General features: G+C 41.9%; 1 protein-coding gene across 5 annotated transcripts; it reads left to right on the forward strand.

The window, feature by feature from the left end:
- Positions 1-37,420: 37,420 nt before the first annotated feature.
- Positions 37,421-72,000, forward strand: LOC129783033 (arrestin domain-containing protein 3-like). Of its 5 annotated transcripts, none has more exons than XM_055792700.1 (9): positions 37,421-37,974; positions 41,888-41,969; positions 45,327-45,474; positions 46,708-46,810; positions 47,321-47,577; positions 47,981-48,143; positions 48,941-49,092; positions 49,394-49,478; positions 50,787-52,578. In XM_055792700.1, exons 1-9 carry the CDS (start codon positions 37,695-37,697, stop codon positions 50,789-50,791), a joined length of 1,275 nt encoding a protein of 424 aa, XP_055648675.1. In that variant the 5' UTR covers positions 37,421-37,694; the 3' UTR covers positions 50,792-52,578. The 5 variants fall into 5 exon arrangements, 4 of the variants coding, with proteins under 4 accessions (XP_055648675.1, XP_055648673.1, XP_055648677.1 ...); XM_055792698.1 differs by having other exon boundaries at positions 49,417-49,478; XR_008745054.1 differs by lacking the exons at positions 49,394-49,478; positions 50,787-52,578 and adding exons at positions 70,445-70,542; positions 71,757-72,000 and having other exon boundaries at positions 37,423-37,974.
- Positions 72,001-144,179: the final 72,179 nt, after the last annotated feature.

A 144,179-nucleotide genomic window follows, 5' to 3' on the forward strand; every position in this document is an offset into this window, starting at 1 on the left:
TGTCGTTGCTCATAGTATTCTGCCACGCAAGCATGCTCGTGCCTGCTGTGTCGCAAAGGCTCCTGTGCCCATCAATTGGTCAAACGTTGCTCCTCTGGCATTTCTGCTGGCATTCATGCCCACCGGTCATTTGACAAGATATTGCACATCATTAATTTAAATTCTTAAGCTACCAGCCAGAAAATGAACGCGTGGGGGGTGGTGGGGGCACATGTGCATGGAGTGCAAAACCTGAAGGAGACCGTAAATGGCCAGGAGGCAACACCAGCAATATAGAACTTGAACACAGGGCAAGTCCCGCAAGGATGTGAACTTTTTTTTTTTTTTTTTTCCTTTCGGACAAGATGGCCTTTATTGTTTATACAAACTATTTATATATCTTAGACAGTACAGGTGTCAGACCCTGATAGGTTTTTGTGTCCTTCTTCTTGCTTGCTATTTGCTGTTGCTGTAGGTGCCCATATGCTGCGGTTCTAAGTTCTGATTCTTCACATCCTGTTTACATACCTGACAATTTGTGGCTGTCTTAAAGGTACACGACTAAGTCTTTGAAGTCAACTAGCTTATCTGAAGACCCGCTGCAGACCCCAACAATTCCCCCTTTTTGTTTTTTGAACAGCTAGTACCAGGTTTGTCATGTTCTGTGGGCCCTTGCAAACACGACGGCAACCAAGGCAATAGCAAACAAACAATACTGCCAATTGAGTGAATGGATGCCAAAATGGCTGACATTTTGATATGGAGAAATAGTGTGAAATGGGGACAATGGACATCGATTGTGATTGTATATGTCTGCTCAAGGAATGTGGGTATGGTGACTAGTCATGGGTGCGGTGTCTGGTCACATAGGCACACAGCCTTGAGGAGACGCCTACAGTTTTGAGGAGACCCCTGCCCTTCTTCCTCTAACAAAAGGGGCTATTTTAAAAAAGAATGAGAAAAGGATGAGAGATATTCCAATGCTATCTAGAGGGAGGGAGTGCTAAGTCTCCTTCCTGAAGAAGATCGGATGGTCACAAGAACATGAATCACCTACAAACCTGCAAGACCACCACATTCCAGGCAACAGACTGATAAGCTAATTAAATACGAAGCGAGAGTAAGCGGGTTTAGGTAACGAATATGTATAGGCGTTAATTGAATATTCATTTGTTTTATTGTATAAATGTGAGATGGTTCGTCACTTTGGGCATGCACGCTTGTGGAGGAGCGATCCCCCGTGCATCTGCGCGCAATAAACATACCTACTTTATAACTTTCGAGTTATAGAGTCTAATTCCGCACATCAGTTTGGCGAGCCAGGCAGGAGGATTTCTGCTCGGCTGAGGGACCAGCTGCGGAGTGGACGCTTCTAGGCGCGCCCCGGGAGATTTCCTCGGAGGAGCCTCCTCTTCTCAGCTGTTCACCCGGGAGCAGAAGAGAAACCCCTGGATCCACGGATAAAACGGTATGTTTAGAAACAGGGCGGCTGGTGAGACGCACGGAGATGTCCGGCGCGCAGCGTAGTCCCCAGGAGGAAAGGTACCTTGGGAGGGGGTTTGCTGACCAAGGGGTGGCCGCTAGCGATCTTGAGGGCAGATCGAGCAAACCCGAGGTTACTGCCATTCCTAAAAGCCCGGAGGCCTCGTGACGGAAAGCGGGGGGCGGGACGGAATAAGGCGGAATCTCACGGGAACAAGAGGGACCTCACAGCAAAAGTAAAAGGGAAACTTTTGCATAGGAAAAAAAAAAGAAAAAAAAAGAAAAGAAAAAGGGGGAAGCTAAAAACTTCCTTTAGGTTGTCTTAAGAATTGGGGAATTCCTAGAATGTAACAATTGAAATAGCTCTCTGTGTCTTGTTTGTTCTATGTGTTGTCTTGTTACATGTTCAAAACTTGGAGTTATGAAATGTATGTTGAAAAATAATAATATTCTGGTAATTCTAGACAAATAGCGGAAAACTTAACACTCTGCTTAAGACCAGGAAAAAATTGGGGTTTTTTGTTTGTTGTTTGTTTTTTTGGCAATTGTTCATTGAAATGCATACTTTGTGAACTGTTAGTGTTCCTAAAAGTTGTACATAAGTGCACGGTACCGTATGACATACTGCTTGTGTGACTGAGGGCTGCCCGGAGAGTGTGAATGGTGTGATTGAGATGCACATTTTGATTTTCCGTGTATAGCTTAATTATTTTGACTGAGTGTGAGTGCAAGAGTGCTTGAGACACGCGTTTGAGTGCAAAACGAGTAAGGAGCTCTATCCACGTTTCCGACCTTGGGTGGCTAAGGCGGCCGGAGAAAACCAAAGTAATTCAAATTGCGAAATAGGAAATGGAAGGAGTAAGCCCTGTGAAAAATCGCCCTTGGGTTGTATATTGGAGGGATATTGTAGGACAGGGTGGCACCGAAAATAGAAGGAAATTGATTAAATTTTGTAATCAGTGGTGGCCTTTGTATAAATTGGGGAGTGATGCGAAATGGCCTCAGGAGGGAGGAACGTTATGTTATAACACTCTCTTGCAATTAATGTTGTTTCTGAGAAGAGAAGGAAAATGGGACGAAGTATCGTATGCAGACATGTTCTTCGTCCTCCGGGACAAACCTGAGGGGCAAAAGGACTGTGGATTAGTACCCCCTCGGGATCCTATGGTACTAGCACTAGAAAGAGTGCGGGATTAACATCACCTGATCTTTGATTATGGCTCTAGAAAAGGATAGGAAAAAACCTGAGACCTAAACTAGAAAGATGTTCTTGTTGAAATTTTTGTGTTAAAAAGCTCAGGTTGTGGTTCCTTCTGTGGAGCAACCAGAATGAAACACGTTGTAAGATAAAAACTTGTATGTAAAACCTGAGGCGGGGGTGGGGTGTGGGGTGTGTGGAGAATCAAAGACCTTGTGAAAGTGTTAAAGTATTGGGGTGAGTTTGTACAAACCCCCGTACCCCCTCGAAGGTGCGACTGAATCATGCTGGGATGCATGGCAGGGTGTTTGCTATTTGCCTGCGAAGGCATGATATGTAAGAACACAGACTTAAAGCAACAAGTAGCAGAATTGCATTCAGGGTAAGAAAGAGTTAAAACAGAAGTGCTGTTGCATAGGCAGGCTTGTATAACCTGCAGAGCAGGAAGAGCATCTCCTGCCCGGGATCCTTCTGATGGTGAGGAGGAGGGGGTTGCTATTGCTGACAATTGAGCAGAAGGACCTGACAATGTCACCTCAATTGCTGCAGCATTTGCAGTACAACAGGACCGGTAACGGCCCCTCTAGGGCAGTAAATGGGTATGAGGAGAATAAAGGTGAATCTTTGATGGGAAATTTAGATGTTTGAAAGTTGGTTATGAAAGATTTGTCAGGATGATCTAATAGGACTAGATAAAGGTTCGAGTTACTAGGTAAGCGTGATATAAAGCGAGATCGCCCTAAGCTAAAGAACCATCAAGGGGTTCTGGTGAACTAGGGACTAGGAAAAATGAGGTGGAATTTTAGTGAATACAAAAACAACTTATTTGTTAAACTTCAGTAAAAAAAAAAATAAAATCATTTGTTACAGTTGTGGGAGCTACTGGCCACCAGGAAAACATCCTGAAACCTTTAAAGTACAAACTAAGAAAACAAATAAGAATGCCAAATTCACCAAAATCTTTGTTGGGATGAGATTTATTAGAACATCTAGACGTTTAAAGAAGGAGAAATGAAACTAAAAGTTAAAAATGATCAAGTAATTGAAATATTGAGCTTATCTTTAATTCAACAGAAAAGAGGAAAAGAGGACCTCCCTGGAGTAAAAGAAATTTTTAACCAGGTGTATCTGAAAATAAATTCCAGGAAAGGTAAAAAATGCTTTACCTGTTACAGTAAAAATGATAAGGGGGAGACTTGCCCAGTTCAGATAAAAACAATATCCCTTGGTCAGCAAGGCTGTGGGGATATTGGCAGAAAAACTGAAACAAAATACACTCTGTAGTAGTTCTACTAATGTAAATCTGTGTGTTTTGCCATGACAGTGACTTGTTATGGGATGTGCAGATGAAACTCTGCACTGACAACGAAGTACAAGGAATAAGGTTGGTCAGGTGCCTCCTACCATAGTCAAGGGCAAGACTGGGTTGGCCTCTGTGTTTGCCACCAAGGAGAATCTTGAGCTCCGCTGTTGGCTGCAACCCAGTAGGCGTTGAGCAGTGGGAACATATGCCATGCCAGACCTTGATGTGAGGAATGGCCCACTCTGAGGAACTGATTTGGAAATTGGAAACTGCCTGGCCGACTATGAGGCCAGACGAGTAACAGAGGAGGTAGGAAAGGAGGTATTATCCTTAATACCAGACGATAAAATCCAAACTGTAAGTACAGATCAGGAGCCAAACTATTCTAAAGAAAACTTAAAGGTAATTCAGGACATGAATGATAAAATAAAAATAAATAAGTGGACTTATTAAGGGATGGTCGTATAGTGGTACCATCCAATTTAATATGGACCACAGCCCTATTATTAATAAGACGCATTGGGGAGCTGATACTTTATATAAAAGTCTAAATCAGAAATTGATAGGGGGAAACTTGTATACTGTAATAAAACAGGTGACTCAGCAATGTGAAATGTGTTTATGCAATAATCCCAATACAGCAAATAAAATAAAACTAGGGAACATTAGTAGAGGAAATTATCCAGGACAACAGTGGCAAGCTGATTTTCCGAACTCCCAAGAAAAGGGGGGTACCAATTTTTATTAGTTATGTCTGATACGTTTTCAGGCTGGCCAAAAACCTTTCCTTGTCGAACAAATAAAGCAAGAGAGGTAACGAAGGGATTGTTAAATGAAATTATCCCCCGCTTTGGGGTTCCGGCAACAATCTCTTCCAATAGAGACTCACACTTTTGTGCCAAAATAGTACAAGTGAGTACAGTATTGGGAATAGATTGGCAATTACATACTCCTTATTACTTCAGTGTTCTTTTTGGTGCTGTCGAAGAATGATCAGAGAGCATAATGATCAGAGAGCATAATGATAGTTTTTAGAACGGGGGGATTGAATAATGAGCTACGTACGATGAGTGATGAATGGTATACTACTTTTTTAGAAAATGATGTGCTTATATATAATTACCCAAAGTTGGGAGGTGTTCAAGGACCCTTATTGTCAACATGATGAATACACCAAGACCCTTAAGTGTCAGCACCACGGATGTACTAGACACATGGTCCTTGGATTCGTTATCTTTTAAGGGCCATCTGGTCCTAAGTTTCTGTTGTGTATATAACGCTACCTAAACAAGGAATTTGAATCATGCTCATTAGTCTATCGAGGAACAGAGTCTGCGCAGAAACAAGAAGGTAAAAAAGGTTCACTGGAGGAAGACTCCTGATCTTCATCCTGAAGACCCCCAGACGACCACTCCTCAAGGACATTGCGCAGGAGCAAAATATGTAAATGAATTCCCGGACTTGTAATGAATATGTAAATGATTTCCTGATGGAAAACATAATTGGTGGGATACTCTCTTTGGCTGGTCACCTTCTGCAACAGGAATTCTTAATGCTATGGTACACCCCATTGTGATCTTATTGATCAGTTTAGGAATTTCCTTAATACTAACCATTATGTTATATTTGTGGGTTTGGAGAATGTTTAAAAGGGTAACGCTTATGTATGATGCTTTATATAATTCGGGAAGACTGCTTAAGTAAAAGAATTTACTTAGTTTGATAGAAAAGGGGGGTTTGATATGGAGAAATAGTGTGAAATGGGGACAATGGACATCGATTGTGATTGTATATGTCTGCTCAAGTGATATGGAGAAATAATGTGAAATGGGGATAATGGACATGGATTGTGATTGTATGTGTCTGCTTAAGGAATGTGGGTATGGTGACTAGTCATGGGTGCGGTGACAACTACAGTTTTGAGGAGACGCCTGCCCCTCCTCCTCTAACAAAGGGGAGACGGGGAGACGGGAGACGCCTGCCCTTCTTCCTCTAACAAAGGGGCTATTTAAAAGAGAATAAGAAAAGATGAGAGACATTCAAATGCTATCTAGAGGGAGGGAGTGCTAAGTCTCCTTGCTGGAAAAGATTGGGTGGTCACAATCACCTGAAGAAGATCGGGTGGTCACAAGGACATGAATCACCTAAAGAAGATCGGATGGTCACAAGAACATGAATCACCTACAAACCTGCAAGACCACCACATTCCAGGAAAGGGACTGATAAGCTAATTAACATACGAAGCGGGGTTTAGGTAACGAATATGTATAGGCGTTAATTGAATATTCATTTGTTCATTGTATAAATGTGAGATGGTTCCTCACTTTGGGTATGCACGCTTGTGGAGGGGTATGCACGCTTGTGGAGGAGCGATCCCCCGTGCATCTGCGCGCAATAAACATACCTACTTTATAACTTTCGAGTTATAGAGTCTAATTCCGCACGTCAGTTTTGGCGAGCCAGGCAGGAGGATTTCTGCTCGGCTGAGGGACCAGCTGCGGAGCGGACGCTCCTAGGCGCGCCCCGGGAGATTTCCTCGGAGGAGCCTCCTCTTCTCAGCTGTTCACCCGGGAGCAGAAGAGAAACCCCTGGATCCACGGATAAAACGGTATGTTTAGTAACGGGGCGGCTGGTGAGACGCACGGAGACGTCCGGCGCGCAGCGTAGTCCCCAGGAGGAAAGGTACCTTGGGAGGGGGTTTGCTGACCAAGGGGTGGCCGCTAGCGATCTTGAGGGCAGATCGAGCAAACCCGAGGTTACTGCCATTCCTAAAAGCCCGGAGGCCTCGTGACGGAAAGCGGGGGGCGGGACGGAATAAGGCGGAATCTCACGGGAACAAGAGGGACCTCACAGCAAAAGTAAAAGGGAAACTTTTGCGTAGGAAAAAGAGGAAGCTAAAAACTTCCTTTAGGTTGTCTTAAGAATTGGGAAATTCCTGGAATGTAACAACTGAAATAGCGCTCTGTGTCTTGTTTGTTCTATGTGTTGTCTTGTTATATGTTCAAAACTCGGAGTTATGAAATGTATGTTGAAAAATATTAACATTCTGGTAATTCGTGGCAAATAGCGGAAAACTTAACACTCTGCTTAAGACCAGGAAAAATTGGTTTTTGTTTATTGTTTGGTTTTTGGCAATTGTTCATTGAAATGCATACTTTATATAAAAGTCTAAATCAGAAATTGAAAGGGCGGAACTTGTATACTGTAATAAAACAGGTGACTCAGCAATGTGAAATGTGTTTACGCAATAATCCCAATACAGCAAATAAAATAAATCTAGGGAACATTAGCAGAGGGAATGTTCTAGGGCAACATTGGCAGATCGATTTCTCAGAACTTCCTAGAAAAGGGGGGTATCGATATTGGTACTAACAGATACCTTTTCAGGTTGGCCAGAAGCCTTCCCATGCAGAACTGCTAAAGCCCGGGAAGTGACCAAAATACTACTCCAAGAGATAATACCTAGGTTTGGAGTCCCAGCGGTAATGTCCTCGGATAGAGGACCACATTTTGTGTCCAGAATAGTGCAACAGATCAGCCACCATCTAGGAATAGATTGGCAATTACATACCCCATACCGACCACAATCGAGTGGCCAGGTGGAAAAGATGAATCATCTAATCAAACAACAGATTGTCAAGTTAGGTCAAGAAACAAATCTAACTTGGCCCCAATCTTTGCCATTAGCTCTTACATGAATTCGAACTAGACCAAGAGCAAAAGAGGGGCTTAGCCCATTTGAAATTTTATATGGACGACCCTATGGGGTACAGGAGGGGATGTCTTCACAAATTGGTGAAGAAACAATGACTTCCTATATGGTGGCACTAAACAAACAACTAATAAGAATTGAGAAGCATGTGATGGGAACACGCAGTAGGGGTCTGGATGGACCTGTTCACGATATACGACCAGGGGACTATGTATACATTAAGCGTTTTGCAGATAAAACCCTGGAACCACAGTGGACCGGACCTTTTCAAGTCCTACTCACCACCTACACTGCAATCAAGGTTGAGGGACAGAATTCTTGGATTCACCATACCCGGATTAAGAAAGCCCCTGCAACTTCTTGGAAAGTAACCCCAGATAAAAAAGAACTGAAACTCAAATTTACTCGGACAAATGGGAACAATGTGGGTGGCAAGTAAGTGAACCTGAGCGGTTGCGGATCCACCATATGGGAAGGGCACCACAACAAACAATATAGAACAAGAGTCGGGGACTGAGCCAGTGGCCAGTCTTGCCCAACTTGTTATTAGTAAGCCCCAACTCAAACAAAGATATATTTGATCAAAACAGATTTTAACGTTTAGATTCTTAAAATGATCAATAGTGGGTTTAAACCATTTGTGTTTTTTTGTACCCTCTCTCTTGCCTACAACCAAGAGCCTGATAATTGGCCTTGGAATCATGCCCAGAAGATCAAAATAACAATCATGCTAACCACTGTTCCTACCACCACCACAGTTACAACAACCCCATTAACGCTTGATCTTAAATTAACTAAACCAGATCCAAAGATTTATACAATTGGACCATATGTAATCAGAAATACAGGTCAGCAACAAATGTTGTTTAACCCAGAATGGTCTCTTAAAAGAATAGAGTTAAAAATACAAGTCAATGTTTCTGATGTTAAGCCATCCTGTTCCCCCTTCTTACGAACCTCTTATGAGGGATGGACAACTTGGTTAAGAAAAAGGGGAAATATTTATCGAAACAGAATAGTGAGAGATGTAACTGGAATGTTGGGAACAGGACTCGGAGTATTAAATTCCATAGACTCAGAGGTGATAATGAATAAACTAGCCACCACCACGGCCGATCTATCAAAACTACAACAACCACTAAAATCTTCATTATTGGCATTAGGGGCACATCAATGGTTGATATCGAAGGTACTCCCCAGGTGGGAACAAATAAACATGGAAGATCATCAACTCATCACTAAGGCATTAAGTGGTTTACAGGATGACGTCGCCCTGGCTCTAAGTTGCATCCAAGCCCAAATGTGGATGCAATCAATAGCTGCATCCATAATAAGAGAAGGAGAGGAAGGCATATTTCCTACAGAAATTCGAAAGATGGTTTGGGGCAGTGCTACGGAGGTAGAAAGAAAACTCCAGTCATGGTGGAATATGGTGAACTTTACCTACGACCCCAACACACACACCATCACAGCTTTTGTGTTAACCATACATAATGCAGTAATAATTACCATACACCCCATTGTAGCCCTTGGAATTAACCATAATGGGGTGCTCCTATATCCTTTTGAACATAGAACATGGGCCAGAAAGATAGGCGACAAGTGGCAAACAGTAGATTTAGAATCTTGTATTATGCGAGAACAGCAGGGCTTCCTCTGTGAAAGCAATACTATCATGGCTCAGGATACTTGTTTAGATACAGATCAGAAAATATGTCATTTCGAGGCCCGACCAAATGCAAACTTGAAAACAGTAATTATATATGCAGGGAAGGGATGTGCGTGTTTGAGAACTAAGTGTAACACAATAACCATAGATGGGGAGGTAAAAGAGACTGCACAGTATTCAAATTATTGTATTTGTAATTTTACTACTATCACAGGATGCGATTTTAGTTACTCAGCCCCAGTAGTGTCTCATCAATTCTTAAAATCCAATTTTACCCTATCACAGATAATAATTCCTACCCCCATAGGACTAAATATAAGCAGTATAAAAGAACTATTAAAACATGCAGATTTACAACGTATACTGGAAGAAACCAAAGAAAAGGGACATGAAACTCTTCTTATGATCCATCATGATGTAGAGGGGATCAAGAAAGTTTTAAAAAAGGTAGAACAGGATAGAAACCATAATTGGTGGGATACTCTCTTTGGCTAGTCACCTTCTGCAACAGGAATTCTTAACACTATGGTACACCCCATTGTGATCTTATTGATCAGTTTAGGAATTTCCTTAATACTAACCATTATGTTATATTTGTGGGTTTGGAAAATGTATGATGCTTTATATCATTCAGGAAGGCTGCTTAAGTAAAAGAATTTACTTAATTTAATAGAAAAGGGGGGATTGATATGGAGAAATAATGTGAAATGGGGATAATGGACATGGATTGTGATTGTATGTGTCTGCTTAAGGAATGTGGGTATGGTGACTAGTCATGGGTGCGGTGACAACTACAGTTTTGAGGAGAGCCTGCCCCTCTTCCGGGGAGACGCCTGCCCTTCTTCCTCTAACAAAGGGGCTATTTAAAAGAGAATAAGAAAAGATGAGAGACATTCAAATGCTATCTAGAAGGAGGGAGTGCTAAGTCTCCTTGCTGGAAAAGATTGGGTGGTCACAATCACCTGAAGAAGATCGGGTGGTCACAAGGACATGAATCACCTAAAGAAGATCGGATGGTCACAAGAACATGAATCACCTACAAACCTGCAAGACCACCACATTCCAGGAAAGGGACTGATAAGCTAATTAACATACGAAGCGGGGTTTAGGTAACGAATATGTATAGGCGTTAATTGAATATTCATTTGTTCATTGTATAAATGTGAGATGGTTCCTCACTTTGGGTATGCACGCTTGTGGAGGGGTATGCACGCTTGTGGAGGAGCGATCCCCCGTGCATCTGCGCGCAATAAACATACCTACTTTATAACTTTCGAGTTATAGAGTCTAATTCCGCACGTCACAAGGAATGTGGGTATGGTGACTAGTCATGGGTGCGGTGTCTGGTCACATAGGCACACAGCCTTGAGGAGACGCCTACAGTTTTGAGGAGACCCCTGCCCTTCTTCCTCTAACAAAGGGGGCTATTTTAAAAAAGAATGAGAAAAGGTTGAGAGATATTCCAATGCTATCTAGAGGGAGGGAGTGCTAAGTCTCCTTGCTGGAGAAGATTGGATGGTCACAAGAACATGAATCACCTACAAACCTGCAAGACCACCACATTCCAGGCAACAGACTGATAAGCTAATTAAATACGAAGCGAGAGTAAGCGGGTTTAGGTAACGAATATGTATAGGCGTTAATTGAATATTCATTTGTTTCATTGTATAAATGTGAGATGGTTCGTCACTTTGGGCATGCACGCTTGTGGAGGAGCGATCCCCCGTGCATCTGCGCGCAATAAACATACCTACTTTATAACTTTCGAGTTATAGAGTCTAATTCCGTACGTCAATTTTCTCAGATTTTGGTAACATGTTGCTGCAATGGGGCACCTAAAATCCATGCAGCACATACCATCAAAATCCTCACAGCCATGTTCTTGAGCCAACAACAAAAAGCCAATAGTTGCTGGTGCATCACATTCTTAACTGCCTAACAAACAAGGTGATTTAACTCTTTAATGCTTTCCCTGCCGTTACTCCAGATAAGAGAAGAACCGCTGCAATACGTTCCCATCAGTTCCATAAATCAACTACATCATTACATGCTTCATCCAAAGCTATATTGTGTTTAAGCACATTATGCTTATCAACATGTTCATAACCTCTCCCCCAAGGTAACAATTCATGGGGTCTCGACCAATGCCCGGTACGAGTGTCTTTCATGCGTACTAAGACACCTTCATGCTTTCTCTAATCGTGCCTCTGGGGTCATTCCATTCATTCCCCCTGTTTTTTTGTTTTGTTTTGTTTTTTTTTTTTTGCAAGCAAATGTCGATTTATTGTACACAATCACGAGTTTTTATGTTTTCAGAAGCTGCGCGCTTAAAACAGATTGGTTCTTTAAGCTAAGCATTACATACTAGGCAATCCCTGATTGGTGGTTAACTACAAACAAAGGACACTTTAAGTAAGTGTTTACAGTCATCAATTAACAGCAAGGTGTTACTTCTCCTTGGCCGAATCTGTTCCTCATTCCCTTATCTTTTCTCGGCATGACTCATCCTGTTGATTGTTATCTATTCACATTCCTTGTGCTCCCAGGGTTTGTGGCCTACAGGCTCGAGCACATTCCTTTCAGCTAACATGGTCCTGATTTCCAGGCCCCCTCCAGCATCTCCCCCTTGTTTTTGAGCAATCCAACATGTGTTCTCATTGTAAGCATTGAATCAAACAAGGAACACATAATACTAAAACCAACAATGCTGTCAATACCATCGATGTCCCTTTGATTATATTTTGTAAACAGCCCCCTAACCCAAGGATTGAAAGCCAGTCCGTTAACCCATTCTCAATCTTTATGGCCTGTACATTTTTTCTTAACTCAGCAAGCTGCTTATGAATAGTTTGAGTGATCAGTCAAATTCATGCAACACTTTCCTTAGCGCTGTTCACTATAGGCTACTCTCTACTGTTCATGCTGTTTCCTTATCTTCTAGAGGTGAGATCACATGCCTCCTTTTTTTCTGTCTCATCCTGGTTTCTTCTCATACTCCCTCAAAATTATTTACCTCTTTGCTGCAGGATCACAGCTGCACTTCATCAAAGCAAGGCCAAAACTGCACATCCTCAATGTCAAAACAACCCACTGTCTCTGTTCCGTACAATTCTACAATTTCTTTTTTTTTTTCTCTCTCTCTAACAGACAGATTTTATTCAATTACATGCAGAACTAAGCAAAACAGAGATGTCCAGGCTCCAAAACCAAGATTTCACCAATCACTTGGCCAGATGTCCTGGGAGTCTTGGTAACCTGGAGATAGCTGCTGCAAAGGTCCATGTGGATTCACCTCTTTTAAGTCAAAGGTGATCACAGGGTCTTTCATTCTGCTCATCTTTTATCCTCTTTCCAAATCTGCTTTCCAAGTCTTTGAGGCTGGTAACACCTCTACTGTCTTCAGTGGGTACTTTTCCAAGCTCAGGCACTATGTCCCATCCCCTTTCCTTCCAAAGACACTGTCCTTGGCTTTCCTTATACCTTTCTCCTCTGCTTAAGGAAGTCTTAAATCACACAGGAGCAGCACCTGCCCTGCCGAGGGCTGCCCTTCTCTCATCGCTCGGGACCGGCACTTTCTGCAGCGCTTGGGCACCACACAGTCACAGGAAACGTTCCGGGAACGGGCGGCGGGGCCTCCCCGCTGCACAGGTACCAGGGGCGGCAGGCCCGGGGGCCGGGCCCGCCGCAGGCCGTCCCTACCCAGCGGGCACGGACAGCGCGGCGGGGGGCAGGCCCCACGGGAGGCGGGCGGGGAGGGCCCGCACAGCGGCCCCGAGGTTGCGAGAACAGGCCGGGAAAAGCCCCGCAACCTCCCGGGCTCGGCTCGCCCCGCCGGGCCGCGCCCCCCCGCGGCCGCTCCCGGCGCCTGCTCGGCTCCCCCCCTTGGGCTGATGTATCTAGGCAACCAGTTTGCGTCAGGTGTGATAAACTGTGAACTGTTTGTTCATCAAAGTTTGTAAAAACAATGGAAATTTACATGGAATATGCGAAGGTCAGCCACAAGTATTCGGTAGGGTTACGAAAAGAAACTTGAGAAGGAAGGAGGGGGTGAGGCTCATGAATACGAGGAGTCCGTGATGTGAGGAAGACAAAGAGCCTTCATCCCCACGACCACCAGGAAGCCGAGGAAGGCAGAAAACGACCCCCTAGCAACAAGCAGCGCAGACGCAGAGTGCACCACTAACACCGGAGGACGAAGGGTATAAAACCAGTGACTTTTGGGAAGAGAACACGTGCCGTTGGTGGAGCAGGAGACTCCCCGGCTGCCCAGCGCTGTTTTGCTTACTTGTTGCTTGCTTTAATAAATCAAATTTTCTAATCGGCCAGTCTCTGTCATTTAATTGGACAGGTAAACTATAACAATTTTGGTGCCGTGACTCGGATAAAGGCAATCTGGCCTGAGGCCCTTGGCAGGGGAGGCACCCTGCTGGATAAGTGGCTCTTGTCAGGGTGCTTCTACGCCAAATCCTTTACCGATGAACCTCAAATTTGACAGTAAGCAAATAAAACTGGTTACCCCATAATCTTTGTGCACGAAGCCCGAATGAAGACGCAGGACGTGTGAGTATAGGCCGGTTAACTGTTCGGTTGGGGTTGGGTATCCTGAAGCGTGCTTGTGTGAGATGCCCAGGGAGGGCGAAGTGAGTGCGGACCCTCAGTAGTGCGGTTTCCAAACCCCGCGAGGGGCTGGGCTACGAACCAGGGGAAGCGAGTGCGTGAGTGAAAGAAGGCGCTTCGGAAGATGGGACAGAGGAAAAGCAAGCCCTCTGATCCCATGGGTGGTTCTGAAGTTCAGATTAGGCTCCCACAGATACCACCGGATAGTCCGTTAGGCTTAATGATTAAACATTGGGATGATTACCCTTCTAGGTTGAGTAAAGATAAAGTAAAAATGATTCACTATTGTATGGAAATTTGGGGTGGAAAACAAATTAGAGGGGACCATCTATATTGGCCTGTATTTGGGTCCTTTGAAGACTGGATTTGCCAGGCCCTAAACATCTATGTACACTCAAAGGAACCTTTTAGTTTAGAAGAAAGTGAATATGCCCATTTATGGATTGGGTCAGAGACCAGAGTGAATCTATATCCTTTAAAGGAGAAGAAGGAAGGAGCTAGGAGAAAGAAACCAAGAGATGAGGAAGAGGTTCTTACCTCGCCTCCCCCTTATATTCCACCACTCCCTCCTCTGCCACCTTTGGTGCCCCCCCCCCCCACCAGTGGCACCAGGGCATGAGAATGACTCGGCTCCAAGTTCCCCTGAGGAAAATAGGGTAGTGACTCATAGCCAAACCAGACAGAGGGAGGAGAAGGCAGAGTTATATCCCCTTAGAGAAGTTGCGATAGGGGGACCCCAACCCGGCATGGGGTATGTTTCTGTCCCACTTAACTCAGGGGACGTGAGAGAATTTAAGAAAGAGATGGGGAGTCTGTTGGAAGACCCCCTAGGGGGCTCAGAAAGATTAGACCAGTTCCTAGGCCCTAATATATATACCTGGGATGAGATACAAACTATTTTGAATATTTTATTTACGCCTGAAGAGAGAGATATGATCAGATGAGCTGGAATGAGGATATGGGACCATCAACATCAAGGAGGTCCGGCAGCAGATATAAAGTGGCCAGCCCAGAGACATAATTGGAATAATCAGAATGAAGTTGATAAAGGCCACATGTCCGATTTACAGATAATAATTATACAGGGAATTAAAGAAGCTGTCCCTCGAGGAAAAAACATTCACAAAGCATTTAATGAACAACAAAAGAAAGATGAAACCCTTACAGAATGGTTAGAAAGAGTAAGGAAGAGTTTACAATTGTATTCCAGGTTAGACCCAACTACTGATGTAGGGCAAGTATTATTGAAAACTCAGTTTGTGGCTAAATCATGGATCGATATCCGGAAGAAATTAGAACACATTGATAAAATATTCTAATCAATGTTGTCCGCTTTATAAAGTGGAATGTGGAGAAAAGTGGCCTTTTAATTAATAATTATAAGGTTATTAATAATTCTTATACTCATTTATGCTGGAAATGTGAGAACATTTTTGTATTAAGTATATTGTAAATGTTGGTATGTGGTTATTGTCTTGAACATCCAAGGGGTGAATGTGAACCTCTATATGTTTTAAAGTGTATATGGGATAAAGAATTATTATATGTATGGTGGGGACAAGAAATTGAATGCCCTAACTGTAAGGTTTGGACGCCTTGGAATAAGAGAGAGAGCTTTAAGTGAAATTAGAGTCGTCTGTGGCTGGGATAGCAATTATAGTAAGAAAGTCCGTTGGGATGTGTTTTAAGTCACTGGAAGGAAATGGGGGGGCAGCCTGGGGGAAGCGTGAATAAGAGAACTTTGGTTAAGTACTGTAATCAGTGGTGGCCCCTGTATAAGTTGGGGGACAGAGAGACATGACTCTTAAATGGGACACTGAATTATAATGTTTATTACAGTTAATGTTATTCTTGAGGCGAGAGAAAAATGGGATGAAGTAATGTGTGCTGATATATTTGTGTGACAGAAGGAGTGTGGGATTAACACCACCTGATCTTTGATTATGGATCTAGAAAAGGATAGGGAAAACCAAACAAAACAAACAAACAAAACCAAAACCTGAGACTTAAACTAGAAAGATGTTCTTGTTGAAATATTTGTGTAAAAAAAAAAAAAAAAAAAGCTCGGGTTGTTGCTCCTTCTGTGGAGCAACCAGAATGAAACATGTTGTAAGATAAAAACTTGTACTAATGTATGTCAGATCTGAAGCAGGGTGTGTGTGTGTGTGTGTGTAGAATCAAAGACCCTGTGAAAGTGTTAAAGTATTGGGGTGAGTTTGTACAAACCCCCGTACCCCCTCGAAAGTGCGGCTGAGTCATGCTGAATGCATGGCAGGGTGTTTTCTGTTTGCCTGCAAAGGCTGATATGTAAGAACACAGACTTAAAGCAACAAGTAACAGTTTTGCATTCAGGGTAAGAAAGAGTTAAAACAGAGGTACTGTTGCAGAGGCAAGCATTTGTAACCTATAACTCCTGCTCCAATCCTTCTGATGATGAGGAGGAGGAGGTTGCTGTTGCTGAAAATTGAGCAGAAGGACCTGACAATGTCACCCCAATTGCTGCAACATTTGCAGTACTACAGGACCTGTAACGGCCCCTTTTGGGCAGGCAATGGGTCTGAGGAGAATAAAGGTGAAGCTTTGGGGAAATTTAGATGTTTGATAGCTGGTTACAAGTTAACACGGATGGGGGCAAAGGAGATTAAATCAGAAAAATGGGAACTTTCTGATGGGCGAGAAGTCATTTCAAAAACCATGGCTATAAGAATTATGCGTAAATACCATGAAAACACCCATTCGGGGGGTTCAAGCATTAGTAGATCAATTTGCTATAAAATATGCATGTATTGGGATATATAATATAACAAAAAGAATAATTGGGAACTGCATAACTTGTCAAAGGGTGAACAAACACCAACTAAGAGAAAAGCAATTAGGAGGATGAGAGCTAACCCACCGACCTTTTGCCAAAATTCAGTTAGACTTTACTGAATTACCGAAGGTAGGAAGGTATAGATATTTATTGGTAATAATAGATCATTTAACACACTTTGTAAAAGCATTTCCAACTGCTAGGGCCACTGCCCAAATGGTAACCAAACTATTACTCGAAAATGTGATACCTAGGTATGGTTCTATTGAAACTATTGACTCTGATAGGGGACCACATTTTGTTTCAAAAATCATAAAGGAAGTTTTTACTGCTTTAGGGACCAAATGGGAATATCATACACCTTGGCACCCACAGAGTTCGGGAAAAGTAGAACGGGTAAACGGTGAGATAAAGAAACAACTGACCAAGTTGATGATGGAGACCAAAATGTCTTGGGTGAAATGCCTTCCCCTAGCCTTATTAAATATTAGGACTCAACCCCGTACTGATGTGAGAATCTCCCCTTTTGAGATGTTATATGGAATGCCTTATGATTTGGAGGTTCCCCGAGATCATCCCCAGGTCGAAAGTTTACAACTGAAACAATATATAGTTCAACTTATGGCTATGAGAAAACAATTGCGAGATAAAGGCTTAGCAGTACAAAGACCTCCATTGAACATTGCAATACACAATATACAACCTGGAGACAAAGTTTTAATCAAGTCATGGAAGGAATCCTCATTAACTCCCCGCTGGGAAGGGCCTTATCTTGTTTTACTTGCTACAGAAACCGCCATTCAGACTGCTGAAAGAGGATGGACTCATGCCAGCCGAGTGAAAGGACCCATCTCTGAGGAGCAGTGGGAGAGCTCTGGAGATCCAGAAACTCTGAAATCGAAGTTGCATAAGAAAAAGGACTAATGAACTGGACTAAAACTATATTCTGCCCTAGGAAGGATTGTATCTGTTATCCTTTTGTTTGTATAAAATGCAATTTATGTAAAGATAATTGGTGGTATCATTGTAGCGAGGATTTTTTCTTATGGGATCACTGTAAACAGTGTTATAAAAAAGAAAGAAAAGTAACTGCACAAGCTTTAAAATTGTTGGTGGCCACTGGACGAATAGTTAAGTGAACCCAAGCTTGGTGGGAAATTTTGACACTTGGTATTAACCCAGAAAAGGGGTGTACACACCCAAACGAACCTCGAGAATCCCACCCAGAGATTGTACAGGTAATTTGTAGAACTACAGTGCCTAAAATTCCTTATGTACAACCTCAAGTTAAAACAAAAAACTGGGAGGCCTGTAAAGAGCGAAAAAAGAAACAGGAACATTCTCCTGAAGAATATGTTTGCTGCTGAGAAGATGGTACACCTTGCTGTACTAGGCAAAAATGTAGGCGAAGGAAGCAGCGATGTAAAGAAGTGGAGACTGAAAAAGAGATGCTCAAGGGGGCTGTATAACAATGAACAACATAACTCACCCGCAAGGCCCCAGGCCTTATTGCTGGAAGTGAGAAGGGAAGGCACAAGGGGCACAACCAAATTACATAGGTTAAAAGGGGAAGTTTTAATCAGAAAAAACCCACCAGTCCTCCCCAGCATTGGGTATTTATTTGTTTTGATTTGTGTAAATTTAGTACAAGTGGAATATAACCCCCACCAACCATTTAAGTGGTTCTTACTTCGGTGGGAAGATCAACAAATAATTCAGATCGAGGTGACACCTTGTTATCGATTTGTTAATAAGTTAAGATTGATTGACTTTATTTGATTGATTAATTGATTTTATAAAATCATTTAATAAAATTAAAATATAGAAGGATAAGAAAAAATAATTTTTTTATAAGAAAGTTATAGCTACACAGTAAAAGTTGTTATGAGATCTTCTGTACGTCCTGTACCAAGGCTAGAAGAAGGGGCTGGAACTATTGTTAAAACATAGGTAATAACTTTAGGGTTGAAAGGTTTCTTTGTATTTAACCAGTTTTCTGTATGCAGAGGTGTATTGAAATGTCAGAATATGAGATTAATGGGAACTGGGGAGAGTCGACTGGAACAGCTTGTAGTTACCTGCCAAGAAACCGTGAACTTTAGTAAAAGGTAATTCTGGCAGGGGGAGATCGCGACCACCGACTCATATACCACCTACCCAAATCGTACCCCAGACTCATTTCTAGACCTTTCTAAGCTCTACTGCGCAGAATCGGATATAGGAGGAGAATATGTTAATGATTTACGGGAAATATCATGGTTATGCATGAATACTTAATGAATATGTATGAATAAGTTCTATATATGGTGTCTGATTTTGAGACCTGGCGTGCGTTGATCGTGAGAGGACTCACTCACGCACCCGGCCGTTAAAAAAGAAGTGTCTGCTTATCTACATCACATTGGTGTCGATAAGTTCTTCATTCCGAGATTTCGGTAACAACCTGATACACCCTCCTTCAACATCACAATCTGTCAGCTGATGGGCTTACAGCTTATGGACGGTTGGCAATCCCCGAATTGTGCTAGTAACAGGAGCAAATGGGACACTAATGAACCCTTGATTATGTTGATATTGGTGTTAACTTTTGGACCCTGTATATTCAATAGAGTAGTTTCAATCGTAAAAACAGATTAGAAACAGCTCATTTGATGTCTATAAGAACCAAATATGAACCTTTAGGGAGAATACCGGAGGTGGAGGAGACCCTCATTTTAAGCCAACAGGAGCTTAAACGATTTGATGAACAAAATGGTGAAGAGAAAAAGGGGGGATTGTGATAAACTGTGAACTGTTTGTTCATCAAAGTTTGTAAAAACAATGGAAATTTACATGGAATATGCAAAGGTCAGCCACAAGTATTCGGTCAGGAAGGGTTACGAAAAGAAACTTGAGAAGGAAGGAGGAGTCCGTGATGTGAGGAAGACAAAGAGCCTTCATCCCCACGACCACCAGGAAGCCGAGGAAGGCAGAAAACGACCCCCTAGCAACAAGCAGCGCAGACGCAGAGTGCACCACTAACACCGGAGGACGAAGGGTATAAAACCAGTGACTTTTGGGAAGAGAACACGTGCCGTTGGTGGAGCAGGAGACTCCCCGGCCGCCCAGCGCTGTTTTGCTTACTTGTCGCTTGCTTTAATAAATCAAATTTTCTAATTGGCCAGTCTCTGTCATTTCATTGACAGGCAAACTATAACAAGGTAGTTCATTGCTGGCTGCGTTATCACAGTTTTTTGAATCCTCCTCTTCATTTGAACTAGATGAAGGAGGGGTTGCCACGTCCGAATAACTTGGCAGCTATTCTCGCCAGCGCCATGTTTGGGTGTTGTCCCCTGCTTTGTCTATTCTGCGCAATCTGTCTTCGCCTTGCCTAATAGCCTCCCACACACTACTTTCTTTTGCCTTATCCCTTTCCTGCGGTTTTTGTTCCTCAGCTTTTAACCTCCGCAGTAAATTTGCCAGGTCATCTGTCAGGTATAAGTTCTTTTGATCCCGCTTTGCATTCTTATCTTCTACCAGATAGCATTCCGCCTTTCTTTCTGATGGTGGGCTGTCCGGTAGATTACCTGGTGGGCTAAGAGGACTAGGAGGTTTAGAGTCCCCTGCTAATGAAGTGCCCACCTGCGTTTCCTGATTTATTCCTGGGAGCCGAGGATACTCTATACCAAATATAGATACTCCCGCTGCAGCCCATATTTGAGCCCCTTCAAGTTTTTTGTTCATAGTACGACATATCTTACCCCAGGTTGAACCCCACACCCTCGTGCCCGTTTTCTCAGATTCCCAAATTTCTTGTTCAAATTTTTCCCACAGTTCACAACGCATAATATCTTGTGGGTTAACAATCGACCCTCTGCCCTTCATCCATAGGATGATTTCCGTTATATCTTTCTGTGGGCGTTTTTCCCCCGCCTCCGTCACCCATTTTTTCAATACCTGTACCACGGAATCAACATCAACATCTTTTTCCAGCTTCATCGCCCCTCCGGAGGTCCAGCATCGTCCAGCGCACTGCCTTCCAGGATCACGTCTGGGTCACCACTTGTTGTAGCTTATGACATATCCAAACCTCAGTGCAGCACCTGAGGGACCATCAGCACTCAGACTCTCATGGAGAGGAAGGCAAAATGGCAGTTTATTGAAAGACAAAGGCATTTATATGCTAGTAACAGAGCCAGCCCCTTCATGGGCGGTTTTCTACTTAGTTCCTACGTTTCCGTCACAACACGTGATCTTCCGCATCGCCACATCCCTATGCTACTACAAAGGTGGAATTAGGAATTAATTTGGAAGTAGATCAAGCAAAATTAAAAGTAAGATTATGCTTATTAACCACGGAAGATGAAGCCAAGATTAATCCAGAAACTTGGTATAGCCCAGGGTCGGTGGGAAAATTAAATATCAAACCGATCACGGTCTCCATAAAAGACCCAGACCAGCCAATTAGGATAAAACAGTATCCCATCTCTAGAGAGGGGAGAGAAGGATTACAGCCAGTAATTGAGAGACTTTTGGCCCAAGGGCTTTTGGGACCCTGTATGTCTCCCCACAATACTCCCATATTGCCCCTAAAGAAGCCGGATGGGTCTTATCGTTTAGTACAAGATCTGAGAGCTGTAAATGAACGAACCATTACCCGGTTCCCTGTGGTGGCTAACCCGCACACTATACTTTATCAGTTAAGTCCAGATTATAAATGGTGTAGTGTTATAGATTTAAAAGATGCTTTTTGGGCTTGTCCCTTAGAAGAAAAATGTAGGGACTATTTTGCTTTCGAGTGGGAGAACCCTAAGACCCATAGAAAACAACAATTACGGTGGACCGTTTTGCCCCAGGGATTCACAGAGTCTCCAACTTGTTTGGACAAGCTCTGGAACAGTTACTGGAATCTTATGAATTAAGTCAGGGACTAATTCTAATACAATACGTGGATGATTTATTAATCGCTGGAAAAACTCAAGGAGTCAGAAATGAGAGCATCAAATTATTGAATTTTTTAGGCCTCAAGGGATTAAAGGTTTCTAAATCCAAATTACAGTTTAGTGAGGAAAAGGTAAAATATTTGGGACATTGGCTCACAAAGGGACACAAGAAATTAGATCCCTAGAGAGTAAAAGGAATTTTGTCTCTAACAGCGCCCACTAATAAAAGACAGATAAGACAGTTATTTGGATTATTAGGGTATTGTCGACAGTGGATAGAAAATTACAGCAGTAAAGTAAAATTCTTGTATGAAAAATTAACTAAAAACGGGTTGGTAAAATGGTCCCCTGAAGATGAGAATTGTTGGGAACATATAAAGGGAGATCTGGTAGAAGCACCTGTCCTCAGTTTACCCAATATCCGTAAACCCTTTCAACTTTTTATCAGTGTGGATAACGGGACAGCTTATGGGGTTCTGACCCAAGGATGGGCAGGACAGAGAAAGCCTGTGGGATATTATTCTAAAATACCAGATCCTGTAAGCCGCAGGTGGCCCACTTGTTTACAAGCAGTACTGGCCACTGCATTATTGGTAGAATAAGTGGGAAAAGTCACCCTGGGAGGTGAACTAAAAGTATACACCTCTCATAACATTCGAGGAGTGTTACAACAATGAGCTGATAAGTGGATTACAGACAGTCGATTACTCAAATATGAGGGAATTTTGATTAACTCCCCTAGGTTAGAAATGGAGACCACCTCTATTCAGAATCCTGCCCAATTTTTATACGGAGAACCTAAAGAAAATTTGACACATGACTGCCTCCAACTAATAAATTTGCAGACTAAAATAAGGGAGGACTTAGAAGAAGGTGAATTAGATGAAGGAGAAAAATTATTTGTGGACGGCTCCTCACGAGTGGTTGAAGGACAACGAAAATCAGGATATGCTATTGTGGATGGGTATACTTTTAAGATAAAAGAATCAGGACCATTAAGTAAAGCTTGGTCCACACAAGCGTGTGAGTTATATGCTATGTTAAGAGCATTAAAACTTTTAGGAAATAAAATTGGAACTATTTATACAGATTCAAAGTATGCCTTTGGGGTGGTACATACTTTTGGAAAAATTTGGAAAGATAGAGCCTTAATTAACACCCAGGGAAAAGGATTAGTACATGAAAAACTAATCCTAGAAGTTTTAAAGGCATTAAGAGATCCACTAAAGATAGCCATAGTCCATGTAAAAGGACATCAGAAGGGACTAACCCATACTGTAAGAGGAAACAATCTAGCTGACGGAGAGGCAAAATGGGCTGCATTATTAATGGTTCAGACCTTGAGAGAGGAACCTGAAAGGCTAAGATTAGATAAGACTTTCACTCTCCAAGAATTAGATAAGCTGAAACAAATTGGTGCGAAAAGAGATGGTGATAAATGGCTGTTACCAGACGGCAGGGAAATTCTTCCAAAGGGACTACCTAGGGGAATACTAAATAAAATACATCACAAAACCCATTGGGGAACTCAGGCTTTAGTGTATCAGTTTGAAACAAATTATGCCTGTGTCGGAATATATGGTCTAGCTAAAAGAGTATTAGAGGGATGTTTAACCTGTCACAAAGTGAATAAACGACAATTTAGGGAAAAGGTTCAAGGGGGTTGTGAATTGGCTAAAAGACCCTTCGAGAAAATACAAGTGGATTTTACTGAATTGCCAAAGGTGGGGATATATCAGTATTTATTAGTCTTGGTTGATCACCTCACGCACTTTCTAGAAGCCTTTCCAGTGGTAAGGGCTACTGCAAAGACAGTTATTAAAATTCTCCTAGAAGTAATTATTCCGAGGTATGGAACTATTACAGTAATTGATTCGGACTGAGGCCCACATTTTACATTCAAAATGATTGAAGAGACAACTGAATTGCTTGGTACAAAATGGGAATACCATACTCCCTGGCGCCCACAAAGTTCCAGGAAAGTAGAAAGAATGAATGGGGAAATAAAGAAACACCTAACCAAACTTATGGTGGAAACAAAAATGAACTGGGTTAAATGTCTACCGCTGGCCTTGCTCTACATTAGGACTCAACCTAGGACAGATACTGGTATATCCCCCTTTGAAATGTTGTATGGGATGCCTTATGACTTTGGATTATTAATATAGCACCCGAAGGTCGAGGATAAAATTTTAACAGAATATATTTTGGAACTCACAAAAAGGAGACAGGAATTAAGAAAGAAGGGTTTGGTAGTACAAAAAACTCCCTTGGACATTTCCATACACCGAATTCAGCCTGGAGACCAGGCAATAATCAAAACCTGGAAAGAAACCTCCCTAACACCCCGTTGGGAAGGACCCTTTGTTGTTTTACTTACCACAGATACAGCTGTACGGACAGCAGAAAAAGGGTGGACTCATGCCAGCAGAATTAAGGGACCTATCTTCCCAGAGACGTGGACTGTAACATTGGAACCAGGGGACCTCCGAATGAAGATAAGGAAAAACGAGGCCGGTAAATGAACCACTCCAGAAGGAAAGTAAGAAATAGTTTATATCAATGGTTCCAAATACCACCTGGAATTACCCTACGAAAGGTATATTTTGCACCTTGGAGTGAAGAACGAATACCTGACCAAATGGGGGGGACTGGATTATATAAACTGACAGGAACTCCTCAGGTTTTTCCCTTTTGCTGTGAGACAGAGACAGATATACCCGAATCACCCGGTATAGGAGACATCCGTGGAATACCCTGTTTAAAACACCCTACTTCCGGACACTTATGCTGGGTTGTTTGCCAATATTTAAATTGTGATAGAAAGTGGTCTTGTGTTTCATCTAAGAGACAACCTTATTGTATGAAATGTCGCAATAATTTGACACCTACCAGGGAACAACGGGCTCGAGCAGAAATTTGTAAATTATTTTGTGGATGGGAACTGTCAATACCTGAACTTTGGGAAGTATATGAAACAGACTGGTATAAAGTTTTAGGACAGTGTACTATAAGATTTACCTGGAAACGGGCACAACAACCAAACAGGTGGAAATATAATTGAGAGATAACTAGCTCCTTAGATCTTGGAAATTATTGACAGGATAACAGCAAATTCCCCTGAAGACTACCTGCTGCTGCCGAGAAGATATTGATATCCCATTGCTCTCTGCAAAAGAGTAGACAAGGAAGGCAGAGAGGTATTGATCAAGTGGGGAAAAATGAAAGCTGGTATCCTATTAATGATATTGATTTTCACGACCTCAGGAAATGAACATCAACCTTTTAATTGGACACTTTCCCGCTGGGAAGTTCCAGCTGTACTTAAATTTAATATTACAGCAGGACCTCCGAGATTTCTGACATCCCTCTGTGAACTAGTTCCTATACAACCTTGCCTAAACCAAAAAGGCTATTACCTATGTCCAAATTCTAACCCAGGAAAAACTTATTGCAACTATCCAAATCATTATTATTGTGCATATTGGGATTGTGAGACAATCGCTTCATCATGGACCCCGACTAATCAAGACACATTTCTGAGCTCAAATTGGGGCCCCGAGGGGTGTGGGGAACCACCCAGACACGATTCCTTGGGGGGATCCGTAGGCCGCAGTAATTGTCACAATATATATTTGACTGTCCACTAACCCAATGACCCTGGATGGTTATTAGGATGAACCTGGGGATTAAGATATTGGGAATCTGGAGTTGACAGAGGAGGACTAATACTCATTCAAAAATGTGAAGTTAAAATGCCACAAACAGTAAGGACCAATTGAGTCATCACAAAGCAAAAAGGGAAAAAGAAAAAGCCAAAGGTAGAAAACTCCACAGCCTCAGTCACCCCAGGGACATACCTAACCTCTACAAATAAAGTAGAGGAAACACCCAGAAATGATGAACCCTTATGGGCTGTGATGCAGGCAGCCTATCAAGCTTTAAATGCAACAAATCCGAATTTTACCATTTCCTGTTGGTTATGTTATGACATAAAGCCCCCTTTTTATGAGGGGATAGCTGTACCATCTCCTTTTAATACCTCTACCGAGGATAGTCCCTCCAGATGTAATTGGAAAGAACGGAAAACAGGGATTACCCTCCAACAAGTCAGAGGGAGCGGTTGGTGTATAGGAAAGGTAACAAATAGAAGAAAATCTCTATGTACCAACCAGACTCGAAACTTTGTATCTGATGTTAAATGGGTTCTGCCTAGTTCTGGGACATGGTGGATTTGCTCCATAACTGGATTAACACCGTGTTTGTCTACTGCTGTTTTCAAAAGAAATGCTTCAGAATTTTGTGTACAGGTTACTGTGGTACCTAGAATCCTCTTACATGAGGAAGAGACTATGTATTTACATTGGAGCAATTTAAGACATAAAATCAACAAAAGAGAGCCAATATCTGCAATTACTATAACTACTCTACTTGGTTTAGGGGTCGCTGGGACCGCCACTGGCCTAACCTCCTTGGTGCAACAACAGCAGAGTCTAACATCTCTAAGAGTTGCAGTAGATGAAGATTTGGCCCAAGTAGAAAAATCTATTTCTTATTTAGAGAAATCATTGATCACATTATCAGAAGTAGTTTTACAGAATCGAAGAGGATTGGATCTTTTGTTCTTGCAACAAGGAGGATTATGTGCTGCCCTCGGTGAGGAATGTTGCTTCTATGCTGATCATACTGGGGCAGTAAGAGATTCGTTAGCAAAGCTAAGAGAGGGATTAGAGAAAAGAAAAAGAGAATGAGAGGCTCAATCCTCCTGGTATGAATCTTGGTTTAATCAGTCACCCTGGCTGACTACTTTAATTTCTACTTTGGCGGGACCCCTGATAATGTTGTTATTGGCTCTGACTTTCGGACCCTGTATCATTAATAAATTTGTAATTTTTGTGAAAAACAGGTTGGAAAAAGTGCAGCTAATAGTGATGAAGCAATCAGAACTAGAGATGAAAATCATACCAAATGAAAATCCTGAATTAAATGCAGCTTGTGAGGTATTGTCTAGGTTTGATCAGCAAATCATAAATAAAAGAAGGGGGGAATTGTAATAAGTAACTAAGGGTAATTTGCTGATCTAATGGGTTAAGCAAAAGGAACGATCTTGTTTCACCAGACATGGGAGCGTCCTACATTATCTTAAAGACAAATGTTAAACCCCAATGCTATGTTGCTATGGCAATTTGTATCTTTGTTTAAACCTTTATACCAAACGGCTGTGTGGAGAAAGATTGCGTGAACTAGTTTTGTAACCGACATTTTATCAAAACTACCTTAAGCAAGAAACCATGATAATGGAAGAAGTCGAAGGGTGTACCGAAGATATCGAAACCAACCTCCATGAAGATAAAAGAAGCCGTTTAGCTTGCCTGAATTTGCGAGCCTTGGGTGGAGCTGCGACTCCCCGGCCGCCCAGCGCGCTGTTTTTGCTTTCCTGCCTTAATAAATATTTAGTGAATTTATTTGGACTCAATTTATTTCAATTTTACTATAACATGCTTGTTCTTTATTTCAGTGCTGATTGTGTTGATGTGCTGGCAGTTTACTGGCACATAGTACAACTTATCATACGTCACCGTAACGTCCTCGTTGTTATTACCGCCAGACAGAATGCAGCAGAATAATGGAAGAAGTCTCTGACAAGCTGGTGCTCTACAAGATCCGTGTAGAAGTAGAGTGAGTTAAACCCACCAGTAATGTGTACCACAAAGGGAAATTTCTTAGCAGCAACATCCAGAGAAGCCCCCAAAATATGTGCTAGATCCCCAGTAACAGAGAAAGCGTAAGGCCTTTCACCCATTTTGAGCTTTGTTTTCCTTATGACAGGGTCATTGACCAGTCCCACTGCTGGAGAGTCAATGGCTGAAGCTTTGTTCTGGGGGTTAATAAGATGGTTCATACGTTCCATCAACGTGGAAAGGGACAGATAATAGCCTTTCCCCAAAGTATACTACCATGTCTTACCCTGCAGTGCTGTTTCAAAACTAGTGTTATTCATTATTATTACTCATTGATGTTATTCCAGCTGTGCGGGTACTGTATTTCTTCCAGCCCCACTTCCCACTTCCTTGAGAAGTCCAGGGATGTCACCTGCTGTACAGTAAAGTTCAAGCTGGTGTTTTGTGGGAAGATTCTGGTGCTGGCATTGCTGAGTAGCATGATGTAGAAACTGCCATCCTTCTTCCCCCCCCCCCCCTCCCCCCCCAAGATGTCCTGAACTTGGAAGGCTTCTATCCAGTTGCTAAATTTCTGGGGCTAGAAACCCCACTTCACCAGCAATGTTCCTTCTTCCTCTACCTTTTGCAGCAACTGTCTTCTCAATTTTGTAGATTCTGTCCTCATCGAGATTTGCTTTTTGAAGTTCTTCAGGGTAAAATGTCCCCTCAGTTGCTTCATGACCATAGTCTATTAAGTGGTATACCGGTATCTGTCCCCTTCTCACAATTTCAGCTACTATGAAAATTCCATCTGTGAAAGTCTTCTCATAACCTTTCTCAGATCTCTCTTTTGTTCTAGACACCTTGATGTGGTCTCCCTTTTTCAGCAGAGGCACAAGTTCTTTAATTTTAAACACAGCCACATATGTGGTTTTCAGAAACCCTCGCAGAGTTTAAAGGGTTCATGTCCACAGGCCTGGCTCTGATAGTTCTGTGGAAGCTATGGTTATAGCTCTTTATAAACTCCAACAACACATCAACGTAGCGAAAATTGTTGTGTGCTGCAAAATACCTCCACAACTTGTTTTTGAGCATCCTGCTAAAACACTCTATGACAGGCTTTTTCTTCATTATGAGTAACAAAAGTGAACATTGCACTGCTTTAACAGCTTGTTTAAAGGCTGGTTTAAAGATTCTTTTCCCTGGTCATTCTGCAATTTCTGAGGCTTCTGCCCCCCACTAAAAATTGTTTCAAAAGCCCCAGCTATTTCAGAATCTGTTTTGCCTTTTAGACCAGTATCCCAGGCATGCTTGGATAATATATCTATCACCGTTAAGTAGGACTTAACACCATCACTGTTTCTGGAAAACTGTTGCATATCCTAGTAAGCATGCCTGCCATTGTGCATCTACCTCTGCCACAGTCATCCTGTTTCCTTTAAAGTGCTTTCTTGCCCCTTGGTTTAAGTTGTATGCTGCTTGGCATCTGTTCAGAACAGCGATTCTCCTTTTAGCACCTTCAAAAGGGATTTATACACCCAAAGCTTCCCACCTCCTCAGGAGCATAGTAAATATCTTTTAACAGAAGTGGTGGTATAGACATGTACATAATTGTTTCTCTCACATATTCTCACTTCTCTCTCTCACAGCTGCTGCACAGCATTTCTTTATCCTTTCTTAAATATGTTATCACAGAGGTGCTACCAATGTCACTGATTGGCTCAGCTTTGTCCAGCGGTGGGTCCGTCTTGGAGCCAGCTGAAACTGGCTCTGTCTGACATGGGGGCAGCTTCTGGTGTCTTCCCGCAGAAGCCACCACTGGAGAACCCCCACTACCAAAACCTTGCCACGTAAACCAAATACAACAAGATATAATGTTGGGGTCTGCAGCGGGTCTGCAGACAAGTTAGTTGACTTCAAAGACTTAGCCGTATACCTTTAAGACAGCCACAAATTGTCAGGTATGTAAACAGGATGTGAAGAATCAGAACTTAGAACCGCAGCATACGGGCACCTACAGCAACAGCAAATAGCAAGCAAGAAGAAGGACACAAAAACCTATCAGGGTCTAACACCTGTGCTGTCTAAGATATATAAATATTTTGTATAAACAATAAAGGGGCCATTTTGTCCGAACCCAGCTATGCAGACATAGTGTTTCTTTTCAGTCCACCTCGACTTGCGTCACCACATTTGGTGACCCCGACATGCCTATATGATCCCAGTAAAGGGTATCAAAAAGAGACCCTGAGACTGTGCCGATCTAACCCTGGTAAGGGGTGTCAGGAGCAGATCCTGAGACTGTGACCAGCGGGTTGCTGGGGAGGCGGAGCCTGGTGGAGTAGCGCAGCGAGCGGCTGCAAGATCCCGGGAGAACATGACACCGGTAAGGTGAGCCACCAGGGACAACATGGGGAGTAAGTTATCTAAAGAAGATACCATGGTGCTATCTATGTGGCAATTAGTATTAAAGAAGCGTGGAATTACGTTAGATGGGCTTCGGTTAAAATAATATATATATATAATATATAAATAAAATGTTATTGTGGGCCAAAACACATGGAGTGGAAGTGTCCCCTGCGACTGCTCTTAGTGTGTGGACCTGGGACAATTTAGGATCAACACTGTCAGAAGCTCTGGAAAAAGGGGACAAAGAGCCATCCGGGTTTTTGCCTACATGGGGACTGCTTAGACATGTTGTAGGGGGCTTCAAGAATCCGCAAGACGCAAATGGGGGCTTGCAAAATCAGCAAAATGCGACTGGGGGCTTGCAGAGTCCGCAAGACACGAGTGGGAGCTTAAAAAGTCAGCGACATGCGAGTGGGGGCTTGCAAAGTCCGCAAGAAGCAAGTGGGGGCTTAAAAAGTCAGCAAAATGCGAATGAGGGTACATCGTTCAAACCTACCCTGTATCCCCCTCCGGAATACAGACAAGAGGATGAGGGGGTGGGAGAGGGGGAGAGTCTGTGTCCCTTACCAGGCGCCACTCCCCAATGCCCTGAATCCCCTAAATCTCTCCAACTGCATCGACTTATACGACAAGCAGAAGCCTCGGTGGACCGATCCCAGCCCCCCTGACTCCCCCCAACATTTGTGCCAGCCCACACGCCTTCCCCCCTCGGCTCTGGCCCCCCCGCCCGCCCCCTCGGCTCCGACCCTGCCTGCGCAGGATGGAAATGCCAAAAACCCGGATTTGGGTCCAGCTACGACAACGTTATCAGTCCCAGCAATGAAGAAGTTGGAGGTGGTAAAAATCTGACGCGCGACCCTCGCCGATTTTGGCAAGCTGTAAGAGATGGGGCATTAAGAGACGGGAACTGGGATTTAGCAGAACTGATAGGCGGACCACTCCTTGATCTTCCTACTCCTTCCACCGATGCACCGCATGCATATCCTATTGTACTGGGAGATGCTGGCTGCTGGTAATCCTCACGTTCATACACCATTTGCTTGGAAAGTAGTACAGGACTTGCAAAAAACTGTTTTGCAGTACAGGGTGACTGTGTTCTGTCACATGGAAAAGCTTTCTATAATTTACTGTATTACAGTGGTTGAAATGTATTTTGCTGTTAAAAAAAAAAAAAGGAATTGTAGAATTGTATGGAACAGAGACAGTGGGTTGTTTTGACATTGATAATGTGCAGTTTTGGCCTTGCTTTGAATGATGTGCAGCTGAGATCCTGCAGTAAAGAGTTAAATAACTTTAAGGGAGTATGAGTAGAAAATAGGATGAGATGGAAGCATGTGAACGAGTAGTTTTAACCTATCACCTTTTACATAACAAAGCCTGCGTAGCGTGTTTATTTTTAGCTGGGGGTACAAATTGGTGTGAGTCTATTAATAAAGTGGCACTAACTTAAAAAAAAAGAAAAAAAAAGGGGAATGATCCCAGAGGCATGATTAGAGAAAGCATGCTATGTTTTGAACTTTTTGAAAATCTCTGTCGACCATGCGGTGCCTCCCATTGTGCGACATTTTATGTCAATTGGTGACAAGCAGCAAAAGCATGAAGGTGTCTTAGTACGCATGAAAGACACTCGTACCGGGCATTAGTCGGGACCGCATGAATTGTTAACTTGGAGGAGAGGTTATGCTTGTGTTTCTACAGATGAAGGTCTGCGATGGATACCTGCTCGCTGTGTGCGGCCTGAGCTTAGCGTGCTGGATCGTGGGAGCGCTGCTGCTGGCAGTCAATCCAACAACTAATGTGTGGCCTCCTTACTGAACCAGTCCTTGTTTGGTGTGCCCTTCCTTGAAACTGACTTGCAGACATTGTTGCAAAAAAGTGAATGTAGGCGGGGAATGAAGAATCTTACTGAAATTCTTGATATTTTCGATAATTGATTACCTCTGTATAATGTTAACCCAAAAAAAGTCAATATTGTTTGCACTTTGAATGTTGATACCTTGTTTGTTAGGCAGTTAAGAATGTGAGTCAAATTTGCCACTATTACATACAAAACAGAGCAACTATTGTTTTTTGTTGTTGGCTCAAGAACATGGCTGTGAGGATTTTGATGGCATGTGCTGCATGGATTTTAGGCGCCCCATTGCAGCAACATGTTACCAAAATCTGAGAAAATGTCAGCCTTTTTGGCATCCATTCACTCAATTGGCAGTATTGTTTGTTTGCTATTGCTTTGGTTGCCATCATGTTTGCAAGGGCCCTGCAGAACATAACAAACCTGGTACTAGCTGTTCAAAAAACAAAAAGGGGGAATTGTTGGGGTCTGCAGTGGGTCTGCAGACAAGTTAGTTGACTTCAAAGACTTAGCCGTGTACCTTTAAGACAGCCACAAATTGTCAGGTATGTAAACAGGATGTGAAGAATCAGAACTTAGAACCGCAGCATATGGGCACCTACAGCAACAGCAAATAGCAAGCAAGAAGGACACAAAAACCTATCAGGGTCTAACACCTGCGCTGTCTAAGATATATAAATAGTTTGTATAAACAATAAAGGCCATTTTGTCCGAACCCAGCCACGCAGACATAGTGTTTATTTTCAGTCCGCCTCGACTTGCGTAACCACAATATAAAGAGAGTGGAGGGGAATATGGAGGGGCAGGTGTGTCTTCTTCTGCAGGGTCAGAAGGGGGTCAGGGTCTGATCTGGGGCCAAAAATGTCCTGGTCCCAGTTATCATCATTATCATTGTCTTGCTAGATGGCAGTCCTAATTTGGGCTGTTGTAACAGGATGATCGTGCCAGGCCTCGAGGGAACTGGGTGCCACTGGGCCAAAGGGGCTTACTTATGCTCCAGTATCGATATGTGGGTTTGAGAGGCCAGGCAGTTGGATCGCCATTCTGCTGCGTCCCTCTTCTCTTCTTGCTTAGCTTCTTCCTCCCGTTCAAGGGTGCTATGCTTCCGGTAATTCAAGCCCAGGCAGCATCTAGGGCATAACTCAGGAGGCCAATTGAGGCACCTTTGCCCTTACCCTGCTTGCAATGGCTGGCCTCATGCCACTGTTCAAATTCATCCCTGACAGTTCATCCAATATCTTGGACCCAATCCTCTAACCGTCAGGGAGACCTCCAACCTTGCTCCTTTCCTAAAGTCTCCAGCAGGCGTTGGAAAGACTCCATCCTGCCGACTATGCCAATTAGTGTGGTCCAAACAGTAATGGAGTCTGACAACACATTATAAACCAAACTCTACTGAGGCAGTAAGAAAGATGAGCATCAATGCGCCCATGCGGCGACTCTCTTGATCACTGATGGCAAACACAGGATCATAAGCAATGCCATGGCTCTGACAGACTATCAGGGACACTTGATGTCTGGGTGTGGTGGGTTGATGTTGGCTGGACTCCAGGTGCTCACCAAGCCACTCTATCACTCCCCTCCTCAGCAGAACAGGTGGGGAGAAAATAAGATGGAAAAAAACTTGGGGGTCAAGATAAAGGCAGTTTAATGAAGCAATAGCAAAAGTCACACACACAGAAGTGAAGGAAAACAACAGATGTTATTCTCTACTTCCCACCAGCAGGCAATGTTTGGCCACTTCCCAGGAAGCAGGGCTTCACTATGTGTAGTGGTTGCTCCAGAAGACAAACATCATAAACAACGAATGCCCCCCTGTCCTGGATTTGGCTAGGATGGAGTTAACTTTCTTCTTAGTAGCTGGTGCAGTGCTGTGTGTTGGATTTGGTGTAAGAACAATGTTGATAGGACACTGATGTTTTTAGTTGTTGCTGGGTAATGTTTATACTAAGTCAAGGATTTTTCAGTTTCTTGGGCCTTGCCAGCCAGCGGGCTGGAGGGGCACAAGAAATTGGGAGGGGACACAGCCAGGACAGCTGACCTGAACCAGCCAAAGAGGTATTCCATACCATGGGACGTCATGCTTGGTATATAAACTTGCAGGGTTTGCGGGGGGGGGGGAGGGGGATCATTGCTTGGGGACTGGCTGGGCATCGGTCAGCAGGTGGTGAGCAGTTGTACTGTGCATCGCTTGTTTTCCTTTCTCCCTTTTCCTTTGGATTTTATCCTTTTCCTCATCTTTCCATTATAACTGTTATTATTATTATTGTTATTTTTAATGTTATTATTATTGTTGTTATTTTGTTTACATTATTAAATTGTTCTTATCTCAACCCTCGAGTTTTACAGTCCTTTCTGATTCTCCTCCTCACCCCTCTGGGTGGGGGGGCAGTGAGCAAGCGGCTGCGTAGTGCTTGGTTACTGGCTGGGGTTAAACCATGACACTCCCCTTCCACCTCCTTTCTCTTAGCTTTTATATCTGAGCAGATGTCATGTGGTATGGAATATCCCTTTGGTCACTTTGGGCCAGCTGTCCTGGCTATGTCCCCTCCCAAGATCTTGCCCACCCCCAGCCTACTGGTGGTGGTTGGGGGGGAAGGCTGGAGAGACAGCCTTGATGCTCTGCAAGCACTGCTCAGCAGTAGCCAAAACACTGGATGTTATCACCACCTTTCTAGCTACCAATACAAAGCACAGCACTATGAGGGCTGCTATGGGGCTCAGCCAGACCCAACACACCAGGTCATCTGACAGCAACGGCCAATCACGGTATATCTTTATAAATCTATCTATATATACACATATACATATATAAGGATACATAAAAATAGCATATCTATGTATACATAAATAAAATACATATTTATATATATTTGTACACCCCTTTATATATTTCTATATATTTCTATATTACATACAATTGTATATAAAAGTATACATTTTTATATATGAGCGTTTCTTGGATCAAAGGAAAAAGGCAGCCAACCAGAGGGAGAACTGATAACACGTAGTTATGACAGTGTCAAAAACAGCCCTCAGCCAATCACAAACCAGAACGAAAACACACGGGGAGTGAGAGGGGGCTTCCTTTTCTGACATGCTTCTGTAAACAGAAAGGGGTGGCTTGTCCTTCCAGCCAATCACAGGACTGCCTGATAACACGTGGGGTTGACGATTCAAGGAATGGATGTCAGCCAATCACAGAGCAGTAAGAAAACACATGGGTTTTGATGTTTAACAAAATGGCAGCTCCCTGCCATAAAATGGCATCTGAAAAAAATTAAATAAAATAATGGCCCTCTGTGTATGTAGGGGGAAGGGAATTCCTGGTCTGATGTACTTATGGGTAAACTGGAAGGAGCAACTGGTCCTGCCACCCAATCGCAACAGATCACGTGACCAGAAGAGGGGGGCATGACTGCCAGGGAACAATGGCACTCACGGGCGCGGGAGGGGGATGGGACGGGACACATGACACACCTGTTACTTCTTATCTTGGATAAAAGTTGTCCCTATACTACTAACTAGTCTCGAAAACTGGGTGACTTTCATGTAAATCAATACATCTGATCACTCAGGATATCTTTTAACTAACTCAGAACAACAACATATCAATATATGCAAATTAGAGAGCTTCAAAGATTGTGGATTTTTGCATTGCATAGAAATCCAAACTTCCAAGAAATTTCAATGGACTCAGTTCTATCTCTTTAGAAAAACATCCAAGAAGTCTGAACTACGTCTGCAGCCCCAGAAATTGCTCTGAATTGGTGCTGTGCCACTGCTGCAGTGAAACTTAGATTTATCAGTGCTGATTTCAACACATCCAATATGTCTGAGAAGTAGGGTTACCATTCACTGCATTTTTTACCAGACTATAATCCAGAAACTGGAAAGAGCTGTCTGCTGCCCAGTATGACACATGATCAGGATCCCAACAGTCTGCAAAATGCTCAAATCTAATATACTACAAGTTGGCTCACAAATGAAATGATCTTCCTAATAACCTACTAGTATGAAATGCTCAGAACACATCCCACATCATGACAGCAGCCATGTTATCCTGAAGTTGTGTGCCCAAAAATGGCTTGGCAAGAGACAGCAGTTCTACTGAGAGAGGAAGGCAAGTTAGGGCTACGCTGTCTGTAGATCATATATAATATGGGGTGTGCGTGTGTGTGTTACACCAGCAAACCAAAAATGTTTTATCCATCTCCAAGGAGCCTGGAATGGGCAAACCTAGCAAGTATACAAAAATACATCATCTGTATTAAAAAAATAAATGAGAAAACACCATAATGCCATATCCAAATTATGTAAGAAGGTCCCCTTCCTTATCAACACATATACAAAAAAATCCATATGAATATCTGCTTGGTTAGCAAGATTTGGGTCTTTAAACTTTGCAGATCTTTGAGGACCTGCAGGAAGGAAACTGCCATGCACTTTAAATTCTGTGCAGATCCACAGTGACAGGTACATTGTGACAGTGAACCCACGACTGGAGGGACAGGAATTGTAACCCTCCTTGTCTGAATTCCATGAATGGAAGAAATGGACAAAAGAAATGGTACCACAGGGGGTAAAAACCAACTGCAGCAGCAGCAAACAAACCAGACCTGCAGGAGTGAAATCATGGACTCAACGACATATCATTATGATCCTAGTTGAAGATGCTTTACTTAAGTTTCTGCAAACTTATATACAATTTTTATATTTGGACACACATCACACCTTAATTCTATTGGTTACATACACTGTTCAAATGCCGCTATACAGATACTAATTGGTTAAAAGCATACAAGTGGATAGTCCCATCTTTAAAATTGTTGACATTCCTGCAGTTATCAGCTCCCAGCTCAGCTCCTGTTTTTCTGCCTGCTTAACTGCCAAAGATCCTGTTTTCTTTGTTTTCGGTGTCTTTCTCTACACAACCTTGCGGCCTTGCTGAGCAGACAAAGCTTTTAATCATATCAAGCTGCTAAAGCAAGAGTGACTTTTGATAGGCCACATGTCCCTTTTCTTCCAAATACATTGCCACACAGACCTCAAACTAAGATATTGTAGAACAATTATATTTCAAAAGATTAACGTAGAAAACTTCACCTTGATAGAGGTTTAAATGTTTACTTTTGCATAACGCCGTGCTTTTGTACCCTTACCCCTGAGTGAATACGGCGGGTGCTGCTGGGGGGGGGGGGGGGGGGGGGAAGAGCCAGGCCGGCAAAGACAGCCGTGCCCCACTCACCTGCCAGCCTCGGTCCAGCTCCCTGCCTACAACCTGCTCAGGACTAGCTGCTTCACGAACAAAAGCTTTGGGCAAAATCTGTAACTGAGCAACATGCCAAGCGTTTTCCTGACAGAATCAGTGCTATTTTTGCTGTTAGCCAGGCAACCCGTGGCTGAGCAGGAGAACCAGTGCCAGTCTGTGGCCAGTCTCCGGGGCCCGACACTCACTTCCCGCTGCTCGATTTCAGCTGTCAGCTCCTTCCGAGATACCTCCCGGCCAGCCAGCCAGCCAGGGCCCCCAGGCCGTGCCGGGCAGCGAGGCGAGGCAAGGCAAGGCAAGGCATCGAAGTCCTCCGGACAAGGAGCCCTCGCACCCCCCCGCCACAGGCGGTTTTTTCTCAGTTTTTCAGTACCTATCTCAACACCGCACTGCAAGCTCGCAATGGAGCCCCGGCTCCGCCAGGGAGTGTTCCGACTCTCTGCGCAGAACGGAAGCAATAACAAGAAAACCGCGCACGACAGGGAAGATACTCGTAAGCAGCGGAGGAAACAGCCGCCACGACTCGACTCGCGCATGCGCGGCGGGGTTGTTTTTCACAAAGCTGTTCTTAAAGTGAGCTGGCAGCATGTGGGCAGTTGTCTTTGTAAGGAGATTGCAGCGCTGTACGGCCGCTGCCGCCTTAGTAATTTCGATGAAGCGTTTGTAGGGAGCACGCTGATATTGTCACGCTCTTTGCGTGGCAGAGGCGTTGTTCAGCGTAAAGTGAGGATCACGTTTTGTATGAGACCTTATTGTTTGGTTTTTTTTTTTTTTTCTTGCAGTATATTTTTATACGTTTTGTTTTAAAATATGGTGCTAGGGAAGGTAAAGAGTTTGACAATAAGCTTTGACTGTCTTAATGACAGCAATATCCCCGTCTATTCTAGTGGGGACACAGTCTCAGGAAGGGTCAGTTTAGAAGTTACTGGGGAAATTAGAGTAAAATCTCTTAAAATTCATGCAAGAGGACATGCAAAAGTACGTTGGACTGAATCTAGAAATGCTGGATCTAACACTGCCTATACGCAAAATTACACTGAAGAAGTAGAGTATTTTAACCATAAGGACGTTCTACTTGGGCACGGAAGAGGTAAGATTTTTCATCTATTCATTCACTACATGCAGACGTTTTTCCAGAAAAAGACACATCTTTGCATCGTCTTGGTTTGTCCCTTTTTAATATGCAGTCTCGTAGAGCTCACTATTTCTAAAGATGAGGAAATGCTGGTTACATTCTTAGGTTTTACTTTTGGTTTGAACGCTTGCTTGCTATTAAAACCATGTTGAGGTGCATTTTCAAAGTACCTGCAATCAGAACTTTCTTAAAAATACTTGTCTTTTAACAGAGTCTTTTCATAAGGGTTTGCATTTTTTTGATATAGGTTGGGGTTTTTTTGTATATGCAGTGTGGCTTTTTTCTTAGTAACATTAGCAGGATTTGTTTCTCTGGGGAAAATAACCGTTAAATCAAAGCCAGATATGCAGTAAATTGCTTTTTTTTGGTAGTATCCTATCGAATCATAAATGTAATTAAAACATAATATTAGACTTCTTGATACGTAATAGATACCGGTCTAACTTTCAGGCTGATATGTGATGATTTTTAAGGTTGATTCATTGTTGGCATATAAAAGATTCCCTGTGGCTTTGACGCGCTATCGTCACCCCACCTGTAATTTTCCATCTCTTCCTTTGTTCTAAACTAGTATACTTGTAAATTACTTTCATTTCTTTTATTCAACCCCTCTATGGGGGACTCAAATGTAAAAATCTGTCTGAAAGGCCAAATAGGAGGTCATGGTTCTACGATCCGAGCATCGCTTCTGCGCTGGGGAGTTCTGGAACCTGCATTCAATGAAAACCTGGTCTGCTAAGTCCTTATAGAAACGGAAAGTGCCTTACAAATTCCTTTATTTGGAGTATGGAAATGGAGTATTGCATTGTGAACAGGATTGTGGATCTTAAGTTTGATAATCTATTGTTCGCATAATTACGTTGTGAAAGTATAAGGGACTCTGAGCTTTTTTCTGAAGTTTCCACCCTTTGTTAGAAGCGGTTCAATCCTGTTTGGGACGCGTCCTGGGAAGAAGGGAGGGAGTACTCCTCTCACCAGATTGGTTGCACAAGTCAGGTGGTGGCAATGACTTAATTCCTAGCACAAGAAAATGTTAAAACTGATTACATACTTTGGGTCGGGTGTTTTGATGTGTTATATTGGGTTGGTTGGTTTGTGGTTTTGGGTGTTTTGTTTGTTTGTTTTTAATATGCAGCATGTTTACTGCAGAGATCCTCAGCAGTAAAACGCAAATTTTAAAGAAGCTCAACTAGATTGCATTGAGCCTTTTATTTAGCACTTCTGAAGTAAATACTGTAGCAGAGTGGAGTTGCTATTGATTTTAATTATGTTATCATGATGCAAGCAAGCACGGGTCACTCATGAAGTGGTTTTGTAGCTCAAGTGTTCTTTATACTACCACCTTATAAATAATTCTCTCATATGAAAGTTTGTTCGTCCCTGGTTTGCAGATGACAGAAACGTGCAAACATGCATAAGTCGTTCATAGCAGGATGTATGCTTAAGCAGCGGTGATGACTTTCCATGTGGACTGTCGATACAAATGCTGACCCCGATAGTAAGTGCTTGGTTTTGGCTGGAAAGGGAACCAGGGGAAGGGACATATCTGACATGTTCCGACACCAGAAGCTGCATGTGTGGCACAAAAACTTACAGTTGTCCTGGCACACAGCTGCCCCTCGGCTGCAGGGACAGGACTGGGAATGCTCGCCGCCATTGAGTGGAGTTTAACTCAACACCTTGTACCCTAGTATAGTCCGGACAGGCCACTCTCTGTCCCCGCCTTGTCATTGGCCTGCTGGGGTTTGTTAGCGTGTTGCTAAAGCGATGCCAGCCGCTGATTATAGGGGCTGGGACGTGGGGGAAGAGCGAGGCTGAGGCAGTAGGTTCTCTTGTCCGTGCTCTGGTGTGTGCTGGGGGCGGGGCGAACGGACTCTGGTCTGCTCTGTGCAGGGTTGGGGGCGCTACGGGCCCCTCTTGCCTGAGGAGTTAGCAGAGTATGCGCGGTGGGGGTGAATATAAGTTAACCCGCCCCCCGGTTTCCCAGCAAGGTAGTTTCAATTCAGCAGTTGCTGCTTTCTCCCTTGCTGCCTGCCTTTCCCCCCTGTTATGGATCCGATCGCAGCCTTGGTAGGACGCTGGGGGCGCTGCACTGCTAAGGGGGAGTGCTGTCACCCTTGTTACTTCTTGTTGGGAACCGGGCCTGCCTGGCAACGTTGGCCTTGACCGCTCAGAGGGCACACTGCCTTTCTTGGGAAAGTCCATCTCTGAGGACAGACAGAAACATTCAAGCTCCTGCCGCACACATCCACTGGGCCAGCAAAGGGTGGCTGTTGGGACACGTGGCCCTGCAGCCTCTCACATCCCTCGCTTGGTTGTCTTTCCCCTCCCGAGCCCCTGGCCAGCACCGTCTATAATCGCCTTCCAGTAACGGTCAGCACATGTTCCTAAGAGAAGTGCAGGACTGGGGTGTCGCCTTGCACATGGCGCAGGGCAGGCTGGGGCAAGCCAGCAGCCATGGCCCTGTGGTATGAGGAAACCAGATGGTGAGGCATGGATAGTGCTCCTCCCTCTCCTTAGCTCTGCGGTAGTCAGGCTAGGCTGTGAGCAGAGTTGCTGAGCAAATGTGGTGGGGTGTAATGTATACTACATGTATATGAGTGGCTGGCAGGGGATCTGCTCAGGCTTTAGGCCAGTCCTCTCCTGCTCCAGTCTAGTCTGTGATTGACAGCTCTGTACTTGTTTACCACGGTTCTGCTGCTCAGGCTCAATGGGACTGCTGATCTGGCAGGAAGGAAGTGAAGAAGGGATGAAAAAAAACTTATGTGCAAGAAAGATTATAATTTAAATTAAAAAAAAAGACTAAAAAACCTCCAAGTGTTTTTTAACAAAACAAGCATTATACACATTGTTTTGCTCTTTCAGTGTATTGAAGATTCTTATTTCATGACATTGTACTGAGGATGCATTTGTGTAAATAGCATTCTAGTGTTCTTATATTTTTGCATAGGTTTGTTTCGGCATTTCTGGTGCACCAAAGAAATTAAAGCATCAGTGTTTTTGTAGGACAATGGGAACTAAAAAAAAAAATACCTTAAAATGTACAAACATTCCTTCATGATGTTTCAGACTATTAACAATAGGTAGTGTCTTTTGCATAATTCCACTATGTGTGTTTTTATTACTCCAATGCTTTTGTACATGAGATGCTCAATTATTTTCTCTAAATAACTTTCTATTTGATGGAATTGACATTTTTCTGGTTTCATAGTAATTACATTGGCACAAACAACAATTTTTTTGAGCATTTAAAGCAATACAAGGAATTGTGACTATAAACCAAGGCCAGCTTTTTTTGTTGAAATTTAGGAAATGTTTGGGTCTTTAGCTCGATTTTGCTTGAATCGCAAACTTTGGATTTTTTTATACATTAACTCTAAACAACATTAATTGGACAGCTTTGCCACCTTTTGTGCCCTGAATTTGTTTGGACACTTGCTAGGCAGGAGATAGAAGGAAGCTGAATTAATAGTATTAAGTTATCTTAGTATTATAAAGTTCTCTTTCATTTTAAGTTTTAACTAGAAATCCTATTGGAAAACAGTTTCCATTACAGATCTCTCAGGCAGACCTAGAAATGGCAGCAGTTACAACTATGTCAGTACTCTAAATCAAGATCATAAATTAAAACAATTTAGCTTTTATATAAGGTGAATCTGGGAATCTTGCCTAACCTTAAAAATTCTGCAGCCATACATCTAGCAGTTAATGCAAATGGACTGGAGAGACTTGTTTTTTGGGATGCTGTGTTCTTAGTATTGTAAAGAACTTATAACCCCCTCTTATTCTGGAAAAGAAACCTATATAATCTATTGTGCTGTATAAAATGTTCACAGGTAGAATAGCATATTGGGTTTTTATCTCCTAGATGATGACAATTCTGAAGAAGGCTTTAACACCATTCATTCAGGAAGGCATGAATATGCATTCAGCTTTGAGCTTCCACAGATGTAAGTACTTACATGCAGTACACAGCTTGTGTGAGAGAAGGCTAAAATACATACCTGCTTCAGAAAAGTTCTTGTGGATGGAGGGGAAACATTTTCAATGGCAGTAGGAGTTGTGCTCAGACATGCAATAGAGGGCATAAAAGCAAGCTCCTCAATTTAATGAGATTAAACTGGTTAAGAGTGTTTCACCAAACAGGAGCTCATTGTTGCCCAGTTGGTTCCTCTCTCTTTTGACTGAGGTCTATTGACTCGTTATGTCTTGTAGTATTTTACCCCTTCACAGGAGAAGGGAGGCGAATATGTGTTGAGTCCTGCAGAGTGGCCGAGGTATCTTCTAAATGAAACAAGATTTTTACTGGAGCCATGCAGGCTGTCAGAACTAGTGATAACAGCTTAACTGTTTAGGCTCACTCTGAAACAAATATGGCAAGTATCTGTTTGAACAAAACACAAGCATCGCATTTGAACAAAAGAAGAGGTTTTAGTTTTTCTAGTTTAAATGGGATGTATGTACTCAGGGTGACCTTTATGCAAAAAGCCAGGGTGGAAATAAGGAAATGGATGGGTGGATGAAGCAAGAAACATTCCCATACCTAATCCCACTTGTCTCAGAAAGCAAAGGTGAAGCAAGAGTGATAGCAGAAGTCTTAAGATAAATTCACACACAAACGCACAAAAAAAGTTTGAGGTGTCCAACATATACCTAGTGAAGGGAAGATTTACACATAGAGGAGTTACCAATGTGGAAATTAGCTAAAACACAAGTTGCAGGAAAATTAAATACAAAAGAACAGAGAGAATCTGGAAATAGATGAAAGGGAGGCAGGAAGGAGCCTTCTACTGTAAAAGCCAAGTGCTGAAGTCACAAAGGTTAAAAAAAGTTGACAGAATATTAGACTAGTACCTAATACTACAGCTAATAAACAATCTGCTTATTAGAGGGGCTGGCTTTAGCAGAACCTGTAGATGATAAATGCTTTTATGGATCAGTTTCAGGAAATACCACAGGGCTTTACAGTAGATTATATTGGAACACTGAAGAAGACCCATATATATGGAGACTTTAAGAAGTCAATTTAAGGTTCAGATGAAAATATAATCTATAACAGGGGTCTTCAAACTACGGCCCACGGGCTGGATATGGCCCCTCAGGGTCCTCAATCTGGCCCCCGGTATTTATAGAACTCCACCCCCTGCCGGGGGTTGGGGAGGGAAACCAAGCAGCCGCAGATGACTGCCTGCCACTTCATCCGCACACCGGCCCCCTGTTTAAAAAGTTTGAGGACCTCTGATCTATAAGAAGTGATAAGGATCATGCTAATATTCCCTCGAGTTGGAAGGGATGTTCAAATGTGAAAGAACAAAACAGTATATGTGAATGTGGAATATTATGTTTGATATTAAATAGATAACCAGTAAAATAGCAAAAGCATTGATTGAAATGCTAAAGTTCTTGTCAAGTGACTTGAAGGAATAACTATGAAGCTATCTTTGATAATACTGAAAAAATGAAGGCTGGTAATAAAAGGCCTGAAGAACCCTAGTTTGACACTTCCTCCTTACTGTTTCTTGCCGTTAGAAATATTCTATGGATATATAATATTTATTTAAAACAAAACCAATGTGGTGGGTTGACCTTGGCTGGCTGCCAGCCCTCCACACAGTTGTTCTCTCATTCCCCCTCATAAACAGGACAGGGAGAGAAAATAAGATGGATAAACTTGTGGGTTGAGATAAAGGCAGCTAAGAAAAACAGAAGTCATACACAGAAGCAAAGCAAAAATAAAAATTCATTCACTACTTCCCATCAGCAGGCAGATGTCCAGCCACTTCCTAGGAAGCCGGGCCTCTGTATGTGTAGTGGTTGCTTGAGAAGACAAACATCATAACCATGAATGTCTGTGTCAGCCCCTCACCCCCTTCAGCTTTTATTGCGGAGCATGGTGTCATATGGCATGGAATGTCCCCTTGGTAAGTTTGGGTCAGCTGTCCTGGCTATGTCCCCTCCCAACCTCTTTCCCACACCCAGCCTATTGGCCTTTGGGAATGGGATGTTAGAGAGACAGCCTTGATGATATGCAAGCACTGTTCAGTAGCAGCCAAAACACTAGTGTGTGAACAACACTGTTCTAGCCACAAATGCAAAGCACAGCACTATATGGGCTGTTATGAGGAAAGTTAACTGCATCCCAGCCAGACCCAGTACAACCAAATACAAAGCAGTAGTGAAAAAAACAAGACCCTGATTGGCCTTACTGATTTTGCCTTAAAGGATACTGGGGCAGGATGAGGCATTTAAGACCAATTAGAAAATCCTTTCATTTGTGTTATTAAGGGGGGGAAGTAAACACTTCAGATCTGCAAATAGAGATGCTAAACCTGTAGCAGAAAGAATCATTCTAGTAAAGTACTAGCACAGCTAGTATTATTCCCTATAGGAGTTAGGGAGAGAAGCTTTGCCCATAACTTATCTCTTATTATGATGCATTTCAAAGATAGTGCAATATAAAAACTCTTCCTTTGAGTTTTAAGGCAAAAAAATCTTAGGAAAAGATAAGTTATAGTGAACTGGACATGACTGGAATATAAAAACTTTACACCCCTCATGTTATGCCTCATGTTATGATGATGGGGGGGGGGGGGAAGAGAGGAGGGGGAAAAAAAGGGTAATTCTGAAAGGTTTGAAGTCCCTTTCCACATTCTTCTACACCACCCCCACCCCCCAGGACTTCCTTTGTCTTTCAGCATTCAGAGAAGAATAGTATTTATAATTTTTATATGTATATATAAATACATTAAATGGCCTCATCAGGGTAAAGGAAAATGAGAAGATGCTCAAAATAGCCTCTCTCTATTCAGAACTCTAAATTGAGGTATTTAACTACCATACTTAAGGCAAAACAAACTACACAAACTATAAAAGCACTCAGTTATAACTAAAATAAGCCACTGAGATACCAGCCAATTAAATAATACACAATTACTTACAGAATACAATGTCCAAAACAAGAATTGGATGATACTAATGCTAATTTTACTTGATGGCCTTAATTTGACCTTAAAAGGCATGCTTTATTCTACACTTGAAAATGGCCTCTTAAGGCTATAGGAAATGTGTACTCTTCTGGCATTTTCTAGCACAATTCTTTAATTGATTCTTAAAGTTTGTAGAAAGCTACTGTTGGATGAATTGGAGATGATATTTTCTCCCAACTTTAATCTTACATTTTTCTGAGATATGGAAACTTTGCAAATAAGTTATATTTATTATGATGCACTAAAATACAGTTCTACATCAACTGTATCATTATTGGAAAGAGAAAAATTTTACTCAACTCTGACCTTTGTCTTGCACAGACCACTTGCTACCTCATTCGAAGGCAGACATGGCAGTGTGCGCTATTGGGTGAAAGCTGAATTGCGTAGGCCTTGGCTTCTACCAGTAAAACTAAAGAAGGAATTTACAGTCTTTGAACATATAGATATCAACACTCCTTCATTACTGGTAAGAACTGACAGTAAGAACTCTTTCTGGCATAAAAATAATGAAGTATAATAACTGAAACAACATCAACATGTAATTTTACCTAATATTTATTTGCTAGTTTAACTACAGCTCTTCTTTTAAGTATTATATCAGTTTAGCAACTTGTTAGCCTTCAAAATACTAGCAGTTAAGTTATCCTGTACTTGGAGTTGCTTGATTTCCATGGTACAAAAAATGCATTCCTCAATCTAAATAGATACTACTAAATTGTAGAATCTAATTAAGGAAGAAAACTTGGTGAACTGTTCCTCTTCAATTATAAATAGACTAATCTATGGAAGGAGCAGTGCAACTCTTAATGTTTTAGTGAGGGACTGCTAATTTAAAAATGCAAAGTAAAAAAATGGACTGCAGTGCTTAACTGATAATTTCCATATGGATAGTTTTCTACTGATGGGGAGAAATTATCACAATTCTGTATAATCCTTTCCTGAAATTTCATTTTATTAAAGCAACTTCAATATCTCAACTGCTTTTAATGAGGACTTTATTTCATCTGGCCCAAAAATCCTTTATTTCATCCCTTCCTCAAATTATAATCTGGGGGGGGATTAGAAGTTGATTGAAATGAGTTTGTGTGTATGGGTGAAAAAACAGGCTTGCAAAGGGACCTTGCAGAAACTCAATTAAAATCAAAGGTCTGTCATTTGACTTCAATGGGCTTTGGATCAAGCCCTGAATCCTGATGCGTAAAATAAATTGTTTGTTTTAACTATAGATGAAACAGGATCATTCAGAAACTGAGAAAATAGCAGGAGTCAAAATTACAGTATTGTAGCTTAATTATTTTGCTTCTGAAATACAGCTTAATGGGCATCACTAAGATATTCTAATTTACTGTTAGTTAAATTAAAAGCTCTGCAATAGTATGTTGGGATGTGTAGGTTATGAATGAAACCTTTTGTGTTATGCTATACAGTATTTATTTTTAGTATTAAAAACTTTTGTTTTAAATATGGCTGTAGTATAGAGGCAGAAAAAGCAGTATTAATACAGTAATGGAATTAGGATGAACATGTATCTGTATAATGCTGTTTAAATTACTTGAGACTTTTCCTATGAAAGTAGCTTTGTTTATCAAAATATGTAATAATAAGCACATTATGAAAATTGTTTTCCTGTGTTGATTTAAATACCTGAAGAGATTCATGGAGTACCTAATTTAATGGACAATATTTCCTCTTCTTGCAGTCACCCCAAGCAGGTACAAAAGAAAAGACTCTATGTTGTTGGCTTTGTACCTCAGGCCCAGTATCCTTAAGTGCCAAAATTGAAAGAAAGGGCTATACCCCAGGTATGTAATAAAGTAATTAGAGTATATGTTTTTAATTCCCTTCTAAAGCTAGGGTTTGTGCTTACTGTTTTTTATATAAATAAAGCATTAAGGATATTTTTCTACCTCAGTCTGCATTTAGCAATCTTCTCTGTATACTTTGCTAACTAAGATAGCGCTACTTGTATCTAGATTGTTAAAGGACCTTATCCATTAGACTGGTATGTTTTGGTTGGGGTTTTTTGTGTGCACTGTTTTTTGGGTTTTTTGTTTGCTTGTAGCTTCTCTGGGTTTTTGGTGTTTTTTTGTTGTGGTGGTGGGGTTTTTTTCAGCTTTAGAACAGCTCATCTTGCTTCTATCAGCATCAGTGGATGTCTTTCCAGGTAGAGCAGTGATAGCAGCATCTGGTGCGTTACAACAGTATACAGAATGTGACAGTTTGCTTAAGCTGCCTTGTAAATGTAAAGAGAACTTGAAATTCTGGGTTGTGTTGTTTTGGGTTGTCTTTTTTTTTTTTTTTTTTTGTTTCAGGTGAATCAATTGAGATATTTGCTGAAATTGAGAATTGCTCTTCCCGTATGGTGGTGCCAAAGGCAACCATTTACCAAACACAAGCATTCTATGCCAGAGGGAAAATGAAGGAAGTCAAACAGCTTATTGCCAACCTCTGTGGGGAATCCTTGTCATCTGGCAAAACAGAAACCTGGAATGGCAAACAGTTGAAAATTCCACCCGTTTCCCCTTCAATCCTTGACTGTAGTATAATCCGTGTGGAGTATTCACTGATGGTATGTTGGGTGGTCTGTTTCTCTCTCTGAGTAGCTTCCAACATTCCAAACAAATTCCTAGCACAGTGTTTTGTGATAATTTAGTTATGAAAGAAGTACGTGTTCTGGTATTGGTGTCCTGACAGGAGATTTAGTAAGTAAATTTAGTTTAAATCTTATAAGTTCTCAAAACAGTTGTGTGTCAACTAAGCAAGTTTTAATGAATAGGCTGCATTTCCATGTGAGGGCTTATGTTAAGACTCTTAACTTGAAGAACTCGTGTCTCCATAGGGGCACGGGCCCTAAAAGAGACTATTAGAAACAAACTCCTCATGGAAACTTCCATAGAAAGAAAACTCTAGACTAATATTTGTGGGGTTTTATCAACACTTCATATCTTAATCATACACTCATATTTCTTCAGGTATATGTTGATATTCCAGGAGCCATGGATTTATTCCTTAACTTGCCACTGGTCATTGGTACCATTCCTCTGCATCCATTTGGTAGCAGAACATCAAGTGTGAGCAGCCAGGGTAGCATGAACATGAATTGGCTTGGTCTGACACTGCCTGAAAGACCAGAAGGTAACTTGACAATGCACATCCCAATCAATTTGCTACTGTTTTGATTTTTGTCTGCTTTATTCATTGTGGTCTTGCCAACAGAATCAAATTGCATGCTTTCATAATAAAGCCCACAGGAAATGTGTTGTGATTTGTTTTCTTGCCACCTGTTTGTCCTATGTAGAAGAACAGAGTTTCTTCCTTCCCTGCCTTTTTCTCTCTAGTGAAATCCATCTGCCTTGGAAGGTGGCAGAAATGAAAGCACAGGAGGCAATTGTATCTTTGCACAACTTCATTACTTCCACCTCCAGTGTCCCAATCGCATCCTTGGTTATAAGGCATTACAAGCCACGATAACAGTTTCTGGGGTCTCTCACCAGCCTTAGTAGCCAAGGCTTTGTGAAAATATAAAATTCTTTTCCATGGGAAACCTCTTATGACCAAAGAGAATTATGTATTTCTTTCCTACTGTTTTCACATATCTAATATTCTGGGTTTTTTAAGTGCAAATCCCAGATCTGGAGACTTCTGGAGTGCAGAGGACTACAATGTTCTGTCATTTGTACTTCTACAGAAATTCTCTTTATGCTTTAAATTAAGGGGATTATTAAGCCACAATAAACAGTGGTCAGTCTGGTTTTGAATGTAAGCTTAATAGTAGAATAAAATGGTCTAGTCCCCCTCTCTTTAACAATTTTTTTAAGAAATCACCTACATGCTGGTGAATCTTAGTGATTAACGTTTAATATTAATCATGTTATATATTTTGACATGCATAAGAATTTGTTGTTTGAGCTGCATCTACCTTCTCCCTTTAGCACCTCCAAGCTATGCAGAAGTGGTCACAGAGGAAAACGGACAGTCCAGCCACGCACCTATAGCTGCTTTTGATTTTGAGAGAGCACTTCAAGGACAGTTATTTGCATACATCCAGGAGTTCCGTTTTCTTCCTCCACCTTTATATTCAGAAGTAAGTATATCTGTCAGAATATGATGGCTCATCTATTGTTTCTGGGTCTTGGGGGGTGTGTGTGTGTGTGTGGGGTTTTTTTTTTTGGTTTTTTTTTTTTTTTTTCTTGAGGAATAAGTTTAGGAAGCTGTTTCTCCTTCCTAAAATTACAAGAAACTGTTAAAATGATGAACACAGAGTAAGTTTGGTTTTGGGGAGGATTTTTGTTTCTAAGATGCAGATGAATTGCATCAAGAGTTTTCCTTGCCTGTTTTACAACATGGGTTACCCTTTTCTATTTTTATTTTATTTTTAACATGAGCTCTACAACCTTAAACTTAAAAGGTGCTCTGTGAAGTGCCTTGGCTTCTCTATCGTGCCATTTCCTGGAGCTGCAGACTTGGAAGGTAATTTTCCTTGGCAGCATTCTTCCCTAGTCTAATAATTTCTGGAAATTTTCAAAGGGATGTTTACCATTTTAGTAACTTTTTAAACTTGTGTATTAAAAATAAATAAGGCTTCAACTCTTTCACCTCTACTGCTTCCTAACATTTTATAGTAACCACTAAACTGTTTTGCCTGCATGTGTGTTTAAATTCTGTGGATTTAGGGCTTTCAGAAGTAGTAACATACTGGTATTCATTTCTGACTTAAGTTTTCATCAACACTTTTGGCCTTTACAGAACTAAAAATGCAGCCATTGAATAATCATGAATGAGATGCAAATTTCAAAGCTTCTCATGTTTATGTTTTTCAAGAAAAAGCAGTGATATAGGACAAAAGAAAAATATCCCCTGGCCAAATTTTGTCTGAATTCACTCACTTCAAGAAAATAGCATTATGTAGCATGATTATTCTTCTTCCTTCCCTCCCCCCTCCTTGAAACGCTACTGTGCTAATGAGCAGGCAGAAGGGTGTGTTTTCTGTGCTGGACGCTTTCCTGAGGACTCTGCTACAGCTTAACTCTAGAGCACAGCTCCCGAGTCCTTTTCATTTTAGGTACTTTGAGATTTAGAAAGAAGACTTTTTTTTTTTTTTAAAAAAAACAGACAAACAAGGTTATATGAAATTAACTGATTTAATGTCGTCTAAAAGGTGCACTGTACACTTAAATTATTCTTACCATCCAGTTGTTGAGACCTAAGCTAGCAGGCTTTACCCCTCCTTTCTCCTATAGAAAGGAAGAAGAGGTAAGGTTTAGAACACATGAACTCTTTGAAACAACTTGGGATATTTGAGTATTAACTACTTTTTAATTTCAAAGTAAATCATTTTTTGTATTGATAACTATCTGCCTCTTCAAGAAAAACTTATCTGCTTCTTTCAAATCAATTAACTTTCTTAAATTATGTTTCTAGTAATATGTAGTCATCTTTTTGTATATATAATTCAAAAGACTTCTGTGCTAGTAAAGCAGAAAATTCTGAAGTTTTATATTAGTTACCATGCTTACCCTTAAATTATCATCAACTTGTAGTTTTAAATTCTTCCACTGTATCTAATATTAATATTTCTATTAACTTTTATCCAAAGTCTTGTTTGACTAGAAGATTTTTCAATTATTTCAATAACCTTTGGACTGGGAATGCCATATATCATTGTTTTAAAATTATAAAATTTTATTTTTATTTCTAGAAGTTGACTTTAAAATGTACTGGGTGGTTGTCGATTTGTTTGGTTTGGGGTGTCTTTTGGTTTTGTTTGTTCTTTGTTAGATTGATCCAAACCCAGATCAGCCCACAGATGAGAGACCATCTTGCCCCTCTCATTGAAGGAATCCATAAAAAGCTGACTTGACTTGGGTTTTGAATCACACCTGCTGTGTTGAAGATAAAGGTGTCATAGTGGAGGCTTGCTTTTAAAAGAAGTGGTATTGCTCTTGCCTGTATGGTAAATAAATGAAAAAACAAAACAAACAATGCTTGTGATCATGCTTTGACACCTACAGCACGTCATAGGACTGCTCCACGTGCTTGAAAATGAGGCCCCCTCCCTTAAGTAGTGACACATACTAGGAGCAGCCTTACTAGCATACAGTCACATATTTCAAAACACTGAAACCATGTTGTAAGAGAGGAATGGCTGCTACTTATGATTTGAAAATTTGCACATGCTTATTGCTTATGTTATGCAGTTCAGTGTCACTACAGCTTTTTCTCATTTATGATGGACTGTTGTTACCCCCTCCTTAATTGTTTGCGATCTGTGTAACAAGGAAAAAAAGAAAGCTTTGACAAAAAAAAAAAGCAATGGAGACTGACAAATGCACTGATGTTTTTAAAATTTCATGTAGCCTGGACTTTACCTGCATATGCACATGCTCAGAATTGTCCTAGTAGACTGATCATGCATCACCTCTTCAGCCTGGATCCTATTGTGGATTTATTTACAGATATGCCTTCAAGCCAATCCTTCTTGTTGTATGTTTTGCAGCCAACTGTAGTAGACAAGCAACAGATATGTAGGGGTAGGGGAAGAGATAACAGAAGGAAACTAATAAGAGACTTTGTCAAGATTGTATACTTTCTTAAATCTTTTAAGAATTTGTTGCCTTTCTGCTATTATTGCAAAGCAACATTTTGTTACAGACTGTCTAAAGATCACTTAATCTCAGGTGAACTCATCACTTGCCAAACTGTTAGAATGATATTTGTTTTGTTGTGTTGCACTGTTGAGTTATTTTCTTTTGGATTTGTTCTTTGAGGGGGATTTTGAATAGGGACATGCACAAAACATACAAAGTAAAAGCAGCACCAGCAGACACCAGCAAAGTGTGAAAAGAACTTTAAAAGGGGATAGTCATATGCTGTCCAGGATTCATAGACAGATATCTTAACTAGTAGGGATGGGAAGGAGAAGGTTGGTTTGTTTGGGTTTGTTTTTATATAAATAACATGTAGTTACCTAATCACCAAAAATTCTATATAAAATGAGTCTCCAGTAGAAAGTATATTTCAGACTGCAAGAAAAGTTTGATCTATGACAACTAAGCAACAGTTCAGTTTGTGCACTTTGTATTGTCTTCAGTGTTTATGATACTCTATCATAGAATACCAGGTTGGAAAGGGACCTCTAGGATCATTTGCTCCAACCTTTCTTAGCAAAAGCACAGTCTAGACAAGATGGCCCGGCACCTGTCCCCCTGTCCAGCTGAACCTTAACAGTGTCCAGTGTTATGAAAACCACTACTTCCCAGGGGACATTATTCCAATGTCTGATTGTTCTCATGAAAAAAATATTCCTCTTGTGTCCAATTGGAATCTCCCCATGAGTAGCTTGTACCCATTACCTTTTTTTTTCCCATGTGACCCCTTGTAAAAAGGGAGTCTCAATCTTCTTTGTAGCCACCCTTTAAATACTGAAACATGGTGATAAGGTCTCCCCTAAGTCTTCTCTTCTCAAGGCTGAACAAACTCAATTCTCTTGCCTTCCTCATCGTAGGCCTCCCAGTCCTTTGATCATCTTTGTGGCCCCTCTGACCCCTCTCCAAAACATCTTTTTTTTTTTTTTTTTTTTTTTTTTATAGTGGGGACCAAAACAACACAGTATCTCAGGTGTGGCCTGACAAGTGTTGAGTGGAGTGGGATAATGATGACTTTATCTCTGCTGGTGATGCCCTTGTTGATGCAACTCAGCATCCTGTTGCCTTTCTTTGCTGCAGCAGCACTCATATTGAGCTTGTTGTCCATCAGGACCCCTAGGTCCCTTTCCATAGGTAGATCCCAGCCTGTGATGTGTTCCTGGATTATGTTTTCCCAGATGCAAGACCTTACACTTGTCTTTGTTGAATTTCATAAGGTTCTTGTTAGCCTATTCTTCCAGCTCTTGTTAGCCTATTCTTCCAGCCTATCCAGGTCTTTCTCCAGAGTGGCTCTCTCTTCTGAAGTGTCCCCTGCCAATGATACCAAACTGAGTGGGGAAAACTTCATAAGGGTATGCTTGATCCCATCATCTGGATTGCTTATGAAGATATTAAACATAAGTATCAATCCCTGGGGGACCCCACTTGTGACAGGTTGAAAAGGAGTTATTTACCACCACTCTCTGGGTGCAGCCTGTCACTAGTTCCCCACCTGCTGCACAGACTATTTGTCTAGACTGCAACGCATCAGTTTCTCTAGGAGGAGGCTGTGGGAAATTATTGAAAGCCTTGGATAAATCAATTTAGACAGTGTCCACCACTCACCCCACATCAACTGAGCAGCTTACTTTGTCATAGTAAGCAATCAGGTTTGCTAAGCATGATTTGCCCTTGGTGAATCCATGCTGGCTTTTCCCAATCACATGCTTCATTTGACTTGTGATAGCCCCCAGGAGGATTTGTTCCATAACTTTCCCAAGGACAGAAGTAAGACTGATGGGCCTATAATTTCCTGGATCCTCCTTTAAGCCCTTCTTGTAAATGGGGGTGACATTAGCTTTCTTCCAGTCTTCTGGGACATCCCCCCTCTTGGTTTGGAGGTCAGTAGCAGAGTGTAAAAAAAAAATATAGTAAGACTAAAACTATAATAAAACTGGGTCAGAGTATCAGTGTTTGCTGACAATTGCTCTGATTGTCTCCTGGACTACTCCTGAGAGCTTTAAAACAAACAAAAAACCCAAAAACTTTAAACATACATTCATCTAGGAAGTGAGAAATAATATAGGAAAAGCACTCGCCCCGTGAGTGTACCCTAAAGAAGAAAAGAATGATGGAGCCATTAGATCGGGCCAGTGCTTTTATGCTAGAGATTTGTAAATGTAAATTTTCCTTTCAGAAAACAAAAACCACAAACACATAACTATTGTAAAAGAGACATGTCTGATGTTGACTACAACAAAAAACCCAAAAACTTTAAACATACATTCATCTAGGAAGTGAGAAATAATATAGGAAAAGCACTCGCCCCGTGAGTGTACCCTAAAGAAGAAAAGAATGATGGAGCCATTAGATCGGGCCAGTGCTTTTATGCTAGAGATTTGTAAATGTAAATTTTCCTTTCAGAAAACAAAAACCACAAACACATAACTATTGTAAAAGAGACATGTCTGATGTTGACTACTTAATCTATTGTGTATATGCTTGTGCAATAAAACAGCTCAGAAGGGAGGGGGGGAAGTTAAGCTGGTGGTTCTGCATGTGCTCGTTCTTACAAAGTTCTGCCTTATTTTTAAGGCTTCATAAATATAACAAAATAGGCTTTTCCATAAGTGGCCTTTATGAGAACATGAAAGATGTTTCATGTTTCAAAAATGATGACAGGGTGAAATGAGAGTCATGTTTTAAGTGGTTCAGTTCAAAGGTTTGGGCTTTGATAACCAAAAACTGGAAATTGGGTGATGTCTTATGCTGGCCAATTTTGTGAATGTCCCTTCCTTCTGCCCTCTCTAACCATACAAAATTTTAAAATTTGATAAGATTGTTGCCATAAAAGGGCATTTGATGATTTAACTCTGTTGTTTTAACAGTCAAGGGAACAATTGCTGATATACATAGCATTAAAGTACTTGTCCCAGTATAATGGAAAACTGTATGTGAAGCAGAATTAAACAAAGTTGTAGTAATTGACGTTGCATCACAGGCTGTGATCAGAGTGAAAAACTATATAAAACCTTATCAAATAAAGACTTCCCATTTAAAATTTTTTGTTAGTTTTTCAAAAGCATTACAGGTTCATAGTTGTAGCCCAATTTTTTATATAGAATCTTGATCTGAATTAGGAAAAAAAGCAAAACCCAAGCATTAGAGAAATGAAGTGCAATATTAAATGTTTGCTTTCTAGATTATATTCTATGGCTGTTTTGTTTTGCTTGGGGGTTTTGGTGGTGGTTGGTTTTTTTTTTTTTGGTGCTGAGTATGTTCTTACAGACTGCTTTAAGAAAACTGGAAAAGAATGTAAGTTTTCCTATTGTTCTTCCTTGTGGAAAATAAACTTTTTAAAAAGTACTTTTAAATGTTTTAACTGTAAGCCATAAGATTGTTTGTGACTTAAACATTTAATATGTGTCTTTGTATAAAATAATAGCCATAAGCATCAAATTACTATAGAAGTACATATGCCTATGTATCAACTACATAGGGGTGAAAAAAACTTTCTGGAGCTACACCACTGATTAGCACAAGAGCTAAGTTTCAGCACCTTCAGTTCCTTTTTCTTGTTTATATTTATGATTTCTTGGGGCTAGGTTCCAGATGGGAAGCTACAGTATAATCTCTTAAACTTAGAAAATATCAATAACTTGAAGGATATGAATGTCTTTCCAGGACACTTTAAAAATCACTGTAACTGGTGACCTCTGTTCAAGTTGTCTAGTATTTTCCAGTACATCTGGTGGGGGCAGGGATTGCACGTTTTCGTAGGGGTGGGAGGAAACGGGGGAAGGGGTATTACTGTAAAAGCCAGATAAACAGTGGTTTGCAGTTAGGATCTGAAGGTTGGTTTGTTGAACTGGGGTCAATAAGGTGCATCTTGCTGTTTCCTTGGAACTCTAATGTTACCAGACGTTGAAAATCACTCTCTGCTATTTGTATTTTGGTAAGTAGAGCTTTGCAAGATATTAATACAGCTCCTCAACATTCCAGAAATGAAGCACTGCCATAGCATCTTGTTTCTGCATACTGCACACAGCTGAACTTCTGATAGAATGGACTATCCTAATTGTTTGGTATCAAAATGTCATTTGACCTAAGACAATGTTCACTAGGCTAGCAGCCAGAGACTTGGGAGTCCAACATATGTTGTTCATATCTGTTGGTGTTAAAGGTACTGAAGACCACTAAATTCTCATGGTACTGTTACAGTAGGTTTTATGGTATATATTACTACCATAAACAACCCAAACATTTGATCTAACTCTTTGTATAATGCAAACAGACTTCCTGAATGTGTGAATTCTTGTGTGAAATAAAAGCATTTTGATTTCGTTTTGAATTTTGTAACTGCCAACTACGGACAATCCAGAAATATCTTTTGGTGGTTTTGCCCATTAATAACACTGTTAATTTGTACCCGAGTCCTGGTTGAAACTAATGGGAACTATAAAAAATAAGGTCTCTCATTATGTTCATATACTTAGAACTCCTTTATAGCTGAATGACAATTATTAGAATATTTTTTTTTAATAACAGCACAACCCTTTTTAATAACTAAAGTTTCTAATGCTAGGTGGTAGTGGTAGAATTTAAATTCTATCATCAGTGTCATTTAAGGGACATGCACTTGGAGCATTTTTGTGCAACGTTTTCTTGAAATTGCATTATTGCATTCTTAGACCAGAACCACTGCTTATGATTATTTTTTTTACCTTTAGGTTTATTGTTAGCATTAATAAAAAGTTGGAAATTACCAGGATTATTCTTTGAGATCTGGGGTGGGTGGGTGTGTTGTATTTAAAAAAAAAAGCAAAGCAAATGTTTCGTATTTGTGAATATTAAAATATGTGTGCATGCATATAAACCTGTGCTACATCAGGATATAAAACAAGCCCCATCCCTGGAAGTGTTCAAGGCCAAGTTGCATGTGGCTTTGAGCAACCTGGTCTAGTGGAAGGTGTCCCTGCCCATGGCAGGGGGTTGGAACTAGATGATATTTAGACTGTTTTATGATTATATAATAAAACTAATGGCTCTTCTGCATCAGCTATCCATAAAAATATACAAAAGGGTGATGAGTTATAAAATCCAGTATCTGATATTAATGTTGCAAAATTGATCAACTTTTTTCTTTTTTTGCAATTATCTAGCTAAAATAGTACTTGTTCATCCCTTTTTCAATTTAAGCCTTTCATGTTTTAGAAAAATTAACTAGTAAATCACCATAAACTACAGCTACCTTAGTTTTTCACAGCACAGCAAAACTCATAAAAGTTCAGGTTCAGAATCAAAAAAGTCTTCAGAACAAATAATTTGGGCCTTTTTCCGGTAATGGACTTTCTCCAGGGAAACTTGAATGCAGTAGGCTGGTGTTAAAAGAGGACAGCTGCTCCTAGGAATATTGATTTGGTTGGAGAGTCCAGCCTGACTCAGAGTCCAGTCACAGGCTTTCCACATTCCATGGATTTCTGAGCAGAATCTTTTTCATAGATTCTCAGAACTTTAGAAGGTGCCAAGGACTCGTACTTGCATGGCAGTTAATTAGGATATATTATTTTCCTAGTGAAAGCAACATACAAAGGCATGTTATTAGGCATGTTTCACCTGCCCTCCAGATGATATCCTTGAAATAAGAAAAAAGTAATCTATTTGTTCTCTAAGTTATCATTCACTCCCTGTCAGCTACAGCCTGCTATTTATAGAGCTGCATCTCCATGTCTCCTGATCTAGTGGTAGCTTCTGAGTAGAGGCCAGGTGATGCTGTGACATACAAGTTGAACAGTGTACCTTTAATCCAGTTCGTAACAGGAAAAATTCAGAATTTAGAAGGATGTTGTATTTTGAGGATTTTTCAGGCATCTTGCTATAAATGCCGTATTTGGATGAAGGACAGTAACTTTGTGACTAACAGTGAAGATGAGAGGGTAGGGGGTAGGACTATACAATCACAAAAAACAAACCCCAAACCCACATCCAGGAACTAATATTCAAGTGCAAAACTGGGTATTAAGCATTAAGTCTCTGTGTGTTCAGCAGTAGAGTCGGATCCCTTATACAAGAAAAACAAAAATCTGTGATAGTGAATCACCATGTATGACAGCATTGAGGTCTCCCATGAAATCCCTGTATAGGTTCTCACTAAGGACAATGGAGGGAGTTATGGTTCCTTTCTTGTTCCTTTGCATCAAGCTAGTCTAATGTATGGTTTTGACTTGCCCACTCTTCAACAAATGTTGGGAATAGGGGAAGTCAGAACCTGTTAGCTGTACATTGATTTAATAAATGTTACATTACGTCTAAAATGATTTTATGAGTGGGATGTCATTCAATCTTTCTCAAAAGGGATATGATGCTTGTTTTCAACTGAACGCTATCAGGAAACATAGTGTTAGCTGGGGAGCAAAAAACCCATCTACACGAAGTAGATAAGCAGGCACTTCTTTATCGCAGTGCTGGGTGCTCAGTGGCATCTCCACAAATCAAGCACAACTATGCAGATTTCACTGTTACGTTTATACACAACAAGTTACAATGATTGGTTAGTAAATTACTGCTGTGTCATCCTCTTCTGTTACTATGCTTGCGCAGGGGAAGGGTCTTCACCTGGGCAAGGGTCGTCTTGACCTGTGAGTGTGTTCTTTAGTATCATAATGAAGGTAGTTCACTTTGGGACATCTGAAAAGTAAGTTTTGTTGCCAAGTTAGACAGCTAGATATCTGCCTTGCCAAGTTGTCCAATAACTCATCCTATACAGAATAGAAACCAGGTGCTCTGGTTATGGTCTAGAGAATAAGGGCTTCAAGTAATACAGACTCGAATGACAAGTCGCACAACAACCCATACATCATTGGTTAATAAGTGTTAACATAATACTAATGTAGAGGCTGGCTTCTTAAAATCAAGATGTTCCTATAGTTGTTTCACAAATAAACACAAAATATAGAAAGATTCAATAAAACTTTAAGACAATCTGCAACAATAGGAGGAGGGAAAATCACTAAAAATTCAAATGCTTTTATTTTTATCTGAAAATTCATGCAATTATTTAAATATAAACAGTGCTTTAGTGCCATCAAACTGCCTAGAATCCAAATTAAACTTCGCACTAGAGATGGTCATATTAATATTCAAGGCAAATTTGTCATGCTTGTACATCAGTTAACAAACAATATCATACATTTTTCCATGGTTCATTCAGCTCTGTAGAATATATAGACCATTTATTGGGTAATGATTTCTGATTAATTAATTATTTTTTTATTATTTATGCCCTAATTTTGGGGCCAGTTATAAATCAGTTCAAGTCTGTGGGGTTAACCAGTCCATTTTTACTGTTTAGCATTGCCAAGTTCAGAAAACAGGTCACCGTAACATATTAAAGTGTGCTGGGGAAGGCTATGGAACAGATCTTGACTTGCCATCACATGGCACGTACAGGACAACCAGGTGATCAGGCCCAGTCAGCATGGGCTTATGAAATGCAAGTCCTGCTTGTCTAATCTGATCCCCTATGACAAGGTGACCTGCATAGTGGATGAGGGAAAGGCTGTGGATGTTTTCTACCTGGACTTTAGTAAAGCCTTTGATACCATTTCCCACAGCATTCTCCTGGAGAAACTGGCTGCTCATGGCTTGGATGGACATACGCTTTGTTGGGTAAAAAACTAGCTAGATGGCTGGGCCCGAAGAGAGGTAGTGAATGGAGTTACATCCAGATGGCAGCTGGTCACAAGTGGTGTTCCTCAGGGCTCAGCATCAGGGCCAGTCCTGTTTAATATCTTTATCGAAGATCTGGACAAGGGGATTGAGTGCACCCTCAGTAAGTTTGCAGATGACAGAAAGTTGGAGGGGGGAGGTGTGTTGATCTGCTTGAGGGCAGGAAGGCTCTGCAGAGGGGTCTGGACAGGCTGGACCAATGAACTGAGGCCAATTGTATGAGGTTAAACATGGGGAAGTGCCGGGTCCTGCACTAGGGTCACAACAACCCCACACATCATTACAGGCTTGGGGAAGAGTGGCTAGAAAGCTGCCTGACAGAAAAGTACTTGGGGATGCTGGTTGACAGCTGGCTGAATATGAGCCGGCAGTGTGCCCAGGTGGCCAAGAAGGCCAATAGCACCCTAGCTTGTGTCAGAAATAGTGTGGCCAGCAGGACTAGGGAAGTGATCGTCCCCCTGTACTCGGCATTGGTGAGGATGCACCTGGGGTACTATATTGTTTTGGGCCCCTCACTACAAGAAAGACTTTGAGATACTGGAGTGCATCCAAAGGAGGGCAATGAAGCTGGTGAAGGGTCTGGAGCACAAGTCTTATGAGGAGCAGCTGAGGGAGAACTGGGGTTGTTTAGTCTGGAGAAGAGGAGGTTCAGGGGAGACCTTACTGCTCCTAGAACTACCTGAAAGGAATTGTAGTGAGGTGAGTGTCGGTCTCTTCTCCCAGGTAACAAGTGATAGGATGAGAGGAAACAGCCTCAAGTTGTGCCAGGGGAGGTTTAGATTGGGTATTAGGAAAAATTTCTTCACCAAAAGGTTTATCAAGCACTGGAAGAGGCTGCCCAGGGAAGTGGTTGAGTCACCATCCCTGGAGTTATTTAAAAGACATGTAGATGTGGTGCTTAGGGACATGGTTTAGTGGTGGACTTGGCAGTGTTAGGTTAATAGTTGGACTTGATGATCTTAAGGGTCTTTTCCAACCTAAATGATTGTATGAAAGTCCAGCTGTGATTTCCAAAATTATTTCAGTATTAAATATATGGTATAAACAATAAGAAATTTGCATCAGTGTTTTAGAGCTATTTAATTATCACCCATAAATTAAAGTCTTCTTACCAGTCTTAACAGATTAAGACAGGAAAGAATTTTACTGCTGCCATTTCTTTTTGAAATCCATCAGGCACCATATATCATGACTGACTTGCACACTTCTAAAGCAATACAGTGATTCATTGGTTGTATCACATAAGGCTATCATCTCAAAGAAAGCAAATGAAGAAAACAATACCTGGTCAGTGCAGAAGTAAACCAATATAATTTAAATGACCTTTCAAATCACATCACTATGTTTACTTTTCTACTTTCTAATTTTTCCCTATTTTTTCCTTTTTAATTCAAAGTATTTCAAAGAAGGTAACAATCTTCTCTTAACCCCTTCACTGTTGTGGTGGGTTGACCCCAGCCAGCAGCCAAACACCCACCTTGCCTCTCTCTCACTCCTCTTTTCCAGGGAATGAAAGAAGTAGGATGGCAAAAAGACTCGTGGATCAAGATAATGACAATTTAATAAGGAAAGCAAAAGCTGCCTGTGCAAGGAAAGCAAGAAGAGGAATTCATTCCCTACTTCCCATCAGCAGGCAGATGTCCAGCCACTTCCTGGGAAGCTGGGCCTCAGCACATGTAGTTGTTGCTTGGGAAGACAAACACCATAACCATGAACATCCCCTCTTCCTCCTTTCCCTGAGCTTTTATTGCTGGGCACGACATCATATAGCATGGAATAACCCGTTGGTCAGTTTGGGTCAGCTGTCCTGGCTATGCCCCCTACTAACCTCTGGCCCACCCTTAGCATAGCTAAAGCAAGTCTTTGGGGGGAGGGCAGAGAGAAAGCCTTGACACTGAGCACTGTTCAGCCGTAGCCAAAATGGCTGTGTTACCAACATTGTTTTAGCCACAAATGCAAAACACAGCATCATACAGGCTGTTATGAAGGCAGTTAACTACATCCCAGCCAGACCCAGTACAACTGTCTTCCTTTTTTTATATCTTATTCAAACTTTTTAATGCTCCAAAACATTCTACTTCTTTTAGTGCTTGTATTTCCTTTTATATTCTATACCAGCAATAATGCCAAATAAGAAGCTTGATTTTCTCAAAAAAACCCCTTTCATCTACCTTCTTTACCTGAAATACCTTCCCAGAATGCACTTGTAAAGCCACTATCCATTTTCTCCCCAAAACAATATTTTTATTTAAAAATGCCAAAAGTAATGATTAGATAGAAGACTTGTGGGAATTTCTAGTATAAAATTTACTTTTAATTCATGGCATGACCTAGTAAATAGGCAGTTGCAGTATGGCAAGTCTTTTATGATATTTCCACAGCTTTATCCTGAAGTATCTCATAATGAATGGAAATTAACTTACCTTGAGGGCAATTTTATCATAAATTAAAAGCATTCACATAGCAGATTAATATCAGAGTACTATGCAGTAAACATAACCCTGCTTTACCTGTGAGATGTCTTACCAATGTCTTACAATTACCCCTTATCCCCACAAAATAATTCAAGTTTTAAATGGATTGTAAGCACCATTTATATGTAGCTAACATATGGAAACCTTTTTCTAATGAAGGTTATATTATCCTACATATGATGATACATTTTGTTTACAATATCCAATTACAATGTAATTTTAAAATATATTCATTCCTTTGGCATCTTTTGACCGATGAACAAACTCCTACAATGGAAGAAGGCTCAGAGGAGATGGACACAGACAATGAGCTCATGAAGCTAAGTGAACAATATAGGGAGTAAACATAACTGTTGTAAAGAAATCTGAATTTAACAAAAAGGGGACTGGAGGGTGGCCTTTCTTTTAGATAAATGGATCATCTTGCTCTCTATCAGTTGAGTGAATCAGCTGGTTGTGTAAAAGGCCTTCCCTGAGTTAAAAAATTGTGAATGTCTTCCTGAGCCAGCCACACCAGCATGGGGGAAATATATACATGGCTCAGCCCATCACAGAGTAGAAAAACTGAGCAACTAGCAAAATTAACTTTAAAAAGAGCAGTGGACTTGAGCTGGCTTTAGCCCATATATTCCTTCCCAGCAATTGGGAATGCTTGGTGTCATGATGGTGAGCACATAGAGACTGGTAATAGGGATCACATCTGTGTTGTGATCCAACTGTATACTACAATTGCTATATTGTGCTTGTGTTGTGATTTCAGTACATTGCTGTATCACTCTGCTGAATCAAGATCCTGTGTAATGTCAAATATCTTAAAAAAGTAAATTTGGTTTTAAAAACATTAAATCCTCCTCATGTGGAATATATAAAGGAACCTAGTCAGAGAGTATTGGACTCTGACATATATTTGGTACTCTTATGATTTTGTGTGTTCTAATACTAAATAGGCTTCTGGAACTACCAGAAGAAACAAGAAAAAATATAATTGAGAGAATTCTTAGAACAAACTGTTGAAGCAGAGTACAAGTAGTACATTGCTTCCATTTATTTGATGCTACAAAAGGCAAGCTCTACTATGCTAAACCTTACTCTCTTGGCAACTAGTTGATACATACAAAATATTCCAATAAATCATTTCTTTCTCCTTGGCTGACTATGAGCAGACCTGAAGGGAAAGATAAAAAGTTGCTGTTATTACATATAAAGATTATTACAGGGAGAGAAACCCAATTTTTGCACTAGCTACTGGCCTCTCTACCCAAAGACTCTAGCAACCACAGAGAAGCCAGTCATTTTATCACTGAAGAATATAGGGATATCTTTAGATAAATAATGCAATCTGCAGTTTATAAGTGTATTTTAACAGGAAAGTTCCTCACAGAATGCAGTGAAAACCCTCCTGGAATGTCTTCTATAGCAAATTCCTATCCAAGCTGTATCACCTCTGTCACCTGTGTAAGGCTGTAAAGAACATGAACACACATATACAGAGTACTCTGGATTAGGAACAGCTTTGATTTATGCAATTCAGAAGTCTGTTTACTAATTACACAAAGAAGAGGTCTTTCAAGTCTGTCATGGTTTAACCTTGGCTGGTAATTAAGTACCACACAGCTGCTCGCTCATTCCCCTCTCACCCAGAGGGATTGAGAGGAGAGCTGGAAAGGAATATAAAACTCGAGGGTTGAGATAAGAACAATAGTTGAAATAGAATAAAAATGAAAGAACAATAATAACAATGATGACAATAGCAGTTATAATGAAAAGGGGAAGGGAAAGAATAACATCCACAGGGAAAGGAACATGTGGTGCACAATGCAACTGCTCACCACCTGCCAACTGATGCCCAGCCAGTCCCTGAGCAATGACCTGCCCGCCCCAGCCAACCCCCAGATATATATACCAGGCATGATGGCCCATGGTATGGAATACTTCTTTGGCTAGTTTGGGTCAGCTGACCTGGCTGTGTTCTCTCCCAATTCCTTGTGCCCCTCCAGCCTTTTTGCTAGCAAGGCCCGAGGAACTGAAGTCTCACATCAAAGCCAAAACACAGCACTGTACTAGCTCCTAAGAACATAATTAACTCCATCCCAGCTGAAACCAGGACAAAGTCCAAATAAGGACATTTTGGACTTAAACACACTGTTTTATTTTCTAACTTTATAAGAAGATGTTACAGCATTGACAGATCAGGGAAGAGCGACTGACATCATCTACCTGGACTTGTGCAAAGCTTTTGACGCTGTCCCACATGGCATTCTCATCTCTAAACTGGAGAGAAATGGATTTGACAGATGGACCACTCAGTGGATAAGGAATTGGATGGATGATTGCACTCAGAGTTGTGGTCAATGGCTCAATGTCCAAGTGGAGACCGTGATGAGTGGCATTCCTCAGGGGTCCATACTGGGACTGGTGCTGTTCAACTTCTTTCTCGGCAACATGAACAGTGGGATTAAGTGAACCCTCAGCAAGTTTACTGACAGTACCAAGCTGAGTGGTGCAGTTGACATGCTGGAGGGAAGGAATGCTGTCCAGAGGGACCTTGATAGGCTTGAGAGGTGGGTCTGTAAGAACCTCATGAAGTTCAACAAGGCCAAGTGCAAGGTCCTGCATTGGGGCAACCCTCAGTATCAATACAGGCAGGCTGGGCAGAGAATGGATTGAGAGCAGTCCTGGGGAGAAGGACTTGGGGGTGCTGGTGGAGGAAAAGCTTAAGACAGCCTAACAATGAGCGCTTACAGCACAGAAAGCCAATCTCATCCTGAGCTGCGTCAAAAGAAGTGTGGCCAGCAGGTCAAGGGAAGTGATTCTTCCCCTCTGCTCTGCTCTTGTGAGATCCCACCTGGAGTACTGCATTCAGCTCTGAAGCCCTCAACATAAAAAGGACATGGACCTTTTTGGAACAAGTCCAGAGGAGGGCCATGAAGATAATCAGAGGGCCTCTCCTATGAAGACAGGCTGAGAGAGTTGGGGTTGTTCAGCCTGGAGAAGAGAAGGCTCCTGGGAGACTTTATAGCAGCCTTTCAATACTTAAAGGGGGCTTGTAAGAAAGATGGAGACAGACTTTTTAGTAGCGCCTGTAGTGATAGGACAAGGGGGAATGGCTTTAAATTAAAAGAGTAGATTTAGATTAGATATTAGGAAGAAATTCTTTCCTGTGAGGGTGATGAGAGACTGGAACAGGTTGCCCAGAGAAGTTGTGGATGCCCCATCCCTGGAAGTGTTCAAGGCCAGGTTGGATGTGGCTTTGAGTAACCTGGTCTAGTGGAAGGTGTCCTTGCCTATGGCAAGGGGGGGTTGGAACTAGATGAACCCTAAGGTCCCTTCCAACCCAAAACATTCTATGATTCTATGTTCTGTTTCTGCAGCTCCTAGATCTTTCTAAATATGGTGACAGTTCTAATAATTTTCAAAACATTATTATGGGATTATTCTAGGATGCTCAGAATCTTACTCAGGAACTAAAGCAAACACTTTTCCAGCTCTAGTATTAATGCAAATTGTTGACATGAGGAATAAACACTTTGGTGACCTTTAAAAAATTTCAAGTTCATAATTTTAACTCAGCTCCCCCAAAAGTCTTATGGCTAGCGCTGTTACAAAAGGACAAAGAGTAAAACAAAATTAAGAGCCATGTAACTTATCAAAAAATAAAAACTACCATGTTTCACCAGATGCAATAGTACATGCCACAAAATTAACTGGTACTATGTAGTGAAAAACTGTTCATCATACTGCTATTTCATTTGTTCCAAAGCAAAAGTTACCATCTATCTGCTTTCAGTGTAGTCCAGTGTCAGTCTGCAATGCTGAACAAGGACAATACAATAGCCAGATTTTGTAAATTGGGCTGCTATACAGATGACCCTAATTACAACATGCAAATTGTTGGTTAGTACAAAAGACACTATATTGAGCAACATAAACATGGGCATCCCTTTTTAAAGGTATACTATAAGAACAAAGTGTCTTGCAAACAGACTCCAGACATGGGCCCATTGAAGTAAGGATAGTGAAAGTGCATCCTCATCAGAGGCAAGGCTGGCTGACTCTCAGGAACAGCTGTAAAGAAAATCCATCACTTGCCTATTCATATGATTTCTGTAAAAGGTGCTGCTGACACCAACATACTTGCTCTGTGTGAGTGGGGAGAAGGAGACTGTGTCACTATCTTCCCTAAGAGGGTCAAATCTGTTCACATTTTCATTGGCTTAATATTCTTGGTTTCTCCTCTAGGATTCACAGCTGACACTAGTTATTTCTAGGAGTTTTTCCACTCCTGTACTGACTATAACCCCTCCCCCATACTCCCCCTACTCCAGAGGAGTCTGGAGCGAAGGAATGAAGTTGAGCCTGGGAAAGGGGGAGGAAAGGTGTTGTTTTAATGTTTGTGTTTTCCTTTTCCACTATTCAAATCAGTAATTAAATATCTATTTTAATTAGCAATAAATTAATCTTCCCCATTTGAGTCTGGTTTGTCTGCAACAGTAATTGGTAAACAATCTCCCTGTCTTTATCTTGACCCACAAGCTTTCTTGTTTCTGTTCCTTCTATTTTTATCCCCCATCCCACTGAGCAGGGGGAGTGAGCGAGCAGCTGGGTGGGAGTTTGGCTGTTAGTCAATGCTAACTCACCAGAACTGGAAATTTTACTTCTACATAATGTTATAAAGATGCATATAGATAGCTTTTTTTTCCTTTTTTTCTTTTTTTTTTTTTTTCATATTGCTTATACACAAGACATTGAAGAGGGAAAAATTATAATAAAAAGTAGGTTTTATAGTTCACTGACTTGTTTATTGAGTTAAAGAGCTAAAAATTTCTTCCATTCTGTTGTTTTGTTTGTAGTTTACTGATTTTATTTACTTTTAGCTCTAACTCAGTTTCCTCTAGCTCTGAATCATGACTACTATATTAGTAAATGTGAAAAAAAGGAAATTTTTAACGTCCCAAATAATCTTTATTTCTGTGGAAGGAAACTAATAGAGTGCTTTACTCAAACCACACAGAATCAACACAAAGCAAGTAGCATCACCAGGAAAAAAAAAGCAGTTCTGGGGAAATAACAGCCCTGATCTATTAAAAATATTATATATTTCCCTACACCAATATCTAAACAGTCACCGACAATGATGCCTATATAATTTGCATGTTGTATGTCTGTCAAATAAATCAAAGATCCAGATGCAAAATCTACCAATGATGACATTCTGCTGGTGACTTTCAAACCATAAGCTAATGAGTAGGACACAGTGAAGCATAAATGTCATATTTTTTAATCAGAGATGTTATTTTGGGCAGCTGTGCTATTTAAAGAAAAACTGATTTTAATTTCTTTCAGTTTGTCAAACTGTGTCCTGGTTTCAAACATGGTATCAGCCTTCAAAATATGTCAACAGAATGATAAGGAGGGAATGTTTTTAAGTTGTAAATGAAATAAGTTAATGAAATTTAAACCATTTACTTCCAAAATGAAAGGAATACAGCATCCTACAGTGTAGAACATAGTGAAGAATTAAGACACATATTCTAGGTTGTGCCATAATCATAGAATCATAGAATGATTTGGGTTGCAATGAGCAGGGGCATCTTCCACTAGATCAGGTTGCTCAAAGCCCCGTCCAACCTAACCTTGAATGTTTCCAGGGTGGGGCATCTACAACTTCTCTGGACATCCTGTTTCAGTGTTTTACCACCCTTGTCGTAAAAAATGTCTTCCTTATATCTAATCTGAATATATCTTCTTTTAGTTTAAAACCATTATACCTTGTCCTATTGCTACAGGCCCTACTAAAAAGTCCCCATCTTTTTTTTAAGCCCCCTTTAAGTACTGAAAGGCTGCAATAAAGTCTCCCAGGAGCCTTCTCTTCTCCAGGCTGAACAAGTCCAACTCTCTCAGTCTTCGTAGGAGGGGTGCTCCAGCCCTGTGATCATCTTTGTGGCCCTCCTCTGGACCTGCTCCAACAGATCCATATCTGTCTTGTACTGAGATCCATCTATCCAGAGCTCGATGTAGTACTTCAGGTGGGGTCTCACCAGCATGGAGCAGAGGGGGGGAACCACCTCCCTCAACCTGCTGGCCATGCTTATTTTGATGCAGCCCAGGTTTTCTGGGCTGCAAGTGCACATTGCTGGCTCATGTCCAGCTTTTTATCCACCAGTACCTCCAAGTCCTTCTCTTCAGGGCTGCTCTCAATCCCTTCATCCCCCAGCCAGTATTGATACCAGGGGTTGCCCTGAACCAGGAGCAGGACCTTGCACTTGGCCTTGTTGAACCTCATGAGGTTCACATGGGCCCACTTTTCCAGTTTGTCCCAGTCCCTCTGAATGGCATCCCATCCCTCAGGCATGTCAACCACACCACTCAGCTTGGTGTCATCTGCAAATTTGCTGAGGGTGCACTTGATTCCACTATGTCATTGATGAAGATACTTAACAGTACTGGTCCCAACACGGACCCCTGAGGGACACCACTTGTCACTGATCTCCATCAGGACACTGAGCCATTGAACACTACTCTCTGTGTGCAACCGTCCAGCCAATTCCTTATCCACTAAATAGTCCATCCATCAAATCCATCTCTCTCCAATTTAGAGAGAAGGATGTTGTGGGGGACTGTGTCAAAAGCCTTACAGAAGTCCAGATAGATGATATCCATAGCTCTTCCCTTGTCCACTGATGTAGTCCCTCCATTATACAAGGCCACTCACTAGGTTGGTCAGACAAGATTTGCCCTTGGTGAAGCCTCATCAAATAATGCAGTACAGGCAATTTACTAAAACCAAGCTTACTGGATGTATTTTGTGTTTCATTTCATGATTGTTTTGGCCTAAACATCAGAATTCTGCAACCAAAACTGCAGAATGCTTTATCAGAATTGCCAACTTCACAGATCCAAAGTGGTGCATCCAGCACACCTGCAATTACTCTATGCTTATCACAGCAAGTCTCAGACCTAGTGCACACAGATTATGTAATTGGTCTGTGCACACTGATTTTTTCTGCACATGCTCTGCGAGATTCAGAGGCATTTCTATAATTCATTGGCAACATTTTAAGTAATATTAAGAGGGTTTTTTATAGCAAAATGAACTAAACACTTATAAAACATGATACTATATTGGGGATTTTTGCTTTAAGCCACTGTTTCACAAAATTGGCAGTTGTCTTGTCAGCCAGCCTGTGCTGAAGTTTTCTGACATCCACATCATATTCTAATATACTCTGCTCTAAATTCTATCTTTTTAAAGTGACTGGTGCTCTTGCTAATAAGTTATTTGTCCTGGCACTGTTGAAGGACACCGTTAGTGTCTACCACTCCTGGCAAAGCTCACTGGTAAAAAAAAAAGATTGTGAATGCAACTAAGCCATAGGCAGCACTGCAGATGGCCTGTCCAGAGGCTTCAGTAAACAGTGAGACTCACCACATTAAAAACACATTTCTGGAATTACTTTTACTACTGCCCCTCTGATGGTGGTGTGCACAGAAACACACTCTCTACATTTGTCTAATAAGAGGCTGTCCAAAGGATACCTGTATGCAGGGTGTACAGAAGGAAGGAAAACAAGTGTATTGTATGCACTGTATTCATGTTCTGCAATAAAACTCTCAGTGCTGCAATTATCTGATAAGTTACTTTAAAAATGGCACTAGAGTGAATTATGACAACCAAATCTTATACCTTAGAATGACACTGTTATGCTTATAACAAAACATTTTGCTGCTTTTCTCTTAAGAGAATATGGTGCTTATTACCTATGAATGTGCAATACAGATTTCAAACAAAAGTTGACTATCCTAACACTACTTAATGACTGAGCGTACCAGTAGGGAAAAGGCTTCTAGGGGACACCTAGAAGAACATGTCTTCTAGGGTAAGGCACATCAGGACCAAATTATTAGCTCAGGGGAAAAGCAAAGAGCCATACATGCTCAGACATCTAGATAGTGTCAGCTATGTTCTGTGAAATAGAGCCATTTTCTATGAAAGGAGCATGGCTGTGGTTCACTGATGGATTGTTGTACAATAATATGGTCCAGTGCAGCAAGTTATGGCAAAAGGGCAAAACTCAGCAACACATATCAAATAATCACTCAGGGGGCATTTATCTAGTGCCAAGAGTCAGAACACCATGGAAAGTAGATTGGTGGGAGCTCTGGGAAAAGGAACAGTACAACAGTACCCTTGGGATCTTTATGGACCTGACTTTTCTCTAAGTCTCTAACTGAACTCTAGATTCACCAAATCATGGTGGGAACATGGTTCTCTAGGAAAAGTTGTACCAGTCACGCACGACCTATGAGGGTTACTCAACCCATGGATGTGTAAAGATCATAACCACGGGTTACTAAGATTCTGTAATACACAAGGACATGGAGGCTTTGTTTCTATGAATTCCTTTATTATAAATTACTACAAATTACTACTAGTAAAACAAGTGTATATTACAAGTTACTACAAAATTACCACTAATAAAGTATGTATATACTTATGATCATTTACTTATATGCTTTCCTATATATATAATTTGAGGTGTTACCAGTATGACACTCACCAAATCACTCCAGGAGTGAAGCTAACTGATGACAGAAAAATCTTTTTTCATAGATGATCCACATCACAGAGTCTGGAGACAGCTAGGTGTTCCCAGAAAGTCTGGTCTGTTCAGGAGAAGCTCTTGCAGAGAAGCTTGTCTTGGGTAGATGGTGAGTTACTTTTATACCTTTTTGGTGTAGATACATAAGTGGACATAGGTCAGCAGTTCCCGGAACAGTTATTGCTTACTTTGTTTTCCTGAAAGGTCAGTTCTTTATGATAGTTTCTTTGTTCTGAACCTATCAAGGGTGTCTGGGCTCCCTGCTGAGCTTATGAGGGATGCCTAGGGCTCCCAGATAAGTCTTTGTCAGGTTGTTTATGGGGTCACCATTGTGGCAGCTCTGTCACTCCACTCATGAGTCATTAGGGGTGAGACTACACCATATCTGGTGTGTCTCTCTTGCCTCCTAATGTGTGAGGCAGAGGAGACTATCTGCATCAAGCCCAATGTTATGACTTCTGAGAAGGTTTGTCAATTGAGACGCAAGTATGCAGTACCAGTTTAGATAGAAGTGATGCACAAAGTGATTTGTTACAAGATATAATCTAAAAAAGCACAATTCCAACAGCTAAAATAAGAGCTAATATCCTTAAACTGCCTGTGCCGATGTTCTGAGGTCTGGTAGTGAAGACCATAGCCATGACCAGTCAGACGGCAGACCCTCAAGCAGAGATTGTTCTCAGGCTATTTGGTGAAAGGTATGAATATGTTGAATTATATTTACATTGTATTAGATTTGGTTAGATTAGTTAATGTAAAAAAACCAGGTAGTATTTATTAACACACAAACACCTCCTTGTGAGACAGTCTTAAGACCCAGTGGTTTTGGATAGCTAGTTGTGAGAGCAAATTAATTTCAGATTGTAGATTCTTTAAAGCATCTATAGTAGCATTTTGGGCAGTTTCAAGTGCAGTAGAAATGTTAACAATAGCTCATTCTGTTGCAAATTGTCTTAAAGTTTTATTGAATCTTTCTATATTTTGTGTTTATTTGTGAAACAGCTATAGGAATATATTGATTTTAAAGAGTTCATTTCCATGTTAGCATTATGTAAGCACTTATTAACCATTGATGTATGGGTTGCTGTGCTGCTTGTTATCCAAGACTGTGTTACTTGAAGTCCCTATTCTATAGACCATAATACCCCTAGTCCTTATTCTCTAGACCATAACCAGATCACCTAGTTTCTATTGTGTATAGGATGAGTTATTGGACAACTTGGCAAGACAGATATCTAGCCATCCAGCTTGACAACAAAACTTACTTTTAAGGTGTCCTGAAGTGAACTACCTTCACTATAATACTAAAAATCACACCCACAGGTCAAGCAGACCCTTGCCCAGGTGAAGACCCTTCCCCTGCACAAGCATAGTAACAGAAGAGGATGACACAGCAGATATTATAATTATATGCAAATTATGAACCAATCATTGTAACGGAGAGTGTACTACCTTGTAATTGTTGTGTATAAATGTGACAGTGAAATCTGCATAGGTGTGCTTGATTTGTGGAGATGCCACTGAGCACCCAGCATTGCAATAAAGGAGTGCCTGCTTCTTAATACTACATTGGTGTTAAGAGGTTTGATTCCCGATGTTGGTGACAATTCTAATTCAACAATACTCAAAGTTAAAAACAACACACATACAAACTGGTGAAACTTGGTCTTTCTACTAAGAAGTTAGATGCTTCATGCTTATTACATACAGAGTAATGGTTTCATAGAAAGTTAAATGTTAATTTTTTAGATTTAAATGCATAGGGGGCAAGATGTGCTATAGTACAAGTGCCTGCCCACTGTAGTGGTAGACTCCTATAGGCATTAGTGCCACAAAGACAGAACCACACAGGTGTTAAAACGGTAGGAATCCAGCTTTACCAGAAGTTTCTGCGATACTGGCAAAGTGAGCACCATGGAATGGAAGAACAATCAAATTTTATTAAGCATGTTTGCCTTAATTGGATTGTCCAAAAGAGGTTGTGATCTACACAACCAGATACAATTCTTGATACAAGAATTATTTACTTTTTTAAAAAGACATATGTAAATATCTATAAAGAAAAACAAGAAAGAATTTGAAAAGCAGAGGATGTTAATCAACCCTTACAAACAGTTAACATGACATGGCCTTGGGAGAAGGAATAGACACCATAAATATGTCAAGTTGCTGCCAACAAGATAAGCTCAAGGAAAACCAAATGGTTAATGAGACCAAACAGAAAATTACTTGAACTATGCGTGAACTATCCTAATTAGCGTAGTAAAAGATCCACCCTCGAGCAAAGAAAGCCCCCGAATAACAAAGCCCCCTCCCCATAGAACATGCTAGTGGAAAAAAAGAATACTGTACCTTTAAATGGAGACGAGGCTCATAAGAACCAATGAGAATTAAGTGTGACTAAATGTAATTATAAACAATTGTTCAAAATGTATAAAGTGTTTTACCATGTGTTAAGAGGTTTTGTGTTTGTGGATTTACCACCTAGCACCTATCTCTGTGCAGACATGTAATAAATATCTCAACTCTGTGTGTGGATTGGCTCATGCAAAACGGGTGAAGAACCCAAGATTTGGGAAAACACTGGGCCACATGTTTCCCAACTATCGTTAGTACTTAGCTAACCATTATTCTGTAAACTGCAGTATGTAGAATTCAGACCAGTGAAACTATAGTATCTTTGGTATTTCGTACTATTAACATAACATGTAAGATTCCAGAGTCTTAGATTATAAAAAAATGTCATAATTTGTAATTGCTAACTCATGTTTACATGTCCATGAGTTTCCCAGGTCAGAACCAATAAAATCGTGTGTTCTGTCACATTTAAATTGAAACTGCACTTGGGTGTGATTATAATACAGAATATAATTATAATCACTTAATCTCCTGTCCTGGTTTCAGATGGGATAAAGTTAATTTTCTTCTTAGTAGTTAGTGCAGTGCTGTATTTTGGCTCTGATGTGTGAACAATGTTGATAGCACACTGACGCTTTTAGTTGTTGCTGGGTGATGTTTATACTAAATCAAGGACTTTTCAGTTCCTTGGGCCCTGCCGGTCAAAGGGCTGGAGGGGCACAGGAAATTGGGAGGGGACACAGTTAGGACAGGTGACCCAAACTAGCCAAAGAGGTATTCCATACCATATGACGTCATGCTGAGTATATAAGCTGGGGGAAGAAGAAGGAAGGGGGGGGCGGACATCTGGCATTATGGCGTTTGTCTTCCCGAGTAACCATTATGCGTGATGGAGCCCTGCTTTCCTGGGGATGGCTGAACACCTGCCTGCCCATGGGAAGCAGTGAATGAATTCTTTCCTTTGCTTTGCTTGCGTGCGCGGCTTTTGCTTTACCTATTAAATTGTTCTTATCTTAAGCCTTGAGTTTTACATTCCTTTCTGATCCTCCTTCTCATCCCTCTGGGTGAGGGGGAGTGAGCAAGCAGCTGCGTGGTGCTTGGTTGCCGGCCAGGGTTAAACCACGACATCTCCCCATCCAGGTTAAATTTGTGCCCTGGGGCATTATAATGCACCAGGGGGCCTTATCAGAGCTTTGAAAGACTGTTATTGATAATCTGGGGTGCTGGGGAGTAAGTATTCCAAATGAGGTTGATACCATGATGCAGGAGTCCTCAAACTTTTTAAACAGGGGGCCGGTTCACTGTCCCTCAGACACTGTTGGGGGCCGGACTATAGTTTGGAAAAAAATAAACAAATTCCTATGCACACTGCACATATTTTATTTGTAGTAGTGCACAAAAACCAGGAAAAAGAATGCAATATTTAAAATGAAGAACAATTGTAATCAACAAAAACAAATAATATTTCAATGTGAACTATGGGCCTGCTTTTGGCTAATGAGATGGTCAATGTTAGGTTCCATATTTGTCACTGCTAGTCGTAGCAAGTGATGCAAGTGTTCATCAGTTAGTCTGGATCTGATTGGAGATTTCAGATGTTTCATTTGGGAAAAAGTCTGCTCACAGACATAGGTGCTGCCAAAGATGGTTGCAATTTGGAGTGCATGGTTCCTGAGATTATGATATGTCTCTGAGGGGAGAGATGCATAGAAATTAGTAAGGCTGCTTGATTTGAATGCATCTTTCAGTGAGTCACAGGTCTGTAGTTTGGCCAATTCCATTTGGTAAATCGGATCAACAGTTTCGATGTCAACAGAAAATGGGTTCCGGAAAAGTTGTATGTCCCGTTCATGGAGATGAAGCTCTTTAAATCTAATTTGAAACGCCTTTTGCAACATTTCTAGTACATCCATACATGTTTTGTTTAGGAACGCAACTGCTGGTTTTTCTGCAGACAGGTTTTGAGTTGTGGGGAGATGGCAGAAGTTTTCCTCCTTTACTTGGTTAATGAGCAGGTCTAATTTGACTTGAAATGCTTTCACATGTGAATACATATCACAGATGAGCTTCCCCTTTCCTTGAAGTTGGACACTGAAATCATTGAGTAGCTCTGTTACATCTGTCAGAAACGCAAGGTGCCATTTCCGTTCTGCATCTTTGAGCACTTTGTTTTTAGAAAGCACAAAATCATAAACCTGTGGAAGTAAGTCATAAAATTGTTTCAAAGCTCTCCCTCGACTCAGCCAACGGACTTCTGTGTGGTACAGAATATCTTCATAGGCAACATTTAGCTCAGACAGAAATTCCTGAAACTGTCTGTGGTTTAGTGCATGAGCTCTAATGAAGTTAACACAAGAAAGCACAATTTTCATGACAGAGTCCAGCTTCAGTGATTTACAACACAGTGCTTGTTGGTGGATGATGCGGTGTATGGCTATTGGATGTGAATGGCTGTGTTTGTCCATCTCTTTGTTAATGCGTGCAACCATTCCTTTCATGGACCCCACCATGCTAGGAGCACCATCAGTTGTCACACTGAATAGTTTACCCCAGTCCAGCTCCAAATCATTCATAGTTTGGCAAACTTTCTCATAGATATCCTCTCCTGTAGTTGTTCCTTTGATGCTTTTCAGTGCAGCAAGCTCTTCTGTGACTTCGAAAGAATCATTTGTCCCACGAATGAAAATTAGAAGTTGTGCAGAATCACGAACATCATTGCTTTTGTCGAGTGCCAATGAGAAACAGCAAAGTTTTTTGAGGAGTATGCAACTGCAGATTCAAATTTTCCCCCATTTCTTCAGTCCTTCGTGTAATTGCAGGTCCTGAAAGCCTCACTGTACTAAATAAATGCGCCTTCTCTGGACACATCTCTTTGGCCACAGAAAGAAGGCGTTCTTTAACAAATTCTCCCTCTGTGAATGCTCTGCCAGCGCGCGCTATGAGCTTGGCAACTTGATAGCTTGCTCGAAGTGATGATATATTGAGCTGCTTTTGCTTCACAGAAGTATTTTGCTGAGTTGTCAATCCATGTTTCAATCTTAATATTTTATCTTTTCTCACTTGTCCAACCAAAGAATCATATTTATCTTTATGTTGAGGTTGGTAGTGTCAACGCAAATTGTATTCCTTGAACACAGACACTGAATTCTGGCAATTCAGACAAACAGGTCTTTCTTTGTACTCCGTGAAAAAATAATCAGAAGTCTACTTTTCTTGGAACACCCCGCACTCGGAGTCAATTTTTCTTTTTTTTGACATGATGGTGCGCGCGCTTCCCACTGGTGCTGGCTTGCTTGTCCTGCCTGGGAGCTGGAGGGAGGGAGGGAGGGAGAGACGGGGGAGCCGCCCCCCTCGCTGATGCCGCCGCCCCCCTCCTCAGCCCGGCCGCGCAGTCCGGACAGGGTGGCCAGAAGGGACTGAAGGGACTTTGCCGCGCCGGGGCTCTGGCGATTCGCCCGAGTTGGCTGGACCTCGCAGTGCAGAGGCTGCCGACTGAGCTTGCCCGGCAGAGGAGATGCCCGCGCCTCTCTCCCGCCGCGCAGAGGCGCCCCCTGGGGGGGGCAGGTCGAGGACGAGGCGCTGGTTCCAGCCCGGTCCCGGCGGGTGCTTGGGGGCTGCGGAGGCCGGCGCGCGGATGAAGTGGCAGGAGGTCATCTGCGGCTGCTTGGTTCCCCCCCCAATCCCCGGCGGGGGGGGTCCGTAAAGACCGGGGGCCGGATTGAGGACCCTGGGGGGCTGTATCCGGCACGGGGGCCATAGTTTGAGGACCCCTGTACTAGATGAAGGAGTATGTGGTAAATTAAATGATTCTAACTGTTGTTTAAAAATTAGCCATAATGGTCAAGTTGTTAAACAAATCACTTCAGGAATACAAAAACTGGCTCATGTCCCCGTCCAAACCTGGAAGGGTTGGGAATTTGATCCCTCCTCTTGGCTTCCAGGCACCCCATGGGTCAAATGTGTCCTTTTCTATATGTTATGTGGTGTTGCATTGTTATTGTTCCTTCCCTGTTTAATCCCATGTTTTATACAGTTGATCCAATGCACTGTCTCAAGTATGCAATTTATAGACGCCTCGTCTAATGATGATGTCAAATATATCTGCGCAGTATATTGGTCTAAACCTCAGATCTCAATTGTAAAAATTGTATAAGCTACGCTCTTTTCCACTCAACTATTTTTTCCATTTTCTGCCACCATGGATGAAGAAACAACAATCTTTGAGCCACAGGGTGGTGTGAGAGACCATATTTCAAACTGACTGTCTCAAAGCTTGTTAGCTGAGCTCCTGCAAGACTTAACAGTTGCCAACAGATAAGGAGCCAACAGCTGCCTGACATCAGTTTTCAGCCAGGGTCAAGGAAAGGCCACACTGCTGTGAGGGATGTGCCTAGACATGGGTGATCACTCCTGCCAATGCAGTAATCGAATGTGCCCTACAGAGGAATGCCATACGTGCTGTTGTCTGGGAAACGACCCCCCTGAACACCCTATAAAAGACTGTGCCACCAAACAATAAGTGGCGATCTGGAGACTCTCATCACGGACATGGAGACTACGGACCAACGGGATGCTGCTGGATCCATGGTGGTGACTATCTCTTGCAACTCTATCTCAACTGCTTGCTAGATTTCCTTCTTTCCTATCTTTCCCTCTCTTTCGTATTGCTATTTTATTACAACACGTGAATGTTTTGCTTATATAAGTGCACAATAAATTTCCTTGATTAGCAGCATTTGACCTTGTTTGTGTCTTAATCTCACTCTGGGTATAACAAAGAATCTCCCTGGCTTGAGTCTTCCTGGACCAGAACAACTGGTTAGTGGTGCTTGAGAACCTATCTATAATTTAAACCGCATCATCTTGTTACAAGCCATCCTAGAAATTATGACCAATGAGACTACCTGTGCCCTTGATCTATTGGCAGGTCAGGCCGCTCAAACTCAGTGATATTCCAACACCAAATGGTTCTCGATTACCTGATAGCTGAAGAAAGGGGTGTCTGTGGTAAGCTAAATTATTCTAATTGTTGTTTAAAAATTGATGATAATGGTCAAGTTGTTAAACAAATAATTCCAGGAATACAAAAATTGGTCCATGTCCCTGTCCAGACCTGGGAGAGGTGGGAATTTTAAACCGCTCTTCCGACCACAGCGTTGTGCATAAACATTTCTCTTGTCCTGCTTGGCGGGAACTGCCTTGAGTCTGCTACAAAGACCCAGAAACTAACCAATGGAGTGTTCTGGTAGAATTAATAACTTCTTTTCAGTGAATTGTCTAAAAGTCTGAAGAATAGGATTCATTTTGACACACATAACTGAAAGCATGATTATATATCCATTTTATCCAGTGATAAAGTGGATCTTATTTTTATTGCAAAAATTTACTTCCAGCTGAGACAAGCTTTGTACAACTACTGACTCAGTCTGTTGGGAGCTTTTGTATAAGACCACATGGAGAACTTCCTGCTTAATTACTATGAAGCTCCTGGATTGAATCTGCATTACATATAGTTGGGCACAGACAGAGACTCACTCATATTTGGTCTAATGCTAACTGCATTCAACTACTGGCCAAGAAATGGTGCAACAGAGAGTTTATTGAGTAGAATTTTAAAGGTTTACTTTGAAATAATATCACATTTTCTTAATCCCTTTAGAGACATAAGAGTTCATTCTCTCTTCTTAATTTATAAATCATAAAAGACTTTTATAAGATCAGAACTACAATGAAGCTTTTAGTTTCTTCTTGAATTTTATTAAATTATAATTTCAGATCAATGATGAGATGTTGCTTTGAACTCTTGCAGGAAATAGACCCGAAAAAAAAATCTCACTATCTGTAAGGGACAAAAATAAGTTGACCTTGTAGAGAAACAAGGCTGAACTGGCAGAACTGTTAGTGTACAGATAAGCCACCAAATTTGGCAGTGAAACCGCAAGTGTGTGAACAGCTCGTAATGAGCAACTCCTTTGCTACACGTAGACAAATTCCCAGGTGCTTGCTGCACATAGGCACGTTCCAGGGCAGAACTTGGGTAGATAAGTGATTGTACATAACCAGCACTTATGTATGCAATAAACAATCTCACCTCTTCACTGACTTGGGGTTCATGTCTTAATATGACACAAATGGTGCCCAAACAGGGACTTGAGGAATAAAAACTGCAACTCCGGTGGCATAGCTGAACCAGGGAAGACAGATACATGAGTGCTCTCATCACAACTGCAGAACGGCAGGTGAGTGTCTGGGAGCCATGAAGCAATCATTAACACAGGAACAGAAAAATCATATGGATGTTTTGCAGAAAAATTTAAAGACTTATGGGGACAATGTATCTCAGCTATCCCTTGTAACCCTCTTGGCATGGGCTCGGGACAATTGTTCTTGGTTCCCTAATGTGGGCACGCTGAATATCACCATATGGAAACATAACGGGGATGAGCTGGGACAGCAAAATGATGAGAAGTCAGTTTGCTGATAGCGTGGCAGCAAGTGTTTTCGGCTCTTAGCTGCTTACAGACTGTTAATGCGGCAAAACTTCTGCATTATAGTGGGGCAGCCTCATCAACAGCAAGCGGAGATAAAGAACAGCAGCCACTGTCTTTGCATAACGATCCTGAGCCTGATGATCCTTTTGACCCAGGCTTAGCAGATCTGGAAAGGGAGCCAGATCTCTACTCATCAGATGATAACGATGCAGGTATAATCAATGGCTCCATTTAACCCTATGACCAAGGAGCCTGGACCAAAACAGCTGAAATCGCCCCCACTTACAGATCCTGCATTTTGGGCAAAACCAGCTGAGTCATCTGAAGTATGCTATGGTGCCTTAGATCAGTGCAGAAAAGAGGCTATGCAAAAGGGAGATATGGAATTACTCAGTGTATTCCCTATCCAGTACCAGGCAGGGTGACCAGCTGTGTGGGAGCAACTCCCATACTGTAGAGAGCTTTATAGCAAGTGCTGGAGGCCACGATGCCTGTGAAGGACCTTGAAGGCTAAAGAAGAAAGAAAGTAAGATAAAGTTGGCTGAATGCCCAGAAGAAAAACGGGATATGAAGCGAGGCCAGAGCGGATGCGCGATGCCACGTCTTGGCACCTGGCTGAGAACATGAAACTCACAGCGATAAGAAAGAAGAGAGAAAAAAAATGCAAGAAGTTCAGTGTGTTTGTAGCTTAGTAATGAACCAATTATATGTAGCCAAGAAGTGTGTGAACAGTATTGATTAACCAATGATATTTTAGTACATTGCGCGTGAACAGCGAACGAGGATATATAAGCATGGGTTTTGGACTAATAAAAGGTCTTCTGGTCAGATTCAGGAGTCCGTGTCTTAATCTCCTCACCGTACGAAGCTGTAAAAGAACTCAGATGCTCAGTTAAAGATTTTGGACTCAGATCAGCATTTACCATGAACTTGTACACTGCCATTGCAGAAGGATATGTTATGACCCCATATGATTGGAAAGTGGTGTGTCATATGACGCTTACCTCTATGCAGTATACAGTTTGGATAACAGAGTACCGAGACCGAGCTACTATGCAATGGACAATTTAACGAACATGAAAAATATAGGTGTGGATGAACTGGTGGGGGAGGGCAGATATTCTGCTGCGGTAGCGCAGGTACAATTGCCTAGAGAGGCACTTGAACAAGCCACCTGGATAGCTCTTGCCTCCTTAAGAATGGTCCCTGGGGGAAAGCCTGAACAGTCATTTTCAGCTGTCCAGCAAGGGTCCCAAGAGCCTTATGCAGACTTTTTAGATCTCCTGCAAAATGTGATAGATCAACAAGTAGAGTCAGAGGAAGCCAAACAATTACTTCTCGTGCAGCTCACAGTTGAAAATGCAAATGCAGATTGTCAAAGAGTTTTGCGTCTGCTTCGGAATAGTAACTCTTCATTAGCAGATATGATAAGGGCTTGCCAGGATGTTGGCACCAAGGCTCATCGCGCAGATATACTTGTTGCTGCCTTGTCACAGTGAATGGTAGTGGCAACTGCACAACGAGGCTCTTGTTTTAATTGTGGTCAAATAGGTCACTTCAAAAAGGAATGTAGGGCAGGAGATAGGAAAAAATCAAATGGGCCCAAGACTCCCTTAAGACCTTGCCCACACTGCCAAAAGGGGCATCACTGGGCCAATGAGTGCCATTCTAAATTCCATCAGGACGGCCGTGCCCTTTCCCCAAATCACGTAAACAGGAAATGCAGTGCGAAACTGCTGCACGCCCAGACAAAAAATCTGGCAGCGATGACGGTCCAACAACAGCCTCAGACCTCTGGTCAGCCACTCGCGGCAGTGCCAGACTGGACTTGGCCGTCTCCCAGTCAATCTTAATTACTGATACTGCTGTGCATTTGCTCCCAACCAGAGTCTGGGGTCCCTTAGGGAATGACTGTAATGTGCTTTTGTTGGGATGCTCTTCAGTCACACGCTCAGGGCTGTTTATACTTCCTGGAGTGATTGACACCAATTACATTGGTGAAATAAAGATTATGGCTTGGACCTCATCCCCTCCGTGTCATATTCAAAAGGGAGAAAAAATAGCTCAGCTTGTATTATTTTGAAATGTGGGTCCAAAAGGGAGAGGCAAAAGGCAAGGTGGGTTTGGCAGCACCGACCCTCCACAGATTATGTGGGCACACCAAATTACTCACAACCAACCGTTATTAACCTGTTATATTAAGGGAAGACCCTTTTGGGGCCTAGTGGACACTGGTGCTGATGTTTCGGTAGTTTTGTAATCAGACTGGCTGAAAGAGTGGCTTTTGAAAGGCCCCACATCAGCAATAGTAGGTGTTGGGGGAATACAGCTGCCTAAACAAAATGCCCAACCAGTTTTAGTACTTGGCCCCGAAGGACAACGAGGACATATCATTCCATATGTCATGCAAGTCCCCTGCACCCTGTGGGGATGTGATTTGTTGAGCCAATGGGGGGTTACCTTGAAGAAAAATTTGTCCTAAGGGCCACTGGGGTGCAGCCAATGATTAAACTCACCTGGGAAACAGATACACCGGTGTGGGTGGAACAGTGGCCCTTGCACACAGAAAGGCTGCACAAATTGCGTGAACTGGTGCAGGAGCAAATCAAAGCAGGCCATATTGTGCCCTCCACTAGCCCTTGGAATACTCCTGTCTTTGTAATACCAAAAAAGAGTGGCAAGTGGCAACTTTTATATGACTTGTGAGCTATCAATGCAGTGATTGAGCCTATGGGAGCTTTACAACCCAGCATCCCCTCTCCCGGTATGCTGCCAGACTCCTGGTCACTTATAGTGATTGATCTTAAAGACTGTTTCTTCACCATACCGTTACATCCTGACGATGCACCTCGGTTTGCAGTACGGTACCAGCAATTAATCATCAGGAACCCACCATGCGTTTTCACTGGACTGTGTTGCCACAAGGCATGTTAAACAGCCCCACCATGTGTCAAATGTTTGTAGCGCAGGCTATCAGTCCTGTTTGCAAAAGGTACCCTTTGATCTAATGGATGACATATTAGTATCGACATCATCCTCCTCATTGGTCACTCAAGCCGTGATGGACCTAAGATGATCATTAAGCAACGCCAGTCTCTGTATAGTAGAGGAAAAGGTCCAAACTCAAGCGCCATGGAAATACCTCGGATGGAAAATTGTTGAGACAGCTATTCGTCCTCAGTCTTTACACCTTGCTACAAATGTCAGGACCCTCAATGACCTGCAAAAGTTACTGGGTACCAACAACTAACTGGGTGTGACCATATCTAGGAATAACTACACAAAACCTGGCACCTTTGTTTACCCTGTTAAAAGGAGACTCTAATTTGTTGTCGCTGCATACACTCACCTTCGAGGCCAAAAGGGTTTTGCAGACCACGACTAATAACATCCAGGAGTGTCAGAGTCATCACATTATACTAACTTTGCCTGTTTTGTTGGTTTTGATTTATAACGAATTTCAGCCTTACGCTTTTTTGTTTCAATGGGCAGCAGGATCCACTGAGAATTTTGCAGTGGATCTTTTTGCCTCGCTCTTTTTCCAAAACAGTGACAACTCTTATTGACATGTTGGTGCTCCTCATTCAAAAGTGTCGACATCATCTGCCGGAACTTATGGCCCGTGACCCAGCCACCATTTTCATGCCTTTGGCTAAGCAGGACTTTGGTTTTTGGGTTAAGCAAAGCTTCTCACTGCAGTCTGCTTTGGCTGACTTTAGTGGAACCATTGCCTTTTCTATTACTCGACATAAATTGCTTCACTCTTTAACTGATTTACCCTTACAATTGAAACTGCATATTTCTCATGTACCTATCCCAAATGCCCTGACTGTTTTTATTGATGGCTCGGGGCCTTCGGGAAAGGCTGTTTTGTCATGGAAAAATGAGCAAGGGCATTGGGACTCAGACGTTACCTTTGTTACTGGCTCTACACAAATAGTGGAGTTAGCTGCGGCTATTTGTGCCTTTACATTTTTCAGACAACAACCTTTAAACCTAGTTGCAGATTCTTTATATGTTGTAGGGATAGTGCATAGATTAGAATGTTCATTTTTTAAAATGGTTTCTAACCAACAGTTATTTGTTTTGTTGAAGCATCTTTTGTTCCTATTGGAGCATCGCTGTCATGACTATTTTGTTTTACATGTGCGGTCACACACCTCATTGCCTGGTCCCATTGTTGAAGGCAATAAGGTGATGGACTTTTTTACCGCAGCTGTTGTTACTCCCAGTGCTTATCAACAGGCTAACTTTTTTCACCAAAATGCTAAGGCGCTGCAACATTCATATCACCTGACACGAGAACAGGCCCAAGAGATTGTGAGGGGCTGTCCCAACTGTCAAAACTTCAGCCCTTTATCCCTTTATCCCAGTGTTAATCCTCGTGGCCTCCAAGCCCGAGAAATTTGACAAGCTGATATCACACATATTCCCTCATTTGGGAATCTTAAATATGTTCATGTTTCGGTTGACACCTTTTCACACTATGTTCTTGCCACTGCTCATACCAGGGAGAAAAGCCGTGACATTTGCTGTCATTGGCTTGCTTGTTTTGCTACCATGGGACTTCCTGATCAAATTAAAACCGACAATGGTCCAGCATATATAGCGCAACGCACGCGCCTGTTTTTGCAAAATTGGGGCATTATCCATGTGATGGACATTCCCCACTAGCCCACTGGACAGGCTATTGTTGAATGAACTAATTGGTCTCTTAAAGACATGCTGCAAAAACAAAAAAGGGGGAATAGCCTGGGTACCTCGCCACAGGAACAACTGTGGAAAGCTCTATATGTGATCAATTTTTTAAACCGCTCTTCCGACCACAGCATTGTGCATAAACATTTCTCTTGTCCTGCTTGGCGGGAACTGCCTTGAGTCTGCTACAAAGACCCAGAAACTAACCAATGGAGTGTTCTGGTAGAATTAATAACGTGGGGAAAATGGTATGCTTGTGTCTCTACAGATCGAGGGCCTCGATGGATCCCTGCTCGGCTCATTTGACCAGCTGATCATGGACCTCCTACCAATGACGAGCCAGAGAACAATCCAGAATAGTGAAAACAGACTAATGTGACTATTTTGGCCCTTGAAAAATTATTGATTGATGTACAATCAGTGTGACATGCCACTTTGCAAAATAGAGCTGTGATTGATTTTTTGTTATAAGCTCATGGGCGTGGATGGGAGGAGTTTGATGGAATGTGCTGTATGAATTTGAGTGATAATTCAGTGTCAATTCATCAAACTTTGAAACAGCTACATGATTTGACGTATAAGTTGAAGGAAGATTCCGGATGGAATCCTTTTGAAGGTTGGGATTGGACCCTAGGATTAGGTCCTTGCATACAAAAAATATTGTTGTGTGGGTTTGTTGTATTGCTAGGGGGTTGGGCCATTGTTATATGTCTACTGTGTTTGATGAACCTGATGCGAGCCATGATACAAAGGACTGTTCATCAAGCTATGACAGTTCAAATTCGCACAGCCTTAACCTTATCCAATTTAACAAACAAAAAAGGAGGAATTGTAATGGACAAAAATAAGTTGACCTTGTAGAGAAACAAGGCTGAATTGGCAGAACTGTTAGTGTACAGATAAGCCGCCAAATTTGGCAGTGAAACCGCAAGTGTGTGAACAGCTCGTAATGAGCAACTCCTTTGCTACACGTAGACAAATTCCCAGGTGCTCTGCTGCACGTAGGCATGTTCCAGGGCAGAACTTGGGTAGATAAGTGATTGTATATAACCAGCACTTATGTATGCAATAAACAATCTCACTTCTTCACTGACTTGGGGTCCGTGTCTTCATATGCCACAACTATCATTAATTTTTCCCATACCAATAACATTGACTCCAGTATTAGGGAACATTCCAGCAATTTACTGAGGACTTGTACAAATTGCTGAGCACTCTGGGCTCCCACAGATACCAGATAGATTTGCACACTGATGGTTGAATTAATTGCCACAAGAATATTAGGAGTAGGGTTTATAAAGTACTCCATTTCCTTATTAATGAGTAATTATTGCCACTTGTCCTGGTTTCAGCTGGGATAGAGTTAATTTTCTCCCTAGTAGCTGGTACAGTGCTGTGTTTTGGATTTAGTATGAGAATAATGTTGATAACACACTGATCTTTTAGTTGTTGCCAAGTAGTGCTTACCCTAAATCAAGAACTTCTCAAGTTTCCCATGCTCTGCCAGTGAGCAGGTGCACAAGAAGACAGGAAGGGAGCACAAGCAGGACAGCGGACCTGAAATAGTGTATTGGGTCTGGCTGAGATGGAGTTAATTTTCCCCATAGCAGCCCTCATAGTGCTGTGCTTTGTATTGGTAGCTAGAAAGGTGGTGATAGCATCCAGTGTTTTGGCTACTGCTGAGCAGTGCTTGCAGAGCATCAAGGCTGTCTCTCCAACCTTCCCCACCACCACCACCAGTAGGCTGGGGTTGGGAAGATCTTGGGAGGGGACATAGCCAGGACAGCTGACTCAAAGTGACCAAAGGGGTATTCCATACCATATGATGTCTGCTCAGATATAAAAGCTAAGAGAAAGGAGAAGGAAGGAGAGGCGTTTGTTATTTATGACATTTGTCTTCTGGAGCAACCACTGCATGTGCTGAAGCCCTGATTCCTGGGAAGTGGCTGAACATCACCTGCTGATGGGAAGTAGAGAATAACATCTTTTCTTTTCCTTTCCTTCTGCATGCAACATTTGCTCTTGCTTCATTAAACTGCCTTTATCTTGACCCACGAGTTGGTTTTTCCGTCTTATTTCTCCCCCACCCCTGTTCTGCTGAGGAGGGGAGTGAGTGATAGAGCAGCTTAGTGAGTACCTAGCAGCCAGCCAAGGGCAAACCACCACAACTAGCCAAGGGCTATTCCATACCATAGAACGTCATGTTCAGTATATATACTGGGGGAAGTCGGCCCGGAGCTGCCGATCGCTGCTTGGGGACTGGCTGGGCATCGGTTAGTGTGTGGTGAGCAATTGTATTGTGCATCACCTGGTTTTTTTCTTAGGTTTTATTCCTCTCACTCTCCTTTTAGTTACTACTACTACTATTATTATTATTTTATGTTGCGACGGAGGGAAGACACAGTCACTCAATATGAGTGATCAGCAGACTTCGTTTATTGTCTCTTACAGTCACCTTTTATGCCTTCTTATAATTAGCTCATACATATTACAAAAGTTAAGCTCATTATTGGTTAGATGCCTAAATACCAAGCCCGCCCCTTGTTTCTCTTCTGTAGTTATCTGTTCCCACCTGCAACATTCTTTTCCCACCAAAATCTTCCTGTTATTGTGTAACAAGGACAGCCAAAGACAGTGTATTTTTGCTTTACTTCAGATAAGCTGAGAGCGATGTGCATTTTTGTCCAGCCAGCTGGACTATGTCTATGTGACCCTTTTCAGCTAGCCAGTTATCCACAATTTTATTTCTTTTTATTTAAATTATCTAACTGTTCTTATCTCAACCCAGAAGTTTTACCTTTTTTTCCCCCCAATTCTCCTCCCCATCATACCAGGGCAGGGGGGGAGGGGGGGAGTGAGCGAGCAGCTGTGTGGTACTTAGTTGTCGGCTGTGGTTAAACCACACCACCAGTTATCATAGTGAGTATTCCTTTCTTTAACCTTGAATTGCTACTGAATGCACAGATAAATTTAGATCTGGCATTATTTTAATAAAGAGCACCTATTTTAGATAGGTAATCTATTCCTTAATTTTTTAATAAAAAACCCCCATTGCTCTTAAATTGAGGGAGAACATACTTAAGTTGTGTCTTGCACCTGTCATGGAAAAAAGTGAATACATTTTAGATCAGGTCAGAACAGAAGCAGTTTATTTTCTATAGCTATAGGAGAGAACACAGAGCAGTGGTGTAACAGACTCTGCTGATGTGAACTGTCACTGTAAAGTGAATACAAATTTTATATACACTTAGAGACATTATGCATAAGAGAGATAACAGGATGTGAGTTATACATATCTGTTACATACACAAGGCCACAGGACTGCTCGAGGCCAGTCTGGAGTCTGCTTTCTTTAGCACAGGGACTAATTTATCATGAAGGTTACACAGTAATTATACTTTCAGGAGACAGGATGAGAGTTCAGTCAAGCAGCACACTCAGGCCTTAGCATTTCTACTTCCACAAACTTCATGAGGAAAGTATTTTTTTTTCTTTACCTTTAGTGTCAATTAGAAAAGAAATAAATGTTATTGGTTACATTTTTTTCAATTACACTTGAAAATACATTATATAAAGTTATATACAGATATTTATTTGGTTTTGAGGAGAAAGCCAGCCATTCATCAATATGTTTTGGGTTTTTATGAAAAAACTTCTGATTTTAAATTTTCAATCAGTTTAGGTAAGGTATGCTTATTATATTCACAAGAAATATTTAAATTTTGAACCAGAACTCTTTAGTAACTATATGTAAACACACAATGTATGCTTCACATGTACTCTTAAGTAGTAACTACAGTTAGAATATTTTTGGGATTGTTTGGTTGTTCAGCCCAAAAAGGAACAGGAAAGGAGCAAAAGGAAGAAATATTTCACAATCTGTTCATTGTAGTTATTAATATAAATTAAGTTTAAAATGTGAGTCTTCTGGAGTATTTTATTAGCTCCAGTGATAATTTCTAACAGAGATGAATGAGTACTAACTATAAGGGGTAAACAGGAACAAAGAGAATGATATTGAGGTGAGGATATAATTGGATAGAGACTGCAGAGCACTGAAATATATAGAAATGGGCTGTGAAATATTAGAGTAGTTCCATTAAGTCTGCAGCCTGACTCCCAGTTAGCTTTGATGGACATTGTCTACAGAAGCATCAGACCTATTGCATTTACAGTAGAATACAGGTAATTAGCAGATCCAGCTATGTGTTGGGAAAGTTTCCACTATTTCGGACCCTATCAGAAAACCACTGGGCACCACTGTTTTAAGTTTAAAGCTTTCCTAGATAAAAAAAAAAAAACAACCAACAAAAAACAACAAAAAAACCCAAACACCAAAAAACTCCCACCCCAAAGTCCAACTCATCCTGACATACAAAACTAAAGAAAGCTTTTTAAAAAAACCAAATTTAAACTCCTAAAACAAACACCACCCCATCTTTAGTAATATAGTCAAAGTTATAAAAACTAAAAATAATCCTGATCTACCCCCAAACATCCAAGAGTTAAAGCTGATAAAACCACGGATGATGAGTGGAACAAGAAGCAAGGGGGGGGGGGGGAACAGTACAGATCTGACAAAAATGTAAAAATCTAATATTGGACCTAACTATTTGTTACTAAAACTAAGGAGACAGGAAATCAAAAGAGAGGCCTTATTGAAATAACTGCTATCACATGGGAGCCACCACAAGACTTCTATCCATTTATCACAGAGATCCCAAAAAGTACCCTGACGCCATGGTTTAATCCCAGCTGGCAACCAAGCACCATGAAGCTGCTCGATCACTCCCCCATCACCCAGAGGGATGGAGAGGAGAATCAGAAAGGAATGTAAAACTCAAGGGTTGAGGTAAGAACAATTTAATAGGTAAAGCAAAATCCATGCACACAAGCAAAGCAAAACAAGGAATTCATTCACTACTTCCCATTGGCAGGCAGGTGTTCGGCCATCCCCAGGAAAGCAGGGCTCCGTCACGTGTAACGGTTACTTGGGAAGACAAACACCGTAATGTCAGATGTTCCCCCCTTCCTTCTTCTTTCCCCAGTTTATATACCCAGCATGACGTCATATGGTATGGAATACCTCTTTGGCTGGTTTGGGTCAGCTGTCCTGGCTGTGTCCCCTCCCAATTTCCAGTGCCCCTCCAGCCCTTTGGCTGGCAGGGCCCAAGAAACCTAAAAGTCCTTGACTTAGTATAAACATCACCCAGCAACAACTAAAAACATCAGTGCGTTATCAACATTGTTCTCACACCAAATCCAAAACACAGCACTGCACCAGCTACTAAGAGGAAAATTAACTCTATCCCAGCTGAAACCAGGATAGGGTGTTGACCTTGGCTGGCTGCCAGGTGCCCATGAAGCCGTTCTGTCAGTCTCCTTCCTCAGCAGGACAGGGGGACCTCAACCTTATGTCGTATTACTGATATGATTGCTGGGGTACAGGTGATCTTGAAAAATTTTGCACCCCAGAACTCCCCTATAAGTTTCTGAATCATACTAGTGACACATTGTTTACTTTATATATTCCCTAAGATGAATCATTCTACCTTGATTCCTTGATTCCTCTACCTAGTTCCAATTAAGCACAAGCTCTTCCAATTAAGCACAAGACTGATAAAGTCTGCATACTGGAAAAACCAAGTAACATGTTTTTCACACTCTGCTCCAGTGCTTGCACAGCATCCTTGCCCTTGAATAGTTTTCATCACTTCCTGGTTCCCAGAAGAGTACTGGTACTCCAGCTGAACCTCTTCCTTTGAGTGGCTCATAGAATGCTTCTGACCGAAAGAAGGAAGCTTCAAAGCTACCTCAAAACTATGGTATCTGTGGTGACAAACCATGGTCTTGGTATTCAGAGATCTGCCATCTCTTGATTTCAGTACACATAGTATTCCAGAATTCCGGTACTTAAAGGGCGGCTACAAAGAGGACAGGGCCTCTTTCTTGACAAGCAGCCACATGGAGAAGACAAGGGGCAATGGGTAGAAGTTGCACCAGGAAAGGTTTCATCTTGATATAACAAAGACATTTTTTACAGTGAGTACAATCACTGGAACAACCTCCCCAGGGATGTGGTAGGCTCCCCATTGCTGGAGGTTTTCAAGATCTGATTGGACAGGGTGCTAGGCTCCCTTTCCCATGAAAGGTTGGACCAGACAATCTTTTGAAGTCCATTCCAACCTGGGCTGTTCTATGACTTTATGATTTCTAGCAGCTAAAGAAAGAATCAGAATACTAGACACATCCATTATAGAGGAAAAAAAATAATTGTTGTTTAAAGCCATAGGTCAATACTGGCTCCAGTCCTGTTTAACCTCCTCATTAATAATCTGGATGATGGGACAGAATGTACCTTCAGCAAGTGTGCTGATTACACAAAACTGTGAGTGGGTGATACACCAGCGGACCATGCTACCATCCAGAGGGACTTTGATGGGCTAGAGAACTGGGCAGAGAGGAACCTCATGCATTTCAACAAGGGGAAGTGCCAAGTCCTGCACCTAGGGAGGAATAAACCCCATGCACAAATATATGCTGAGGACTGACTGGTTAGAAAGCAGTTCCTCAGGAAAGGACATGGGGGTCCTGGTGGACACCAAGTTGAACATGAGCCAATAACATACCCTTGCGGCAAAAAAGGTTAATGGTATCCTGGGCTGCATTAGGCAAAGCATTGCCAGCAGGTCAAGGGAGGTAATCCTTCCCCTCTACTCAGCACTGGTGAGGCCACATCTGGGGTCCCCAGTACAAAAGAGACATAGACATACTGGAGAAAGTCCAGCACAGGGCCACTAAGATGATCAAGGGACTGTAGCATCTCTCCTATGAGGAAAGGTTGAGAGAGCTGGGACTGTTTAGATTACATCTAATTGTTACCAAAAGCGCAAGGATTACTGTAGATATTGGTAACTGTCAACACATATACCAGTTATGTTGCTGTGTTCCCAGCTACATGTATGAACCGGAAAGGGACATTGAAAGGCCTACCATTACTAATACAGTGGATAGGCCCACACACCTGTATCCAGTTGGACAATGGGTCTCATTTAACAGGCCAAAAGGTACAATAATGGGCTGCTGAGCATGAAGTAAGTACACTGGATATACCAAATAGCTTATCATCCCAGGGGAGCTAGCCTAGTTGAGTGAAGCAATGCCTTACTGAAGGAACAGTTACGTGTACTGGTCCCTTCTCACACTCTTAGCTTGCCAACAGAGCTACAACAATCCTCAGTGAAACTGAATAGTAAAGCACGCTTCCAAGGCTTCCTACCAGCTTCTGTTGGGTCATCAGCACTATGAGGTACAATCCAGGATGCTGACAGAGCCTAATGACTCACTGCGAGTTGGAGGCAAGTGCATGTACTGGACTTCTTGAGGGAATGTTGCCCTTGCAGAGCTCCTGTCAAAGGGACCAGGAGCCACATACCTAATCCTAGAGGAGCAGGCAGACACCCCTCATTATGTGCCTCAGTGTATGCTGTACATAAAATAATGCCTTTGTTTTATCTCACACAGAACCATTATGTGGAGCCTCACACGGCTGCTTTCACTCGCTGCATGCTATGTATCAACAAACATGACATGTCGGATGCTGTTGCCCTCCAGCTGCACTGAAGCTCCTTCCTGTCTACTACATTACGCTGTAGCCAAAGTGCTTACTATTATGATCTGTAAGTTATAATATCTCTGAGAAAGGTAAACTGTATGTGGATCAATGGGTGGAATGTAGTAGTCCTGACCAGAAGACTAGTGTACATCGAGGAGTTAGTGATCCACATAACAGTTAACCTGAGCTGGCCTAGGCCTGTACTGTGCTGCCCTATGCTGCTCATACAGCTTGGCCTTCAGGACTGTGTTGTGTTGCACAAATCCCTTGGCCGCAGGATAAATTTAGCTTGCTCATTGTAACACATGAGCCTGCGGGGTCCTCCCACTAGGTATCGGTGATTACATCACTTGCGTATCCTTGCCTTTCTCTAAAAATGCAGCAAGGAGTTCTCAGGAAAACAACCTTTGTGTTTGACAGTAGTAATGATGAATAGAGTTATTTCCTTGTAAGAAAATCCTATAATGGCTCAAATGACGAAAATGGGAGATTCTCTTCTATGGATGGGGTTTGCATGGCATGCTGTGCATCAATTGGAGGCCCATTTGATGCCACACTATTCAAGTTCCCACCATCTAAAGGGATGTAAGATTACCTGTACTATTCTCTCTTTATAGTGTTAGCTCTAATAAATAGCATTTTGAATGATCCTTACAGAGTCTGAGTGCCTTTCTTACTGGGATCATAGTCGACCAGCACCTCCTGGTACAAAACATCTGTCATCTAGGGAGGTTTGCTGCTTGCTGGCAACTGGAGAGACTGCTGAGGCTTGTCTGGCCCTTTGACTATTGCCTCCTACTGCTCTTTCAAGTAGGCACCAATGATACTGCCAGGGGAGACATGAAAAGTATTGAGCATGACTACATGGCGCTGGGGGCAATGGTCAAGAGCATTGGTTCCCAGGTGGTGGCCTGAGGAGGACTGGATGGATACTGCAGGTCAACAATTGTTTGTGCAACTGGTGACAGCAGCAGGGGTTTGGTTTCTATGGAACCTTATTGGACATAGTATTCTCTTTAAGAATCAACAGCTGCTTGGAAGAGATGCAATCCACCTAAGTGAGGCAAAAGTATTTTTGCCAACATGCTGGCCAACCTGGTAAGGAGAGCTATAACCTAGGAATCACGGGGGAAGGAGAGAGCCCTCACAAATCAAGTTAGGAAGTGGTAGACGAAATATTAGCCTTCAGGAATACCAGTCCCCTGTGACCAGTGGGAAAGTCTGGAGCAAGGAAGACTTACCCTTGATGGAGGAGGACCAGGTGTTGTGGTTTAACCCCAGCTGGCAACTAAGTACCACACAGCTGCTCGTTCACTTTTCCGCCTGCCCTGGTGGGATGGGGAGGAGAATCAAAAACAGGTAAAACCCATGAGTTGAGATAAGAACAGTTTAATAATTGATATAAAGTAAAATATAATAGTAGTAGTAGTAGTAATAAAGGGAGATAAAACCAGAGAAAGATAAATAAAACTAAAAAAAAAAAAAAGGTACTGCACAATACAGTTGCTCACCATCTGTTGACTGATGCCCAGCCAGTCCCCAAGCAGTGAACCCGTCCCCCCAGCCAACTCCCCCCAGTTTATATACTGAGCCTGATATCATATGGTATGGAATATCTCTTTGGCCAGTTTGGGTCAGCTGTCCTGGCTGTGTCCCCTCCCAATTCCTTGTGCCCCTCCAGCCTTCTTGCTGGTAGGGCCTGAGAAACTGAACAGTCCTTGACTTAGTATAAACACTACTTAGCAACAACTAAAAACATCAGTGTGTTATCAGCATTATTCTCATATTAAATCCAAAATACATCACTGTACAAGCCACTAAGAAGAAAATTAACTCTATCCCAGCCAAAACCAGGACACTAGGTTAGGGAGCATTTAAACTAACTGGACATACATAAGTCCATTGGGTCTGACAGGTTGCACCCACAAGTGCTGAGGGAGATGGCCCATGTCATTACAAGGCCACTCTCAATTATCTTTGAAAGGTCATGGTGATTAAGGGAGGTTCCTGAATACTGGAAGACAGGAAATGTCAGCCCTGTCTTCAAGAAGGGCAAGAGGGAAGATCTGGGGAACTACAGACTGGTCAGGCTCATCTTAATCTCTGGGAAGGTGAAGGAGCATATAATATTGGAAGCCCTTATTAAAAATCTTAAGGACAAGAATGTGACTGGGAGTAGTCAGAATGGATTTATGAAGGGGAACCAACCTGATAGCCTTCGACAATGAGATGGCTAGCTTTGTGTATGAAGGAAGAGAAGTTGCTATTGTTTACCTCAACTTCAGTAAGGCTTTTGAAACTGTCTTCCATAATATCTTCATAGACAACTTGACAAAATATAGGTTAGATAAGTGAACAGTGAGATGGATTGAAAACCGGCTGAATGGATGGGCCCAGAGCATTGTGATCAGTGCCACAAAGTTCAGTTGGAGGCAAGTCACTAGTGGTATACCCCAGGGGTCAATACTGTTCAGCCTTTTCATTAATGATGCAGATGGGGCAGAGTGCACCCTCAGCAAGTTTGCTGATGATACAAAACTGTGAGGAGTGGCTGATACACTAGAGTCTAGACGATCGTGCTGCCATCTAGAGGGACTTTGACGGGCTGGAGAACTGGGCAGAGAAGAACCTCGTGAAGATCTGCAAAGAGAAATGCCAATTCCTACAACTAGGGATGAATAACTCCTGGTACCACTACATGCTGTCAGCTGACCAGCTGGATTGCCAGCAGGTCAAGGGAGGTGATCCTTCCCCTTTACTCAGCACTGGTGAGGCCACACCTGCAGTCCTGTGTCCAGTTCTGGGCTTCCCAGTACAAAAGAGATATAGACATACTAGAGAGAGTCCAGCACAGGGCCACTAAGATGATCAAGGGACTGTAGCATCTCTCCTATGAGGAAAGGTTGAGAGAGCTGGGACTGTTTAGGCTAGAGAGGAGAGGGCTCGGGGGGGCTCTCATCAATGTATATAAATACTTGAAGGGAGGATGCAGAGAAGATAGAGCCAGGCTCTTTTCAGTGGTGCCCAGTGACAGGACAAGAGGCAATGGGCATGAATGGAAACACAGGAGGTGCTGTCTGAACTTAGAGGAAACCTTTTTTTACTGTGAGGGTAACTGAGCACTAGAACAGGTTGCCCAGTGAGGTTGTGGAATCTCCCTGCTTGGAGATATTCAAAAGCCATCTGGACATAGTCCTGGGCAACTGGCTCTAGGTGACCCTACTTGAGCAGAGGTGTTAGACTAGATGATCTCAAGTTGTGTCTTTCACCATCAATTATTCTGTGATTCTCTGTGATTCTGTAATCCATCACAGAATGCCGTTAGCCTTATTTGCAACCATGGCACACTGCTTGCTCATGTTCAGCTTGCTATCTACCAAGACCCCCAGGCCTTTTCAGCAGAGCTATTTAGTCCCCGGTCAGTCAGTTCTCAGCCTGTATCATGGCAAGGAGTTATTCCTTCCCATGTACAGGATTCGGAATTTATCCTTGTCGAATTTCATGAGGCTCCTCTCTGCCCAGTTCAGTGACTAGTTCAGTTTCTGCCCATTCCTCCAGGCATGTCTTGAGGCCTTGCACTCTAGCATATCAAGTGCTCCCCTGCAATTTTGTGTCATCTGAAAACTTGATAAGAGTGCATTCCATTGTCTCTTCCAGGTCACTGATAGAAATGTTAATCAGGACAGGTCTCAGGATAGATCCCGAAGTACACAATTCATTATCAGTCTCCAGGTAGTGTAATCCATTAAGCACTACCCTCTGAGACCAATCACTCAACCAGTTTTTACACACATAATTTACCATTGGTGAATCCATACTGACTGTTCCTAATTGCTGCCTTCTCCTTCATGTGCCCAGAAATGGCTTTCAAGTGGTTTTGCTCTGACATGCGGAATCAAACTCTACAACTCAAGGAGAGTTATAAAGCAGGTATGTTTATTGTGGTGCCAGGTGCAAGGGGGATCGCTCCTCCTAACTTGCACACTGAGGGGTTAAGTAAGCAGATACTTATTACGCAGAAGCATACATATTCATTAGATTCCCAAGAAAAGGCGGGATTATTACAATTAGTTCCAGGAACTCATTATCATAAGTCTCCTCCCTCTGTCGAAGGTGCATTGACACCTGGTGGTTGTGGGCCCGGGTCTCTGGGAGGAAGGCTCGCAGTCTTCCTCAAGATGTACTTTTCCCTTTGGCACAAAAATGCTGAGTAGTCCACATCAGCAACCGCAGAGCCAAATTGTACTGGTTCTTTTCCTGGGTAGTACATCTTGTCACAGTTCTTGCTTACAACTTAGCTATTCGTTCTGTATCTACACATGCAGACAGTGTCCTTGTTAGTCAGCCTGTTATCTACAAGTGCTGAAGTACTAATTGCAAGGTCTTTGAACTTACCGAATGATTTTCAGCTTTAACTATTTCAAGTCCCCCTTTTTTTCTTTCTCCTAAGCAAGTTCTTTTGCTTAAACAATACTATTCTCAGTATTGATTTTGGTAAAGTATTTCCCATCTTCTAGCCTTTGTCTTAGCCTGTCTTTTCCATTCTTCATAACTGTTCCCACTGTTTTACACATCCACAGAAAGCATTGTAACATAATACAAATCAATATTGCTAGTGCTATAATAACTATGCAAGCCACAAAAAGCTGGTTGAGCCAGGTAAACTTAGGTAACCAGGATGTAAGCTTTTCCCACAGGTTATTACTCCATGACACATCATCTTGTGATATCTGGTGTAGGACTTTGGCATGGTCCCAAATCTTCTGAATATCAGTTTCTATTTTGCCTGATTCATCTATATAAGTGCAACAACTAGTATTAATTAGGGTACACACTCCTCCCATATGGGCTGTTAATATGTCAAGAGCCATTCTATTCTGAAAGACTACTTTTTGTAAAGAACCTACTTCTTGATTTAATAGATGAAGGGCATCTGCAGTTGGATTCGCTATTAATTCTAATTCTGCCGAAATATTGACTATCGCCTGTTGCGACGAGCGAGGGGAAGCATGCGGCCGACTCAATGTGAGTGATAGAGCAAGCTTCAATTTATTACGGCGCGATTATGTCTTATATACAGTTCCAGTTAATTATGCCTACAAATCATCTGCTGATTGGCTAAGCTCTAAAGGATTACACTTTCATACGTCCTCCTATTTGTGGTTTCTGCGGATAGCTAACTACATATATTTTTTTTTCTCTCTTATCTATGTGAATTCCTCAAAGTTATTTACAAGGTCAGCATAACCTTATCTCTCTTCCCTTATTAGCAAGCCTGGTAATTTTCCATTTTTAGCAAGCCTGGTAATTTTCCATTTCTAGCAAGTCTGGTAATTTCTCGCTGCGGCCTAGCTTGGTTCACTCCAGACTTATGTCAAAAAGCTGTATCACACAGTCCTTCTATGGAACCGTGGCCGTTCTCTTTCGTCCATTCTGCAACAATTCCCCCTTTTTCTTTTTGGACAAGGAAAACTGGTCCAGTTACACGCTCAAATAATTTTCGAATACAAGAGAGAGCACAGCTTAAACATATAAATCCAATGATAACAATTATTACTATAAGCAACACACTTTGCAACAGTCTTTTTAACCAGCCTCCTATCCCAAGCCAATTTGTTAAGCTTTCAAGGCCAAAAAATCCAACATCTTGTTGAATTTTTTGAGAATGTTCCATCAATTGTTTGATTTCTTTATGTATGGAGCTTGAATTATCTTCAAGGTCCATACAACACATGCCTTCAAAATCTTCACAGCCATGTCCATGTGCTAATAGTAAAAAGTCAATGGCCATGCGGTTTTGCAAAACAGCATGTTGAACAATAGTTAAACTATCAGCTAGGTCTGATAAAACTCTGCTGGTGAGGTTGGCTTGTTTAACCACCCAACAAGACAGCTTTTCTAAATTTTTGTGGGCCCGAGCAGCGGCGGCACCTGGGATAAATAACGAAGCAAAAAATACCTCCCATTTGTTCCAAAGTTGAACGTTATCATCACAGGTGTTACCAAGGATCTGGGAAGTGTCTCTTCTCCATCTCACTGGATTTGATTTGTTAGGATGAATATGTGGTAAGGCTAAACTCAGACGACCGATGGTACATGGACCACCTACAGGCATTGAGGGTATTCCATTCCATGCTCTATTACCACAAATAAAAAACAAACCAGGGGGTAATTTCCTAGGATATAATACTCCAGGTGCAGGATTAGACAGATTTCGACTGGTATGGTTACACCAAACACTCCAATTAAACTGATTCTTAATTGGATATACGGGAGTGATAGCAGTTGTACTACAAGGCATGTTAGAGGCTTCACCAGCACAAGGGTACCGGGAAGAATTCAAATATACACAATAAGAGGCATTTAGTGAATCGACTAATTCGATTTCTTGAGGGCTAGGACCAATAGGGAGTTTGTCATCCCAGTTATCAAATTTTTCAAAAAAGCTGCTCATATTATTACCTCGAGCCAATATGGTAACTTTTGGCATCTGGTTAAGAGACTGGTTAAGGGCGATCCAATCTGAGTCATTTAACGGCACACCTACTAAACAAGTTAAAAAGGGTACGCTAGGGGTTGACAAACTTGCACAAAACGTGGTTGTGTTAATAGCTCTACTTAAAGTTACCCATACATTTTCTCGCAAATCAAACAATGATTTAGGCACAAAAGCTACAACTACGACAACAAAATTAATTAACACAACAATTCTCAACATTATGCTTAAAATATAGCTAAAACAATATTAATGAATCAATCACAAGTTGACATTGGTTACTGGAGCATCAGTCACTGCTGCTTTGGTCCATTTTGCTGGGATCCACTGCGGCCCTGTGGGGGTAAGTACACACATATAACCTCTTCCAGCATACTTTACTTCTGCTGGCCCTTTCCACAAACCAGTTGAAGGATCCCTGTACATAACAAACATTGGAACATCATCTTTACATGTTTTAAGATACCCATGTAACCATGTAGGTGATTCTTGCTGTTCTGCAAATATACATAGATGATTCAACACAAAAAGAACTTTAGCAAGTCTCTCTTGTACATCTGTAATCTTCTCAAACTTTTGTAAATATTGCTTTAATGTCTGATGTGTTCTTTCAATGATTGCTTGTCCCGTGGGAGAGTGAGAAATACCTGTAATATGTCGCACTCCCCATGCTTGACAAAAACGTCTCATTTTTTCACTGACATAAGCAGGGCCATTATCAGTCTTTATTGTCTGTGGCACTCCCATGACAGCAAAACAACTTGTTAAATGCCGTATTACATGGAGTGCTCGTTCCCCTGTTTGTGCTGTAGCCCATACAAATTTACTATATGTATCAATTGTAACGTGTACATATTTTAATCTGCCAAATTCAGCAACGTGAGTGGCATCCATTTGCCACAACTCTCTGGCTTTAAGTCCTCTGGGGTTCACTCCGATACCTAGTCCCGGTCCATGATGACTGCATGTAGGACAAGCTCGTACAATTCCTCTAGCTTCTTCCATTGTAATGTCAAATTGTCGATGCAGTCCCCGCGCGTTTTGGTGAAATGTGTTGTGTGATTCTCGTGCTTTAACAAACTCGCTTAGTGGAGCTGCTACAGACACGAGCTGGTCAGCGCGCGCATTCCCTTCCCCCAAACCTTCAGACCATTTATGACTTCTAATATGTATAACGCAGTAGGGTTGCGTGCGCTGCTGTATTGCTGACAACAGTTGCCTAAGGAGTTCAAACAGCCGTTGTCTTTGCACTTCTTTAAGGCGAGCATCTTCAATTCGGCTTACGATTCCAGCAACATACATCGAGTCTGTTACAATGTTTAACCTTGCATGTATCCATTGGGTACATACCCATACAACAGCAGCTAGCTCTAAAGTTTGTAACGAATCTCCTGCTTTCGCAGGAAGGATTTGGTGGTGCCATTGATTGTTCTTGTGCCATGTTGCTGCTGCTTTTCTTGAGCGTTTCCCTGCATCCGTATAAACTGTGATAGCATCCGCTAAGGGTCGCTCACTTCGTTTCGGACGCTTTAACCAGTCATAATTACTAATCCATTTTAATATAGGTGCTTTTAAAGGCTCAACTTTAATCTCCAGAGCTTCACTTAATAAACTTAACTGTAAAGCTGATGAATTCTGCAACCACCACTCCAAGTCTTCTCTGCGTATTGGTAGATACATGACATTTGGCTCCATTCCGGTAATTTGTAAAATTCGCGTTCTTCCTTTTCGAATGATTTCTGCCAAATTTTGCGTTTTTTCTTGGATGGTAGTCTTTGGTTGCATTTTGGTAAAGATCCACTCTAATACTCTCACAGTCTCCCCCTTTTTCTTTTTGCACTGTGTAAGTGCACCAGTAAAGTGTGAGGGACCATTTAACACAGTGAGGTCTACAGGAAGATTAGGGTCAATTCGATCTACTGCACGCTCTACAACCCGCTCACTGAGTTGTTGAATCATAACTTGTTGATCCTTAGAAACAATAACAGGATTAGATGGATCTGTTCCTTTTAATAAAGGTCGTAACACGTCTAGTTCATCATTGGTGATGCCTGCTACTGGGCGTAGCCATTGGAGGTCACCCAATAACTTTTGAGCATCATTGAGGGTATGCAGATCTTTACAAATGGTTAATTTTTGTGGACTCACTTGTGACTGAGTAATATTCCGGCCAAGATATTTCCATGCGGGTGAACGCTGGACCTTTTCAGTTGCTATGACGAGATTTTGCGTCTCTAACTGTCGTTGTAAAAAGGTCTCCTGTTGTTCAGTGAAAGGCTGTTTTTGAGCAAATAGAATATCATCCATATAATGGTAAATAATAACATGAGGCCATGCTTTTCGAATAGGTTGGAGAGCAGCATCAACAAATAGCTGACACAGGGTAGGGCTATTTTTCATGCCTTGTGGTAACACAGTCCATTCAAATCGCTGGTCAGGTCCCTCTCTGTTAACCGATGGCAATGAAAATGCAAATCGTTGAGTGTCATTGGGGTGTAGCTGAATTGTAAAAAAGCAGTCTTTTAAGTCAATTATTAATAAATGCCATTCGGTGGGCAACATAGCAGGATTAGGAAGACCCGGTTGTAAGGCTCCCATTGCTTGCATTTGTTGATTCACTGCTCGTAGATCATGTAAAAGCCGATATTTTCCTGATTTTTTCTGGATTACAAATATCGGTGTATTCCAAGGACTGGTTGACGGTTTAAGATGACCTTGTGTTAACTGGTCTTGAACTAGCAAATGTGCTTGTTGCAGACTTTCCTTTTTCAACGGCCACTGTCCGATCCAAACAGGCTCTTCTGTTAGCCATTTCAAAGGAATCGGGAAAGTCCAATTGACAGTGACCGTTCCTAAAAAGGTGAATTTGTAGTAAGTAGTACTCCTAATTGATTCAACACATCTCTTCCGATGAGTGCATTCACTCCACTAGGTAAGGGCATAACAGTAACATGTAGTATCGCTATTTTTCCATCTATGATGATTTGTATTCTTTGTTGACTGCGCTGAACAGGCGCTATTCCCCCTACTCCTTCAACTCCTCCAGGGACGTGTTGCAGTGGCCAATAAGAAGGCCACTGACCACGTGCAATGATTGTGATATCGGCACCAGTGTCCAAAAGTGCAGTCATGTGTTTTTTATCAGTCCCATGTACAAGAATAATTTGGGCGAGTGGTCGTCGGTTCATAGGTACAGTCAACATCGCTAAGCCTCCTGTGGATCCAAAACCATCTGTCCCGCGATCGTGATTGGAGACTGCAGACATTTGGTGAGTTAAGTGTTGGAGTGGTATTAACTGAGCAATGCGACTACCTTTAGGAATATATATAGGTGGAAAACTTGTTTGAACAATTATAAAAATTTCTCCTTTATAGTCACAATCAATAAGTCCTGGTAAAACAAAGAGTCCCTTGAGGCCAGTGGAAGAACGACCCAGCAGTAAAGCTCCATGAGGTTGTCCATTTATCATTATAGGTCCTTTGATTCCTGTGGCAGCTTTCTGTGGACGATTATCAAGTAGAGTTCGTTTCCCGAACACCGGCAAGCTGCGGTATTATGATTATTTATTTGACAGTTTTGGCACCATACTTGGCGTTCTTGACACTGCCGGCGCGTATGACCCGAACGTCCACAACGAAAACATATATAGTCCCTTCGATGGTGTATTCTGTCTCGACGTTCATCCGGAGGTTTCAGTGGAGCGAGGGCTGCAAATGCTTGCTGCTGAGCCTTAACTAAATTGTCCCCTACCTCTTTAAGCGCTTCAACTAACAGAGCTTGGGCTCCTACAGGAACTCTGCTCATTCGCTCTAACATGGTTTCAATAGAGGCATCCAGATGAAGAGTAACTAAAATGCCTTTTGTATAAGAGTTACAATTTTCCAGCACACATTGTCTTAACAAAGGTCCTTTCATAAAGTCAGCCATATCTGCACGATTAATAGCATCTGTAACCCTATCTACAAAAGAGGCAAAAGATTCATCCCTTCCTTGTTTGACTGACATATATGAGGGCGTAGCCGGTGTAGTTTTGACTTTTTGTAAGGCTTCTCGTGCTAGCCTCATAGACTCTAATAAAACATCTGGGCCAGATTGCATCTGCATTTCTACAGAAGCAAAGGGCCCGGTCCCCATCAATTGTTCTACTGTTAAACCCGCTAAACGATCATTCGGTGCACGAGGCATATGTACAGACAGTTCACAAAGTTTCTGCCAATGGGCTTGCCATAACAACTGTTGTGATTGTTTCAAAATGAGTCTCATTATATTTTTAATGTCTTCTGGACAAAGCATTCTGCTACTCCAAATATAGTTTAACATTTGCCTTGCAGGTTCGCCATGTAAACCTGACTCATTAACTGTACTCCGTAACTGATTTAATATTTTCCAGTCTAAAGTATGATGTTCTCCTGTCATTACTCCTGCATTATCAACAGTGTAAATTACTGGATAGGCTTGATGATTAATTTGAGCTACGACATCAAAGTCTTTTTGTTCCATCGCTTCTCGGACTATTTTGTCCCAACCAACTCGAATTAGTCGTGGCTGCGGGTGAAGGCAAGGCGGTTTAAAAGTTTTATTAGCTGAATCAGTTTTTAACTTCCCATCGTCTGCCCCCTCATTTTTGTCACTTGTCTCCTCCTCAGTTTCACTTTCTTGTGATTCTCCCTGCACCTCCTCTTGAGGTGGTGCCGAGGGACAAGCTTTTTCTTCCGGAGGAGGAGGGGGAGGAGGATGGTCTGAGGGTCGGCGAACAACAGGAACAGGGATTCCCGAGGCAGGGGGGGTAAAATAATCACCTCCTGCCGTAAGACGCCCAGCAGCCGGGTCAGACCGTTCGAGTCGGCTGGAAGCAGCTGCTGCCATTTGTTTTTCAACTTTATATCTTTTTAAACAATTAATAACTTCTCTCCAAGGTTTCATTAATTTCTTAGCAGCTTTATCATCATCAATTACTGAAACCCATAAACAATCCCCACAATTACGCCATTCTTCTACTTCAAACATATGCTCAGGATCTGCAAAATATCCTTTTGCTCTACCTAATGCAATTAACCCGGCCAGATCTTTTAAAGGGCCTACTCCCCGCTTTTCTAAAAAGCATTGTAAAAGAGCGAGTGCTACCTCTTTTTCCATAGCGCACTTTAAACAGTTCTTTTCCTTGATTAAGATGCAGCCTTTTCCCTGGGTAGTCACTCACGGACGGCGAACCTTTCCTTGATTAACGTTGGTTCAAGCACGGATCGGGTACGATGCCAGCATCAGTCGATCTTTGCTCCCTGGTCGCTGCTACCAGTGCTTCTCCGTCCTCGCTGTCCGGTGAAGAACAGGGATTGGGGGTCCCTGTTCGGGCGCCACTTGCGACGAGCGAGGGGAAGCATGCGGCCGACTCAATGTGAGTGATAGAGCAAGCTTCAATTTATTACGGCGCGATTATGTCTTATATACAGTTCCAGTTAATTATGCCTACAAATCATCTGCTGATTGGCTAAGCTCTAAAGGATTACACTTTCATACGTCCTCCTATTTGTGGTTTCTGCGGATAGCTAACTACATATATTTTTTTTTCTCTCTTATCTATGTGAATTCCTCAAAGTTATTTACAAGGTCAGCATAACCTTATCTCTCTTCCCTTATTAGCAAGCCTGGTAATTTTCCATTTTTAGCAAGCCTGGTAATTTTCCATTTCTAGCAAGTCTGGTAATTTCTCGCTGCGGCCTAGCTTGGTTCACTCCAGACTTATGTCAAAAAGCTGTATCACACAGTCCTTCTATGGAACCGTGGCCGTTCTCTTTCATCCATTCTGCAACAGCCTGTTTGAGTTGTATTACACCCAAGGTGGGGAACAAGCCTCTAACAAAGCTGTGATATCCAGTATTGTACCTAGGTAGGGGATTGGGGACAGACCACTTATTAGGTTTCCTCCATGTCCTTCATACAATACCTGGGGGTGGATGTGAGTGACTAAATATCTGCTCCTGGGGTATCAGATATCCCTCAGTGCAAGTACCCATCCAAATTTTGGGTAATACCTTTTTGCATAGCCATCGCCACATAGCCACCAATAGCCCGGTCCTAGATTACATTTTTCAGTCATAGAGCTCAGAGCAAAAATCCCACTTGTTCCGTTTTCCCTCTCGGTTATTTTCTTTATAGATATATTAAGGTTCTTAAATTCCCCTACAGGATGACCATATAGGTCACCTTGTTGCCTCTGATACATGGGTCCACCATTGAGGTCCAATAATTGTAATTCAAAATCGAGTCCTTTGTCACCCTTTGTAACACTCCCATAAGTACAATGGGTCCTGTTCCATGCCATATGAGACCAATTTCAACTTGCTATTCCAAATAAAGGTACTTCTAGATTACCTTTGGGAAGAGCTGCACATTAGTGTTCAAAATACATTCTGATCCCAAGAGTGTGTACTTATTGTATAACATCCCAGTAATATACAAATTATTAAAAGGCTTTCCATTGAAGATGGAGTCTTAGAGGTCTGGTCCTTTTGTCCTCCCATTGTTGTCTCGGTGCTCTCTTAACTCTGGTATGGTGAATCCAGGATGAAATTTCTTTTATCCTGACTGCCGTGTGTGTTGTTAGCAGGACTTGAAATAGTCCATCCCACTTTTGCTCCAGAGGTGAATCTGAAAGAGATCTGACATATACATAATCTGCTGGCTCAATATTATGCACAGGTCCATCAAGACCTCGAGCTCTAGTTCCTAAAACTAGTTTTTCTGTCTCAAAGCTGTTTCTGCATACTTATTTCATAATCAGTAAGTACTTCATTCCCAACTTGAGCTGACTCTCCAGCTTATATAATATAAGGTCTCCTATACAATATCTCAAAAGAAGTTAGCCCTTCTTTGGTTCTGGGCTTGGTTCTAATTCTCAAGAACATCAGAGGCAACAATTGAGGCCAAGATAAACCAGCCTCCTGTCCTAGTTTTACAATTTGCATCTTAATTAGGTGGGTTTTTTTTCCACTTGACCACTTGCTTGTGGATTATATGGGGTGTGTAACTGCCAATCTATTCCCAAAAGCTTACTAACTTGCTGAACGATTTTTGCAAAGAAGTGTAGCCCCCGGTCTGATGAGATTACTGCTGGAACCCCAAATCTTGGTACTATTTCTTGTAATAGTACTTTGGTTACTTTTTTGCTTTATTGGTTCGGCAAGGGAATGCTTCTGGCCACCCTGAAAAGGCATCCGTCACGACCAGCAGGTATTGAAATCCCCTTTTCTTGGGAGTTCTGAGAAATCAATTTGTCACTGCTGCCCTGGATAATTTCCTTTTCTAATTGTCCCAATTTGATTCATGTTCTCCCTACAATTTTGTCAGTCCAAATATTTATACTATGAGTCAGTGCCCCAATGGGTCTTATTATGTTCTTTCTTCCTGGATGACTCTCTTATAAGAGGGGGACATTCCTCATATCAAGGTCTGGCATGGCATATGTTCCCACTGCTCAACGCCTACTGGGTTGCAGCTAACAATGGAGCTCAAGATTCTTCTTGGTGGCAAACACAGAGGCCAACCCAGTCTTGCCCTTGACTATGGTAGGAGGCACTTGACCAACCTTATTCCTTGCACTTCGTTGTCAATGCAAAGTTTCATCTGCCTCATCCCATATCAAGTCACTGCCATGGCAAAGCACACAGATTTACATTAGTAGTAGAACTACTACATAGTGCATCTTATTATTTCAATTTTCGTGCCAATATCCCCCACAGCCCTGCTGACCAAGGGATATTGTTTTATCTGAACTGGGCAGGCCCTCCTTTTTATTTCTACTTTAACAGGCAAAGCATTTTTTGCCTTACCTGGAATTTCAGATGCCCATAATCCTGGATATACCTGATTAAAGATTTCTTTTATTTAAGGGATGTCCTCTTTTCCACTTTTCTGTTGAATTAAAGATAAGCTCAAGATTTCAATTAATTTATCATCTTTAACTTTTAGTCCCATTTCTCCTTCTCTAAATGTCTAGATGTTCTAATAAATCTTATCCCAATAAAGATTTTGGTGAATATGGCGTGTATAAAAAATTATGCATTCATATTTATTTTCTTAATTTGTACTTTAAAGGTTTCAGAATGCTTTTTCCTGGTGGCCGGTAGCTCCCACAACTGTAACATTCTTTTCTCACTGGAGTCAAACTCTGATTTAACACCAAATAAGTTGCTTCTGTATCCACTAAAAAATCCACCTCATTTTTCTCTAGCCCCTAGCTTTAATTTAACCAGTGGATCCACTAGGGTAGATTCCCCAAATCCCAGTCAATCTAGTTCTAATCCAGTCACCCAAACCCCCTGATGGTTCTTTAGTTTAGGGCAATCTCGCTTCCAATGCCCAATTTCCCTAGGATATTCACACTGATCTTGTCCCACAGGAGAGGGATTCACTCTTTCACCTATGCCTGACATTCCTCCTCTGCCTCTGCCTCGTCTTCTCATATTAGTCTCTCTACCAGTTTTCACTTTTCCCATAGCAGCTGTGACTACGGCACGGACCCAGCTTTTCTTCTCTACCTGCTATACACTTTCCGTGCTTCCTCTATCAACTTTACATCACGATTACCTAGTAACAATCAACTCAAACCTTTTCCCACTCCTATTGGATGATCCTGATAGTCTTTCACAACTGACTTCCAAGCATCTAAATCTCCCATTGAAAAATTTGCCTTTATTCTCATCCAACCCTCTGGTCCCATTGCCTGCCCTAAAGGGGCCAGTTACCGGTCCTGTTTTACTACAAATGAGTGCAGCAACTGGGGTAACATTTTCAGGTCCTTCTGCTCTGTTGCCAGTAACCCCCTCCTCTTCACTATCAGAAGGATTCGGGGCAGGAGAGGCTCTTCCTCCTCTGCAGCAGTTACAAATGCCTGCCTCTGCAACAGCACTTCTGCTTTAACCCTTTCTTACCCTGAATGCAAATCTGCTACTTGTTGCTTTAAGTCTGTGTTCTTACCTATCGTGCCTTTGCAGGCAAACAGCAAACGGCCTGCCATGCGTCCAGCAGGACTCAGTTGCACCTTCGAGCAGGTATGGGGGTTTGTACAAACTTACACCAATACTTTAACGCTTCCATAGGGTCCTTGACTTCCCCTCTGGCTTCAGGTCCTACATTAGTGAAAGTTTTTATCTCACAAGGTGCTTCACCCCGGTTGCTCCACAGGAGGAGCCACAACCTGAGGCTCTTTCTTACAAAACATAGCAATCATATATTACACAAAAACTTCAACAATAACATCTTTCTAGCTTAGGTCTCAATTTTTCCCTATCCTTTTGTAGAGTCAAAATCAAAGGATTGGGTGGTGCTATATTAATCCCGCACATCTTCTGCCACTCTGTATGGCTTCTCATTGTGAAAAACATATCTGCAGGCATTACTTCATCCCATTTTCCTTGTCATCTTAAAAATAACATTAACTGTAGCGAGGTGTTATAATTTCCTGATTTTCTAAGATATATAAAGGCCACCATTGATTACAATATTTTATAAGAGTCTTTCTGCTCGTGGACCCTCCAGGTACGCCACCTATTTCTTTCCAATGGGCTAGGATACACCCCAGAGGGATTTTCTTTAAAATTCCCCCACTTTGTCCTCCTCCCATTTCAACTTTATACAATATAGTAAATAATAAAAATTGTTACAAGTTGCAGGTTTCAGCACTCACTTTGCAGCTCTGCTGTGTCTCAGTCACTCACCACCCACACCAATCTTATTAGAACTGCGGATCTGGACTCCACACTCGCTTCGTGCACAACTGCACGTCTCACTCACCATTCAGATAGCAACAATGCTGTTTTATAATGGAAATTCCGAACTCAAACACCATTATGCCATTCCAGAACATCTAATATAAACAAGAGGTCTCAGTTGCACAAAACACTCACACAATAGGGCCCGTTACACACTCACTCACTCTGCTCACTCCACAAAATATTCCGATTAGACCAATAGTTAGATTCACATATCTATAAATCATAAACTGTTAACCATTTGCCAAAGATACGCTCAGCCAATATGAACAATATGAATCAAATCATACAATATGGTACCAATTTTACAACAGATGACAATAATTGTGTCGACACCCTGGGTGCAGAATGGATATCAGGCTTACCCTACTACAAGATTCCGGTGCTGGCACCAAACTGACCCTACCAAATGTGGCGTACTGATGCACGGAGTCCCAGAGTGGGTCGAAGATTCGAAGACACTTGAAGACACTTTATTAAAATCAAGCAAGCCTTTATACCTTTACAGTGGGCTGACGTATCAGCCTGTAACTATGCTCAGTAATTTTCCGCTCTAGCTCTTTTTTCTATTGCAGACACAGCAACCTAGCAACTCCCTTTATCTACAAGGCCACAAGATCTGCAGACAACTCTGTGTCTTAAAGTTTCTCTTCTTGCTCCCATGGCTTCCTTCCAACAAGCATAACTGTGTCTCTCTCCCAAGGTCAGTTTTCGCTCACTGACGCCGTCGAGCTAGCTCAAGAAATACCCACATCTCCCCCTTCTTTATATATAAAAAAGGCTTGTTTCAATGCTCTATCTATTAGAGTTTGCACACATTTTAACATACACGGAATACAGATCAGAATACATATAAAAATGAACAAGCACCCTACACCTATTTGTAATAAGTTTTTTATCCATGCAGTTAAACATAATCTACTAAAAAGCAACTGGGGAGACCTGGGATACAGAAGCCAGCTACTGGAGTGTCAAAGTTCACCTACTGGGGGATCCATATTGTATATATGTGCATATATGTATACATTTCACACTAACAGGGTTTCATCTTGATCAGCTAGATGAGACTGTTGGTGCTGGTTGTTTCTATGCAAGTGCTGAGTGTTTCTGTCTGTGCTGACCTGTGCGGCCAGCTACTGTATCCTATTGGGAATACATGCTCAGCCTTGCTACGGGAGACGGATCACAGGTCATTGGGGTCCATGTGTCTGTGGTGCCAGGAACTGGAACAAGTAAGGGAATGTAAATCAGTGTGTGACCGCTAGCAAATATCTAGTCAGACTAGCCAGCAAGTAGGTTAAATGGCTTGAGAGCCAGATATGTGTCTGTATCTCTAGGGATGAGACCACTGGAGGAGTTAGCTACTGGAGGGACCAGGGCATCCCAACCAACTTATGGAGAGACTGTAAGGTCTGGGGTTCAACTGAGATTCATTTATGCATATGTGTATGATGAGATGGCAATTGGAGGGAACAGGGGGATTTATGCCAACTGCTAGAGAGACCATACATAAGGTCTGGAGGTCAACTGGGAGACATACTTTTTTTGTGTGTGTGTGTGTGCATGCGTGCACGCACGCGTGCGTGTGTGTGTGTGTCCGTCCGTCCTCAGGAGTGAGGCACCTGGGAAGATCCAGGATCAGTCACTGGATGGACTGTGTCTAAGCCCAGTTACTGGAGGGATCCACAGTGTGCGTGTGTCTGTGTCTCTGTGTGTATGCACATTGGTGTGTGTAAGGGAGTCTATAACAGCAACTGGAGTGGGGCTGCAAGCCTCAGGGACTCCTATGTTCAGATGCCAGCAACTGGGGAGACTGGGGGATCCAAGGACCAGCTACTGAGCAGACTGAGTATCTAAGCCCAGCTACTGGAGGGATCCACATTGTACATATGCATTTCCAACTAATGGACTTTCATCTAGATCAGCCAGAGAGGGGAACAGGATGAGGCTGTTGGTGTTATTTGTGTGAGTGCTGAGTGTTTCTGTCTGTGTTGATTTGTGTGGCTGGCCAAGTGTATATTTATATTGTATATGTGTAAGAGTGTGTGTGTGTGTGCATGTGTGCGTCTACTGGGAATACATGTTCAGTCTCCCTACTAGTTGGACCTGAGGACATGGAGCAGCCTTGCCTCTATTGGACTACCAGATTTGGCCTCCCCCTAACACATACACTTCAGACAGGCCTTCTTTTGCCCTCTTGTCTTTTCTGAAGTCTCTATTTCTGTCACCCTGCAACCTTTACTTTCCAACCTTGTCCACCATTCCTTCACTTAACTGTGGGTCACAGTCTCCTGCCTCCAGTGTTCCTAGTTTAAAGCTCTCTAGTGTAATGTTTTCTTGCATCCTCAGCAGGATGGGGGGGGGGGGGGGGGGGAGAGAAAATAAGATGGAAAAAACAACTCGTGGGTCAAGATAAAGGCAGTTTGATAAAGCAATAGCAAAGGTCACACAAAGAAGCAAAGGAAAAGAAAAGATGCTATTCTATACTTCCCATCAGTAGGCAATGGCTGGCCACTTCCCAGGAAGCAGGGCTTCAGTACATGTAGTGGTTGCTCCAGAAGACAAACACTGTAAATAATGATCCTTCGGTCAGTTTAGGTCAGCTGTCCCGGCTATGTCCCCTCCCAAGATCTTGCCCACCTCCAGCCTACTGGTGGTGGTGGTGGTGGGGAAGGTTGAAGAGAAAGCTTTGATGCTTTGCAAGCAATGCTCAGAAGTAGCCAAAACACTGGTGTGTTATCACCACCTTTCTAGCTACCAATACAAAGCACAGCACTATGAGGGCCTGTTATGGGGAAAATTAACTCCATCTCAGCCAGACTCAATACAGAGGCTTAATTCTGTCTGGTGTGTTTGATTCAGGTGACTGAACTTCTAAGTTATTTTTTTTACTTCACACACACACAAAATCATGCATCACTTCTTTCACAGTATAAAGAAGTTTTAAACTGTAATTCTATTTATTTTTATTTCCTCTCACAACAGAATCATAGAATGATTTGGGTTGGAAGGGACCTTTAAAGATCATCTAGTCCAGGGGTCCTCAAACTTTTTAAACAGGGGGCCGGCGCGCGGATGAAGTGGCAGGAGGTCATCTGCGGCTGCTTGGTTTCCCCCCCCAACCCCCGGCGGGGGGGTTCTGTAGATTGAGGACCCTGGGGGGGCCGTATCTGGCCTGCGGGCCGTAGTTTGAGGACCCCGATCTAGTCCAATCCCCCTGCAATGGGCAGGGACACCTTCCACTAGACCAGGTTGCTCAAAGCCCCATCCCACCTGGCCTTGAACACTTCCAGGGAGGGGGCATCCACAACTTCTCTAGGCCACCTGTTCCAGTGTCTCACCACCCTCATCATAAAAAATTTCGTCCTTATGTCCAATCTAGATCTGCCCTCATTCAGTTTAAAACCATTTCCTCTTGTCCTGTCACTACAGACCTTGGTAAAAAGTCTCTCTCCATCTTTCTCATAAGCCCCTTTTAAGTACTGAAAGGCCCCTATAAGACCTCTCAGGAGCCTTCTCTTCTCTGAGTTGAACAACCCCAACTCTCTCAGCCTTTCCTCATAGAAGTGGTGTTCCTGCTCTCTGATCATTTTTGTGTCCCTCCTCTGGACCTACTCTAACAGGTCCATGTCTTTCTTGTGCTGGGGGCCTCAGAGCTGGATGCAGTACTCCAGGTGGGGTCTCATGAGAGCAGAGCAGAGGGAGAGAATCACCTCCCTTGACCTGCTCGCCATGCTTCTTTTTATGCAGCCCAGGATATGATTGGCTTTCTGGGCTGCAAGCACACATTGCCAGCTCATATCCAATTTTTTATCCACCACTATCCCCAAGTGCTTCTCCACAGGGCTGCTCTCAGTCCCAGTCTGTATTGATATTGGGGATTGCCCCCACCCAGGAGCAGGACCTTACACTTGGCCTTGTTGACATTCATGAGGTTTGCAGGGACCCACCCCTCAAGACTGTCAAGGTCCCTCTGGATGGCATCCCTTCCCTCAGGCGCGTCAACTGCACCACTCAGCTTGGTGTCATTTGCAAACTTGCTGAGGGTGCACTCAATCCCATCATCTGTGTCATTGATGAAGAAGATATGTGGGGCCAAATTCTAATTTATTATCCTGTTGTAAGTTCAAAATCCTGTAATTTTAATGATCATGTATGGATCACGTTAATGATGTTAACTTCAATCACAAAAAAAGTGAGCTGAACCTGAGCAGAAAGCCTGCACAAGCCTTGACATAGCTCTAACTATGAGCTCTGAACATGCCATTCAAGCATATCTGAGGATGAGTTTCACCTTCATTGGGGGCAGATTTTATTCTGTTGCTGGTCTTTAGCTGATATTTTATAAAGTTATCTTGTCTTCTAATATTCTGTTCTTGTAATATTCTCTACATTTAACTACTAATAAGATAATTCAGAGAGCTGAAAGGTTTCTCTTTGGGGATTCAGCCATGACTGAAACTTCTCCATTTCTCCAGAAGCCTCAGAAATTGTCACTTTGAAGGTTATGTCACTGGTATTCTAGCAAACTGCTGGGAAACTGGGATTTTTCACAGCAGCCAAAGGGAAGTAGGCACATAAATCTTCCTGAAATTCATTGGAAGGTGATAACTGCGCTACTGCAAAAGTTAAAATAGAAACTTTGTTCAGGAGCTCTCATGATGGCAGTGGGCTGTAATGATTACATAACCATGTGCTGCTTTTTGACTCAGATTGTGATGCTCTTTCTTTAACTTACACATCTTATTTTTATTTTCAGTCGTGGTGCAAGCATCAGGGAGTCTGTCTGTGGAACAAACATCTGATATGCCTTAAAACAAATCAAACCAGAACTAACAATGCAACAGAGGCCTGTCTGAATCCTAATCAGGAACAACCACCACATTTCTACGGAGCTGTCCCTCCCTGGGGTCTTGTGCTATTCCTTCATATGTTTTGGAGTGAAAGGCTGTTTATAGCCTCATTATAGGGTGTTTAACATTAAATTTCAGGAAGCATCTGCTGGCACATTTCTCAGTAGGAGACTTCTAAATTCTGTGAGTGAGTTTGGGTACCTGTCTTGAATATACATGGGAGTTCCCTCTAGAAATTTGGATCATGTCTTTGAAGACAAATTAAAGCTGCCTTGTTGCAAATATACTTCATAAAATAGGTTTCTCAGTAAACTGTCGAGCTGAATATTCAACAGTAGGCTTTCTCATCTTCCCTCATTTCAGTAGCATCCACTCTCTGGCCCATATCATAGGCACCAATGGGAGGCTTTTTTGCTGGTATTATCACTATGTGTGAAGGCATGCTTCCACGAGACACTGATTTTAGCCACAAAACTGTTTTAAGAAGTTAACTTCTGCTGGACCCTACCATCACAGTTCATTATCCCACAGGTTGTGCCAACACAAGTCTTTGTGAGACCATGTTTTGAACTCAGTGGCTGAAAAGATGTATGAAAAAAAGAGAAAAAGGAAAAAAGAAAAAAGAAAGAAAGAAAAAAGTGCCTGTGGCTTTGGCTTGTGTGGCAATGCCTTCAAGCGGACATAACCAGATGCCCACCAGTTTGTTTTCACTGTATTGTGCTGACATTGCTTTTATGCCAGTGGCAGAGTCAGATAAGAGACCTGATTCAATAAACATGCAAACAAATACACTTGTTTTTGTCAAAACTGCTCCCAGTCTGAGGATGGGGGAAACAGCAGCTTCTAGAGATTGATTTTGTGTTGAAGCCAACGTCTCATGAAACTGCACTGTTGGTTTGTGGCATAACCACTGTTTCCAGGGAGATTTGTACCAATCAGGTCTGAACTGAGGTTTTCTTATACTCAAAGTGCCTATTTCTCTTCACAGCCAACCAGTACATGCTCTTAGACATTAAATTACATATGACTAATAACCTGTATGGTCTCTGTGGTGTGCATGGCAGGTCCTAGAGAATGAAGTAGGGCTGGTCCTGGTCCAAAATGTTGAATGAAATCATGCAGCTGATGGATGCATCTCTTTTTTAGGACCAGTCTTCAGTTAGAGTGGGTTTGTCCTTCTATTTGGATCTGCAGGAGGGCCAAACCCCATTTTCTTCAGCTTTATCCATCAATGTCGTGCTAAACTTTCTTATCCCAGGATGGTTGATGTGCTTATTGCTGGTGGGATGAGTCTCCCTGAGAAATGAGAGATTTGTCCCTTGCCATGCCTCTTTCCCAGCAAATTACAGCTATAGGAAGAAGCCACAACATAGCAGGATATTTCTAAAGCAGAAACTGGGGATGAAGAAATTGCTCAATAACTCTGTACAGACTCTGAATTCACAGAGGACAAGAAAAATAGGTTATTAATCCCACCCATAGTCTAGAACCTGGAGACAAGTAGAGATGGGAGAGGCCCAACACATTGTATTTTGTATTTTGTAAAGGGAACAACAACTTATGAAAGAACTTCTGTGGAATAAATTTTCTGGGAAAGAGCTGAGGGATGTTAAGAGCAAATCATGTAAGCAGTTCTTGCAAAATGATTTTCCATTAGGCAGCAGCATGTCTTTCTTTTCCCCTTAAATACTGCATCATTCTTAAACAGTAGCTTTTTAACTCCAAAGGGAGTTCTCATGCTATGAAAGCTTTAATGTCAAGCTGTACTATTAGTTCCAAACTGTTAGCCATTGTTAACTTGAAGTTATTTTTACTTTAGTAACCAAACCAGCAAAGACAGGAAAGAACTGTAATTTTGCATATCTTCCAAGACTGATCACAAATGCTGTGTAAAAGTTTTCCTACTAGGACGTTGATTCATAGCTGTAGTGCTTGGAGGCAAAATGCTAACAGGAGAGGATGTCATGTTACTATTGATATTAAACCTGGATCCTGCAGTGTGTGGCACCTTTTCCCTTAAGAAGACATTCTTCTTTTTCAATAATAGTATCATGAACTAATACAAGAACTGGAAAGTGAGCAGAAAAAAGCTTATTCATTTGTACACCCCCACCCCCAGCCCCTGAAAGGTGAGTATTACCATTAAAAAAAAAAAAAAGTTTTAACCAGGACTTTGGTATATCCTATGTCTTGGTTACATGAGAAAGACTTAGCAATTTTCATGTATTGAGATGTCACTGATGTGTTTCTAAACACCTTGTAGTCCTCGATGCCTCCTACTTGATCTCTTGAAGAAGTGAAGAACTATTATTCCATTTTATGAATAAGAAAATAGAAATACAACAGTATTAATTGACTTGTCCAGAATCTGTCACAGATGTAAGAATGGATTTGAGTCTCATTCCAGTGTTTGCTCAGTCTACTATCCTTCCTTCTTTAGGTGTTCACATGACTCTATTAGTCATAACCATGGCCCCTTATTTACTGGGATAACTTTAAATAAAATTATAAGCTTTCATTGCTGGGTTTGTAATCCTATCTGCAGCACTGAAAAACAAAGAATAAATTTAATTTGGAAAAGGCTGCAGAGAACAGTGGTACTGACTAGTCTCTTTTCATTAGCCGAGAATAAACAACACAAAGAAAATCCCAAACAGACACAATGGTTAAGGAAATGTGAATTACCTTTTAAAAGCCTTTCACTTCAATAATTTAGCATATTGCAAGGAATGTAAAAAAATTAATTTTGTTTCTTTGAAAAATCTTTATTTATTTAAACCTGACACTAATTCTGTTTTTTTTCAGGCAGAAGATGTCACCAAACCTAAAAGTAGGTGGTAAAAAGGCCTACAGGAGCAAATCAAAGCCTGTGAATTAGCATTGGAAGTTTGCATTAATGAATTGTAGGAAAATCTGCAATTCTGGTGTGGCTTGATAAATGACATTATTTTTTTTATCTTAAGCTTTCATATTACATCCTATCACAGTCGTACTTAGGTGATTTTTTTTAGGTCAGCTCTGTCTCTTCTCTGTCTCAGAATTATCTCTGTAAAATTTTTTTAGGCTGAAGAGGGCAATAAAATAACTGTCAAAAGCTGAACCTACGTGTTTTGTCCACATAATAACAGCAGCCAGAAGCCTGAAGCAGGAACCTATTGTACCTGGTGCCATAACCCCCCAAAATAATCAATTATCCCACAGAATTTACATACATTTTTAAGTCCTTATGGGAGGTAATTAAATGTCTGACCTTTGAGAAAGAATATGTTTTGTGTTTGAAATTCTCTGAGTGCTGTTCAAGAAAATAAATCTGTTGATTGCAGAAAGTTGAGCACAATGTCTTGTTTGCATCTTTTGCTTCTGCTTTAGCTGCAGCAGTGTGCGCAAGCAGGTTTTTAAGGCTGCATTTCTCTTGGATGAAATGCAAAATCTATGGTATAAATCTTTTTAATACCTGATGTTATACCCAACTCCAACAATTAATTGCTTTTTATTTACTCAGTGCTACAGTGCCATGTTCTACCCACAGCTTTGGGAACTTTGCCTTTTCTCTTGCAGTCTTTATTGAGTACACAAAGCACACCAAGATATCCTCTAACTTCTGGAACACACTCAGTGTGTCCCTGCATGGGTTTACATCCAGATCCTGGAAAGAGTGGTGTTCCTTAGCAAGCTTTGCAGCTGAGCTAGGGAGAAGTCTGGCATGCTTTGCTGAGTAACCATCTAGGGATTTTAAAAGAAGCTGCAGCTTTTTATATGGTGCTGAAAACAATCTCTTCTGCTTGTCTTGACAAACAGCTTCAGGTAGAAAAGAAGATACAGAACAGCCAGGTAGGACAATTTTTTCATTTCTTCTTCTAGAAGAAAAGTGTAAAAACTTGTATAGGAGCCCAGATTTCAGCTCTTTTTCCTGTGTATTTTTTTCCTCTCACGTGCCGGATTATTCTGCATCTGCAAATGTTAATTCTCAATAATGGGTCTTGTGTCTAAGTTTTGTTTATGTAGTGCCAGCTTTACTGTGTCATTGACACACAAAGGTAGCATGAACTGGGACCTCTGAATTGAGGCTTTAGCAAAGCCTTCCAAAGTCAGTGGGAAAGGACACATTCATTTTACTGGCTTTGGATCTCAATTTCTCTTCTCTCTCTGTTTAAAATTTCTGAAGGGAGAGACAGGCTTCTCCTTCTCTGTGTGCTTAAATCTAAAAGGTGCTCGGAGCTCTCCCTATCCTTATTACTGGTGATTGCATTTTAATTTAACAGTAAAGGCATGAAACACAGGAATGTCTTGCCTCCATCATAAAGGGTTTTGCATCATAACTGACTGTTTCCAGAGGAGGTGTGTTCTAGCTCAAGCTGGTAAATGAGCCAATTAATGAGTGTTGTTTTCTGGCCTTTTGTATACTAAATGATAAATGGTCTCACTGCCTTTAAAATTGGAGGATGTGGGACTAGAATGGAGCATTTGCACCACTTGCTTAAGAAAGGCCATTATGTTTCACCCAGATATGTTTTTACATAGCATAGTTATTTTTGTTTCATTAAACTAGTATGTACACACTGTACAAAGAGGCAAGGCTAACTCATGGATGCCCAAAGACTTTATGAAGGTGAAGAACTGATTAGATTAAACACCCAAAGTTATCTTCTGTACCACAAAGAAAAATACCGACCATCCTCAGTCCTTGCTTATCTGACACAGGAAATCTTCCATCCTTTCCCCATATCTGAGACTAATTTGACTCTCAGTCCAGGAGTAAGACACTCTATTATGTACTGAAGAATGATTTTCACCACAAAGCATTGCTCTTCTCTCTCTTCCCATGAATACATAACTATTCAGATATCCTGACACAGGCAAAAGTCCCACAGAAGCCAGTGGGAGATTTGCTAAGTGAAGCTGAGGGGAAGAACCCTCTTTGTTTTAGCTAAAGTTAACTTGCTGCACTAACCTTAATGTATACCTCTGCAAATGATAAATTAGTTCAAAAACAGTATTGAAAGGAAAGGTTAAGGCCATACTATTGGTGGTAGAGGCACTCTTTTTATTTCTTAGTGTTACTTGATTGCAAACTGTGAGAGCAAAATAAACCGCAGTTCACATTACAGAAGCAACTGTTTACTTCCTTTTAAGTGAATGGCTTATTTTTCTTAGCAATAACAACTCTGTGGAACTCTATTTAGTCAGATGTGCAACTTACTGCACTTTAGCTTTGGTTCTTCTTGTTAACTTATTTATGACCTACATATATTTAATCATTACTGACAGTCACTATTCCAGGCTTAAGCAAAAAACAGCTGGAAGGAAGGGAACAGTGAAGTACACCAATTTGCTGATATCAAAGTAAATCATACTGTTTGCTGGGAGTATGACTCTCTTCAAGTCAGCCTGGAAACCTGCTTCCAGTTTCATTGGGAATAGTTCATCACCATCAGACAAGACAGATCCCCAGGGAAAGAACTGACCAGTTGGTTATCTGCATTAGAGAGACTACTGTATGCTCACTGGTGACCCACCTTCTGTTAGCCGGGGAAAGAAAACCCCATCTACATGAAGTAGATAAGCAGGCACTTCTTTATTGCAGCACTGGGTGCTCAGTGGAATCTCCACAAATCAAGCACACCTATGTCGATTTCACCGTTACATTTATACACAAAAATTACAAGGTAGTACACTCCCAGTTACAATGATTGGTTAGTAATTTACATATAATGATAATATTTGCTGTGTCATCCTCTTCAGTTATTACGTTTGCGCAGGGGAAGGGTCTTCACCTGGGCAAGGGTCTGCTTGACCTGTGAGTGTGTTCTTTAGTATCATAATGAAGGTAGTTCACTTTGGGACACCTTAAAAGTAAATTTTGTTGCCAAGTTGGACGGCTAGATATCTACTTTGTCAAGTTGCCCAATAACTCATCCTATACAGAATAGAACCCAGGTGCTCTGGTTATGGTCTAGAGAATAAGAACTTCAAGTAACACAGACTCAAATGACAAGTAGCACAACAACCCATACATCCCTGGTTAATAAGTGTTAACATAATTCTAATGTAGAGGCTGGCTTCTTAAAATCAAGATGTTCCTATAGTTAACTGTTTCACAAATAAAAACAAAATATAGAAAGACTCAATAAAACTTTAAGACAATCTGCAACACTTCCATGCACTTGGAGTGGCAGTGTTTAGTCTGCATAGATGCCCAGTCCCTTATGGTGTTAAAGAAAATGTTTTTTGATTTAAGAAATTTAAAGTGCTGAAGCTGCTAAATGGCAGAACCAGGCCTCGGCCCTTGTATAGCCCTAATCCAAGGCTGGTTTAAAACTTAGTCAAGTTAATCAGTAGGAGAAGAGAGAAACAATAGATGATCAATTTGTATACACAGGTGCTCTCGGAATCGCAGGTGTTTTTAGAAAAAATCAGTATATGTGAATAGGAATTGTTTGTTCAAAGACTAAGTGTGCTTGAAGGATTGTGTGAATTAAAGCAGGCAGAAAGAAAATCATGATCTGAGGAAGACCTTGGAACTGAGGCAGAGACTGGAACCAAACAGATGAATCAATAGGGACAGGGTCAGGTGATGGATTTGCAGAACTGACAAGACCAAAGGAAACTTCTAAAAACTTTGAACATTGACTAATGATTTGATAAGTGTGTGATATAAGCTGTGCTGCATCCTTTTGTTCTCTGTCACTGACCGAGGTGATAGCCCAACTCTGAGTTGTGATTAAAGCAAACCTAGTGGTACCCATGTCTGTGTGAATTTCTCCTTTAACACATGGGTCCAGTCTAGGACCTGTAAATGTTTGCATGTGCTCAGCATTGACTCCAAGAGGAGCAGGATTAGATTCTTGCATATGTATAAACTGATATAGAGGTGATGATGAAAAGCCACCTGAGTCCCTGAGACTCATGGCAGGAAAGCTCAGAAGTGAGTTCTGCTGGACTGTATATGTTTAAATATATTTAAAACTGAATTTCCGATCTTAAAAGTTGAATTATGCGGTTTTATGAGGCCTTCCAATGTCATACCCCAAGCAGGAGTATTGAAAGGAGGAAATGCATGTAGATCACAGTCCATTAAAGACTGCTTTTCCCCATGTACTCCAGTGATGGACAGCAGCATGAGATGCTTAGACTGATGGTTGGGCAATACTATGGTGAATCCAAGGTCAAAGCTGGGTGCATGCCCTATGGACAGGGCTGATAACTGTAATCTGTAGATGACTGAGACTCCTTTTCCCTTTCCCTGACTCATTCCAGGGGCCTGTGCAGCTCCCTGCCCACCTCCATACGTTATTCGGTGTAATGCTTTCATCCATTGCTTCCTTCCTACTCCATTGTTCACGTGATCCTGAGTTTACTGGGACTTGTAGCTACTGCGGGTTGCAGTTTCAGTGGTCATCTGGATTACTTACTAGTTTAACATTAAGACCCTCACTTTCTTTTCCCTGCCCTTTGATAAAAGCTGTCATGTGCAATTTATACTGTTGTTATCAGGAATGTTGCCAATGCTTTCTCCACTTGCTGTTTCACTTGGACAAATAAGATTTAATTTACCTTTCCATTTGAAATCTACAGCTTAGGCTTTACAACAGTACAAAAGATACTGACATAGGTGTGAGGGGAGTGAGAACAATGGTTTTGCTTAATTTATGCTTGCTTGCAACAGATTGCTGTCTTGCATCCTAATTAGGATTGGTCTCCCTGGTATTCTCTTCCAGACCCCTCTACCCTTGGTGTGGTGTCCTTGTAGACTCAGAGGAAACAGTCTCTATTTCAGAGTGTTTCTTTCCAAAGTCTCTGGCTCTGCACTGGAGTGGGATGGCTGGAGTGGTAACTACCTCACACATCTCCTGAAGGCTGCTCCCCTATAACAAAGACACCCAAACAGATGTATATGTCCTCCTGAGTTGCTGTAATTTGTAGGAACTGTCATACTAACATAAACAAATTGATGGCGATTTATGTTGATTTTTGTGGGGCTGCAAACCATAACTACTCTGATTAACATCCTCTTTAGCAATACCTTCTGAAGTACCAACAAATGCCTCATCTAACCTGTTAGACTTACCTTACAGGAACCCTGAGGCTCCACTCATAGCAAACACAGGCATCTAGCTGTAAGCATATTAAACTCACTGGTTTCCGTTGCTTTTTATTACCATTATATCCATCAAGCAGTGAGTTTGTCTTTCAGTTTAGGTATGACTGTAGAGCTGTGTCACTTCATCTTAGTATGCTCCTAATTTTTCTTTTTTCACATGTGAATCCTTTTGTTTCTCCTACCTGGCCTTCACAACTCCCTAAATGCCTTCCTTTTTCCTTTGTTTTCCTTCAAATGCTTGTAAGAGGCTCTAGGGAGGCCCCTTGTTTCATTAACAAACAGAAGACTAGAAACACAAACCAAAAATTGACAAATCTGATCAAATTTGTAGGACACTTGCAAGATGAGCTGCAGACTGAAGTCAGCTTCCAAGAAATCATTCATTCAAAGCCTTTCCACCATTCCAGATATTGATTAATGAAGCAATATATGCTTTGGTCTATTTAAATTTCATTCCTCGCTGGTATGGTTGCCACATGTCACATTTTTGGGAGTCTCAAGATATAGATGTGCTACCCACTACTTTGCCACATGTTAGAGAGATTTCCCAGCTACAGCTGGTCACCAGACACTACTTTTGACTCTGGCAAGCAGCCAGAGATCATAATTCTCTAGATTGTCACCATAGTTTCCCTTCTGGTCAACCCTTGTTGCAGAGCTATGCTGCAGGGAGGATGATCAGACTAATGTGCTTTTCTTTATTTGGTTTACAAACAACATTTCTTCTCAGCATTTTTTCTGGAGTAGCGTAAATATGCTCTTCCCAAATATGCTCTACAAACCCATTTGGGACACTGCTTTTGCCTGACCCCTTTGTGTTTCATGCTACTTTTTCTCCAATGGCCAAAATGGCAGTCTGACTGTAGGAAAAAAATCATGTCCATGCCTTTCTGGGCAGACACAACCTGTTCAGCAGATGACAACCAAAGAAACACTCAGACCTTTGTCTCTACCACTCTCACCCCCCCAAAGCTAATCCAACCCTGATTTTTCTAAGAGAAATTATAACTTATATTTAGTGACACAAGGCATTTATTCTCTTCTGATTACACTGTCATTGCAAAGGTCTTTAGAGATTACATGTGTTTTCTAGTACTTTGCTTCATTTTGGGGAACTTGTCCAGATATTAATGGTCAGAATGCTCAGAAGACATTTTGTCTCCACCCAAACCCTGCAAATATTAGCTGTCAAACTAACCTAAGCAGTTACATGGGCAGCTATACACTTTGGGTAACAGTAGCTTAATTTGGAGCTGAGCAATTGGCAGAGTTCTGCTTTTGAGATTTGCCATGAGGTGTACTTTGTCGCTTGCCAAGATTTAAGGTTGTAAGAAAGCACAGATTTGGAAATAATGGAACACAGCACAGAAAAGAAGCTAAAATAACAAAACACACCCTGAAGATTATGCTTAAGAGTAGTTTCTCATCAGCTGCACTGAACTACATGTGGCTTCCACCTCTCTTTCTATATTTTAAATTGGGACATCCTGTCATTATCTGAAGATTATCTATCTCCTTGGGGGGAGGAGGCCCTGAAAAAAGGTTGAGTTTTTCTTTCTGTGCCATACCAAGCCAGAGGGCCATGTTTTGGGGTTTTTACTTCCTTGTTAAGAAAACTTTCTTTATTTCTCCTGACTAGGTATTTGGTGCTGCACCGTGCTGCTGAAACCTTACTTAATTCCCTTTTGTCTCTCAGGGTCTTTGATTAAGTTTTCTGTTGTGTGCCTTCATTAGCACATTCTTAGCTTCAGACTGTGTGTCATTGCCTTCTGGAGATACACTGGTGTCGCGACAGAGGGAAGACACAGTCACTCAATATGAGTGATCAGCAGACTTCGTTTATTGTCCCTTACAGTCACCTTTTATGCCTTCTTATAATTAGCTCATACATATTACAAAAGTTAAGCTCATTACTGGTTAGTTGCCTAAATACCAAGCCCGCCCCTAGTTTCTCTTCTGTAGTTATCTGTTCCCACCTGTAACATTCTTTTCCCACCGAAATCTTCCTGTTATTGTGTAACAAGGACAGCCAAAGACAGTGTATTTTTGCTTTACTTCAGATAAGCTGAGAGCGATGTGCATTTTTGTCCAGCCAGCTGGACTATGTCTATGTGAACTTTTTCAGCTAGCCAGTTATCCACAATTCCCCCGTTTTTATTTTGGGCGACATAGGCTTGGTTGACCATTTTCAATAACAGCGTTTTAACACAGGAAAATACACAGCCAACTTATAAAATCTCAGTTCAGAAGTATAATTCCTGAAATACTTGAAAAATAAAGTTAGCTTGAAGCTTTAATTTAGATGCTCTTTCTGTTCCAGTGATATAAAAAGTTTAAAAAATTCAAAGGTAATTTTAAAGTTCTGAACATGGACTAATGCAAGCTCAAAACCCAAAAAGAAACCAAACTGATGTTTGACTAGGAATATTTGCAAATATTTTAGTGGAAAATCCCTGACCATTAACAATTTTCTGTCCAAATAACAACTGCCCTTATGCAACCAACCAGTCCATACATTTTCTGAAGAATTCCTCATTGATATCAAAGAATTAACAAAGGGAAAAAATTAGTTCTAAGCTATATACATTCATAAGTGGATTTTTCAATAGTTACATACAGATTTACACACTAAGCCATAATGCCTTGTAGGTGATACACACAAGAAGAGTACGTTGCTTATCTGTCTGAATGTCTATGCTAAATTTGACAACTATGCCACAAGCCAAGCCTACATGGGTGCTGTATGTTATGCACGTTCCTTAATAAACAGAAGTATAATAGACAAAATCCCAAGATCTAGTCCCCAACCTAATTATATTATTTTGTAGCCAATTAAGGAAAATAATGCAAATGTGCATATCTACATGTGCACACACCTTTTAGTTCAGAACCAATCTGTGATAAAAGGCCTTAGCCTTATGGCATCATCGAATCTCAACGAGTACAGTAATTAAAAATGCAGTCTTACTGTAAGTGCGATTTATGCGGACATTCCCTCAAATGCTACACGTGAGTATTTCTCACTCAACTGCCTCAAGTTAAAATAGTAGTATTTGTTAATATGTATTAAAAAATAATTAATTCTCTACAATAGCAGTTGACTTCCATAACACTATGTAAGCAAAAGAGGCTTAAGATGGGTTTTCTGAATACTAACAATTTATTTTAGACTGTCTAAACTCAGGTCTTGAAAGATTTCACTCTGCCAGACGTAGAAACACTGTTGCACTCCAGTTGTGATATCCCTTTCCCAAGTTGTCACATGCACATCTCGCTCAAGCAACATTATTGTTAAAGTTTCTTTCTGCTACATAAAAGCATATTGCACTTGTAGATATAAAAGACAGCACCCTTACTTAGATTATTACCTTATTACCTCATAACTCTTAGTATACCTTGTATCTCTGATTTCATCACTTCAAAAATACACCAGAAGCAGATAAAACCACAGCATCAGACTAAACTACACCTTAACTGCTGATTCAAATAAAGGCATTCTCTTCAGATATGCCTAATGCTTACAAATAATTTTGGCTGGTTTTGATCAAAAAACTATTATTACAATAACGATCAAAAATAATAATCCCGTTTGCAAAATGCCTTTAAGCCAGCCTCCTAGTCCCAACCAATTTCCACATTCAGAATACAGCATAAATACAGAATACAGAATTATCTCCATCAAGGCAAAAAGGCTTCTCTTTAAGCACAGAGATGTTTGCTAGTTCAAGGCAGAAACCCATTTCTTGTAGGGGACATCTGAAGCACTTTTTTTGGTGGGTTTGTACTCAATTCCGTATTTTTCCTTCAGAAGCTTAAGCTGTTCCTCTTGTTTCAGGAGTGTTTCCAACTCTGATTTGTCGAATAGGTCCGTATTTCCCAAAAATATCATACATTTCCTCCGCTGTGATTTCATACGGCAGGTTCCGAATATAAAGGATCCGATTGACCTCTGGGGGCAGCCAGATGTTAGCTCGCTTGGCCGCTTGCGTCGCCATGGCACCGATCGGAGGGGGGGGGGTGGGTGCCGCCTTGGAGAGAAACCGCGGCCGGGAAGGGGCCTGCCGGGCCGCGCCGCCGCTCGCCGCTGCCGCGGGGGTCCCGGATGCTATCCCATACGCTAATAACCCGGGTAGTTCCTTGTTACAATCTATGTCCTGAACGCTCCGCTTTCTAAAAAGCATTTGAGCGAATCGTACGTCGCTTGTCTCTCCATACCTTCGTCAGCGCTGTTGCAGCCTTTGCGAGACTTCGGCGACGCGTGGCCGGCGGGACCCTCTGTAGGTGCTCCCGGGCGCGGGGACTGTGCCCTTCCGCCTCCTGCGCTGCTTTCAGGACCGGTACCCGAATCTCCGTCGAACCGTGGCTCGCAGGTTCAGCCCTCTCTAGGGTCCCTGTTCGGACGCCATTTGTCGCGACGGAGGGAAGACACAGTCACTCAATATGAGTGATCAGCAGACTTCGTTTATTGTCCCTTACAGTCACCTTTTATGCCTTCTTATAATTAGCTCATACATATTACAAAAGTTAAGCTCATTATTGGTTAGTTGCCTAAATACCAAGCCCACCCCTAGTTTCTCTTCTGTAGTTTTCTGTTCCCACCTGTAGCATTCTTTTCCCACCAAAATCTTCCTGTTATTGTGTAACAAGGACAGCCAAAGACAGTGTATTTTGCTTTACTTCAGATAAGCTGAGAGCGATGTGCATTTTTGTTCAGCCAGCTGGACTATGTCTATGTGAACTTTTTCAGCTAGCCAGTTATCCACACACTGGTAAAGCCTTGAATACTTTATCAGAAACAGCAAATGTCATCTCTTCTTATGGGGCCCACAAATAGTTTTACCCTGCAAGCAGCGCATGAAAAACAAACATGGCATGACAAATTGTAACACTGGGAGTAGGGTGTTTAATTAAAACACCTTCCAAGGTGTTTTTTAAATTTTGATTTTATTTCTTATTCCTCAAAAAGGATTGTGGTGGATTGACCTTGGCTGAACACTAGGTGCCCACCAAGCTACTCTATCATTCCCCCTCCTCAGCTGGACAGGGGAGAGAAAATATAACAAAAAGATCATGGGTGAAGATAAGGACAAGGAGATCAATCACCAAATACCATCATGGGAAAAACAGACTCAACAGAGGAAAATTATTTTATTACCAATCAAATCAGAGTAGGGTAATGAGAAATAAAAAAAACCCCTAAGTCTTAAAACATCTTCCTCCCACCCCTCCCTTATTCCTGGGCTCAACTTCACTCCTGATTTTGTCTTCCTCCTCCCTCCAAGCAGCACAGGGGGGCAGGGAAGGGGGTTTGTGGTCAGTTCATCACACGTAGTATCTGCTGTTCCTTTCTCTCACACTCTTCCCCTGCTCCTGTGCGGGGTCCTACCTACGGGAGACAGTCCTCCACAAAGTTCTCCATTGTGGGTCCTTCCCATGGGCTGTAGTCCTTCATGAACCGCTCCAGCATTGGTCCTTTCCATGGGGTGCAGTCCTTCAGGAATGGACTGCTCCAGTGTGGGTCCCCCACAGGGTCACAGCCTCCATTGGGCATCCACTTACTATTGTAGAAGAATGGCTGCAGAAGTGTGGCCACAGAATCCCTAAAGATCTGCACAATCCAGGCCTGGAATTAGAATAGGCCTGGAATTAGAATTGTGCTGAAGTTGTTGTGCTGAAGTTAACAAGAAAGTGGCCTTGATCTATTCTTGAATTCTGAGACCAAGTAACTTTGTTGTACTAACAGGCCGTGGCTGTAACAAGCTGCAGCTGTTAGGGAAGACAGGTGCAAGGCCAAGGGAGATAGGGAGCGAAATGGGAATAAAGGGAGTAGCAAACCACAAGGCTAAAACATAGCTAACGCAAATACCTGCATGGACAGGATGCTTGTTTTAATCATGATAATTAGTGGTGTGAGAACAGCACATGCTTAGGGGCTAATAACCAATTATATTTTTGCTTTGGGAACATGCTTGTGTATCGAGGCTATATAAGAAGTGTTAGAAGCTAATAAAGATGAGCAAGATGCATAACTCATATTGAGTAATTTCTTGACTCCGGCAGACCCTTCTCCCAACATACTATGGCTTGGGGTACTCCACAGGCTGCAGGTGGATATCTGCTCCACTGTGAACCTCCATGGGCTGCTGGAGCACCTCCTCCCCCTCCTTCTTCACTGACCTTGGTGTCTGTAGAGTTGTTACTTTCACATATTCTCACTACTCTCTTCTGGCTGCTTTTGCACAACAGTTTATTTCCCCTTCTTAAATATGTTATCACAGAGACGCTACCAGCATCCCTGATTGGCTCAGCCTTGGCCAGCAGCTGTTCCGTCTTGGAGACATCTGGCTCTGTCAGACATGGGGGAAACTTCTGGCAGCTCCTCACAGAAGCCACCCCTGTAGCCCCACCACTACCAAAACCTTGCCATGCAAACCCAATACAGGCTTAAACAAATAAATCCCACATCTCTTGGGTGACACTGTAGGGAATGCAGCTGTTTCCTGAAGATCTAGGGATCTCTCATCTTTTTCATACATGCTTAGTGAAGAAAACTGTGGAAGTGGCAATGGGGGACAGGGCTACGCTGCTGCATTATGAAACAGCCTGTCCAGTAGGGTGGACACTGCTTTTCGGTGTCCCCTATGATTACTGTCTGGAAAACTGAAGAGCAAATCCATTGCAGCCCTGTCCTCCTCTGCTGATCTATCCTAGCACATGTTAGGCACCAGCACTTTCTCTCCCATGGCAGTGAAGTTTATAGAGAGAGTACACAGGCTAAGCACAACCAGGACTAGAGCATCTCTAGGAGGCCACAGGAGATTAAGCATTGTATAGCCATTATATGGCACTTTGGTTCATGCTATATTGTGCCAAAAGTGCCATTTCTCCCATGAGTGCAGCCCATTTTTCCCATAAGCACAGCTCATGGGAAGACTCTGTAAAACGCCTAGGCTTTTTGTTGGCTCTGCATAGACTGGATTTCCTCTGTGTGTTCAGTCATGGGGTCCCACTGAGGGGTATCCTAATTCCTCAGTGGTATGGGCTGTTGTTTTTTTTTCATGTGTATCTGAGGAGTGTGCATGTAAAAAGGGCTGAAGTATTACCAGATACAGCATATGTTTGTGGCAGCTACTGCCTTGCAAATAACAGCAGGAGGTCTTGTGTAATACCCTTGTTACAAAGGGCAGATTAATCTGTGTTTCTAACAAGCTGGGCTGTTTTGCCCTCAGCTATTGATTTTTCTATTCACATAGGCATGATTAGCTTTTAATGAGCCCTCCCAAGCATACACCCCACCCCACCCACTTTTTTCACTGAAGATGATTAGGAAATATGTGCTAAAAGCAGTGTAGACACATCTGGGGTTTGCTGCAGCAGCTGATTAATCCCTGTGCTTTCCCCATGCAGTTGGGCATGTGCAGTGTCATAGGCAAATGAAGAGACACAGACTTATAGTCCAAGAACATAATCCTGAGACAGGTGGATCTTCATCAGCTCTCATGGATTTCAGTGTGCATCAAACCACCTAATGCCTCACAGGATCACTGCAAGCATTTCAGGTACCTGGGAGACTTTTCCCCTTTCAACAACCCCTTCCCCACCAGGGCAATGAATTTTTTGGCTAGAGGAGTTTGTAAACACAAGATCCCAAATCCAGTGGGAACTGGACCTCAGAGATAGGATGATCTTGGGCCTTGTTCACTGCAGAATTGAGTGCAAGCTTTATCTTCCCTTTAGTGTTATTTGAGCAGGACGTCAGAAAATTTCACCTTCCAGAAAATACTCTTTGGCAATGTCTTGACTCTTATGTTACTATAATTAATCATCTGATTAATGCATTCAAGTGTTTGTGGGTAGGTTTGAAATTAATTCTAATGGTGTTCACATAAATCTGTTGGGAAAACACAGCAGATGAAGGAAAAACAGATATAAATACATATAGAAATCTTTTATGCTAATCTTTCTCTTGCTGTCTGCAATAAATTGTCACATCTCTGGCAGGCATTACTGTCAACACAACTTCAGGAAAGAACATGGTGATCTTAGAATAACTGCAATTCAGAGGTATAGCATGAGGGTGGATTAAAGTTGCAGTTGGCACAGTTTTAGTCTTGTAGCATACCTGTTAGGTAAAATACCAGGAGACTGGCATATAGGAGGGCACTATTGAAAAGGGTCCCAGAATTTGAAGAAAAAAAGGTGAATGTGTGGTTCATTGAAGGTGGGAGAATGAGTGGGAAGGTTGGGAGGCTCATGAGAATGCTGAGGGGTTTAGGTGAGGAGGGTCCCCTTGACAGCAGTGAGGCCACATGGGTGTCCCAGAGGCCAAGGAGAGGTCATACTGTCAGGGATGAGCAAGCCCTGACATTTCAGCACCAAAGTGAGCTGGCTGGCTGGAGGAAGCTCTGTGGTTGAGTTACGCAATTGTACCTTATGAGGTTTTTCTCTGCAGTTTTTGCTACTCACAACTGTTGGAAAGTAGACAAGGTGGAGCCTTGGGATCAGCCTGTAGTACAGTGTCTCTGGGTTTAAGGAATCCTGACCAACTTCGGCATTACAGATGCAGAGAGAGAAGGGCTGCTGCAGGGAAATAGATCCCTTACCAAGTTCATCCTTTTTTAAAGCAATTTGATATGTTGAACTCTTTTACTCTCTTGGTTTCCTTTTGAAAGTTTCCACATTGGCAGGAGGTAGGTAAGGAGAGCAGCAGTTGCCTCTGGAATTAAGTGGGATGCCCCAACCTTAGGTGCTCTGCTTTAGTCTTTTGCAGCTTGTTGTGCTGATCATTTTATTTTCAAGGGAGCTACTACACTCTCCCTATCTACAGGTAACAAAATAAAAGGGAAAAAAAAAAAAAGGAAAAAATTTGGCAAGGAGCCAAACTCAGCGACTGAAGTAAGAAAAAGGAAATTTGGGGTAAGTTTAGTTACCAGGACATTTAGTTACCAGGGAAGAGCAGGTCTGTGGTGGATTTTAAGGCCATGAAGACAAGTACACAATGCCTATTTCACAGTGCAAAGAAGTTTTGCTTTCTTAGATGAATGTCCTCGTGCTGCGATTATGAGCAAAGCTGTTGATCTTGAGAGCGGATAAAGCTGCATGTAAATGACAAGAGAGGAGTGTACCAGAGCACTATGGAGGTCAGCAACTTTGTTGCTGTGACTTTTATAAGCCTTCAAGGGTAAGATTTAATGCTTTCCTTCCATTTGTTTTTTTTCTCTGTCAGTTTTTGAGGCAGAAAACTTGCTTGGTTTTTTTTCCCCACACCCAAGAGCTTTGCAAAGCTTAATCAAAGTGCTTTGGATTAGGTTTTTATGTGAGTGACCTGAAAGACTTCTGGGTGGAGTGAGCTGAGATGTGCATGATTTCAAGCAGCAGCAGCTGCCCAGGGAAGCTGCTATTGTTTGAATTGTTTTGGAGGGAGCAGACTACAGCTTGCATTTCTGTCTGTGAACTCTCTTCCTCAGCTGTTGATCAGTAACTTGAGTATGGCAACTAACTAACCCAAAGGAGCTGAATGCAAATTTTGACTGCCATTCTAGTGTCAGTTTAAAGAGTGTTTTAATGAAGACAGATGGACGATATTGGATCATTACTTTAAAACTTGGCAGATAACAGACTGACTGTTTCCCAGCAATTACAGTTAATTGTATTGGCACATTTGAGCGTAAGGGGTAGGAGCACTTCGATCTGCACACAATTTCATGGGTTTCTGTATGTATAGCTTGGAACAGCACCACAGAATAGCTGAAGGGCTAGCTCACTTCTTCCAAGATGTCTCCTCAGGTATTTAAAAAGCTGAGGAGGTTTCAGGGATACTTTCAAACTCCTTTACACCGAGCTAGTAGATTTAAACCTGTCAACGCTTCTTTTGTGAATCCTGATGTCAAGAGTGACCATTTATAGTTTCTTAAACTTATTTCAGGTTGAATTTAGGCAAATTCAATTTCAGTCCTGAAACAGTGTTATTTTGGGATTAAAACCACGCATTTAAGTTGCCCATTCTGCAGCTCACTATATATGTTTCCCACTTGCAAAGCAGGGAGTGGTACAACACATGCTATTCTCTGTTTTGCTTTTGAGGTGTTCAAACATAAGAGGATGTAAGAAGGGGTGGAGAAATACAAATGCAAATGTATTTCAATGTTAAAGATGATTAGTACTAATTATTTCTAAGGGCTGAAATTTTTGTGTTTGCTTTTGATAGGGGAAAGCAAATGCATTGTACTCTTTGGAACCAAAATTTGAACAATTTGTCTGAAACAGTTAATACATCAGAAGTTTAAAGGGGGCCCTTTGTAAACATGACTTTGTGTAGCACATTACAAGGTCAGTCCATGCCAGCTGTGCCAGGCTTTTACAGTGCTCTTGCCAGAGCGTTAACAAACACTGCACTAAATGGGATGTCCTTCTCTGTGATACCTAAGAGTTAACGTGACTCTCCTACTTTAGCACCTGACATTGTGCACTCCCTTAGCACGTGTGCAAATAAGGCATGGAGAAAACAAGGAGTTTGGGGACCTAATGTATTTTAAACCCTTAATATTTTCACAGTTGTGCCTCCAAATCCAGTTTAAAGTGATATGTGTTCAAAATCTGGGGACTTATATTTGGTTCATCTCATGGTATTTAACAGTATGACTCCATCAAGAACACTAGGCAGCACAGGCAGTCTTGAACCTTGTCTGTCATGATGCCCTGTTCTAGGGTTCTACTTTCTAATATTGGTTGTATATTTAGTATTTCACCATGAAAAAAAAAGAAAAGTTCTAAGACCTGTAGATATTTGTGGTTGTTACATCAGCTGAATATAGATTAAAAAAACCCTACTTATAAATCTTGCTTATGTGCAAAAATTTACCTGACATGGACAGTTGGTGAGTCAAAGCAAGGCATGCTTTCTGAATTTTTACCTGGACAGGACTATTTAAGCATTTTAGGTTATATACATGCATCACTATGTTTGGTGACAAAATTGACTGGAGAAATCTTGTTCTCCTGCCTAATTCCCCTGAACTCTGGGTGTTTGTTTCTAGTATTACATCACAATTCACTGCCCCCTCAGATCTGCTAAAACCACTGCTTGAGCAGGAATTTCAGTCGGTACTGGAATATACCCCATGAAATAAAAAAACCTTTCCAAAGATGATTGTATTTAACAGGGATCATTTCACAGAGTCTGGGAAGAAGGTGATGGGAGCAGAAGCACCAAGTATTTTCTAATTCATATTTACTGTTGAATGTGATTTATCATGTAGCTATGTCCAGAGAAACAGAGCCAAGAAACTAGCTGTATTTTCCATCTGGAATATCTGCTCTCCATTCATCAGAGTTGTGCCATGTCTTTTCTAACTTTTCTACTCATAGCTGCGGTAGCAGGAAGTGCCTCCCTTTGTGATATATTAAGACACGGACCCCAAGTCAGTGAAGAAGTGAGATTGTTTATTGCATACATAAGTGCTGGTTATATACAATCACTTATCTACCCAAGTTCTGCCCTGGAACATGCCTACGTGCAGCAGAGCACCTGGGAATTTGTCTACGTGTAGCAAAGGAGTTGCTCATTACGAGCTGTTCACACACTTGCGGTTTCACTGCCAAATTTGGCGGCTTATCTGTACACTAACAGTTCTGCCAATTCAGCCTTGTTTCTCTACAAGGTCAACTTATTTTTGTCCATTACAATTCCTCCTTTTTTGTTTGTTAAATTGGATAAGGTTAAGGCTGTGCGAATTTGAACTGTCATAGCTTGATGAACAGTCCTTTGTATCATGGCTCGCATCAGGTTCATCAAACACAGTAGACATATAACAATGGCCCAACCCCCTAGCAATACAACAAACCCACACAACAATATTTTTTGTATGCAAGGACCTAATCCTAGGGTCCAATCCCAACCTTCAAAAGGATTCCATCCGGAATCTTCCTTCAACTTATACGTCAAATCATGTAGCTGTTTCAAAGTTTGATGAATTGACACTGAATTATCACTCAAATTCATACAGCACATTCCATCAAACTCCTCCCATCCACGCCCATGAGCTTATAACAAAAAATCAATCACAGCTCTATTTTGCAAAGTGGCATGTCACACTGATTGTACATCAATCAATAATTTTTCAAGGGCCAAAATAGTCACATTAGTCTGTTTTCACTATTCTGGATTGTTCTCTGGCTCGTCATTGGTAGGAGGTCCATGATCAGCTGGTCAAATGAGCCGAGCAGGGATCCATCGAGGCCCTCAATCTGTAGAGACACAAGCATACCATTTTCCCCACGTTATTAATTCTACCAGAACACTCCATTGGTTAGTTTCTGGGTCTTTGTAGCAGACTCAAGGCAGTTCCCGCCAAGCAGGACAAGAGAAATGTTTATGCACAATGCTGTGGTCGGAAGAGCGGTTTAAAAAATTGATCACATATAGAGCTTTCCACAGTTGTTCCTGTGGCGAGGTACCCAGGCTATTCCCCCTTTTTTGTTTTTGCAGCATGTCTTTAAGAGACCAATTAGTTCATTCAACAATAGCCTGTCTAGTGGGCTAGTGGGGAATGTCCATCACATGGATAATGCCCCAATTTTGCAAAAACAGGCGCGTGCGTTGCGCTATATATGCTGGACCATTGTCGGTTTTAATTTGATCAGGAAGTCCCATGGTAGCAAAACAAGCAAGCCAATGACAGCAAATGTCACGGCTTTTCTCCCTGGTATGAGCAGTGGCAAGAACACAGTGTGAAAAGGTGTCAACCGAAACATGAACATATTTAAGATTCCCAAATGAGGGAATATGTGTGATATCAGCTTGTCAAATTTCTCGGGCTTGGAGGCCACGAGGATTAACACTGGGATAAAGGGATAAAGGGCTGAAGTTTTGACAGTTGGGACAGCCCCTCACAATCTCTTGGGCCTGTTCTCGTGTCAGGTGATATGAATGTTGCAGCGCCTTAGCATTTTGGTGAAAAAAGTTAGCCTGTTGATAAGCACTGGGAGTAACAACAGCTGCGGTAAAAAAGTCCATCACCTTATTGCCTTCAACAATGGGACCAGGCAATGAGGTGTGTGACCGCACATGTAAAACAAAATAGTCATGACAGCGATGCTCCAATAGGAACAAAAGATGCTTCAACAAAACAAATAACTGTTGGTTAGAAACCATTTTAAAAAATGAACATTCTAATCTATGCACTATCCCTACAACATATAAAGAATCTGCAACTAGGTTTAAAGGTTGTTGTCTGAAAAATGTAAAGGCACAAATAGCCGCAGCTAACTCCACTATTTGTGTAGAGCCAGTAACAAAGGTAACGTCTGAGTCCCAATGCCCTTGCTCATTTTTCCATGACAAAACAGCCTTTCCCGAAGGCCCCGAGCCATCAATAAAAACAGTCAGGGCATTTGGGATAGGTACATGAGAAATATGCAGTTTCAATTGTAAGGGTAAATCAGTTAAAGAGTGAAGCAATTTATGTCGAGTAATAGAAAAGGCAATGGTTCCACTAAAGTCAGCCAAAGCAGACTGCAGTGAGAAGCTTTGCTTAACCCAAAAACCAAAGTCCTGCTTAGCCAAAGGCATGAAAATGGTGGCTGGGTCACGGGCCATAAGTTCCGGCAGATGATGTCGACACTTTTGAATGAGGAGCACCAACATGTCAATAAGAGTTGTCACTGTTTTGGAAAAAGAGCGAGGCAAAAAGATCCACTGCAAAATTCTCAGTGGATCCTGCTGCCCATTGAAACAAAAAAGCGTAAGGCTGAAATTCGTTATAAATCAAAACCAACAAAACAGGCAAAGTTAGTATAATGTGATGACTCTGACACTCCTGGATGTTATTAGTCGTGGTCTGCAAAACCCTTTTGGCCTCGAAGGTGAGTGTATGCAGCGACAACAAATTAGAGTCTCCTTTTAACAGGGTAAACAAAGGTGCCAGGTTTTGTGTAGTTATTCCTAGATATGGTCACACCCAGTTAGTTGTTGGTACCCAGTAACTTTTGCAGGTCATTGAGGGTCCTGACATTTGTAGCAAGGTGTAAAGACTGAGGACGAATAGCTGTCTCAACAATTTTCCATCCGAGGTATTTCCATGGCGCTTGAGTTTGGACCTTTTCCTCTACTATACAGAGACTGGCGTTGCTTAATGATCATCTTAGGTCCATCACGGCTTGAGTGACCAATGAGGAGGATGATGTCGATACTAATATGTCATCCATTAGATCAAAGGGTACCTTTTGCAAACAGGACTGATAGCCTGCGCTACAAACATTTGACACATGGTGGGGCTGTTTAACATGCCTTGTGGCAACACAGTCCAGTGAAAACGCATGGTGGGTTCCTGATGATTAATTGCTGGTACCGTACTGCAAACCGAGGTGCATCGTCAGGATGTAACGGTATGGTGAAGAAACAGTCTTTAAGATCAATCACTATAAGTGACCAGGAGTCTGGCAGCATACCGGGAGAGGGGATGCTGGGTTGTAAAGCTCCCATAGGCTCAATCACTGCATTGATAGCTCACAAGTCATATAAAAGTTGCCACTTGCCACTCTTTTTTGGTATTACAAAGACAGGAGTATTCCAAGGGCTAGTGGAGGGCACAATATGGCCTGCTTTGATTTGCTCCTGCACCAGTTCACGCAATTTGTGCAGCCTTTCTGTGTGCAAGGGCCACTGTTCCACCCACACCGGTGTATCTGTTTCCCAGGTGAGTTTAATCATTGGCTGCACCCCAGTGGCCCTTAGGACAAATTTTTCTTCAAGGTAACCCCCCATTGGCTCAACAAATCACATCCCCACAGGGTGCAGGGGACTTGCATGACATATGGAATGATATGTCCTCGTTGTCCTTCGGGGCCAAGTACTAAAACTGGTTGGGCATTTTGTTTAGGCAGCTGTATTCCCCCAACACCTACTATTGCTGATGTGGGGCCTTTCAAAAGCCACTCTTTCAGCCAGTCTGATTACAAAACTACCGAAACATCAGCACCAGTGTCCACTAGGCCCCAAAAGGGTCTTCCCTTAATATAACAGGTTAATAACGGTTGGTTGTGAGTAATTTGGTGTGCCCACATAATCTGTGGAGGGTCGGTGCTGCCAAACCCACCTTGCCTTTTGCCTCTCCCTTTTGGACCCACATTTCAAAATAATACAAGCTGAGCTATTTTTTCTCCCTTTTGAATATGACACGGAGGGGATGAGGTCCAAGCCATAATCTTTATTTCACCAATGTAATTGGTGTCAATCACTCCAGGAAGTATAAACAGCCCTGAGCGTGTGACTGAAGAGCATCCCAACAAAAGCACATTACAGTCATTCCCTAAGGGACCCCAGACTCTGGTTGGGAGCAAATGCACAGCAGTATCAGTAATTAAGATTGACTGGGAGACGGCCAAGTCCAGTCTGGCACTGCCGCGAGTGGCTGACCAGAGGTCTGAGGCTGTTGTTGGACCGTCATCGCTGCCAGATTTTTTGTCTGGGCGTGCAGCAGTTTCGCACTGCATTTCCTGTTTACGTGATTTGGGGAAAGGGCACGGCCGTCCTGATGGAATTTAGAATGGCACTCATTGGCCCAGTGATGCCCCTTTTGGCAGTGTGGGCAAGGTCTTAAGGGAGTCTTGGGCCCATTTGATTTTTTCCTATCTCCTGCCCTACATTCCTTTTTGAAGTGACCTATTTGACCACAATTAAAACAAGAGCCTCGTTGTGCAGTTGCCACTACCATTCACTGTGACAAGGCAGCAACAAGTATATCTGCGCGATGAGCCTTGGTGCCAACATCCTGGCAAGCCCTTATCATATCTGCTAATGAAGAGTTACTATTCCGAAGCAGACGCAAAACTCTTTGACAATCTGCATTTGCATTTTCAACTGTGAGCTGCACGAGAAGTAATTGTTTGGCTTCCTCTGACTCTACTTGTTGATCTATCACATTTTGCAGGAGATCTAAAAAGTCTGCATAAGGCTCTTGGGACCCTTGCTGGACAGCTGAAAATGACTGTTCAGGCTTTCCCCCAGGGACCATTCTTAAGGAGGCAAGAGCTATCCAGGTGGCTTGTTCAAGTGCCTCTCTAGGCAATTGTACCTGCGCTACCGCAGCAGAATATCTGCCCTCCCCCACCAGTTCATCCACACCTATATTTTTCATGTTCGTTAAATTGTCCATTGCATAGTAGCTCGGTCTCGGTACTCTGTTATCCAAACTGTATACTGCATAGAGGTAAGCGTCATATGACACACCACTTTCCAATCATATGGGGTCATAACATATCCTTCTGCAATGGCAGTGTACAAGTTCATGGTAAATGCTGATCTGAGTCCAAAATCTTTAACTGAGCATCTGAGTTCTTTTACAGCTTCGTACGGTGAGGAGATTAAGACACGGACTCCTGAATCTGACCAGAAGACCTTTTATTAGTCCAAAACCCATGCTTATATATCCTCGTTCGCTGTTCACGCGCAATGTACTAAAATATCATTGGTTAATCAATACTGTTCACACACTTCTTGGCTACATATAATTGGTTCATTACTAAGCTACAAACACACTGAACTTCTTGCATTTTTTTTCTCTCTTCTTTCTTATCGCTGTGAGTTTCATGTTCTCAGCCAGGTGCCAAGACGTGGCATCGCGCATCCGCTCTGGCCTCGCTTCATATCCCGTTTTTCTTCTGGGCATTCAGCCAACTTTATCTTACTTTCTTTCTTCTTTAGCCTTCAAGGTCCTTCACAGGCATCGTGGCCTCCAGCACTTGCTATAAAGCTCTCTACAGTATGGGAGTTGCTCCCACACAGCTGGTCACCCTGCCTGGTACTGGATAGGGAATACACTGAGTAATTCCATATCTCCCTTTTGCATAGCCTCTTTTCTGCACTGATCTAAGGCACCATAGCATACTTCAGATGACTCAGCTGGTTTTGCCCAAAATGCAGGATCTGTAAGTGGGGGCGATTTCAGCTGTTTTGGTCCAGGCTCCTTGGTCATAGGGTTAAATGGAGCCATTGATTATACCTGCATCGTTATCATCTGATGAGTAGAGATCTGGCTCCCTTTCCAGATCTGCTAAGCCTGGGTCAAAAGGATCATCAGGCTCAGGATCGTTATGCAAAGACAGTGGCTGCTGTTCTTTATCTCCGCTTGCTGTTGATGAGGCTGCCCCACTATAATGCAGAAGTTTTGCCGCATTAACAGTCTGTAAGCAGCTAAGAGCCGAAAACACTTGCTGCCACGCTATCAGCAAACTGACTTCTCATCATTTTGCTGTCCCAGCTCATCCCCGTTATGTTTCCATATGGTGATATTCAGCGTGCCCACATTAGGGAACCAAGAACAATTGTCCCGAGCCCATGCCAAGAGGGTTACAAGGGATAGCTGAGATACATTGTCCCCATAAGTCTTTAAATTTTTCTGCAAAACATCCATATGATTTTTCTGTTCCTGTGTTAATGATTGCTTCATGGCTCCCAGACACTCACCTGCCGTTCTGCAGTTGTGATGAGAGCACTCATGTATCTGTCTTCCCTGGTTCAGCTATGCCACCGGAGTTGCAGTTTTTATTCCTCAAGTCCCTGTTTGGGCACCATTTGTGTCATATTAAGACATGAACCCCAAGTCAGTGAAGAGGTGAGATTGTTTATTGCATACATAAGTGCTGGTTATGTACAATCACTTATCTACCCAAGTTCTGCCCTGGAACGTGCCTATGTGCAGCAAGCACCTGGGAATTTGTCTACGTGTAGCAAAGGAGTTGCTCATTACGAGCTGTTCACACACTTGCGGTTTCACTGCCAAATTTGGTGGCTTATCTGTACACTAACAGTTCTGCCAGTTCAGCCTTGTTTCTCTACAAGGTCAACTTATTTTTGTCCCTTACAGATAGTGAGATTTTTTTTTCGGGTCTATTTCCTGCAAGAGTTCAAAGCAACATCTCATCATTGATCTGAAATTATAATTTAATAAAATTCAAGAAGAAACTAAAAGCTTCATTGTAGTTCTGATCTTATAAAAGTCTTTTATGATTTATAAATTAAGAAGAGAGAATGAACTCTTATGTCTCTAAAGGGATTAAGAAAATGTGATATTATTTCAAAGTAAACCTTTAAAATTCTACTCAATAAACTCTCTGTTGCACCATTTCTTGGCCAGTAGTTGAATGCAGTTAGCATTAGACCAAATATGAGTGAGTCTCTGTCTGTGCCCAACTATATGTAATGCAGATTCAATCCAGGAGCTTCATAGTAATTAAGCAGGAAGTTCTCCATGTGGTCTTATACAAAAGCTCCCAACAGACTGAGTCAGTAGTTGTACAAAGCTTGTCTCAGCTGGAAGTAAATTTTTGCAATAAAAATAAGATCCACTTTATCACTGGATAAAATGGATATATAATCATGCTTTCAGTTATGTGTGTCAAAATGAATCCTATTCTTCAGACTTTTAGACAATTCACTGAAAAGAAGTTATTAATTCTACCAGAACACTCCATTGGTTAGTTTCTGGGTCTTTGTAGCAGACTCAAGGCAGTTCCCGCCAAGCAGGACAAGAGAAATGTTTATGCACAACGCTGTGGTCGGAAGAGCGGTTTAAAATTCCCACCTCTCCCAGGTCTGGACAGGGACATGGACCAATTTTTGTATTCCTGGAATTATTTGTTTAACAACTTGACCATTATCATCAATTTTTAAACAACAATTAGAATAATTTAGCTTACCACAGACACCCCTTTCTTCAGCTATCAGGTAATCGAGAACCATTTGGTGTTGGAATATCACTGAGTTTGAGCGGCCTGACCTGCCAATAGATCAAGGGCACAGGTAGTCTCATTGGTCATAATTTCTAGGATGGCTTGTAACAAGATGATGCGGTTTAAATTATAGATAGGTTCTCAAGCACCACTAACCAGTTGTTCTGGTCCAGGAAGACTCAAGCCAGGGAGATTCTTTGTTATACCCAGAGTGAGATTAAGACACAAACAAGGTCAAATGCTGCTAATCAAGGAAATTTATTGTGCACTTATATAAGCAAAACATTCACGTGTTGTAATAAAATAGCAATACGAAAGAGAGGGAAAGATAGGAAAGAAGGAAATCTAGCAAGCAGTTGAGATAGAGTTGCAAGAGATAGTCACCACCATGGATCCAGCAGCATCCCGTTGGTCCGTAGTCTCCATGTCCGTGATGAGAGTCTCCAGATCGCCACTTATTGTTTGGTGGCACAGTCTTTTATAGGGTGTTCAGGGGGGTCGTTTCCCAGACAACAGCACGTATGGCATTCCTCTGTAGGGCACATTCGATTACTGCATTGGCAGGAGTGATCACCCATGTCTAGGCACATCCCTCACAGCAGTGTGGCCTTTCCTTGACCCTGGCTGAAAACTGATGTCAGGCAGCTGTTGGCTCCTTATCTGTTGGCAACTGTTAAGTCTTGCAGGAGCTCAGCTAACAAGCTTTGAGACAGTCAGTTTGAAATATGGTCTCTCACACCACCCTGTGGCTCAAAGATTGTTGTTTCTTCATCCATGGTGGCAGAAAATGGAAAAAATAGTTGAGTGGAAAAGAGCGTAGCTTATACAATTTTTACAATTGAGATCTGAGGTTTAGACCAATATACTGCGCAGATATATTTGACATCATCATTAGACGAGGCGTCTATAAATTGCATACTTGAGACAGTGCATTGGATCAACTGTATAAAACATGGGATTAAACAGGGAAGGAACAATAACAATGCAACACCACATAACATATAGAAAAGGACACATTTGACCCATGGGGTGCCTGGAAGCCAAGAGGAGGGATCAAATTCCCAACCCTTCCAGGTTTGGACGGGGACATGAGCCAGTTTTTGTATTCCTGAAGTGATTTGTTTAACAACTTGACCATTATGGCTAATTTTTAAACAACAGTTAGAATCATTTAATTTACCACATACTCCTTCATCTAGTACAGGGGTCCTCAAACTATGGCCCCCGTGCCGGATACAGCCCCCCAGGGTCCTCAATCCGGCCCCCGGTCTTTACGGACCCCCCCCGCCGGGGATTGGGGGGGGAACCAAGCAGCCGCAGATGACCTCCTGCCACTTCATCCGCGCGCCGGCCTCCGCAGCCCCCAAGCACCCGCCGGGACCGGGCTGGAACCAGCGCCTCGTCCTCGACCTGCCCCCCCCAGGGGGCGCCTCTGCGCGGCGGGAGAGAGGCGCGGGCATCTCCTCTGCCGGGCAAGCTCAGTCGGCAGCCTCTGCACTGCGAGGTCCAGCCAACTCGGGCGAATCGCCAGAGCCCCGGCGCGGCAAAGTCCCTTCAGTCCCTTCTGGCCACCCTGTCCGGACTGCGCGGCCGGGCTGAGGAGGGGGGCGGCGGCATCAGCGAGGGGGGCGGCTCCCCCGTCTCTCCCTCCCTCCCTCCCTCCAGCTCCCAGGCAGGACAAGCAAGCCAGCACCAGTGGGAAGCGCGCGCACCATCATGTCAAAAAAAAGAAAAATTGACTCCGAGTGCGGGGTGTTCCAAGAAAAGTAGACTTCTGATTATTTTTTCACGGAGTACAAAGAAAGACCTGTTTGTCTGAATTGCCAGAATTCAGTGTCTGTGTTCAAGGAATACAATTTGCGTTGACACTACCAACCTCAACATAAAGATAAATATGATTCTTTGGTTGGACAAGTGAGAAAAGATAAAATATTAAGATTGAAACATGGATTGACAACTCAGCAAAATACTTCTGTGAAGCAAAAGCAGCTCAATATATCATCACTTCGAGCAAGCTATCAAGTTGCCAAGCTCATAGCGCGCGCTGGCAGAGCATTCACAGAGGGAGAATTTGTTAAAGAACGCCTTCTTTCTGTGGCCAAAGAGATGTGTCCAGAGAAGGCGCATTTATTTAGTACAGTGAGGCTTTCAGGACCTGCAATTACACGAAGGACTGAAGAAATGGGGGAAAATTTGAATCTGCAGTTGCATACTCCTCAAAAAACTTTGCTGTTTCTCATTGGCACTCGACAAAAGCAATGATGTTCGTGATTCTGCACAACTTCTAATTTTCATTCGTGGGACAAATGATTCTTTCGAAGTCACAGAAGAGCTTGCTGCACTGAAAAGCATCAAAGGAACAACTACAGGAGAGGATATCTATGAGAAAGTTTGCCAAACTATGAATGATTTGGAGCTGGACTGGGGTAAACTATTCAGTGTGACAACTGATGGTGCTCCTAGCATGGTGGGGTCCATGAAAGGAATGGTTGCACGCATTAACAAAGAGATGGACAAACACAGCCATTCACATCCAATAGCCATACACCGCATCATCCACCAACAAGCACTGTGTTGTAAATCACTGAAGCTGGACTCTGTCATGAAAATTGTGCTTTCTTGTGTTAACTTCATTAGAGCTCATGCACTAAACCACAGACAGTTTCAGGAATTTCTGTCTGAGCTAAATGTTGCCTATGAAGATATTCTGTACCACACAGAAGTCCGTTGGCTGAGTCGAGGGAGAGCTTTGAAACAATTTTATGACTTACTTCCACAGGTTTATGATTTTGTGCTTTCTAAAAACAAAGTGCTCAAAGATGCAGAATGGAAATGGCACCTTGCGTTTCTGACAGATGTAACAGAGCTACTCAATGATTTCAGTGTCCAACTTCAAGGAAAGGGGAAGCTCATCTGTGATATGTATTCACATGTGAAAGCATTTCAAGTCAAATTAGACCTGCTCATTAACCAAGTAAAGGAGGAAAACTTCTGCCATCTCCCCACAACTCAAAACCTGTCTGCAGAAAAACCAGCAGTTGCGTTCCCAAACAAAACATGTATGGATGTACTAGAAATGTTGCAAAAGGCGTTTCAAATTAGATTTAAAGAGCTTCATCTCCATGAACGGGACATACAACTTTTCCGGAACCCATTTTCTGTTGACATCGAAACTGTTGATCCGATTTACCAAATGGAATTGGCCAAACTACAGACCTGTGACTCACTGAAAGATGCATTCAAATCAAGCAGCCTTACTAATTTCTATGCATCTCTCCCCTCAGAGACATATCATAATCTCAGGAACCATGCACTCCAAATTGCAACCATCTTTGGCAGCACCTATGTCTGTGAGCAGACTTTTTTCCCCGAATGAAACATCTGAAATCTCCAGTCAGATCCAGACTAACTGATGAACACTTGCATCACTTGCTACGACTAGCAGTGACAAATATGGAACCTAACATTGACCATCTCATTAGCCAAAAGCAGGCCCATAGTTCACATTGAAATATTATTTGTTTTTGTTGATTACAATTGTTCTTCATTTTAAATATTGCATTCTTTTTCCTGGTTTTTGTGCACTACTACAAATAAAATATGTGCAGTGTGCATAGGAATTTGTTTATTTTTTTCCAAACTATAGTCCGGCCCCCAACAGTGTCTGAGGGACACTGAACCGGCCCCCTGTTTAAAAAGTTTGAGGACTCCTGCATCATGGTATCAACCTCATTTGGAATACTTACTCCCCAGCACCCCAGATTATCAATAACAGTCTTTCAAAGCTCTGATAAGGCCCCCTGGTGCATTATAATGCCCCAGGGCACAAATTTAACCTGGATGGGGAGATGTCGTGGTTTAACCCTGGCCGGCAACCAAGCACCACGCAGCTGCTTGCTCACTCCCCCTCACCCAGAGGGATGAGAAGGAGGATCAGAAAGGAATGTAAAACTCAAGGCTTAAGATAAGAACAATTTAATAGGTAAAGCAAAAGCCGCGCACGCAAGCAAAGCAAAGGAAAGAATTCATTCACTGCTTCCCATGGGCAGGCAGGTGTTCAGCCATCCCCAGGAAAGCAGGGCTCCATCACGCATAATGGTTACTCGGGAAGACAAACGCCATAATGCCAGATGTCCGCCCCCCCCTTCCTTCTTCTTCCCCCAGCTTATATACTCAGCATGACGTCATATGGTATGGAATACCTCTTTGGCTAGTTTGGGTCACCTGTCCTAACTGTGTCCCCTCCCAATTTCCTGTGCCCCTCCAGCCCTTTGACCGGCAGGGCCCAAGGAACTGAAAAGTCCTTGATTTAGTATAAACATCACCCAGCAACAACTAAAAGCGTCAGTGTGCTATCAACATTGTTCACACATCAGAGCCAAAATACAGCACTGCACTAACTACTAAGAAGAAAATTAACTTTATCCCATCTGAAACCAGGACAGGAGATTAAGTGATTATAATTATATTCTGTATTATAATCACACCCAAGTGCAGTTTCAATTTAAATGTGACAGAACACACGATTTTATTGGTTCTGACCTGGGAAACTCATGGACATGTAAACATGAGTTAGCAATTACAAATTATGACATTTTTTTATAATCTAAGACTCTGGAATCTTACATGTTATG

Source organism: Falco peregrinus, chromosome W, assembly GCF_023634155.1.
Source record: "Falco peregrinus isolate bFalPer1 chromosome W, bFalPer1.pri, whole genome shotgun sequence".
NCBI classification, from domain to species: Eukaryota; Metazoa; Chordata; class Aves; order Falconiformes; family Falconidae; genus Falco; species Falco peregrinus.

Bases quoted from the DNA above. Each gene is read 5' to 3' on its own strand.
- LOC129783033 (XM_055792698.1), top strand. From the start codon at position 37,695: ATGGTGCTAGGGAAGGTAAAGAGTTTGACAATAAGCTTTGACTGTCTT. The intron at 46,811-47,320 runs GTATGTAATAAA...TTTTTGTTTCAG, and splicing joins AAGAAAGGGCTATACCCCAG to GTGAATCAATTGAGATATTT. The intron at 49,479-50,786 runs GTAATTTTCCTT...GTTCTTTGTTAG, and splicing joins TGGAGCTGCAGACTTGGAAG to ATTGATCCAAACCCAGATCA.